The sequence below is a fragment of the Pongo abelii genome, chromosome 20, assembly GCF_028885655.2.
Source record: "Pongo abelii isolate AG06213 chromosome 20, NHGRI_mPonAbe1-v2.0_pri, whole genome shotgun sequence".
Lineage (NCBI taxonomy): Eukaryota > Metazoa > Chordata > Mammalia > Primates > Hominidae > Pongo > Pongo abelii.
This window is the reverse complement of record NC_072005.2, coordinates 62,357,486-62,501,664: the sequence shown is the minus strand read 5'-3', so window position 1 is coordinate 62,501,664 and position 144,179 is coordinate 62,357,486. Positions and strand designations below refer to the sequence as shown.

Sequence of the window (144,179 nt, the reverse complement as noted above, 5' to 3'; positions counted from 1 at the left end):
CTGACCTAACATTAAAGCTACTCCCTGGGTGCATGCCTGCCTTCTGAAACTCAGTGACTTCCTTATTTTTTTTTTCTGCCAGCTCAACCATGCATTTAAAAGCTCCTTTAGGGGAGGAGAGGGAAACAGGGAGTGACTGCTTACTAGCTACAGGCCCTCCTTTAGGGAAAATGAAAATGTTCTGGAAGAGGGTGTCATAGTTCTTACCTTGTTGGGCACTGGGGATTTGCATAACACTGCTGCAAAACTCAGGTATCATAGGCGCATGTGAGTATGCCCATTTTTTTACCCCTTTATTGGGGGATCATGAGTGTCTTTCCATGTACTTCATGGCCATGGTGGAGTCAGATCCAACCCAGTGGCTCTATCTTCTAACATAGTACCCGGTATGTGAGGTCTGCAAGCTTAGCGTGCCTACTTCTGCCCTTCAGGTAGGCATCACTGTTGAGTGTGTCTACAATACCAGTGACTCTGTCTTGTATTTGGTGCATCTTATCAGCTTCACCGGCGATTTCTTTACGCTCAACAACCTAGTTACGGTTGAGTATCTAGTTAGGTTTATTTCATGGTTGGAGATCGAGCAGTCTAGCCTCAAGCAGATACCTGCCATTCTCCAACATTCATTTACTCCCCCAAAGGGACTATTTATCCCTTGTTCTCTGTGTCAAAGCATTTGCCGTAAAACCATGGAGACGTTAGCCAATCCACATCCACTCGTATCTGATCAGATCTTCTTTCTCCACCTTTGTCATAAACTCTGAGTGCCTTGACTGTGTTGGGTCAAGGCTCTGCGGTGGATTCTTTAGTCACAACTCTGCAATCTCAACTTCTCATGACTGAGTGTAATGATACTAGGATTAGACTGACATTGAAACTTACGGGTGTAGGAGGCTCATGGGGTTTAGAAATTTGTCAAGGGAAAAGATAACCAAGGGGTGGCAGTTGCACACATGCTTTTTTGGGTGGCATTTTCACAGGTTTGTGTGTGGGGCATGTCTCTCACTGCAGGAGCCTGGCCAGGGGCTACAGTGTGTGGGTCCCTACTCAGGAGGAGAGGAAGATGGGGAACCCCTGCAGAGGTGGGGTAGGATTGGAGAGGCAACCTGCGTGTGCGTGTGCGTGTGTGTGTGTGTGTGTGTGTGTGTGTGGGCGATACCACTCAGTACAGTGGGGAGGAAGATCTCCTGAGTCTGAGAGCTCCAAAGGGCAGTAGCACCTTGCAGTCATCTTGACCCTGGGGACTTACCTATTGCTGGCAGATGTTGGGAGCAGCTCTGTGAGGTATGCAAAGCAGGCAGGCTCTACATGGCTAAACATCTGCTTATTTGGGCTGTGTTTAAAACAATTGGGTGTATAAAAACTTGAGTTTGAAGCCAGTGGGCTTTATGCGCTAACAGATTTCAGCCTAGAGTGAAAAAATAACCCAGGGGCTGTCTTTGGCTCATTTATATACTAACAAGACAGAACAGAGTACATCACAACTTAGATTTCTTTTCAGCAGCATACAAGACCACAAACAGCCTGTTTGCTTATTATAACAGTTGCCTCTTCATTAGGAGTCCTTATACATATCAATGACATACCTCCAAGGAGTATAGTCATTGTAAATACAGCCAATTGCTATACAGATTATTCCAGCATAGAGGAGTTTCATATACAACAGTATATCTTGTAAGAGACCATAAGTCTAGATTTCCAGTCTGCATAGGGGTGACAATTTCAAACGAAACACTTCCCCTCCAAAGTCTCTATATGATACTTTGGAGCATGTAGGTATCAATTCTCAACCTATATGCTATTTGCTAATCAGGGATAACATTTACCGTAAGAATGTTGCCTTTTAACACAACTGATGTTCCACCTTAACAGAACCTAGAAATTTGCCAAGATCAATCGACAAGACCATTGACCCAGACAGAAAGATTTCAGACTTACTGTTGATGGCCTATCAGAAAGGAGCTTCTATCACACCACAGGAATTGTCTAGGATGTTAGCTTTGGATGAATTGGCATTACTGTGTGGTTTGATTGTCTGATTCCACATCTATTTTTTAGATCTCATATTTCTTGTGCCTCAAAATCCCTTCTCTGAAGTCTGCCTTGCCTGGAGAAGCAAGATGGCAGAATCGGATTCTACTGACTTTGACCTGCTGTGGTATCTAGAGAATCTCAGTGACAAGGAATTTCAGAGTTTTAAGAAGTATCTGGCACGCAAGATTCTTGATTTCAAACTGCCACAGGTTCCACTGATACAGTTGACAAAAGAAGAACTGGCTAACGTGTTGCCCATCTCTTATGAGGGACAGTATATATGGAATATGCTCTTCAGCATATTTTTAATGATGCGTAAGGAAGATCTTTGTAGGAAGATCATTGGCAGACGAAACCGTGAGTGGGATCATGAGAAGGGTGGGCAGAAATCGGGGCACTTCACAGGAAGCTGGGTGTTGGGCCTTTTTTTTTTTTTAATAGGTTTCTGGGAAACAGGTAGTATTTGATTACATGAGTAAGTTCTTTAGTGGTGATTTCTGAAACTTTGGTACCCCCACCATCTGAGCAGTATACACTGTACCCAGTGTGTAGTCTTTTATCCCTCACCTCCCTCTCACACTTCCCGCCGAGTCCCTGTAGTCCAATGTATCATTCTTATGCCTTTGCATCCTCATAGCTTAGCTCCCACTTATGAGAACATACAATGTTTGGTTTTCCATGCCCAAGTTACTTCACTTAGAATAATGGTCTCCAATCCCATCCAGCTTGCTGCAAATGCTATTATTTTGCTTCTTTTTATGACTGAGTAGTATTCGCGTGTGTGTGTGTGTGTGTGTTCATAATTTCTTTATCTACTTGTTGATTGATGGGCATTTGGGCTGGTTCCATATTTTTGCAATTGCGAATTGTGCCACTATAAATGTGCATGTGTCTTTGTATAATGACTTCTTTTCCTCTGGGTAGATACACAGTAGTGGGATTGCTGGATCAAATGGTAGTTCTACTTTTAGTTCTTTAAGGAATATTCACACTGGTTTTCATAGTGGTTTACATTCCCACCAGCAGTGTAAAAGTGTTCCCTTTTTACCACATCCACACCAACATCTATCTTTTTAATTTTTTTTTTATCATGGCCATTCTTGCAGGAGTAAGGTGGGATTGCGTTGTGGTTTTGATTTGCATTTCCCTGATCATTAGCAATGTTGAGCATTTTCTTCATATTCATTTTTTCAAGGACTATCAGATATTGGCCATTTGTGTATCTTCTTTTGAGAAGCATCTATTTGTGTCCTTAGTCCACTTGTTGATGGAATTGTTTAGCTTGGTGGTTTTGATACATGACTTTTCCATCCCCAAAGAACCAGTCTTCAGACCTGGAAATCACATGAGGACCAGGGATAGATTGGATATGGGTCATGTTCTGTTTTGTGGCTTTCTGATCCTACCTTTATTTTCTGTTATTATGCTAACCAGCTTATATGAAAGTAGCCAGCCAAAGGATTAGACTCAAAGAAAGTACTTAAGCTAGAGCAGATTTCCCAGCATAGAGCTCTGTCCTAGAACCACAAGACCCAGCTACAGAAAAGTAGGGTGCTCTGTGTAAAGATCATGGAGGGTTAACACCCGGGTACACTCCTACCATAAGACCCAGCTACAGAAATGTAGGGGGCTCTGTGTAAACATCATGGAGGGTTAACACCCGGGTACACTCCTACCATAAGACCCAGCTACAGAAATGTAGGGGGCTCTGTGTAAATATCATGGAGGGTTAACACCTGGGTACACTCCTACCATAAGACCCAGCTACAGAAATGTAGGGGGCTCTGTGTAAAAATCATGGAGAGTTAACATTCTGGGTACACTCCTATGCAGGTCGTCATCATTGGCTCATTTAGTCCCTTCTGAACATCTCTAAAATAGATATAATCATGTATTCCAATTGAAAACCTGAATACCTGAGGGGTTAAGAGAACTTACCAAGATCATGAATACCACACTAAAATGGGATGTTGAAGTCTACAGCTATAATTGTATTAGAGTCTCTCTTACATAAAGCAATTATTAGAGCTAAACTGAGTACTCCAGTGTTGGGTGCATATATATTTACAATTGTTACATCCTCTTGCTAGATCAACCCTTTATCATTACATAATGACCTTCTTTGTCTCTTATTATAGTTTTTGTCATGGAATCTATTTTGTCTGTTACAAGCATAGCTACTCCTCTTTTTTGGCTTCCAATGGCATGGAATATCTCCCTCTTGTTTTCAGTCTATGTGTCTTATAGGTGAACAGTAGATCTTTAGAATGAAGAAGTAGTTTGGTCCTCAAATTCCTCTAATATTGAAGATAACTTCTATAAAATATTAACTTGGTTAAACTCATATCTTCCTAATTAAATAGTATAGCAAGTCTTCCACTCATCGTTGTGATTCACAGGCTTCTGGCCTTCCTTTGCTATTCTCCTCCTCCGACCCACGGCTTATATATACTTTATGGAGTCAAGGCTCATAACCTTGGCTTTTGATGGCAATCACAAGTATCTTTTTGTTGAGGCTTCTTTCTATATTTAAAGCTATACCTGGCTTATCGCATACCCCTGTCCCTGATGTGATGAATAATTCATTTCATTGCCTTAATTAACTGGACTTCATTGTTGCTTCCTCCATCTCTGCCTCCGAGAAGGATTCGTGAGTGAATTCCTTAGTGAATTCCTTAATTTTATGTCTAAAACTCTTTGCATGTCTTTATACACAAATGAGAACTTTACTGGATGTAATATTCTCCAGCTACTCCTTTTTAATATTGTATAAATTCCTTCTATGTCTTCTGGCACTGAATATGTTTGGAGAAATGTTAACCTGTTAAGATTTGTTTTCCTTTTTCGTGTTTATTTATTGCTAAATTCTTTTTTTTTTTTGAGATGGAGTCTTGTTCCATTGTCCAGGCTGGAATGCAGTGGAACAATCTCGGCTCACTGCAACCTCCACCTCCTAGGTTCGAGTGATTCTCGTGACTTAGCCTCCTGAGTAGCTGGGATTACGGGTGCCCACCACCACGCCCGGCTCATTTTTGTGTTTTTAGTAGAGATGGGGTTTCACTATGTTGGCCAGGCTGGTCTTGAACTCCTGACCTCAGGTGATCCACCTGCCTCGGCCTCCCAAAGTGCTGGGATTACAGGCATGAGCCACCGTGCCCAGCCTCTTGCTAAATTCTTGAATAATTTCTTTATCCTTAAAGTTCAAAAGCTTAATAGGGGTGCATATGAATGTTCTTTTTTTTCCTCTTTTAAAACATTTGTCACCCATATTTACATACTCCATAATTACAAGGATTTTTTTTCTGTAACCTGAATTTGATCTTTCTGTCTATATTCTCTATTTTGAGGCCATACATTTTTCTTAGACCTTTTCCTTCCATACCTACATGCTTCTGGCTTTATTGTGATGTAATTGACAAATAAAAATTATATATACTTAAGGTGTACAACTTGATGTTTTGATATACACTGTAAAATAACGATCCATGGGAACTCTTGCTCACTCACCATCTCCCTGTGGTCAGGAGCCTTCCTGGGCTGTGTGCCAGTCCTGGGCTGGTGGCTGTCCTGTCTCACTCTTCTGTTCTCCGTGGGTTGTGTGGCTTCCTTGACGAATCCCATGTGTCCTAGATAATCCAGTTGAAGAACTGGTGTTGCCACTCTGTTCTCTCTCCATGACAGCGGTGCACACTACCAGCTTCTGGTCTACCATCTTCTCTAACCATGCCTCACTTTATATTTTAGATATTTTAAAAATTACACTCTAAGTACCTCGACATGGTGGTAAACTTGTTTTCTTTCCTTGAGTGTTTTCTTCCAGAATTAGTAATTTTTTTTTTTTTTTAGTTGCATGGTTATCCTGTCATTCACTTCTTTTCTTATCTAGCTCAAGCTTATGGACAACTGTGTCCAAAATGTATAGCTTGTCCTGGTATAGTGTAAAGCAGTGGTCCCCCACATTTTTGGCACCAGTTTCACAGAAGACAATTTTTCCATGGACTAGAAGGGGGGTGGAGATGGATGGTTTGGGGATAATTCAAATGTATTACATTTATTGTGTACTTTATTTCTATTACATTGTAATATATAATGAAATAATTCTACAACTCACCATGATGTAGAATCACTGGGAGCCCTGAGCTCATTTTCCTGCAACTAGACAGTCCCATTTGGGGGTGATGGGAGGCAGTGACAGATCATCAGGCATTAGATTCTCATAAGGAGGGTACAACCTAGATCCCTCCTATGTGCAGTTCACCATAGGGTTCACGCTCCTGTGAGAATCCAGTGCTCCCACTGATCTGACAGGAGGTAGAGCCCAGGCGATAATGTGAGCGATGGAGAGCAGCTGTAAATAGAGGAGTGCTCAGTCACCCACCACTCACCGTCGGCTGTGGGGCCCAGTCCCTAACAGGCCACAGACTGATCAGTCTGGCGTAAAGTCTACTGAACATGCCTCCTAGGCCATGTTGTAATCTCTTATTACCCTTTACATTTTACCACTATCTACTGAGGGTGTCAATGAGGGGGAAGTGAACCCAAGTTTGAGAGAAGTCTTTCCTGGAGACCATGGCTGTGTCCTCCATGGTGACCCTTTAAATGTCGGTAGCAGGGCTGAGTCCACTCAGTGAGTTTCTCACTTCCATGGACATTGCAATGTCTTTCCCCTCCCTCTCTGCCCAGGGCCCTGAGAAAATAGAAATCCTTCCTGCTTCTCTTGATCATCTTATTCTGAAGACTGTTGTGCTGTCCCTTCCTCATGTGAGAGGTACATGCTCACCTGCTCTGTTTACTTCTCTCCAAATTGCAGATATTTAAGAGAATATCAGACATGGTTTCTTTTCTTCACTTTCTTCACCCAGTACCTCTTCTGGGATGGCTTGACATATCGCAGTAGTAATTGCAAAAGGTCTTAGTACTTACATAGACTGCTCCCAGTGGGAAAAAAAACTCAAATGGAGCTTTGGAATTTGGGACAGGAAATTGATAGATGCCTGATGGGCCTTGAAATTTTCAATGGGGAAAGAAACTACAAGTCAAGTAATTAAAGGGTAGAGGAAACTACAGGTCAAGAAACTACTTGACCTGTAGCTTTTCTCTGCTTTTTAAAATTTTTTCTCCCAGGCTGGAGTGCAGCGGTGCAATCTTGGCTCACTGCAACCTCTGCCTCCTGGGTTCAAGTGATTCTCCTGTCTCAGCCTCCCGAGTAGCTGGGATTACAGGCACACGCCACCACGCCGGGCTAATTTTTGTATTTTTAGTAGAGATGGGGTTTTTCCACGTTGGCCAGGCTGGTCTCAAACTCCTGACCTCAGGTGATCCGCCGGCCTTCGCCTCCCAAAGTGCTGGGATTACAGGTGTGAGCCACTGCGCCAGGCCATCCTCTACCATTTTAATAAGTTTTTGACATGCCTTTGACCTTCAGTGGACTTTATCAGGTGGGAACCTTAACTGGTGGAAAGTTTAGCAAGGTTGTTCCCTGAAATAACACTGGAAAGTTTAGTAAGGTTGTTCCCTGAAATAACAGTGGAAAGTTTAGCAAGGTTGTTGCCTGAAATAACAGTGGAAAATGCACATTATTAACTTGAAGATAAGGAGATTTAGGGGGACAATAAAGATGCAGCCTGGTGGTGGCGGTTTTGCTCATGATAAAAGGTGACAAGGGAGAAATGGACTGAAGAATAAACTTAAGGTTTTGAACTAAGTTTATAGAAAATAAAAAGGTCCTTGAAAGGCTTTTCTGACCACAAAGGATTCTCAAGAAAGAGATTCAGGGTCATAGGGTAGTTCTATTTTTCATTTTTTGAGGAACCTCCACATCATTTTTTGTAATGACTCCTCTAATTGACAGCCCCACACACCGTGCACAAGGCTTCCCTTTTCTCCACATCTTCACCCACACTTATCTTTTGTCTTCTTGATAATATCCATTCTAACAGGTGTGAAGGGAATATCTCATCGTGATTTTTATTTGCATTTCTGATTCGTGATGTTGAATACCTTTTCGTCCCGTCTCTTTTTGGGACTGTAATTACACGTATTTTATACTGGTCCTTTGATATTGTATCACAGTTCCCTGATGGTCTGATTGTTTTTCCTCTGTGCTTGTTAGGCCAGTTCTATTGATCTGTGCTGGTGCCCCCCGTCCTTTCTTCTGTGTGTGCCATCTGCCATTCAGCCATTCCAATGAATTCTTTGTTTTGCACAGTGTATATTTTAAGTTACAGAGCATCCACCTGATTCTTATACTCTATATACCTAATATATGGGGATATATACATAATATGAAACTTATTATAAAATCACCTCCTAATCCCAAAAGCTGGGTTATATGTACAAATGCTTCTATTCAGTTTTAATTTTACTTTTGACAAATAGTTATGCATACTTATATGGGACAATGTGATCTTTTGATATGCTTCCATTGTGGAATGTTGACATGAAGCTAACAAATCTATTGTCTCACGTACTTATTCACTTACGTGTGTGTGTGTGCATGTGTGTATGTGTGAAACTGGAAAGCTTCTGAATGGCAAAGGAAATGAGTGAAGAGACTCCTGGATTGGGAGAATATATTTATAAAATATGTATGATACGCAACTAATATCCAAAATATATAAGGAACTGCATAACAAAACAGATAACCCAATCAATAAATTGGCAAAAAGAAAAACACCTAAATAGACATCTTCCAAAGATTTTTTTTTTCTTGATTAGGAATCATGGTTTATAATCACGAACCATACTCATAATCATCATCATGGCTCTCTGCTTCTTTGAATCTCAATTTTTTTATTGTATGCTAAACATCATATATAAAAACAGTAAGGAGAAAGTCCTGTCTCTGCCAGGCTGTTGAGATGTGCTAAGTCGGAACGAGGCAGCCCTGGTAGTCTTGAGGGTGGGATCAGGCCCGTTTATCCATCAGGCTCATCTCCACTCGGGGGAGCCAGTGTGCCACATTCCTGTACATTCAAGTCCACCACACCAGCCCTGCTGCAGCTGTTAATCATTGGCTTTTATTTATCCCATCAAAGTTCTTCCATGCTGCCAGGCTCCCTGTTTTGCCTGCCCTTACCCAGGGATAAAAACATTTTCAAATATCTGCTCACTAAGGAAGGAGTCATCCCCCTCGAGGAATTCACTTATTTCGATCATTTCTGTATCATACCTCTATGACAGCTTTATACTTATGTCTTAACATTTTTGTTTTTTGCAGTGGAGTGCAATCTTGTGTATTCTCAAGAAATAAGACTCCCTTCACGATAAATTTTACCTTTATTCCATACAATTTCATTTATCTTAAGTAGTTCATTAAATGATCAGGATTTCAGTAATGATATTCATAAACAAAAAAACAGAAGGAAAGATGAACGTGTAACTCATGACTGATGGGCCAAGATGTAATAGATACTTTGAGCTGAATACATACCAGGAAACAGTCCCTGAACTCGAGTTATTGCCTCAAAGGAAAAACTGGGTGTGAAATGAAACATAATTGAAGGCTACCTAAAATGCTAAGGAACCCCAAAAATGAAAGAAATATGTTCTTGATGCCAAGATATGAGAGGGAAGCCCTTGAAGGATAAAGAACAAAGCTAAAACAGATCTGTCGACTCCATTGTATGAGTGAATAGGTTTTATTCAACCTTTTTCCTTTAAAGCAATATGGGCCAGGCGCAGTGGCTCACGCCTGTAATCCCAGCACATTGGGAAGCCAAGGCAGGTGGATCACCTGAGGCCAGGAGTTCGAAACCAGCCTGGCTAACATGGCGAAACCCTGTCTCTACTAAAAATACAAAAAATTAGCCAGGCGTGGTGGTGCACGCCTGTAATCCTAGCTACTTGGGAGGCTGAGGCAGGAGAATCACTTGAACCTGGGAGGTGGAGGCTGTAGTGAGCCCAGTTCGTGCCACTGCACTCCAGCCTGTGCAATAAGAGCAAAACTCCATCTCAAAAACAAAGCAACATGATGGTAAATATCTTTGTACCTATATCTTTGTGATAAGCAGTAGTAAGTAAAAATTTCTACTGTATTTTTACTGTAAACATAAAAAGAAGCTAAAACTGTTTTTACATCTTGAACTTTCATCTTTGTTCTGTATTTTCTGCCCTGTACTCACTGGATTAGGCAATCAGGAGGCATGCAAAGCTGTCTTGAGGAGAAAATTCATACTGCAATGGGAACGTCACACTTTTGGAAAATTTCATTATAAATTTTTTTGTGACATTACGTCAGATGTGTTCTACATACTTCAATTAGCCTATGATTCTACCAGCTGTTATTCAGCAAACGATCTCAATGTGTTCCTGATGGGAGATAGAGCATCTGGAAAAACTATGGTTGTAAATCTGGCTGTGTTGAGGTGGATCAATGGTGAGATATGGCAGAACATGATCTCGTACGTCGTTCACCTCACTTCTCAAGAAATAAACCAGATGACTGACAGCAGCTTGGCTGAGCTAATCGCCAAGGACTGGCCTGACCGCCAGGCTCCCATTGCAGACATCCTGTCTGATCCCAAGAAACTCCTTTTCATCCTCGAGGACTTGGACAACATAAGATTCGAGTTAAATGTCAATGACAGTGCTTTGTGTAGTAACAGCACCCAGAAAGTTCCCATTCCAATTCTCCTGGTCAGTTTGCTGAAGAGAAAAATGGCTCCAGGCTGCTGGTTCCTCATCTCCTCAAGGCCCACACGTGGGAATAATATAAAAATGTTCTTGAAAGAGGCAGATTGCTACACGACCTTGCAGCTGTCGAATGAGAAGAGGGAGATATATTTTAACTCTTTCTTTAAAGACCGCCAGAGAGCGTCGGCAGCCCTCAGGCATGTACATGAGGATGAAATACTCGTGGGTCTGTGCCGAGTCACCATCTTATGCTGGATCACGTGTACTGTCCTGAATCGGCAGATGGACAAGGGGCGTGACTTCCAACTCTGCTGCCAAACACCCACTGATCTACACGCCCACTTTCTTGCTGATGCATTGACATCAGAGGCTGGACTTACTGCCAATCAGTATCACCTAGGTCTCCTAAAACGTCTGTGTTTGCTGGCTGCAGGAGGACTGTTTCTGAGCACCCTGAATTTCAGTGGTGAAGACCTCAGATGTGTTGGGTTTACTGAGGCTGATGTCTCTGTGTTGCAGGCCGCGAATATTCTTTTGCCGAGCAGCACTCATAAAGACCGTTACAAGTTCATACACTTGAACGTCCAGGAGTTTTGTGCAGCCATTGCATTTCTGATGGCAGTACCCAACTGTCTGATCCCCTCAGGCAGCAGAGCGTATAAAGAGAAGAGAGAACAATACTCTGACTTTAATCAAGTGTTTACTTTCATTTTTGGTCTTCTAAATGCAAACAGGAGAAAGATTCTTGAGACATCCTTTGGCTGCCAGCTACCGATGGTAGACAGCTTCAAGTGGTACTCGGTGGGATACATGAAACTTTCGGGCCCAGACCGGGAAAAGTTGAGGCACCATATGCCTTTGTTTTACTGTCTCTATGAGAATCGGGAAGAAGAATTTGTGAAGAAGATTGTGGACGCTCTCGAGGAGGTTACAGTTTACCTTCAATCAGACAAGGATATGATGGTCTCATTATACTGTCTGGAGTACTGCTGTCACCTGAGGACACTTAAGTTGAGTGTTCAGCGCATCTTTCAAAACAAAGAGCCACTTGTAAGGCCAACTGCTAGGTGAGTCTTTAAAAAATAAATCCTCTTTCCTGTCTTCCTAAGACCTGCCCGTAATTCTAGAGCTTGTTGACCAGAACAAGACAAACTCGGGGCCATGAAGAACTTGACTTCCAATCTAGCTTCTTATTAGACCAGTGACTTAAAACTCTCTGCTTCTGTTTAAAATCAAAGTTTGAGTTAAACCTCAGCACTGTTGACATTGTGGGCCAGCTATTCTTTGTGGTGGGGGTCTATCTTGCACATTGTAAGAGGTTTAGCAGTATCTCTGGTCTCTCCTGTGGCCAGTAGGGTCCCGTTTTCCCTAGTTGTGACAGCAACAAAAATCTTATACATCACCAGATGTCTGCTTAGCGGCAGAATTGCCTCATTGCAAACCAATGGTTTAACCTAATTTCTTCAGATCTGTTGTATAGATTAAAAAGAAATAAACCTTGTATTGTTACATTATAGGAGTATTCATGATAGCACAAAACATGCAACACTGATTTTTAATATTGAAGTTTAAAAATATTTAATAATCTCACATTTAAAGGCCCTGCACTCAGATGTATCTTATCAGAATATGGAATCACCAGCTACTTTAGTGGATCAGAATGTTGTTCATTCATGCTTGACCCTACTTTATTTCTTGCTGCATGGTATTAAATCTGAGTCAGACAACAGGCACTTTCAAAACATACTTTAATTTACATGTTTTACAAATAGCTGGAGTTGAATCGATTCCATTGGAAAACTCAATTTTTCTTCTGTGTAGTCAAATGAAGAGCCTTGTCTACTGGAGAGAGATCTGCTCTCTTTTTTATACAATGGAGACCCTCCGGGAGCTGCATATCTTTGACAATGACCTTAATGATATTTCAGAAAGGATTCTGTCTAAAGCCCTGAAGCATTCTAGCTGTAAACTTCGCACACTCAAGTAAGTACTGTATCAACCTCTGCCTTTAGAGGTTCCCCTAGGAATAATGGTGATCTTTTTCTTTCTCTGGGAGAAGACAATATACAAAACATACTTTCAGGTCAGGCTTATCAGGGCCTAGGCTCCTTCTGTACTTCTCAACCATCTTTAGTGTGTCTATGATAAAGCTGACCTTAGGCCACAATGGCGTCTGAGGTCCTAGCCATCATGGCTGCCTTCAAGGCAGGAAGCAACAGAAGGGAGAAGGAAAGGTTTATCTAGAAGCTTCAGGAGCTTCCTTGATGGAGCCTTTTCAAAACTTTCTTGTATCACTTCTGCTTGCATCTCATTGGCCTGTTTACCTTGTCTTCATATGGCTTCATATAACTACAAAGGGGGACTGGGAAAGTAGTCTCTTGGAATCAGGAAGAAATAGTAACAAGTGGATTTATCCTGAGGAAGAAAGCAAAAATGGGTCAGGGTAGGAGTCTAACAGTTTCTTTCCTACGGGATGCGTTAGAATCAGGTGAAAAGCAGCTGTACTTGCCTAAATAGTCATTGGGAAAATTAGTATTTATCTGAGTTTATAATAGCTCTATAGGAAATGTCACTAAAATATTCAGTACACATCAACATATATGATCTTAGGATTCTGGAAGCCCAGGAGTTAGCTTTATTTTCATTCAAGAAGAATGCCTACTTTGTTTGAGGTGCTAGTCTAAGCACTAGGATATATCGATGGGGGAAAAAAGACAAATTTCCTTGCTTGCTATCTGATGAGACAGAATATAGGCAGACATAATAAGTACATGCATTTTAAAGTATTTTAGGATAATGGTGTTATGGGGGGAAAAGAATGGCAAGGTCAGGGTGCATAAGTGGGTATTTCGGGGTGTGGGAGGGTACAGGCTGTAGTAATAAGTTCCACAGAGAAAGTGAGATTTGAGCAAAGACTTGAATGAGGTGAAAGAATGAGCCAGATAAACTGTTGGTCATCCCTTGGGATGGGAGGGATACATGAAACAAAGGCTTTGTGTTCAGAGATCTACGTGGTTAGACCAGTATGAGGCAGGAAGGGTATTACGGAGATGGCTCACAAGTATGTATGGCATGATCATGGTGTTGTAAACCAGTCTCAGGACTGGGTTTTCTGGAGTGAGGTGAGGCGTTTTGAGGGGTTTTGAGCAGAGATGCTATAATTTAGTTTGCATTTTAAGAAGCTCATTCTGGATACCGCATTTAAAAATGGTCAGTCGGGGAGCGTAGGGCAGAATCTGAAAGCTCAGAGGAGGCTTTTTCTTGGTGTTTGCCAGGTGAGAATCAATGGTGCCTCTGAGGGTATGAATAGTAGAGGTTGGTGAGGTGCAAACTCCGGGGCATATGTTGACAAAGGATGATTCCTTGATTAAATCTAGACTAGGAGAGAGAATTGCCCCAAGATCTTTGTTTTGAAAACTGCCATGTGAGAGTTGCCACTGAGATGGGAAACGATGGCGAGAGCCAGAATTTGAGGAAGGTCAGTCTAAAGTTGTTTGAGCTAAAGTTGTAATGTCTATTAGGTGTCCAGAGAGCAGTGTGGAATGTTTCTGAACTGAAGGTAAAATGTGGGTGTCATTCGTATATACATATGTATAACACAAATGTATATTTAAAGCCAAGGACTGAGTTCACCAAGGATAGGAAAGTTGCTCAGGAAGCAAAACGATCCAAAGACTGATGCCCAGAGTTCTCCAACATAAAGTGGTTGGGGAGAAAAGCAGAAACTACCGAAGGCCTTTGAGGGAGTAGTCATTAGGCTAGAAGGTAAAGTAAAGGGTGTGGTATCCTCGGATCCCAGTGAGGCAAGTTTACCAACGAAGGAAAGGTCAACTGTGTCAGATGGCAGTCTTTATTCAAGGAGACTGAAGACTGAGAATTGGCCAATGATATTAGCAAGGTAGAAGTCATTGTTGGCCAAGAACAGTTCTGGAAGGGTAGTGAGAGCAGAAAAGCCTAATTGAAAATGATGAAAGGAAAACTGAAGACTTTTAGGGTGGGTGCAGTGGCTCATGCCTGTAATCCCAGCACTTTGAGAGGCTGAGGTGGGTGGATCACTTGAGGTTGGGAGTTCAAGACCAGCCTGGCTAACATGGTAAAACCCCATCTCTACTAAAAACACAAAAATTAGCCGGGTGTGGCGGCACGCAACTATAATCCCAGCTACTTGGGAGGCTGAGGCAGGAGAATCGCTTAAACCCGGAGGTGCAGGCTGCAGTGAGCTGAGTTATGCCACTGTACTCCAGCCTGGGTGACAGAGTGAGACTCCATTATGTGTATTTGAAGAAAAAGAAAAAAAAAAAAAACCTTAAACAGTTTTGTTGCAGCACGGGGCAAAGACATGGGAGAGAAGTTGTTTGTGTAAAATGGGGATCAGGAGAATCGCTAGGTAAAGGAGTCTGGAAATACAGCAACACGGAAAACATCCAGTCTCCCACCGAGTCACCACGTAGGCTGGGAAGTAAATTAAAAGGGCTTCCCGTGTGTTCTATGTCTGGATTTGCCATAGGATCCTCAATCCTCCAAGGGTTGGCCAGCTTCCACATTTCCCTTCCTGTCTCTTTCCTTTAATGTTGAGTTGGAGATTCCTAACTCTTCTCTAGGTGGCCCTTAGAGACAATGACCAAAGCTGTTGCCCCGATGTCCTGCTGCAACTCCAAGGGAGTAATGAGAAACGTTCTTCCAGGGTTGGGAGTGAGGGCCAGTGGTGGTGGTGGGATTCTAGGACAACTTTTCTTTCCTCAATGAAATTGTGAATTATTTGTTATTTTTTGAGTCAGAGTCTTGCTGTGTCACCCAGGCTAGAGTGCAGTGGCGTGATCTCGGCTCACTGCAACCTCCACCTGCTGGGTTCAAGCGATTCTTCTGTCTCAGCCTCCTGAGTAGCTGGGACTAGAGGTGCACGCTACCATGCCTGGCTAATTTTTGTATTTTTAATAGAAACAGGGTTTCACTAAGTTAGCCAGGATGGTCTCGATTTCTTGACCTCGTGATCCACCTGTTTCGGCCTCCCAAAGTGCTGAGATTACAGGGATGAGCCACTGCATCCAGCCGTGGATTGTTATTTTTTTAACTTCAGGTTCAGTGGTACATGTGCAAGTTTGTTTATGTAGGTAAACTTGTGTCACAGGTTTGACATACATATTTTGTATATGGACTATAAGACTGTATGCCCAGGTACTAAGCCTAGTACTCATTTATTTTTTCCTGATCCTCTCCCTCCTCCCCTCAAGTAGACCCCAGTGTCGGTTGTTCCCCTCTTCAGGTCCATGAGCTCATCATTTAGCTCCTTCTTACAAGTGAGAACATGCGGTATTTGGTTCTGTTCCTGTGATAGTTTGCTAAGGATAATGGCCTCCAACTCCATATTCCTGTGCACCCCCTCCCCCCCAAAAAAGATCTCTTTTTTATGGCTGCATAGTATTTCATGGTATATATGTATCACATTTATCCAATCTTGTTGATAGGCATTAGGTTGATTGCATGTCTTTGCTATTGTGAATAGTGCTGCATTGAACATTCGTGTGCATGTATCTTTTTGGTAGAATAACTTGTATTCCTTTGGGTATATACCCAGTAATGGGATTGCTGGGTCAAATGGTAGTTCTGCTTTTAGCTCTTTGAGGAATCACTACACTGCTTTCCACAATGGTTGAATTTACACTCCCACCAACAGTGGGAACGTCCTTGCCAGCATCTGTTTTATTTATACACACACACACACACACACACACTCTCACATATATATTTATATTTATATTTATATTTATATATTTATATATTTATATTTATATATATGTATTTATATATATTTATATTTATATATATGTATTTATATATATTTATATGTATTTATATATATATTTATATTTTTATATATATATACACACACACACACACACACACACACACACATACATAATTTGTTTTTTGAGGTGGAATCTTGCTCTGTCACCCAGGCTAGGGTGCCAGTGGCACGATCTCGGCTCACTGCAACCTCCACCTCCCAGGTTCAAGTGATTTTTCTGCCTCAGCCTCCTGAGTAGCTGGGATTACAGATGTGCACCACCGCGCTGGCTAATTTTTTGTATTTTTGATAGAGATGGGGTTTCACCATGTTGGCCAGGCTGGTTTCAAACTCCTGACCTCAAGTGATCTGCCCACCTTGGCCTCCCAAAGTGCTAGGATTACAGGCATGAGCCTCCACGCCCAGCCTGTTATTTTTTGATTCTTAAATAGTAGCCATTCTGACTGGTGTAAGATGGTATCTTGTGGTTTTGATTTGCTTTTCTCTAATGATCAGTGATACTGAGCTTTTTTTCATATGCCTGTTGTCTGCATGTATGTCACCTTCTGAAAACTGTTATACTCTTTGCCCACTTTTTAATGAGGTTATCTTTTTCTTGTAAATTTAAGTTCCTTATAGATGTGGGTATTAGACGTTTGTCAGATGCATTGTTTGCAAAGGTTTTCTCCCGTTCTGCAGGTTGACTGTTTACTCTGATAGTTTCTTTTGCTGTACAGAAGCACTTCTGTTTAATTACATCCCATTTGTCATTTTTTGCTTTTGTTGCAATTGTTCTTGGTATCTTCATGATGAAATCTTTGCCCATTCCTATGTCCGGAATGGTATTGCCTAGTTTTTGTTTTGTTTTGTTTGTTTTTGTTTTTATAATGGAATCTTGCTCTGTTCCCCAGTACAGTGGCATGATCTCGGCTCACTGCAACCTCCGCCTCCCAGGTTCAAGTGATTTTCCTGCCTCAGCCTCCCAAGTGGTTGGGACTACAGGCACCCACCACCACGCCCAGCTAATTTTTGTATTTTTAGTAGAGACAGGGTTTCACTATGTTGGCCAGGCTGGCCTTGAACTCCTGACCTTGTGATCTGCCCATCTGAGTCTCCCAAAGTGCTGAGATTACAAGCATGAGTCACCGTGCCTAGCGCCTCCAAGGTTTTAAGTTTTACATTTCATTTTGTCTGTAATCTGTCTTGAGTTGGTTTTTCTATGTGGTGTGAAGAAGGCATTCAGTTTCAGTCTTCTGCATATGACTAGCCAGTTATCCCAGCACCATTTATTGAAAAGGGAGTCTTTTCTCCATTGCTTGTCTTTGTCAGCTTTGTTGAAGATCAGACGGTTGTAGTTGTGTGGCCTCATTTCTGGGCTCTCTATTCTGTTCTGTTGGTCTATGTGTCTGTTTTTGTACCAGTACCACGCTGTTTTGGTTATCATAGCCCTATAGTATAGTTGGAAATCAGGTAGCATGATGCCTCCAGCTTTGTTCTTTTTGCTTAGAATTGATTGTCTTGGGTATTGGGGCTCTTTTTTTGTTCTATATGAACTTTAAATCTTCTAGTTTCTGTGAAGAATGCCATTGGTAATTTGATAGGAATAGCATTGAATCTGTAAATTGCTTTGGGCAGTATGGCCATTTTAACAATATTGATTCTTCTCTCCATGAGCATGGAATGTTTTTTCTGTTTGTCATCTGATCTCTTTGAGCAGTGTTTTGTAATTCTCCTTTTGATCTTTCACCTCTCTGGTTAGCTGTATTTCTAGGTATTCTTTGTGAGCAATTGTGGATAGAATTACATTTCCGATTTGGCTCTCAGCTTGGCTGTCATTGGTGTATAGGAATGCTAGTGATTTTTGTACATTGATTTTATTTTTCTCTTTTTGTATCCTGAAACTTTTGCAGTTTATCAGCTGAAGATTTGGGGCCAAGACTATGGGGTTTTCTGGATATTGAATCATGTCATCTGCAAACAGGGATAGTTTGACTTCTTCTCTTCCTATTTGGATGCCATTTATTTCTTCCTCTTGCCTGATTGCTCTGGCTAGGACTGCTGAAACGGAATAATTTACATGTGGTTGATCCTGTGGCTATTATCAGCCATCAGCATATTTTGTCTTTTGCTCTCAGTGTAGAAAAACATGGTTAAACTTGTGCATGTGGATGTATCTTAATATCTTTGTGCATGTAGATGTATTCTTAGTATCCCACTTGTGCGTCCCGCTTAAGAAAGGTCATGAGGTGAACACACCATAAAGACCCAAGGGATTACTTCAAAGTCAACAGGCTGACCTTGGAATTAGCAATAGTCTTCTGACCTGACTAGAAATTTAAGATTGAGAGCCATGTGTGAGGACATAATCCACTGAGAATCTTTGTTACAGGATGAAGTGAGGCAGGCAGGAGAAATTGTGGAGAAGATGTTCAGACCTTCACTAGCGCTTTCCTGCTACTATGTCTTCCACAGGTTGTCCTATGTCTCGACTGCTTCTGGTTTTGAAGACTTACTCAAGGCTTTGGCTCGTAACCGGAGCCTGACATACCTGAGTCTCAACTGTACGTCCATTTCCCTAAATATGTTTTCACTTCTGCATGACATCCTGGACGAGCCCACATGCCAAATAAGTCATCTGGGGTGAGTTGTTGCTCGGCTGAAAGCTCAGTGCATGTGAGGGGAATGCCTGGGTGTTGGTGGATAGAGGTGCCCCTTCAATAACACTACCTGCTCCTACCTTTTGATGTCACTCATTCCTTAATTTTTTTAGCATGTGGTTTCTCTTTCACCAACATTATTCCTGCCTTTTGATTTCAATTTCTACATTGATATTTCATATAACATGGCTTCTCCCTCCCTTGACTGATATTTCTCTAATGATCTAATTCCTCTGGTCATTCTGAAGTAGACTACTGGTCAAACCCTAAAACACTGTCCAATGGAAATTATTCAAGCCACAAACTGAAATTTTCCAGTAGCCACATTAAAAAGTAAAAGGAAGCTAGTGAAACTAATTTTTTTTTTTTTTTTTTTTTTGAGATGGAGTTTCACCCTTGTTGCCCAGGCTAGAGTGCAATGGCACGGTCTCAGCTCACTGCAACCTCTGACTTCCAGGTTCAAGTGATTCTTCTGCCTCAGCCTCCCAAGTAGCTGGGATTACAGGTATGTGCCACCATGCCCAGCTAATTTTGTATATTTAGTAGAGACAGGGTTTCTCCATGTTGGTCAGGCTGGTCTCAAACTTCCAACCTCAGGTGATCCACAGGCCTCAGCCTCCCAAAGTGCTGAGATTACAGGCGTGAGCCACCGTGCCCAGCCTTGAAACTAATTTTAACAGTATTTAACCCAGCATATCAAATTATATCCATATGTCATTAATGCAAAAAGCTATTGATGTGATTTTATATTCCCTTTTTTGTATAAAGGCTGCAGAACGCAGTATTTCACAGAGAACATCACCGCTCGGGCACATTTTCATCAGAAATGTTTGACCTGCATATTGATTTCATAAAATTTACAATTGAGAGAACTAATTCACATGCCCGTGTCCTAAACATACTTAAATCTTCCAATAATTTGGAATCAACCTTTAAATTTAAACTAGCCAAGCCTGGTAGCTCATGCCTGTAATCCCAGCACTTTGGGAGGCAGAGGATGTGGATCACTTGAGGTCAGGAATTCGAGAGTTCAAGACCAGCCTGGCCAACATAGTGAAACTCCACCTCTACTAAAAATACAAAAATTAGCCAGGCATGGTGGCAGGTGCCTGTAATCCCAGCTACGTGAGAGGGTGAGGCAAGAGAATCGCTTGAACCCAGGAGGCAGAGGTTGCAGTGAGCTGAGATGGCGCCACTGCATTCCAGCCTGGGCAACATAGAGCAAAACTCCATCTCAAATAAATAAATAAATAAATAAATAATTCCAATGTAAATGTAGTAAAACTAACAATCCATTGCCTCAGTCATGCTAGCCACGCTTTGAGTGGTCAGTAGCTCTATTTGCTAGTGACTCAATATTGGATAATGCCACTTGCTAGACTTCATCTCCAATAAGTGCATTTCGCTTGTACTCTCAATTTCAAGTACCTCACGCTCTAACAGCACCTCCTGTATTCTCAAGCTACTTTGTCTTGTAAGCAAATCTTCCTACCCGTTAATCCTACTGCGTCCTTCAGCCATTTGAGCAGCAGCTTCCCACCCTTTTACCCCCTTCATCCCTTTCTTTTTGTTTTTTGTTTTGTTTTGTTTTTGTTTTCATTTTTGTTTTGAGATAGAGTTTAACTCTTTTTGCCCTGGCTAGAGTGCAGTGGTGTGATCTCAGCTCACTGCAACCTCCGCCTCCCGGGTTTAAGAGATTCTCCTGCCTCAGCCGCCCGAGTAGCTGGCATTACAAGAGCTTGCCACCACATATGGCTAATTTTTGTGTTTTTAGTAGAGATGGGGTTTCACCATGTTGGCCAGGCTGGTCTCCCACCCACCTCAGCCTCCCAAAGTACTGGAAGCCACTGCACTCAGCCCCTCACTTTCTTTCTGACATAGTTCAAATTCCGTGGTTCTTGAGTCATTGCCTTCCACCTTACTCAGCTTCCTTTCTCCCTATCATTTTCTCCCAGCTAAATCCCAACTCTGTTGCCACTTTGTAGTTAGCCTCTCCCCTATGTCAATGCCGCCCCTCCCCAAACTCCTTTCATCTTGGAACACATTTTCCTCTTGGCCTTTGGTTTTTCCCAAACCTTGGTTGTTCCTCCTCAGTTGTCTTTACTTGTTTTTCATCTTCCTGGACTCTTATCTTTGGGATATTTCCAAGTGGTTCTAAATGTCTTCTCTATACCCCTTCTATGAGTTCTTATTCATGGCATTAAGTAGCCTCTATGTGATGAAGACTCTTAGGTACTTATTTATAAACATTTCTCCTGGTTTCAGACTCAGTGAAGTATTTGTAGAGATATCAACTTTGATATTTATTTATGAGACGAAGTCTTGCTGTCACCTAGGCTGGAGTGCAGTGGGGTGATCTTGGCTCACTTCAACCTCCGCCTCCCGGGTTGAAGCAATTTTCATGCCTCACCCTCCCAAGTAGCTGGGACCACAGGGGTGTACCACCACACCCAGCTAACTTTTATATTTTTGGTAGAGACAGGGTTTTGCCACATCAGCCAGGCTGGTCTCAAACTCCTGACCTCACGTGATCTGCCCACCTCAGCCTCTTACTTTGATATTTAAATAGGCATTTCACATACAGATTTTCTTGTGGCTTGGCTTAGACAAATTTTCTAGGTCTGTTGTTAGAGTGGATCCATCTGACTCCTTCCTGCCTCCTTGACTGCTAAGCATGATAGACCAACCCATCTCCCACCTATCTGCAGTACTTCAGCATCTTCCTACCTGTCCACACCTTTGCTTGCTACATGGGAAAGAGTGTAGAAGGGCAACTTTCATCTAGTTTGGATTGTTTTGTTTTCCGGGGTGTGTGTGTGTGTGTGTGAAGCAAAACATAGCTTTATTTTTTGATATATCAGTTTTACTACAAGGGTAGACTTAACTCTTTTTAGTTTATTTAACTTTTAGCTTCAGGGATACATGTTCAGGTTTGTTACATAGGTAAATTTGTGTCATGGGAGTTTGTGCAGATTATTTCATCACCCACATACTAAGCCTAGTACCTCATAGATATTTTTATTTTTTCTGATCCTCTCCTCTGAATCTCAGCCCTCAAGTCGGCCCCAGTGTGTATTGTTCCCCTCTATGTGTCCATGTGTTCTCATCATTTAGCTCCCATCTATAAGTGAGAACATGTGGTATCTGGTTTTCTGTCCTTATGTTAGTTTGCTAAGGATAATGGCAATCTAAGTCAGATCTTGTGACTCTGTCCTCTAATCTTCAGACCCTCAATGGCTTTCACTTTCATTCCAAATAGAATACACAGGCCAACGCGATGGCTTATGCCTGGACTCCCAACACTTTGGGAGGCCAAGGCGGGCAGATCACCTGAGGTCAGGAGTTCGAGACCAGCCTTACCAACATGGCGAAACCTCGTCTCTACTAAAAATGCAAAATTATCCAAGCATGGTGGTGCATGCCTATAATCCCAGCTACTTGGGAGGCTCAGGCAGGAGAATCACTTGAACCTGGGAGGTGGAGGTTGCCGTGAGCCGAGATCACACCATTGCACTCCAGCCTGGGAGACAAGGGCAAAACTCCATCTCAAAAAAAAAAAAAAATAATAATAATAATATAGTATACACCATTTCACGCTGAGTGGCCCTGGCGAACCCTCTCCCCATTTCCTGTTTATGTACTATGCCATGGCTGCACTGTTTGTTGTGGATGTTTAAAACACCAAACCTACTCCTGCTTCAGACTCTTTCCACTCATTTCCTCTGACAGAAATTCCCTTGTCCTAGAGATTCAGAGCTTGCCCTCTTCTCTCAAGTTTCTGCTAAAATTCTACCTTATTTAAGTCAGATCTTCTGACTCTTCTGTCCTCTAATCTTCAAACCCTCAAGGGCTTCCATTTCATTCAAAATAGAATACACAGGCCAAGTACGACGGCTCAGTGAGAGAGACTTCTCTCAGTGGCTGCCCCGTAAGGAAGTAGAATACATCCTTTTCTTTCTCTATGACCTACTCTGATTTACTTTCTGTAAAGAACTGATCATCTACTAGGCACATGATACATTCAGCCCTGTCTTTACAATGCTAGAATTCCATTGTATTTCTTCCAGTTCTCTGCTGTATCCCAGGAACTTCATACAATGCCTGAAAATAACAATATTTGTTAGTTGAAAGATGGTTAGCAAAATCCTCATTGAAGAAGAGAATATTGAGTGACAAGTTGAAGGGAGTGAGATAGCAAACCATGCAGCTATCTGGGGAAAGATCACTTATTTTTATTTTACTTATTATTATTTTTTTAGAGATGGGTTTTGCTCTGTTGTCCAGGCTGAAGTACATTGGTATGATCATAGCTTACTGCAGCCTCGAACTCCCAAGTTCAAGTGATCCTCCCACCTCAGTCTCCCAAGTAGCTGGGACTACAGTCATGCACCACCACTCCTGGATAATTTAAGGAAAAAAAAAATTTTTCTTTTTTTAAATAGGGTCCCACGGGGAAAATCACTAGGTAGAGATAAGGGTACTAGACACTAAAGCAAAAATGTGCTTGTGGACTTGAGGGAGAGTGAGGAGATCAGGGAGGATGGTACAGAATGAGTAATGAATAGAAAGTTAGACCAGACGCAATGGCTCACGCCTGTAATCGCAGCACTTTGGGAGGCCGAGGCGGGTGGATCCCCTGAGGCCGGGAGTTCAAGACCAGCCTGGCCAACATGGTGAAACCTGGTCTCTACTAAAAATACAAAAATTAGCCGGGCGTGGTAACACATGCCTGTAATCCTGGCTACTCAGGAGGCTGAGGCATGAGAATCACTTAAACCTGGGAGGCAGAGGTTGCAGTGTGCCAAGATCACGCCATTGCACTCCAGCCTGGGCGACAGAGCAAGATTCCATCTCAAAAAAAAAAGAGATAGTTGAGAGCCAGAGCATGTGGGGCACCCAAGGCTATGCAGAAAAAACAGCAGAAGTCCTTGTAAATGTGATGGTAAGTTGAGGGTCTTGATCAGATTTATAAATGTGATCGTACCCACATCCCGTGGTCAGGTGGGCTGCTTGATACCTGACTTACTGTTCTGAACCATCACCCTGGAAGCCACATGGAGATGAATGCAGAAGAGGAAGGAACTGCCTGCTCACAGTCCTTCTTGAATCTGTAACCTTGCCCAAATTTGAACTCTGAGAAGTGGCGTAGGGAGAGAAAGGTTAGAAGTAGAGGGATCTATTTTTCCAAGTAGATATCATCTCACTTGGTTGGGTCTGATTTTTTTTTTTTAATTTAAAAGAGGGGATAGCTTAAATGGGGGAGCCTCTTTTCATTTCTGAATTCCTCTTACAGCTTGATGAAATGTGATTTGCAAGCCAGCGAATGTGAAGAAATCGCCTCTCTCCTCATCAACGGTGGGAGTCTGAGAAAACTGACCTTATCCAACAATCCGCTGAGGAGCGACGGGGTGAACATACTGTGCGATGCCTTGCTTCATCCCAACTGCACTCTTATATCACTGGCGTAAGTTGGCTTAGACGAGCTCACCACGTAGAAGCTCAGACTGACTTGAATATCTAAGCACATGATCAAAGAGCAGTGGTGGGGAAAGGGACAGCAAAGCAAAGCAGCCAAAAGCAGTTTTTGGAGTTCAGTAGGTCTGGGTTAATACTCTGGGTTGATAGCTGATTTGCGAAACGTTGGCAAAAATGTTTCTGGATTTTTTTTCAACTTGTATTTCTCAATCTGGACAGTGGAGTCATAACATGACCAAACATACATCTTTGGAGATAAGAGTTAAAAATGGTGGTCACGGCCGGGTGCAGTGGCTCACGCCTGTAATTCCAGTACTTTGGGAGGCCGAGGCGGGCAAATCACAAGGTCAGGAGTTCAAGACCAGCCTGGCCAACACAGTGAAACCCCGTCTCTACTAAAAATACAAAAATTAGCCAGGCGTGGTGGCGGGTGCCTGTAGTCCCAGCTACTTGAGAGGCTGAGTCAAGAGACTTGCTTGAACCTGGGAGGTGGAGGTTGCAGTGAACCGAGATTGTGCCGCTGCACTCCAGCCTGGGTGACAGAGCGAGACTCTGTCTCCAAAAAAAAAAAAAAAAAAAAAAATGGTGGTCACAACATTCTAAACACAGCACCTAGGCCACAGCAACTGACTTTCTAAGAGCGGGGAACCTATATTGTTCTCACAGTGAACACGTGAACTGGGTGTCGTGTAGGATGAGATGTAACTGAGAACACCAAGATGAAAGCAAAGGAAAGGTTTGGTGCTAGATTGCCTTGAAATAGGATTTTTTCCCCTGAGTCTCCTTTCAAGAAGGTGGAAAATGGGCTCTCCCTGTATGTAACCTACTGTGGGTTACTCACAGGTAAGCTCTGTGTGCTCTGGGAAAGTGGCTAGAAAGGCAGACTTCCAGAAGGTTGGGGCGTGGCAAACACGATGAAAGACGACAAAAAAGTGGCAAAAGTGAGGCATAAAGGTACAAAAATGAAGGGCAGAGATCTATAAAACATGGTCAGAAAACAAAACAGTAAGTAGTTTGGTGTATTTAATGACACGATTCCCCGTTCACAATTCCAAATTCCAAAAAGACAAAAGAATGCCGTAGGTCATCTTGTTTTTTTGTTTCGCCCTTTTTTGGCCCCCCTTTTTTTGGCCCCTTTTAGCCCCTTTTACCCCCTTTTTAGGACTTGCTAGATTCCAAAACATAATACAAACTGATATTCTTTATATTCTTTATATTTTCTGTAAAAAATACTTGTTTGATTACAGGGTAATACCACAAACTCCTGTTCACATTATATAATATCGCATTATGTATGTTTTTATTTATTTATTTTTTTGAGACTGAGTCTCGCTCTGTCGCCCAGCCTGGAGTGCAGTGGCGTGGTCTCAGCTCACTGCAACCTCCACCTCCCGGGTTCACGCCATTCTCCTGCCTCAGCCTCCCAAGTAGCTGGGAACACAGGCACCCGCCACCACGCCTGGCTAATTTTTTGTATTTTTAGTAGAGACGGGGTTTCACCGCGTCAGCCAGGATGGTCTCGATCTCCTGACCTCATGATCCACCCGCTTCGGCCTCCCAAGGTGCTGGGATTACAGGCGTGAGCCACTGTGTCCAGCCATGTTTTTAAAATCTCAAATTGTTCTAGGATCTATCTGGCCCCAGATAAATCCAGTAAGTAATTGTCAATATGAGCTAATTTTGTTGTAAAAGAAGGTCTCATGAAAAAAGGGACAGACCATTGGCTCAATAATCAGACTCCAAATAGGTATTTTTTTCATCTCATACCTACAAGTTTTTTGTTTCCTGCTAGATTTTTGCTTTTCTTTTCCCCCACTGGTTCCAGGTATAACTTACATATCAGAAAATTCATCCACTTAAGGTGCACATTTGATGTTTTTTATGCATATTTAGAGTTGTACAACACTACAATATAATTTTAGAACATTTTTATCACCTTAGATTGTTGGCATAGTTTTTCATAGTTCATACCTATATTTAAAATAATCCAGATTTACTAAGCAAAAAATGTTTGTTTTGGTAACTTAAGTAGGCAAGGAATTTCTAAGCCTAAGAACATGAAAGAAATCACAGTAGTCTGAGGAAAACACCTGTAAAAGGCCAAATTTATGGTCGTGACCAAATCTGACAGCTGGAAAATAGTATGCAAATGAGTTGATAGTGCTGGTTTCTACGAGGACAACAGGGAACCTCTCTAGCTCATTCTTAGTCTTAACTTTTACTTGTACATATCATCTAAAATAAGCACGCATTAGTATACAAAGGAAAACATAGCCCATTTCACTTGTCAAACCCAAATTAAAATAACTACATATACGTTTTCTGATCATTTTAAAGCACAAAAACCATTCTAAGCTTGCAGCTGTGCAAAAGCAGGAAGGGGCCAGGTTTGGTCTGCTGCCAACCTCTGGTCTAGTCTACCCTTTTCCCATACCAGAGCCAAGATTCAGTATTTCCAACCAATAAATTGGTTATTTGCAACTTTTTTTTTCTTTTTGGAGACAGTCACCCAGGCTGGAGTGCAGTAGTGCAATCTCGGCTCACTTCAACCTCTGCCTCTCCAGTTCAGGCAGTTCTCCTGCCTCAGCCTCCCAAGTAGTTGGGACTACAGGTGCACGCCACCATGCTGGCTCACTTTTATATTTTTAGCAGAGACAGGGTTTCACCATGTTGACCAGGCTAGTCTCAAAGTCCTGAACTCAGGTGATCTCCCGTCTCCCCCTCCCAAGGTACCAGGATTACAGGCGTGAACCACCGTGCCCAGCCTATTTCCAACTTTTTAACCCATTCCCTGTTTAGGAAAAAAGTGCAGCTCACTGCCAGTGCAGTATTCTCAGGGAAAACAGAAAACGGGTTAAAAAAAAATAGGTTTGGCCGGATGTGGTGGCTCACGCCTATAATTCCAGCACTTTGGGAGGCCAAGGCAGGTGGATCACTTGAGCCCAGGAGTTCAAGACCAGCCTGGGCAACACAGTGAGACCCCCATCTGTATTTTAAAAATTATTTAAAAATAAATAATGGAAAAAAAATAGAGGCTGGAAATCCAGATTAGGAATGAGTAAACTTCCACATATTGGCAACGAGCTAAACCTGGACAGACAAAACGGGATACCACAAAATGGGCTGACAGGGCTTCTGGTGTGCCGTCTGTCTTCACTTTTTCCCAGTTTAAAAAATCTTCAACAGTTCCTATATTCACTTATAAATAACAAAGTAACTCTTTCAAAGTGAGTTTTTAAACTGAAAATCTTAGGATTCAATTTAGCCAAATATACTTTATCAAACGATGGGAGAAACCAAGTTCCAGAAGTAACGTCTATAAGATTATTCCGTTAGTGGAAGTTGGAGTTAGATTTTTCTCATGCTCTGTTCTGCATCATCCATTCTATATTTCACCCTCTGCACTACTTGGGGTACTTCTAATCTCCTTTTCCAAATAAGAAAGTTATTGGTAGAGATTTGGGGCAATAGCAGTAGAAGGCATCAAGGCGCCCGTGGGTGGTCTCAGGTGCTCCCCTCTCTGGTGCTCACACTGTTACTGACTCACTCTTCTCTGTGTGCAGGTTAGTCTTGTGCTGTCTCACTGAAAATTGCTGCAGCGCCCTTGGAAGAGTGCTTCTGTTCAGCCCAAATCTAAAACAACTAGACCTGTGTGTGAATCACTTAAAAAATTACGGAGTGTTGCATGTGACATTTCCCTTGATATTTCCAACCTGTCAGTTGGAGGAGCTGCAGTAAGTCTCCCACAGTTGTCCTGGATGACTGTGTTTCTACTGCATAAGGGCTCGGGTGGTGGGGTTGGTGGGAGGGATAAGATTCCAGTAATGGCATCATGGGTGATAGGGGTACGGGAGCATGGGCTCCCCAGAATAGGCGACATGAAAGCACGGTAAGATTTGTTGGCAAAACCTTTTAGCTCAGAAGGAGCAGAGTTCACAAAATCCCTCAGATCCTTATCACGTGGAGAAGGGTGCCTGGGCCGGACCCCTCCCCCTGCCCCCGGGTGGACATAGCATGGGAAAATGCCTCAGGAGAAGGAACCCAAAGATCCTGCCCTGGCCTAGCTTACAATTTCTGAGGCAGTGAATATCTTTTGGGGTTGGCGATCATAGGGGCATCTTTTTGTTGGGAAATAGCTTTATTGGAAAAAGGGATGCATTGGGGGAGGTGGCCATATCCAAGTCACTGGTACCGGCCAAAGACATCTAATTTAGGCATGATGCAATGGCCTCTGATTAAACTTCCAGGAAAAAATATGTAACAAGCCACTACAGCTTTCTGAGTGTGCCTCATCAATGATGCTAAATAATCAAACTTCTAGTATTTTCTCAGAAGTAATGAGTCTCCCACTTGCCTGAAAAAAAAATTGTTTAAAAAATTCCTTGGAGTTGTTTAATTTGAACTCTCTTGAAAATGTTCTATTTCAAATGCCTTTTTTTGGGATCAGAAATACGAGAAACTGATAACCTAAAAGTATCTCCTGTTGATAAAATAGCAACACTATGGCTTGTGAGCTCCTGAACTGAAGTGCTTACTAGACTGTATAAGAATATGCTCAGCAGTATGGTATCTTATCTTTATTTCTGTCTTGTAGTCATAAGTTAAATCCATGTTACCATTATAATTTGGTACAAATGGGCAGGTAAAATAGGAAATTGTAGGGAAATCTTTTCTTTCCAGAATCTTGCTTCCTTTGACAAGGCAGTTTAGGGAAAACTGCCTTGGGGAAAATAATATAACCCACCCTCCCTTTTTTTTCATGGCCCTTAGTTTGTACTTAGTAGGTTGAGACAAATTCACTCATACTGTAGAATAGGGGTTAGAAACCTTTTTCTATAACAGGCTAGACAGTAAATACTCTGGGCTTTGTGGGCCATAATGTCCCTGTCATAACTATTTTTAACTCTCCCATAGCTCAAGAGAAGACATGAAAAATGTCAAATGGGTGTGGCTATGTTCCATTAAAACTTTATAAATAAAAAACAAAGTTGTCTAGATTTGGCTCTCAGACCATAGTTTGAACCTTGCTGTAGACTCCAAACACATTCTTTTGTCATCCTTCAAGAATTGTCTTAAGTATAACTGTCCATTTTGTCTATCACCTACCCAAAGCTGGATAGGGACCTCCTCTATGAGCTCCCATAGGGCATGTGAAACCCCGCATTATTTATCACCCTTTATTTTCCTCTAAGTTTGAAAGCATGGATGTGGTTGGCACATTAATGCTCTATATATTTTACAGACAGGGTTTTGCTATATTGCCTAGGCCAGTCTCAGACTGCTGGGCTCAAGTGATCCTTCTGTCTCAGCCTCCTGAGTAGCTAGGACTACAGGCATGCACCACCTAGCTTTTATAACTACTAAATGAAAAATAGGATTTTCTGGAATCTGCTTTAATATCTGATTATTCAGTACTTAATATACATTCTATAACAAAGATAGAATATATGTTAAGTGTCAGGCACTCCTCTAGGTGGCTGGGATACATCAGTGAACAGAATAAATATCCATGTATTAATGGATCTTGTATTGGCACTGGGGGAGATAGGAAATAAAACATAAGAAACTTATGTATTGTTAGACCAGAGGTCAGCAAACTATATTACCCAGGGGCCAAATCTGGCCCTCTGCCTGTTTTTATAAAGATCTTACTGGAGCATAGCCATTCATCTACATGTGTTTCATGCATGCGTTTGTGCTGCAGTGGCAAAATCGAGTAGTTGTGACAGAGGCACCATGGCCGGGGAAGCCTAAATTATTGTCTGGCCCCTTATAGAAAAAGGCTGTCAACTCTTATATCAAGCAGTAAAAAGTGCTATGGAAACTTTTTTAATTCAATACTAAGGGCACGTAATCAGGAGTGCTGAGGGTAGGGTATGGCCATCTCTAAGCAAGGTCAATGTCACCTCATTGACAAGGGGACATTTGAGCAAAGACTTGGAGAAGGTTGTGGATGGAGTCATACAGATCACTAGAGTGGGGCTTGCAAGCAGAATGAATAGTCGGTGCAGAGCTGTTAACATAGAAACAGCCAACTATGCTCGAGAATCAGCATGAAGGCCAACGTGGTGAGGCAATGAAGTAGGATTGTAGGAGTAGATAATGGGGGAGACGTGAATGGAAAAACAAGATGGCAGGTCACATGGGAGAACATGGACAATCGTGAGTACTTTGCTTGCTTTGAGAAGGACTATTTGGTAAAACTTTCTTTATAGAAAGAATGTATTTAGCCCTTCTCAATGTTGGATTTTGACATGAGTACTGAAAGGCAGAAACGTGAATGTCAGAGGAGGTTGCCTAACATAATTCTTCAGAATCCAAGCTCAGTATTGCAACGGTGTAGGTTGAATGTATGTGGCTTCCTGGGACAAAAATGTTTAAAACATTCTGGCCTCAGTTTCCTTGTTTGTAAAACCAGGATAAGAGCCCTGTGATCATTGTGAGTTTAATGTGCATTAGGAGTTTTGAACAATGCCTGGTATGTTGTAAGTGACCTGTAGATGTTAACACTGCTCTTGTTTCTGTAACCAGTCCCTTATTCATGAATGTCACAAGACTGGTCCAAGAATGCTTAACACTGTGAAATAAACCTTTGGAGACAGGTGGTCATGACTCTAGCTCATGTTTCTGTTTTGCAGTCTGTCTGGCTGTTTCTTTAGCAGCGATATCTGTCAATATATTGCAATAGTTATTGCTACTAATGAAAAACTGAGGAGCCTGGAGATTGGGAGCAACAGCATAGAAGATGCAGGAATGCAGCTGCTATGTGGTGGTTTGAGACATCCCAACTGCATGTTGGTGAATATTGGGTAGGTGCCTGGTGGAGAAAGATCCCTGCCTTTAGCTAGCAACAGCTGAAGAAAAGCACAAGAGGAAGTGGATTGGGAAATACAATACCTCAGACATAATGCTCTAGTGTTTAAAATGGGGCTTTTATTGCACAGTTAGTTCTTTTGCCCAAAACTTGGAGGGATCTAGTAGATGTCCAGTTCTCACCCATCTCATCTGCCATTTTTCCTTAAGGATTTGGCCCCATCTTACCTGTGCATCTTCGTTGCAGGCTAGAAGAATGCAGGTTAACCAGTGCCTGCTGTCGATCTCTTGCCTCTGTTCTTACCACCAACAAAACACTAGAAAGACTCAACTTGCTTCAAAATCACTTGGGCAATGAAGGAGTTGCAAAACTTCTTGAGAGCTTGATCCGCCCAGATTGTGCACTTAAGGTAGTTGGGTAAGTTGCTTATTTTCCTTGGTGATGGGGAAAATTCCTTTTTTTTTTTTTTTTTTTTTTTTTTTTTTGAGAGACAGAGTCTCACTCTGTCGCCCAGGCTGGAGTGCAGTGGCGTGATCTTGGCTCACTGCAACATCCGCCTCCCAGCTTCAAGCGATTCTCCTGCCTCAGCCTCCTGAGTAGCTGGGACTACAGGTGTCTGCCACCACACCCGGCTAATTTTTTGTATTTTTAGTAGAGACGGGGTTTCACCATGTTGACCAGGATGGTCTCAATCTCCTGACCTCATGATCCATCCACCTTGGCCTCCCGAAGTGCTGGGATTACAGGCGTGAGCCACCACGCCTGGCTGTGATGGGGAAAATTCTGTGTTGAGATGGTCTAGGACCTAGGAGATGATGATGAGAAACCCTCTTGCCCGTTTCAAATACAAAAAAAAAAAAGTCTTTCCTCTTGGGAGATTGAAAATGTATGCCTAGTTCTTAAAGCAGAGGATGTACTCAATGGTGAGTAAAAGATGACAGTTGATATTATACTTGACATAGACCAAAAATGGTTCTATGAATACTTTCTATTTTGTTTCCTCCATTTGGATGTGCCCCTCATTACCAGAGAATAAAAATAGGCAATTCTCAGTCTATTTCATGTTTCCAAATCCATTAGATTCCTCTCATAAAGCAAAAGTTCTCTTCCTTTCTGTGTTAGCTAACTGTTGCCAAGTATGTTACCACCAACTTGGATTAAATGACACATTATTTCACAGTCTATGTGAGTGTCAGGACTCCAATCCCAGCTTAGTTGGTCGTCCTTGAGATCTCTCATGAGGCTGCAGCAAGATGTCATCCAAGGCTAGGGTCAAATCTGAAGGTATGTCTGGGAAAGGAAAAATCAGCCTGCTTCTAAGATCGTGTGGTGGTTGGCAGAATTCAGTTCCTGTAGTGCTGTTGGGCTAAGGGTCTTAGTACCTTGACAGCTGTTGGCTGGAAGAGGCCCTCAGTTATCGGTAAGAAACACTGAAAAGACTCGCTCTCCAACTCTCGAACAGCAACTCTTTGTCAGGTTTTTCAAGGCGGTAGAGTTTGTTAGCAAGGCAGAAGTAGCAATTCTATGTAGGCTCACCAAAAAAGTGATATCTCATCATATTTGCCTATTGGATAGAAGCAAATTTGGCCAGGTGCTGTGGTTCATGCCTGTAATTCCAGCACTTTGGAAGGCTAAGGCGGGTGGATCACTTGAGGTCGGAAGTTTGAGACCAGCCTGGCCGACAATGGTGAAAACCCATCTCTACTAAAAATACAAAAGTTAGCCCAGCGTGGTGGTGCATACCTGTAATCCCAGCTACTCGGGGGGCTGAGGCACGAGAATCACTTGAACCCGGGAAATGGAGTTTGCAGCGAGCCGAGATCACACTATTGCACTCCAGCCTGGGCGACAGAGCAAGACTCCGTCTCAAAGGAAGCAAATCACAGGCCTTGCCTACGCTAGAGGTGAAGATGATACAAGGGTGTGATTGATATAAGGTAAGGATTGTTAGAAGCCATTTAGAAGCTGCCTATCAGCTTCCATTCACACTGTCACGTATGTAGAAAGGTCTGGCAATATCTAGCATTCCGTTTCTACCTGCCTTATTTAAAGGAAAATCATATTCAGGTTACTGAGCATTCAATTTGAGACTAAGTATAAGCATCCCGATGACCCATTGATAAAATACAGGTGGGACAACTCATTTCCCACTCATGTCCAATTTTTCTCAAATGGAAAATGGGGATAATTATCTCAGAACTCTTAAAGATTAAATGAGATCACAGACTCAATATGCTGGAGACCCTACTATGAGTTATTTTCCCTTGTCATCTCTAAATGATAATTTTTTCATAAATATGGATATTGAGTCAAACTTTCAGATGCATAGAAAAACCCATAAACATTACAAATTTTCCAAATTACTTATTCTCTCTATTTTACCACCCTAGGGCTCTTCTCACCTTCAAATGTATAATGTATTTATTCTATTATCTAATTCCTTCCACTAGAACATGAGCTCCATGATGCCAGGGATATTTTTTCCTTCAGCATTATAGGTGCTCAAAAAAAAGTAAACTGCAGAAATGACCATATTTCAGGTTATAAAGGTATTTGTGCCTACATGCTAATTGGGACACTCACATGCAAAGAGGGCACAAAATAAGTGGCTGAATCCCCCTCTTTGATTTGGAGAAAGAAATGTGAGCATGGGCTGCGGAGTAAGTGTGCCTCTGTTCTCTAGCTATGTAAATTTTTTTTTTTTTTTTTTGAGTTAGGGTCTTGCTCTGTCACTCAGGCTGGAGAGCAGTAGTGTGATCATGGCTCACTGCAGCCTTGACCTCCCAGGTGCAAGTAATCCACCTCAGCCTCCCAAATAGCTGGGACCACAGGCACGCACCACCACATCTGGCTAAGTTTTTGTATCTTTGGTAGAGATGGGGTTTTGGCATGTTGCCCACACTGGCCTCAAACTCCTGAGCTCAAGTAATCTGCCTGCCTCAGCCTCCCAAAGTGCTGGGATTAGACGTGGGTCACTGCATCCAGCCTGTAAACATATTTTAGTTGGAAACTTTGACCCTCAGCATTGGAACCTATAAAGTCTTGAATGGCATTACCCATTGTGAGGATGTAATGTGAGATGCATGTAAAGCATTGAGCACATAGTGGTGTTGGTTACTACTAATATTACTTCAAACAGTACTCTCAGTGGAAATCTTGTCTTACATTCTAGTGCTTAATGGAGAAATCGCTATCTCAGGGTTTTCAGTCTGGAACAGATTTTTGTTTCCTCAGAGATGGCTTGAGATACTCCCAAGAATGCCCAAAGAATGCCATACGGGGAATTAGTCATTGATGCAACAAAGCTGAGACCTCACACGTAGCATTAACGGAGTTCTCTCTCTGTTTTCCTTCAGGCTTCCATTAACTGGCCTGAGCACAGAAACCCAGCGGTTGCTGATGACTGTAAAGGAAAGAAAACCCAGTTTGATCTTTCTGTCTGAAACTTGGTCTTTAAAGGAAGGCAGAGAAATTGGTGTGACACCTGCTTCTCAGCCAGGTTCAATAATACCTAATTCTAATTTGGATTACATGTTTTTCAAATTTCCCAGAATGTCTGCAGCCATGAGAACATCAAATACAGCATCTAGGCAACCCCTTTGATCATGTTCTACATAAACAGTATTTGTTATAAATTACTACTATGACTGGAATGCAAGAGAATTAGGACTATAATTTTCTTATTTGATATGTGTGTGTGTGTGTGTGTGTGCACGCGCGCGACCTTGATCCAGTCAACAACTTCTTAAAATTGCTATACTGTCTCAAGAGTATTAAAAGGATTATATGAAGTAATAAAGGATAAAATGCATTAGAAAAAGCTGTGAAGCATGATTCTTTCATCAGTGGGCATTGTGGAATAACATTAAAGAAACTATGATCCTTTCATGGTTTCTTGTTTTTGTTTCTCTGGGTTTTGTTTTTGTTTTTGTTTTGGTATAGGGAGAGTTGTCAGAAAGTATCCCTAGGAATCCTTTGAAATGAAATCCTCATCTCGCCTTCCCTCCTGACTTTGTATTCCTGCTGCACCATGTTCATCCCAGATCTACCTAACACCATAACTGGCATTCATTTCCGTATCTCCCCTGCTCTTAGCCAGCTCTGCTCACAAACTTGTGTGTGTTCCATGGGATGAAGGGTGACTTCTCTAAGCTGTGGAGAAATGTCAGATATGTGTGGCCTCAGAAAAAGCCTCTCCTTTTCAACTTCTTTCAGAAGAGGGAGTTGAACTGGGCATCCTCTGATAATGTTTCCAACCCTGACACTGTATTTACAATGCCCCATTGCTAAGCATCTGGTTGCTGTACCTAGTGGGCCTCCATAGGTGAGGGGATACCTACTCAAGTAGGGTATGTTTTAGGGTCTTTACCTGCTGAAAATTTTTTTTTCTTTAGAATTTTTCTATAGATTGGGATCTATAATATAATCTGCTACACGTATGTCCATGTATACACACATACCGTATCTACACATATGCATGCAGAGAGAAAATGCTTATCTCTTCTTGCATAATTCTAATTGGTTTATTTCCTTATATAAATCCTTTTAAAATAGACTCACATTTATGGGAGTAGTTATTCTCCAGCCTGTAATTTTATGGACCCATGTTCATGGGGCACTGATCCCTAACATCTTTTACATTTTATCTGCTTTGAGTAAATCCTGAACAAAATTTATGTTCTCTTTGGGAATACCAGGTGGCCTCAGTTGTGGAAACCACCAAGCCCAGTGGGTTGACTTGCCTCTGGAATATTCTCCCAAAATATCTTTCGGCCTGGAATTGCATTCATGCTCATGTCTTGGGAGAGTTCTTCCATTCAAAATTAGAGAAGAGCGTATTAGGATTGCCGGCACACTCATGCGGTTGGTTTGGGTGTTAGATACTTTCCACATCTTTTCCAATTGCATCTTTTCAGAGAAAGTAGCTCCGCTGGCTTCTATTAAGACAGTGGTACAGTTTTCCTTACCCGCTCTCATGTACAGTTTGGTACTTTAAGGGTCTTCTGTATTTGAATAAACCTGTCCTTCAACATCCCAGTCAGCGAGGGCTGTATTCTCCATGCCATGTCCCTGCAGGCGTGTCACAGAACCTGACGTAAATGGTTGGCATCGGCGGCTTGTGATCCCCAGGGCCTGTTCACGGTACAAGCAGACTTTATTTATTTATTTTTAATTATACTTTAAGTTCTGGGGTACATCTGCAGAACGTGCAGGTTTGTTACATAAGTATACATGTGCCATGTTGGCTTGCTGCACCCATCAACCCCTCACCTACATTAGGTATTTCTCCCTAATGCTATCCCTCCCTTAAACCCCCATCCCCCGACAGGTCCCAGTGTGTGATGTTCCTCTCCCTGTGCCCATGTGTTCTCATTGTTCAACTCCCACTTATGAGTGAGAACATGTGGTGTTTGGTTTTCCAATCTTGTGATAGTTTGCTGGGAATGATGGTTTCCAGCTTCATCCATGTTCCTGCAAAGGACATGAAGTCATCCTTTTTTATGGCTGCATAGTATTCCATGGTGTATATGTGCCACATTTTCTTCTTTAACAATGAAGAGAAGCTCAGAGTTTCTGACAACCCAGGGCTTGGCTCAGTTTCTAAAGGAAACTGTCCTCCTTTCTCTCATTGTCACTGTTGGTACGGCAAACGGATTTGAGGTGAACCCGGACATTGTGGTCTCACCCTGAGCCACTGCCCAGCATGCGGCCCCACTGTCAGTCCAGCCGGGGCATGGATGAGGTGGCTCAGAACCAGGCAGGACATGTTATTGCTCAACCGTGGCTCTGAATTCTTTTGTTCACGATTCCTTCGGTTCTGTGTTTTGCCCAGAAGATGAGGAAGCACTCCCGTGGGTCATCTAGTCACCAAGTTCTGTGAGGAGAAGTGTCAGTCAGGATGAGCCGAGACCACACAGGAGAAAAAACAGAATTTTTGCAAAATACTTTCATTAAGTCCAAACAAAACAAAACAAAAACAGAAAACTACAGCCCACAAGTATAACAAAAAAAAACCTGTGAAGTTTGAGAATCTGATCTGCGTCTGCCACATAAAACTTCCAATTTTCAACAAAAAAAATATGAGGCACACAGAGCAGAATGTCTACAAGTCACAAGATGAAAGAAATGTCTATGAGAACTCAAGACATTGGGCTTCCTCTCCACAGACTAAATTACTTCTCTAAGGAGGACCAAAAGAACTACAGGAAACAACAGGCAAAGAACTGAAGTCAATTAGAAGAATAACACCTCACAGAATAGAAAATATCAATAACCAAATAGAAATTTTAGAAATGAACTAATTAGAAGTTGAGGGGCATAAAGTAAAATAACTGAAATGAAAACTCACTACAGAGGTTCGACAGAAGTTTTTCCATTTTTGTTTTGTTTTTACAAATGTCATTAAAATCTAATTGAAGGCTAGGCATGGCGGGTCTTGCCTGTAATCCCAGCACTTTGGGGAGATGAGGCGGGTGAATCACTTGAGATCAGGAGTTCGCCACCAACCTGGCCAACATGGAGAAAGCTCGTCTCTACTAAACATACAAAAATTAGCCCGGCATGGTCGCACACACCTGTACTTCCAGCTACTTGGGAGTCTGAGGCAGGAGAATCATGTGAATCCAGGAAGCAGAGGTTGCGGTGAGCCGAGATTGTGCCACTGTACTCCAGCCTGGACGACAGAGTGAGTGAGTCTCCAACTTGAAAAAAAAAAAACTAATTAGAGTAAAACAATCTGCACCAATGTAATGTATAAGTTTTGATGATTGTTATTTTTCTATCATAAAGACACATGCATGTAAATCTTCGTCACAACACCATCCACACTAGCAAAGACATGGAATCAACCTGGATGGCCATGAGTGGTGGACTGGATAAAGGAAATGTGGCCCGTATACACCACGCAATACTACACAGTCAAAGAATGAAATCACGTCTTCTCCAGTAACATGGATCCAGGTGGAGGCCACTGTCCTAAGTGAAATGACACGGGAACAGGAAAGCAAATATCACGTGTTCTCGCTTAGAAGTGAGAGCTGAGCACTGAGGTCACATAGACATAAAGAAGAGAACAAGAGACACTGGGGGCAACTCGAGGGTAGAGGGTGGGAGGAGGGCGAGAATCAAAAAACTACCTCTCAGGTACTGTGCTCATTCCCTGGGTGATGAAACTTTCTGTACACGAAACCCCTGAGGCATGCAGTTTATCATGTCGCAAAAAGCTGCACATGTACCACCATGAACCTGAAATACAAGTTGGAAGGCAAAAAAAAAAAAAGAACTTAGTAAAGGAGGGAAAAAAATACCCAAAATGACATATGATTCAGGAACCAGCAGCATCAGCTGCTCTTGTCAGAAATTTCTGGGCTCTTGGCAGAAATCCTGTGTCTCAGGAGATCCCAGAGGTGTAGTACCAGAATGCATATTTTAATAAAATCCTCAGACAATTTAACAAATATTCAAGTTGTAGGCCAGTGCTGCCTGAAGAAATATAACATGACCCGCATGTCTCATTGTAAATGTACTAGTAGCTGCATTCAAAAACATATAAAAGACCTGGTGAGATTAACTTCAGTAATATATTTCATTGAACCCAATACGTACAGAATAGCATCATTTCCACTAGGTACCAGCTGCATTTCTCGCGGTCCAGAGCCACTAGTGCCTACCCTGTTGGACAGCACAGGGCCAGGGCATGATCTGAATATGACATTTTCTTAAAAATCTCCAGGTGGTTCTGTACTCAGAGGCAAGAACCACTGATGCTCAAAGGTGCATACAATGTTAGGAGCCAGAATCCTGCTAATGTTAAGTGAAGAGGCTTTTACCCAGTTGCTTTTCCCTAGGCCCTTTGTGGGGAGGGTCTAGGTGGGGCAGATACTTTACCTTGGAACTTCAGCATCCTTGGTTCAGCTGTAGAACAGATCTCAGGTGTGGCTCTAGTTCCTTGATCGTGGAAGTTGGCTTCCCTGGTTGATAATTGATCTTGATCTCATTCTCCGAGTGACCATGGTACAGAAAGGGCACCATACACCCTCCGCTTGGGGCTCCATCTTCAGTGAATTGACACAGCTGATGTATGTACATCTCAAGAATACAGGTTTCTCGAGACAGGCCAGGCAGTTAAGACATCTTTCTTCTCACGAATGTTCAGCCGTGGCTGCTGCCTGGGGGGAAAATGTGCCTCTTCGTGGAGATTCCACGAGACGAATGAACTGAGGTTCTTTAACTTTCGGGATTGTGTACCTACTATGTGATATCCCTTCTACCAGGCAATACGGGTACAGACATGAAGAGTCATGGCTGCTGACTTCTGAATTTCAAATGCTAGCTGGAATGAAGAATATCGTTCATTATTCCACATAGAGTTGAAGTGGTAAAAGGGTCTAGACCCGGGCTGTCCAATACGGTGGCCGCCAACAGCATGTGGCTAGCAACCCCCTCAAATGGAGTTTATCTGAATTGAGACATACCGTGACTATAAAATGCACACTAGATTGTCATGATGTTAGATGAAAAAAGTCGTCATTCATAGCTGTTTAATATTGGTTCCATGTTCAAATGACAAATCTTTTGGATATTAAAATTAATTGAACATATTTCTTTTCATTTTCTTTAGTGTATCTAGAAAATTTATCATGACATATACGGGTCACAGTATATTTCTTATGAACAGCGCTGGTGTAGACTCAAAGACCCTGCGACTCCCCCAGCTGGTCTCATATGGCTGTGGGCAAAACTAACGGGACCTCAGAAATTGAGTAAGTTAATGGCTAAAACTCAACTCACCAGCGTCCTGCAGAGTCTTTGAAGCTATGATTTGATTAAGGAAAATGAAGGCCCTTGTCAGTTCACCAGCCTGGGTTTTGAAATTGAAGTCCTGCCAATACCTGCCAGGGCAGCGGGCTCAGTGCACACACTGTACCTGGCATGGAGTCGGCTTCATGGCTTCACACAACACTTGCTGAATTAATAAATTACCCAATTCCCTGCATTTTGCTCTCTCTGCCCTTTGTAGAAATGTAAATTATATAGAATTGGATTTACCTTTCTTCTATTGTGGCTTTTTTTTTTTGGCTTCAAACCTTCTGAAATAATTTGGTTTTGGAGTGACATCCATGGGCAAGAGGCTTTTATTGAAGAGGGTACCTCTTCCCACCTTAATCACATCAGGCCACAACTTCTTCATCCAATCATATTTTAATTTAGGCAGAAATAAGAGTTTTACTAATGATATAGAGAGAGGTTACCACAAATGTTTTGGCTTAAAATGGAAACCCACGTTCATTATGAATTCCTTCCTTCCATCAATTTTTTTTTTTTTTGAGATAGGGTCTCACTCTGTTGCCCAGGCTGGAGTGCAGTGGTGCTATCTCAGCTTAATGCAACTTCCACCTCCCAGGTTTAAGGGATTCTCCTGCCTCAGCCTCTCGAGTAGCTGGGATTACAGGTGCCCACCACCACGTCTGGCTAATTTTTGTCTTTTTAGTAGAGAAGGGGTTTCACCATGTTGGCCAGGATGGTCTCGAACTCTTGACCTCAACTGATTAACTCACCTCTTCTTCTTTCCTTACTTCCTCCTACCTTCCTCAGCCTCTAATAACCACTGCTCTGCTCTCTGCTTGTGAGATCAAATTTCTTTTAGATTTCACATATAAGTGAGACCATGGGATATTTTGGCAGTGATGGTGGCAAAATAATATGGACATAATAAATACCATTGAATTTTACACTTAAAAATGGTGAAGATGGTAAATTATATATACTTTACCACCATTTGTTAAGAAATAAAAGACTGAATGAAAATTAATAGTATTCTGTGGGATCATATCAAGTGATACGGTTTGGCTCTGTGTCCCCAGCCAAATTTCACGTTGAATTGTAATCCTCAGTGTTGGGGGAGGGAGCAGGTGGTTGATGATTTGATCATGGGGACAGATTTCCTCCATGCTGTTCCCATGATGCTGAGTGAGTTCTCACAAGATCTGACGATTTAAAAGTGTATAGCACTTTCCTTTTTCTCTCTTTCCTATCACTATGTGAAAAAGCCACTTGCTTCCCCTTTGCCTTCCTCCATGATTGTTCAGTTTCCCGAGGCCACCCAGAGATATTCCCTGTGTGACTTGCAGAACCATAAATTAATGAAACCTCTTTTCTTCATCAATTACCCAGTATCAGGTAGTTCTTTATAGCAGTGTGAGAATGAACTAATACAGAATATTGATACCAGGAGTGGGGCACTGCTATTAAGATACCTGAAAATGTGGAAGCGGCTTTGGAACTGGGTAACAGGCAGAGGTTGCAACCGTTTGGAGGGCTCAGAAGAAGACAGGAAGATGTGAGAAAGTCTGGTACTTCCTAGATACTTGTTAGATGGTTTTGATCAAAATGCTGACAATTGAATTGCTCTTAGGGAAGTAACTTAAAGTAGAAATTAAGGTGACTGATTATGGTATTTTCTTCCTATTACGAGTTTCTCACCAAGCTTCAACTGCGTCTAGAAATTTTGTAAATGTGTGCTTTTCACTCAACTCAGTATAGCTGTGATTTCCATTGTAATTTCATATTTGATCATTTTATTTACAAGTGGTTATTTCATTTCCATGTATGTGGACAATTTATGAATGTCTTCCTGTGATTGATTTCTAATTTGACTCTGTTGCCAGCATAGAAGCGGTGTATAGTATTTCCATTTGAAAGCTAATGAGCTCTCTCTAAGACCACACATATTTGTGGCAAACACTCAGTGTTTACTTCAAATGAATGTCAGTGTTCAGTTGTTGGGTTAAACTGAATACATAAACATGTATAATTTTGCCGTATTCCTAGGTCCTTATCATTTGAAATTCACTTACTGTGTTGGGTCACATTCAAATTATTATTTAGTTCATAACTTCCATAACACATAGTATACAAATCTTGCAGAAAACAGAAAACATAGGCAAATGAATCTGAATTTTCAAAATATTTATTGAACAGAAATATAAACATAAACCCCAAAGAAAATAACTTGACAAACTTTAAGTACAATGTCATTTTCCCCTATTTAATATAATTGCTTTCTGTTCATCGTTTACAGAATGACGGCTCTTTCCCTTCTATCCCTTTGTAGCTATGTGTATCTAGCAGCAAAGTTCTTAGCTATGGCTATGGGTGCACAGAAACTTCCTAAAGATGTTTATGTTCAAATGTTGATTGACTTTCCCCAGAATAAACTGGGGCACTGGCACTGGCTTGATTGATCACAGAACAGATACTCAGGATGCTCTGATTATCTTGAGTTCCATATTTATGAGCAAAAAATGGACGCCATGGCTTGCAAACAGGAATTTTGCTGAATGTGTAGATATGGCACCCATCACTGACATTGTAAAAGGAAACGGACCTCATACCTACATCCAGGAAAATCCCCACTCTGTGCAACTGGGGACTCACCCAGAGAGGAGTCATAGGCATAGTGCTGGCAGCAAAGACCTTTCCTTTTCTTCAACCCACAGTCAAGAAGCCGTGTTCTGAAGAAAGCACAATCTTCCCCTGTCAGTTCACAGATTCCTTGCACACGCCCACATCCCATACTTGGCTGGTGCCCACGTCCACCTCCCAGTAATGGCGGCCGGAAGTGAAGCGAGGGGCGCCCAGGACGCACAGTACAGCGTCGAACCACTCAGCTTCCTCCTTCCTATTCTGGCTGACATCCCCACTTCGGAAACTCCTCAGGTCTTCAGAAATGATGAGATAGTTGCTGGCTGTGTCCACATCCAAGGTCATATCCACTGTGGAAATAAGAAGAAGTAGTTCAGCGAAGACACACACTACAGGCTACCTCTGCCCATTTACTGCAAACACTTAATTATGTTATTCACTTTTACTTTTATTCTCCTTTCTTTCCCAAATCAAAATTTCCTGGGGAAACTTGTTTGGCCACCTGATGAGGTTAAATTTTATCTATAGGTTGCATGAATACAATAATTTTAACAAGTCCACCTGATTCATATTAGAAATTCCTTTTGAAATAAGTTAGTGGATAATTGGATTAAAATTATTTTTCCATTTAGCACATATGATACATGAAAGAAGACAGGAGCTTCCTCTCCAAAATATTGTACAAACTTGCACAGATTCAATGAAAATCTATACGCAAAGGTGAGAACTGCTGTCAAGTGTGAAGCATGCAAGTTTTAGCTGCTAGATATCTGCTAATGCCTATATTTAATGAAGAAATGTTTGAAAGTCGTTTGCCCAGTGCCTTTTATGGGTTGTGGCAGGTCATGTAGATTCCTTACCTTGAAACTTCCTCATCCTTGGGTTCATTGTTAGACTAGATTTCAGCTTGGGCTCTAGTTCCTTGATGATGGGAACCAGCGCCCTCAGCTTGTAGTGGGGCTTGATGTCATCCTTCTGAGAGACCACAGAGCAGAAGCCGCACAGTAAACCTTCCCCATCGGGCTCCTTCTGGAGTGAACTGAGGCACTGGGGGCAGCAGACATATCCACATTTCAGTTGCACGGGTTCTTCAAGATCTTTTAGACAGACAGGACATCTAATGATTTGTTTGAAGTGTTCAGCCATGGCAAATGTCTATAGAAAAAAAAAGTGAACATGGTATTAGAATTTCTATGAGCTGAATGAACAGCTGATAGTGCTTGGGACTTTTATCTTTACAAGCGTAGAGCTATCATGGCACGATACTTAAAATCACTACTGCTAGTGATGAAGACACAACATGAATACAAATGTCAATGACTCAAGGCCCCGGACTTCTAATATCTGTAATACCTATTGGAATAAAGGGCATGATTCACCGAAAGACTTTGAGTTGCAATAGTAAAGGAGTCTACATCTGATCTGTTTGATATGGTAGCCACCAGTCACAAATGGCTATTGAGACCTGAAATGGGGCATATCTGAATGGAGATGTGCTGTGAGCCAAATACACTCTTATTTTGGAAGACATAATGGGGAAAAGAGAATGTAAACTATCTGCTTGAGAATGTTTGAAGTTGCTCACATGTTAAATGATTCTATTTTGAGTTAAAATTCATTAGGCTTGTTTTGTTATGTTTTATGTGACTACCAGAAAATAAATTTACAATTACATATATGGGTTATCTTATGTTTCCATTGGACAGTTCTGGAGTCCATTTGAAGACCTTCTACTTCCCCAACTGTGCAAACTGGATGTGGTGAAAAACCTGATAGCGCACCAAAAGGACAAGACACAAAATACAAATAAGTTGTACCAGGTAAAACTGAATCTTCTGCATAGCGGGGAAAAAAAACAAGCAAAAAACAGAACTAAAAAAAAAAAAAACAAACAAGCAGCCATATATATGACAATGGATTAAAATCCAAAATATATATGGAATATTTTCAAGGCAATAGCAAAATGAAATGAAGCCAAAATCATCCAATTTCCAATGGGCAGAAACCTCAGTAGACATTTCTCTGGAAAACACACACCAATGACCAGCAAGTGCTGAAGAACAAGCTCAACTTCACTCACCGTCAGAGAAATGCAATTTAAACTGAGACAGGAATCCTGTGTGTTCACAAGAGAATCGAGAACGTATCCAGTGACAATTTCACAAAAGACCAAAACAGTGTCTGTTAAAATTAGCCACTTGTCATTACAATTACAAGGACAAGGAGGACCCTGGGCTGATGAGGTGCTAAAAAAACAGGAGGGAGTTAAGCTGGTTGAAACCATTACCACGGTAATTACCATGGTCATTACCACACTGAATCACACACTCTGCAGTGTCAAGGCTGACCCCAGCATGCCCATATGTAGCATCAAAATTGGTGCCTCCCCAATTCTAAAAAATCTCTGCTTTTTTCCTAGAAAACCTAATGATTAGTTCACCTCTTAATTAGAAGGGCTAATAAAAATAGAAAACTTGAACTACTTTGCATGCCACCAGCTCTCAGAATCATGCCCACACTTCTCTCCTAACTGTGTACTTTTGCTTTGGAATAGAAGCTTCTTGCCTTTCACTTCATTCTGGCTGGCTCATCCCTGAATTCCTTCTCCTGACAGCATCAAGAACCTGGAAACTGGCTGGGACTGGGGTCTCTCTGGCATCCGGAGGGAGACCCTCCTGAGCCCTCCAGCAACAAAACCGCCTTGAGATATTATCCCCCCTCTCCTAGGATGGCTATGATCAAAAAGACAAAAGATAAGTGTTGGTAACGATGTGGAGAAAGGGGAACCCTTGTACACGGTTGGTGGGAAAGAAAATTGGTACAACCACTACAGAAAATACTAGGGAGGTTTCTGAAAACATGAAGAATAGAACTGCCTGTGTTCCAGCAACCCTACTTCTCCGTTTATACATGAAAGAAAGAGGTCAGCATGTTAAAGAGATATCTGCACTCTTAGGTTCTCTGCAGCGTTATGCACAATAGTCACGGTAACAACCCTGGAGTCTGTGGGAGAAAAATGGATGAGGAAATGGTGATATATACAATCGATTATTCTACCATAAAAAAGAAGGAAATCCTGGCATTTGCACCAATGTGGTTGAAGGCCGAGGGCGTTATGGGAAGTGAAATAAGTGAGACTGAGGGAAGTAAACACTGTGTGATCTCAGTTTGGTGGAATCTGAGTTGACTGATCTCATAGAATCAGAAAATAGCCACTGCACTCCAGCCTTGGCAACAGAGCGAGACCCTGTCTCAAAAAAATTAAATAAATAATGAATCCCCATCCTGGAAGAGGTAGGTCCCAGCATCCGGCCAGATCTTTTCTGCAATAGTAATTTAAACACACTTTGCTTTTATTTCCTTCCCTTTCTCTTTCTGAATTAAAAGGAACAAAAAACTGAAAAAATAAATTCAGAAAATAAGAGAAGAATGATGGTTGCCAGGAGTTGTGGGAAGGGGAGATTAGGAAAACAATACCAAACCCATAGGAAAACCTGACATTGAATAACACAGCCACTGAACCTCTGTCCATCATTTCAGAAAGTCTACCAAATTCTGATGAAATTCAAGCAAATGGAGATTGTCATTTCTCTAGTCTTGGTACTGAAAATCTAAGACTTACCTAAGCATTACCAGGGCAGAGGTCCCATTCTCTTCCAGAAATACAGTGTGTCTGTCATGGAGTTGGCCTCAGACAACACTTGTGGAATCAAGAAATTATTGCATTCCCCTAGACTCTCATACGCCTTTTGTAAAAATGAATTCCATAAGATTGAACTCACCTCTCCTTCTGGAGTTTCTCCCCTGGCCTCCAGCTGCTTCTGCGGACAGCTCAGATCTGGAGTGAGAGCTGGCTGCCAGGGGCTTTTATACGAGAGGGTCTCTCCACCCACCTTAGCCACACCCTTTCCCTTCCAATTTAATCCAATCAGATTCTGATTTAATTCTGCCATCATTGAGATTGTTACTATTGGACAGGTTTTTATCATAAAGGAAGACGATTGTGTTTTCCGTGTTCTTTTTTAATTAACAAGGACAAAATATTGCCATGTAATAATTTTTAGATAAGATCTTGAATATTATGCCTATTGATTAAAATTTGGAAATTAATTAAAATTAATTAAAATCGTAAAAATTGGGGTGACATTTAAAATTCCTCTAAAAGGAATGGTGCGACTTTCAAAGACTTTTTTATTATAAATGTAACACCTTTTCACATGTCAATAAAAGAGGTGAGTTCAACCTACTCAGAAGTTGTTACTAATAGGACACTCCACAGACCACACTCAACTCTGAAAAACATTTTCTCTATAATGTACAGATTCTAATTAAGAAGCTTAGAAAAGAAATCCCAAAACTGTTTCCAGACAATCAGTCAGCCAGTGAAAGTCCTGTTTTTCTTTTTAGTTATAGCATCTAAAATTAAAGGCAAAGGATATTGTTACAATCTTACTATTTCCCTTACATCACAACATAAATAAAATGAGATTAATTTCTTTTTTAAAAGTGTTCAAAAATGGGTTCCTCATGTATTAAATATATGATAGGTGATCAGAGTTCATGGATAAGAATGTAAAAGTGGGAGACTGGAGGTAGGGTGGAAAAGGACATAATCACATTAATGTGATGAAATTAATAGTCTTTAATTTAATCATCTCCATAGCAATCATTCTCTAGTGATGGCTGGATTCTCTTCTTTCATATTCAAAGCCAAGGCAGTTCTCAATTCCTTTTGTCTCATGAAGGCAAATTGAGAAACACAAAACTCTACGTTGTGATGCATATATTCTTTCAAATCCTTGCACATTGCATTTCTTCATTGATTGGGATCTATAATATAATCTGCCACACGTATGTCCATGTATACACACATACCGTATCTACACATATGCATGCAGAGAGAAAATGCTTATCTCTTCTTGCATAATTCTAATTGGTTTATTTTCTTATATAAATCCTTTTAAAATAGACTCACATTTATGGGAGTAGTTATTCTCCAGCTTGTAATTTTATGGACCCATGTTCATGGAGCACATTGATCCCTAACATCTTTTACATTTTATCTGCTTTGAGTAAATCATGAACAAAATTTATGTTCTCTTTCAGAATACCAGGTGGTTTCAGTTGTGGAAACCACCAAGCCCAGTGGATTGATTTGCCTCTGCAATATTCTCCCAAAATATCTTTCAGCCTGGAATTGCATTCATGCTCATGTCTTGGGAGAGGAGTTCTTCCATTCAGAATTAGAGAAGAGCGTATTAGGATTGCCAGCACACTCATGCGGTTGGTTTGGGTGTTAGATACTTTCCACATCTTTTCCAATTGCATCTTTTCAGAGAAAGTAGCTCCGCTGGCTTCTATTAAGACAGTGGTAAAGTTTTCCTTGCCCGCTCTCATGTACAGTTCGGTACTTTAAGGGTCTTCTGTGTTTGAATAAACCTGTCCTTCAACATCCCAGTCAGCGAGGGCTGTATTCTCCATGCCCTGTCCCTGCAGGTGTGTCACAGAACCTGACGTAAATGGTTGGCGTCGGCGGCTTCTGATCCCCAGGCCCTGTTCACTGTAGAGGCAGACTTTTCTTTTTTTTTTTTTTTTTAATTATATTTTAAGTTCTGGGGTACATGTGTAGAATGTGCAGGTTTGTTACATAAGTATACATGTGCTATGTTGGCTTGCTGCACCCATCAATAGACTTTGCTCTCTCTGCCCTTTTTTGAAATGTAAATTATATAAAATTGAATTTACTTTTCTTCCATTGTGGTTTTTTTTTTTGGCTTTTTTTTTTTTTTTTTTTTTTGGCTTCAAACCTTCTTAAATAATTTGGTTTTGGAGTGACGTCCATGGGCAAGAGGCTTTTATTGAAGAAGGTACCTCTTCCCACCTTAATCACATCAGGCCACACATTCTTAATCCAATCATATTTTAATTTAGGCAGAAATAAGTGTTTTACTAATGATATATAGACAGGTTACCACAAATGTTTTTGCTTAACATGGAAACCCACATTTATTATGAATTCCTTCCTTCCATCAATTTTTTTTTCTTTTTTGAGATAGGGTCTCACTCTGTTGCCCAGGCTGGAGTGCAGTGGTGCTATCTTGGCTCACTGCAACCTCCACCCCCCAGGTTTAAGTGATTCTCCTGCCTCAGCCTCCCGAGTTGCTGGGATTACAGGTGCCCACCACCACGTCTGGCTAATTTTTGTATTTTTAGTAGCGAAGGGGTTTCACAATGTTGGCCAGGATGGTCTCGAACTCTTGACCTCAACTGATTAACTCATCTCTTCTTATTTCCTTACTTCCACCTACCTTCCTCAGCCTCTAATAACCACTACTGTACTCTCTAATTCTGAGATCAAATTTCTTTTAGATTTCACATATAAGTGAGACCATGGGATATTTGCCTTTTCGTGCCTGACTTATTCCATCTAACATAATGTCCTCCAGTCGTTAAGCGAAATAAGCCTGGCACAGAAAGACAAACTTCCCACTTACTTGTGGGAGCTAAAAATTAAAGCAATTGAACTTATGGAGACAGAGTAGAAGGGTGATTACCAGAGGCTGGGAGGTGTAGTGGAGGGGTCTTGGGGCAAAAGTGGGGATGGTTAATTGGTATTAAAAAATAGAAAGAATAGGACTTAGGATTTGCTAGCACAACCTGTTGACTATAGTAAAAAATAATTTAACGTACATTTACAAAATAACTAAAAGAGGCTGGGCGCAGTGGCTCACACCTGCAATCCCAGCATTTTGGAAGGCTGAGGCAGGCGGATCTCCTGAGGTCAGGAGTTCAAGACCAGCCTGGCCAACATGGTGAAACCCCGTCTCTACTAAAAATACAAAAATTAGCCAGGCGCAGTGGTGTGCACCTGTAATCCCAGCTACTCAGGAGGCTGAGGCAGAAGAGTCACTTGAATTCAGGAGGCAGAGGTTGCGGTGAGCTGAGATGGTGCCACTGCACTCCAGCCTGGGCAACAGAGTGAGACTCTGTCTTAAAATACAAATAAAAATAAACTAAACGAGTATAATTGGATTGTTTGTAACACAAGGGATAAATCCTTGAGGTGATGGATACTCTATACATTTTGATGTGATTATTACACATGGCAAGCCTGAACCAAAATATCTCATGTACCCCATAAATATATACCCCTACTCTGTATCCACAAAAATAAAAAAAAATGGAAAGACTAGTGAAAAACCCCAGAATACCCTCCAGGTTCATCCGTGTTCTTACAAATAACAGGATTTCCTTCTTTTTAAATGCTGAATAGTATTTCATTGTGTATATGTGCCACATTTTCTTTATCCATTCATCCACAGTCACATTTGAATTTTATGTCTATCGTTCCAGTCCTTAACAAACACAGTATGTAGATTTCAGAATTTTGTAAAGTTAAAAATAGAACAAAATGGCACGTACAGTGTTAAGATCATAAGTGACAATGCATTTCTGTAATGTATTTCTTATTAACCTGCAGGAGAAATAGCTTTTAAAATAAACTGATGAATCACAGTTTTATGGACTATTAGTTTTAAGCTTTAGCACCAAACACGTTTCAATAGATTAGAAAGGGACATTGACTGTTGAAGAATGCACACTTTCTAGGAATGTGGACACATCCCATACCTTGACTGGGTTGGTAGTGTGTGGGCATATACATTTATCAAAAGTCAGTGAACTGGTACCTAGATCTTGAATTTTAAATATTATTCTACACTAAGAGGAATCAAGACCCCTTGAAGAAATAGCTAAATCAGGGCTGGGGCAAGGGAAATACTAGAGGAGCCTGGAGTATCTTGTAGTCCCAGAAAATAAGAAAAGGATCAGTGATGGCTCACGCCTGTAATCCCAGCACTTTGGTAGGCCGAGGCGGGCACATCACGAGGTCAGGAGATCGAGACCATCCTGGCTAACACGGTGAAACCCCGTCTCTACTAAAAATACAAAAAAAATTAGCGGGGCGTGGTGATGGGCGCCTGTAGTCCCAGCTACTTGGGAGGCTGAGGCAGAAGAATGGCGTGAACCCGGGGGGCGGAGCTTGCAGTGAGCCGAGATCGCGCCACCGCACTCCAGCCTGAGCGACAGAGCAAGATTCCGTCTCAAAAAAAAAAAAACCTAAAGTATAATAATAATAAAATAATAATAATAATAATAATAATAAAAGAAAAAAAGAAAAAAACACAACCTATGTGGTAGACTATTATTATCCATGCTTTTTAAATTGTGGTAAAATATACATCACATAAAATTTACCATTGTAACCATTTTTAGGTTTATTATTCAGTGGCATTAAACACATTCAGTGTTGTGTGACCATCAAAAAAAAAAAAAAGAAAGAAAAAAGAAAAGGATCATTGATGGGGACGTGTCACCAGATCTTGAAACGAAAATGAAATTGAAGTGGGTCCCACTTGCCGAATGTGGATCAATTTGAATACCAGACTAAATAATTACAATAACATAACCCTGAGAATGAAATGAGAATCAATGAATCAATACTGGCGAAATGAACAAGTGAAATATACCACAGTTTCTTCATCCACTCGTTGATTGCTGGGCATCTGGGTTGGTTCCACGATTTTGCAATGGCGAATGGTGCAGCTATAAACAGGCGTGTGCAAGTGTCTTTTTCATATAATGACTTCTTTTCCTCTGGGTAGATACCCAGGAGTGGGGTTGCTGGATCAAATGGTAGTTCTACTTTTATTTATATGGTGGAATACTACTCAGCCACAAAAAGGAATGAAGTAACAGCATTTGCAGCAACCTGGATGAGATTGGAGACTATTATTCTAAGTGAAGTAACTCAGGAATGGAAAACCAAACATTATATGTTCTCACTGATATGTGGGAGCTAAGCTGTGAGGATGCAAAGACATAAGAATGATACAATGGACTTTGGGGACTTGGGGGGAAGGGTGGGAGGGGGCGAGGGACAAAAGACTACAAATATGGTGCAGTGTACACTGCTCAGGTGTACACTGTACTCACAAATCACCACCAAAGAACTTACTCATGTAACCAAATACCACCTGTACCCCAATAACTTAAAGGAAAAATTTTAAAAATCAGACAGAAAAAAATAAACGAACAAGTGAATAAAATTCTTCTTCCCTCATTAAAATGTCAGCTAATAAATATAGAAGAAATGATGAAGTTATAAAACTGTCATTTGAATATTACTCAACCATAAGAAACAAGAAAATTCTGCTATTTGTGACAACATGGATGAGTCTGGAGGACGTGGTGCTCAGTGAAATAAGCCAGATACGAAAAGGCAGATACTGTATGATCTCACTTGTATATGGAATTTTTTTTTTAAAAAGCCAAACTCATAGAATCAGAGAGTAGAGATGTGGCTGCCTGGGGCTGGGAGAAGAGGAAATGAAAAGATGCTGGTCAATGCGTACAAACTCTTAATAATAAGATGAATAAATTCTGAAGCCCTGATGTACAATGAGATGACCATATTTAATATTACTGTACAGTTTACTTACAATTTGTGAAGAAAGTAGATTTTAAGTGTTCTTATCCCACGCAAGCACAAAAAGTTAAGTAATTGTGATGATGTGTTAATGTGGTTGTGGTAATCATTTCACAATGCTTATGTATAATCAAATTATCATTTCAAACACATTGAATATGTACAATTTTTACCTGTCAATTATATTTCAATAAAGCTAGGGGAAAATCTTTTAATAAAAAAGAAATTAAAATACCATTTATTTTGGTTACTATTTTTTGCTAATAAAATGTTCAGAAAGGTTCTTGTTTAGTTGACAAGTCATTTCAAGACAATTTCCAGTTTGTTTAAAAAACTTCTGAAAATAGGCCAGGTGGGGCGACTCACGCCTGTAATCCCAGCATTTTGGGAGGTCGAGATGGGCAGATCACGAGGTCAGGAGATCAAGACCATCCTGGCTGACACAGTGAAACCCCGTCTCTACTAAAATTACAAAAAATTAGCCAGGCATGGTGGCGGGCGCCTGTAGTCCCAGCTACTTGGGAGGCTGAGGCAGGAGAACGGTGTGAACCCGGGAGGCGGAGCTTGCAGTAAGCCGAGATCGCGCCACTGCGCTCCAGCCTGGGCGACAGAGCAAGACTCCGTTTAAACAAAAAAAAAGCCTTCTGAAAATAAATTCCTGCAATTAAAAAATATATCTGAAGAAACAATTTTATCTTCTGAGTAAGCTTTTAGGGAATACTTGTGAATAGGCTTTATCAAAAGGGTCTCTAACTACATATTTGTTACATGTGGATAAGATGCAACTTCTAACTTTTTGCCAACAGACTTTTTTTTTTTTTTTTAAGACAGAGTCTCACTCTGTCACCCAGGCTGGAGTGCAGTGGCACAATCTCGGCTCACTAGATCCTCCGCCTCCTGGGTTCAAGCAATTCTCGTGCCTCAGCTGGGATTACAGGCACCCACCAACACGCCCAGCTAATTTTTGTATTTTTAGTAGAGATAGGGTTTCACCATGCTGGTCAGGATGGTCTCGAACTCCTGATCTCAGGTGATCCACCTATCTCGGCCTCTCAAACTGCTGGGATTACAAGTGTGAGCCACGGTGCCTGGACACCAGTGGACTTCTTAATAGGCATGATCTAACTAATATAATATTCAGCCAGGATGGGAAATTCGGTTTCGGCCAGAATGAAATAAGGCATGATGCAATTCATTAAAGAACTAATATATATCCAAAAGAGAAAGAGATAACTGCCTGCAGAATTTCCTGAAATTAAAAGAAAAATTTCCCCATCATTATAATTGGCATAATTATGTCTAACACGATTAACTCTAATTTCATCAATATAATAATGAAAGGTGAACTTTCAACAAAACTAAAGAAATCTCCACGGCATGTATACGAAAGTGAAATGGAATTCTGAGTGTTCCCTCTCAAGTCCATGCTACTATGAGCTTTGGGCACAGTCGGAGGGTCAGAGTTAGAAATGAGTTGGATTCCTTTGAGGCCCAGAGACTCAACACTCAGGCAGGGACGGGTGTAAGCATTGACACTGGCGAAGTGAGATGCAGAAACTGAGCTCTTCACTCACAGGAGATTCTTGAGGTGCTGAAATTCTAGCGATTCAGCAACAGAATCCTTACCTCTATGCCAGGAGAGAAAGTAAGCCAATCACTTCCCCCAAAGGACAATTGTTTCTCAGCAATTTTAAAATATTAGGAATTGAAAGCCAAAGGCAGTCCCAGAAATTTCCTGAAAGGATAGTAAAACAAAAAATACGAAACCAACACACTAACCCTTGCACTTATCCGAGACAAGGGCTACTTGGATGAACCTACCGGAAGCAGAATTGAACACTTTTGGTTACCTTTTGCAAGTGAAGCCATATGGTCATACCAAAGTGAAAATGTTCCTTATTCATTGCTTCAAAATAACAAGACACACTTGGAAACAATTTCCCATGAGCAAGAATCAGTGACATAACGTGAGAATGTGTGTCCCGATACTCAACACTCTAAAAGGCACTGTGCAATAACTTTAATATTATTAAAATAGTATGCATGATAAAACTATAAAAATGCATATGGAAATATATTACTATAAACCCACGTAATACAGAAATATTCAATCTTTTTTTTGAGACAGAGTTTCGCTCTTGTTGCCCAGGCTGGAGTGCAATAGCGCGATCTCAGCTCACCACAACCTCCACCTCCCAGGTTCAAGGGATTCTCCCGCCTCAGCCTCCTGAGTAGCTGGGATTACAGGCATGTGCCACCACACCTGGCTAATTTTTGTATTTTTAGTAGAGACGGGGTATCTCCATGTTGGCCAGGCTCATCTCGAACTCCTGACCTCAAGTGATCTGCCCACCTCAGCCTACCAAAGTGCTGGTATTACAGGCAGGAGCTACTGCGCCCAGCCAATATTCAATATTTGTAAAGTGGTATGATATTGTAGCAGTAACAGGAAATCGACAAATAAAGTACAACAAAAGTTACAGAAAGAGACCAAGGCAACAGGTGGGTGTTTCACATCTGGTGGATGGTGCCAGAAAATTGGTATGGGAAGATAGGCTATGCAATATATGTGTTGAAGTAATTGGTATCAATAGATAAAACTGAACCACTACATCACGTTATGAAGATTTATTATGTATAAGCGAGTTGAAAATGTAAAAAGAGACATTAACGTGTGCAAGAAAATATAGGGAAATAGTTGGCTTTCAGGATAGGAAGTATTTATATCACCCACAAATGATAAGATTAATAAAAAGACATTAATACATTTTAAAACAACTCTACCCCTCAAATACCATAAACAATAAATAGAAAATCCCAAATTTTAGAAAGATTTATGATTTTGTATTAACTGGCAAATTGTATTTTGTATTAATATACACAAAAAAATACACAAAGTCAGGTAAATCTTTAAGGAAAAGAACAGGCAATTCACAAAAGAGAAACCAAGTGACAGCCCAGCCACCCTTTCTGCCCCCCATCATCACCATCATCTAATCTTCATCTTCACCATCACCGTCATCATCATCATCATCATCATCACCATCACCATTATCTTCATCTTCACCATCACCATCATCATAATCTTCATCTTCACCATCACCACCATCATCATCACCACCATCACCATCATCATCATCTTCATCTTCACCATCATCATCATCATCACTATCATCACCATCATCATCATCATAATCTTCATCTTCACCATCACCGTCATCATCATCACCATCACCATCATCACCATCATCATAATCTTCATCTTCACCATCACCGTCATCATCATCACCATCAAATCTTCATCTTCACCATCACCGTCATCATCATCATCATCATCATCATCATAATCTTCATCTTCACCATCACCGTCATCATCATCATCACCATCATCATCAATATCATCACGAACATCATCCTCTTCATTTCACAGAGGAGGAAAAAAAAGTGCAGTTAATAAATACTTGCCCATAGCCACACCAACAGTCTAGAATAGAGGTTGCTGTTCCAGCTCAAGTGCTTAACCACTTCTAACCTTCTATGCCAGATCCTGTGGCAGCTATCAGAAAAACTGAAGAAAGGGAGATCAAGACACAGCCCTCTAATGGATGCACCCCAGCCCAGCTAAGGATGGTTTAATCAGTCAGGGTAAAGAGGTCAGGTCAGAATTTTGATGGTGAGTAGCTGGTTAAAGAAAGGCCAAGATCCTGGAGAGGAAAGATTCTTTGAGTCTCTTAGCTCAGTCTCGTTAGTCAGAACCGAGCCACATCTTCCCATAGATCCAACACAGACCTTCCTAAGCCTCACTGGGATCAATGATGCCTGGGAGGCAGCACAATGCTGTGGTTAAAATTTTGCAAATCAAAACCACAATGAGATACCATCTCACACCAGTTAGAATGGCAATCATTAAAAAGTCAGGAAACAACAGGTGCTGGAGAGGATGTGGAGAAATAGGAACACTTTTACACTGTTGGTGGGACTGTAAACTAGTTCAACCCTTGTGGAAGTCAGTGTGGCGATTCCTCAGGGATCTAGAACTAGAAATTCCATTCGACCCAGCCATCCCATTACTGGGTATATACCCAAAGGACTATAAATCATGCTGCTATAAAGACACATGCACACGTATGTTTATTGCAGCATTATCCACAATAGCAAAGACTTGGAACCAACCCAAATGTCCAACAATGATAGACTGGATTAAGAAAATGTGGCACATATACACCATGGAATACTATGCAGCCATAAAAAATGATGAGTTCATGTCCTTTGTAGGGACATGGATGAAATTGGAAATCATCATTCTCAGTAAACTATCGCAAGAACAAAAAACCAAACACCGCATATTCTCACTCATAGGTGGGAATTGAACAATGAGAACACATGGACACAGGAAGGGGAACATCACACTTCGGGGACTGTTGTGGAGTTCGGGGATGGGGGAGGGATAGCATTGCGAGATATACCTAATGCTAGATGACGAGTTAGTGGGTGCAGCGCACCAGCATGGCACATGTATACATATGTAACTTACCTGCACATTGCGCACATGTACCATAAAACCTAAAGTATAATAATAATAATAATAATAATAAAGAAAAAAAAAAGTCAAAAAAAAAAAAAATTTGGGCGGACCAAGTAGGAATGTTCTCAACTCTAGCCTCCACCCTGATGGCCTCAAGTATCTTTGACAATGGGAATAATAATGCTATCTACTTCAGAGGGCTGTGAAGAGAAGGATCTTGCATAAAATGCACTTAGTGGTAGGGCTTTTACACCATTAGCATTCAATTAACGTTAAAGACGGTGGAGACAAGAATGGCAGCTGCGGGGGGATAATGGGGATGAGCGTGAAGAGGGGGCAGCATTTGCACAGGAGTCAATGATGAGGGTAACAGGGCGTTTGGAGACACCTGCAGATTCTGACTTCTGCTCTTTATATCCAAAGCCAGTTATTCAAGCATATTCACTGATTTCCTTATATACAAATGCTCCTTTTTAAGTGCTCAACTTTTAAAGCGGAAGTTGAGACACGCACAAAATAGGTTCCCGTAGGAAGTTCATAGGAGGAGTCAGATACTCAGATTATAAGCAGAGTGGTTCCCATTACTAGTCTGCCAAACCAGCTATTATTGGTCAGGAGAAGATAGTTCGCAGAAGCCCTGTGATCATATTATATTATGTAGGGAGATGATATTAACAGCAGCATGGAACTATCCAGCTGGGGGAAAAGCATTCACACCTGAGGAGTTAAAAAAGAACCTAAACAATTGCCCTCTGCATCTAGTCATCAATATCCATGACAGCCAATGAAAAGGAGAGATTCTGTGGCCAGTCACAGAGCAGCCAGGGCCTTTTATTCTAAGTTTCCACAGCTGTTCTTTGTTGAGTTCCAGCCAGGGGGACCAGGGGCTGGGTTGGGTAAGTCTTCCCCCGACCTTTCTTTCTTCTTCATTTCCCTAAAGTCTCAGTGTTTCCTGAAGGTCTGGAGGGCATAAGGAACAGGTAAGAGGGCACCAGAAATGATCAAGTCTTGACCTTTTGTTTTGGCAAGGATGCATTGTAGTGAAAACCATTTATTTATTTATTTATTTGTTTATTTATTTATTTATTGTTTTAAGATGGAGTTTTGCATTGTCACCCAGGCTGGAGTGCAATGGCGTGACCTCGGCTCACCACAATCTCTGCCTCCCGGGTTCAAGTGATTCTCCTGCCTCAGCCTCCCGAGTAGCTGGGACTCCAGGTGCACGCCACCTCTCCCAGCTAATTTTTGTATTTTTAGTAGAGACGGGGTTTTGCCATGTTGGCCAGGCTGGTCTCAAACTCCTGACCTCAAGTGATCCGCCCACCTCGACCTCCCAGTGTGCTGAGATTACAGGTGAGAGTCACTATTCCCGGCCTGTAATGAAAACCAGATAAATTTGCAGAGAGGTTGTGCAGCCGGCACTTTCACTTGTTAACTTTTGTGTTTCCCAACTCTAAATTGGGTGAGAGAACGGGACTCTTCCAGAAGGCATTGTCTCCTCATTTTTTTTTTTTTCTGAAATTGAATTAGAGATACAGAAAATTGGAGGTCTTGGAGAGCTGAGGAGAAATGAAGAAAATATAGAAAACTGAAGGTCCATTTTCCAGACTTGGTATGTTGGTTGTGATTGGGGAATTCATGTAACCTGGGGAGACAAATAATAAAACACCAAATCTCTGGCAGTGAGAAAGAGTGAAGTGGAGAGAAGGAAGTTTGAGACCTGTTGATCTGGTGACTTGGCTGGTTGGTTTTGAAGTAGTCTTTTATCAGCCAGTTCTAAAATGTCCTAATCTTATGCTAAATGACATATTCATCACGTTGTCAGTAATGTTTGCTTTGCATGCCCCAAGAATAGCGTGAGAGTAGGGGTGAGCCAGGGGGTAGAATCTGGGAGGAATGAGGAGATTGTGCTAGGGACCTTGGATGGCAACAACACAAAGTGGTAATGGGTGGTGGAGCCTAGTGTCGGCCTAAAGTCTGTGAAGTGTTAGGGAGCACCAGAGAGGGTATCCGTCCCTTATCTGGACTCTGCAGCACGAAGAATGGGGCTGATGAAACTGTCGGCATGGGAGAGCCGCGGGAGACTCAGTATCTGCAAGGGAAGGCTTCCCCTAGAGCAGGAAGGAGAAAGGAATGTTTGGAGAAGAGATTAAAGGGATGTGAGGGTTTTTAAAAAAAAAAAAAAACTTCGGTGAAATATACATAAAGCTTACCATCTTAACTATTTTTAAGAGTACAATTCAGTGGCATTAAGTGCATTTACATTGCTGTGCAATCATCACCACCATCCCTAGAACCTGTTCATACCAAACTGAAACTCTATGCAATGTCCATCAAACCACTCCCCATATCTTCTCCTCCAGCCCCTCTAGTCTCCCTCTGACTCCATATAATGGTCCAGTTGTACCATAATACCGTGCCATGACTTAACTGTTTTCTTACTTATGAATATTTAGGTTTTTGCTTTCAACAATTATTTAAAACCCTGCAGTGACCATTTGTGCACACAAAACTCTGGGCACATTTGAAAATGCTACTTTGGAATGGATACCAGCGAGTAAAATTGTGGGGTTGAAGAAAATCTTCATTTTCCATTTTAATACAGGTTGCCACATTTTCGTCCAAAATTACATGCGTTTATATTCCACCAGTGTTTAACATCCATTTCCCCATATATTATGATGAAAATTACATATATTATATTAAAATGTACACTTAAATGTTATATTAAAATGTACACTTAAAATTTAACAATGGAGGCTGGGCACGGTGGCTCATGCCTATAATCCCAGCACTTTGGGAGGCCAAGGCGGGTGGATCACAAGGTCAGGAGTTCGAGACCATCCTGGCCAAGATGGTGAAACCCCGTCTCTACCAAAAATACAAAAAAATTAGCCAGGCGTGGTGGTGGGCGCCTCTAATCCCAGCTAGTCAGGAGGCTGAGGCAAAGAATTGCTTGAACCTGGGAGGCGGAGGTTGCAGTGAACTGAGGTCGTGCCACTGCACTCCAGCCTGGGCAACAGAGCGAGACTCAGTCTCAAAAAAAAAAAAAAATTTAACAATGGATTTCCATGCTTTTGCCTTTATTTTCTAATTTTATTGTGATTGCTGAATGAGACCAGTGATCTCTGATTTAGAATACCTGTTTCTCTTGTAGCTTTTATTTATGCCCAAGATAAGGTCAAGTTTAGTAAATGTCCCATGTGTGTTTGAATGGAATGTACATATTTGATTTGGAATCAAAGCACTTCCCCTTTAAAAAATGTAGACATATATTTCACATATATATGCCACAAACTCTTTCTTGTGCATTACCTAAATGGTATATTATTAACTTTTTTTTTTGCTGGGTGTGGTAGCTCTTGCCTATAATCTCAGCACTTTGGAAGGCCGAGGTGGGAGGATTACTTGAGGCCAGGAGTTTGAGACCAGCCTGGGCAACATAGTGAGACATCATCTCTACAAAAATCTAAAAAAATTACCTGGGCCTGGTGGTGTGTGCCTGTAGTCCCAGCTACTTGGGAGGCGGAGGTGGGGAGGTTGAGGAGGTCCTTGAGCCCCAGTGGGTGTGGGTGGGAGGCCGGTAGAGGCTGCAGGGAGCTGTGATTGAGCCACTGCACTCAGCCTGGGCACAGAGCAAGACCTTGTCTCAAAAAATTTATTGTGGTAAAATATACATAATACCAAACTTACCATCTTAACCGTTTTAAGTGTATAGTTCAATGGTACTAAATACACTTATAATGTTGTACAAGCATCGTCACATCCATCTCCCTGTTTATCTTGTAAAACTGAAACTGTCCTGATTAAACAATAACTTCCCATTTTCTTCTTCAGCCCCTGGCAACCATAATTTCTACTTTGTCTCTATGATTCTGACCACTTTAAGTACCTCATATACGTTTAATTGAACAATTTTTGTCGTTTTGTGACTGGTTTCTATCACTTGGCATAATGTCCTCAAGGTTTATTCATGTCACAGCATATGTCAGAATCTCCTTCCTAGGCCGGGCGCGGTGGCTCATGCCTGTAATCCCAGCACTTTGGGAGGCTGAGACGGGCGGATCACAAGGTCAGGAGATGGAGACCATCCTGGCTAACACAGTGAAACCCCGTCTCTACTAAAAATACAAAAAATTAGTCGGGCCTGGTGGCGGGTGCCTGTAGTTCCAGCTACTCAGGAGGCTGAGGCAGGAGAATGGTGTGAACCCAGGAAGTGGAGCTTGCAGTGAGCTGAGATCGGTTTTTTTTTTTTAGACAGAGTCTTGCTCTGTCGCCCAGAGTGGAGTTCAGTGACGCAATGTCCACTCACTACAACCTCCGACTCCCAGGTTCAAGCAATTTACTTCCCTCAACCTCACTTATTTCACTTCCCATAATGCCCTCAGCCTTCCTTCACATTGGTGCAATGCCAAGATTTCCTTCTTTTTTATGGTAGAATAATTCATTGTATATACCACCATTAACTCATCCATTTTTCTCCCACAGACTCTGGGGTTGTTTCCATGGCTGTTGTGAATAACGCTGTAGAGAACCTAAGAGTGCAGATATCTCTTTGACATGCTGACCTCTTTTTTTCACATATAAACACAGAAGTAGGGTTGCTGGAACACAGGCAGTTCTATTCTTCATGTTTTCAGAAATCTCACTACTATTTTCTGTAGTGGTTGTACCAATTTTCTTTCCCACCAACCGTGTGCAAGGGTTCCCCTTTCTCCACATCCGTACCAACCCTTATCTTTTGTCTTTTTGATCACAGCCATCCTAGCAGAGGGGAGGTAATATCTCATGGTGGTTTTCTTGCTGGAGGGCTCAGGAGGGTCTCTGGATGCCAGAGAGACCCCAGTCCCAGCCAGTTTCCAGGTTCTTGATGCTGTCAGGAGAACAAATTCAGGAACTACTCAGGATGAAGTGAAAGGCAAGCAGCTTCTATTCCAGAGCAAAAGGACACAGTTAGGAGAGAAGTGTGGGAGGGCGTGCTCCTGAGAATGAGTCGAGCCCAACAGGGTTTGGGTTTTCTATTTTTATGAGGTCTTCTAATTAGGGGATGGAATAATCAGGAGATTTTCTGGGGAAAAGGCAGAGATTTCTCAGAATGGGGGTGCCACCCAATTTCGTACTAAATGAGGGCATGCTCAGATCTATCCTGGAGCTGCTGGGTGAGTGATTTAGTGTGGTAATGAGCAGATAATTAGGTCTGGGGTAGGGCTTGGGTCAAATCAAATACTATGTTGCACCCAGCCTGTCTCAGCCTGCTTAGCTCCATCCTGTTTGTTAAAGCTGAAGCTCCTCCTTGTCCTTATAGCTAATTTAACAGCTTACTGTGTTGGGTCCCATTCAAATTATTATGTAGTTCATCACTTCCATAACACATAGTACACAAATCTTGCAGAAAACAGAAAACATAGGCAAATGAATCTGAATTTTCACAAAATTTATTGAACAGAAATATAAACATAAGCCCCAAAGAAAATAACATGACAGACTTTAAGTACAATGTCATTTTCCCCTAATTCATATAATTGATTTCTGTTCATCGTTTACAGAATGATGGCTCTTTCCCTTCTATCCCTTTGTAGCTATGTGTATCTAGCAGAAAAGTTCTTAGCTATGGCTATGGGCACACAGAAACTTCCTAAAGACGATTCTGTTCCAATGTTGATTGACTTTCCCCAGAAGAAACTGGGGCACTGGCACTGGCTGGATTGATCACAGAACAGATACTCAGGATGCTCTGATCATCTTGAGTTCCACGTTTATGAGCAAAAAATGGACGCCATGGCTCGCAAACAGGAATTTTGCTGAATGTGTAGATATGGCACCCATCACTAACATTGTAAAAGGAAACGGACCTCATACCTACATCCAGGAAAATCCCCACTCTGTGCAACGGGGAACACACCAAGAGACGAGTCATAGGCATAGTGCTGGCAGCAAAGATCTTTCCTTTTCTGCAACCCACAGTCAAGAAGCCGTGTTCTGAAGAAAGCACAATCTTCCCCTGTCGGTTCACAGATTCCTTGCACACGCCCACATCCCATACTTGGCTGGTGCCCACGTCCACCTCCCAGTAATGGCGGCCGGAAGTGAAGCCAGGGGTACCCAGGACGCACAGTGCAGCATCGAATCTCTCAGCTTGCTCCTTCCTATTCTGGCTGATATCCCCACTTCGTAAACTCTTCAGGTCTTCAGAAATGATGAGATAGTTGCTGGCTGTGTCCACATCCAAGGTCATATCCACTGTGGAAATAAGAAGCAGTAGTTCAGCAAACACACACACTACAGAATCCCTCTGCCCTTTTACTGCAAACACTTAAGTACATTATTCATTTTTACTTTTATTCTCCTTTCTTTGCCAAATAAAAATTTCCTGGGGAAACTTGTTTGGCCACCTGATGAGGTTAAATTTTGTCTATAGATTGCATGAATACAATAATTGTAACAAGTCCACCTGATTCATATTAGAAATTCCTTTGGAAATCAGTTAGTGGATAATTGGATTAAAATTATTTTTCCATTTGGCACATATGATACATGAAAGAAGACAGGAGCTTGCTCTCCAAAGGATTGTACAAACTTGCACAGATTCCATGAAAATCTATATGCAAAGGTGAGAACTGCTGTTGAGTGTGAAGCATGCAAGTTTGACATGCTAGATATCTGCTACTGCCTATGTTTAATGAAGAAATGTTTGAAAGTCGTTTGCCCAGTGCCTTTTATGGGTTGTGGCAGGTCATGTAGATTCCTTACCTTGAAACTTCCTCATCCTTGGGTTCATTGTTAGACTAGATTTCAGCTTGGGCTCTAGTTCCTTGATGATGGGAACCAGCGCCCTCAGCTTGTAGTGGGGCTTGATGTCATCCTTCTGAGAGACCACAGAGCAGAAGTGGCACAGTAAACCTTCCCCATTGGGCTCCTTCTGGAGAGAATTGAGGCACTGGAGGCAGCAGACATACCCACATTTCAGTTGCACGGGTTCTGCAAGATCTTTTAGACAGACAGGACATCTAATGATTTGTTTGAAGTGTTCAGCCATGGCAAATGTCTATAGAAAAAAAAAGTGAACATGGTATTAGAATTTCCATGAGCTGAATGAACAGCTGATAGTGCTTCGGACTTTTATCTTTACAAGCATAGAGCTATCATGGCACGATACTTAAAATCACTACTGCTAGTGATGAAGACACAACATGAATACAAATGTCAATGACTCGAGGCCCTGAACTTCTAATATCTGTAACACCCATTGGAATAAACGGCATGATTCACCAAAAGACTTTGAGTTGGAATAGTAAAGGAGTCTACACCTGAGCTGTTTGATATGGTAGCCACCAGTCACAAATGGCTATTGAGACCTGAAATAGGGCGTATCTGAATGGAGATGTGCTGTGAGCCAAATACACTCTCAGTTTTGAAGACATAATGGGGAAAAGAGAATGTAAACTATCTGCTTGAGAACGTTTAAAGTTGCTCACATGTTAAATGATTCTATTTTGAGTTAAAATTCATCAGGCTTGTTTTGTTATGTTTTATGTGACTACCAGAAAACAAATTGACAATTACATATATGGGTTATCTTCTGTTTCTATTGGACAGTGCTGGAGTCCATTTGAAGACCTTCTACTTCCCCAACTGTGCAAACTGGATGTGGTGAAAAACCTGATAGCGCACCAAAAGGACAAGACACAAAATACAAATAAGTTGTACCAGGTAAAACTGAATCTTCTGCACAGCGGAAAAAAAAAGAAAAAAAGCAACAAACAGAACTGAAAAAAAAGTACAAACAAGCAGCCATATATATGACAATGGTTTAATATCCAAAATATATAAGGATTTTTTTCAAGGCAATAGCAAAAAGAAAAAAAAGCCAAAATAATCCAATTTCCAATGAACAAAAACCTGAGCAGACATTTCTCTGATAAACACACACCAATGACCAGCAAGTACTGAAGAACAAGCTCCACTTCACTCACCATCAGAGAAATGGAACTTACACTGAGGCAGGAATACTGTGTGTTCACAAGAGAATCGAGAACATATCCAGTGACAATTTCACATAAGACCAAAACGGTGCCTGTTAAAATTAGCCACTTCTCATTAAAATTACAAGGACAAGGAGGACCCTGGGCTGATGAGGTGCTACAAAAACAGGAGGGAGTTAACCTGGTTGAAACCATTACCACGGTAATTACCATGGTCATCACCACACTAAATCACACACTCTGCATTGTCACGGCTGACCCCAGCTTGCCCATATGTAGTATCAAAATGGGTACCACACCAATTCTAAAAACTCTGCTTTTTTCTTAGAAAACCTAATGATTAGTTCACCTCCTAATTTGAAGGGCTCATAAAAATAAAAAACCCGAACTCCTATGCACGCCACCAGCTCTCAGAATCACACCCACACTTCTCTCCTAAGTGTGTGCTTTTGCTCTGGAATAGAAACTTCTTGCCTTTCACTTCATTCTGGCTCATCCCTGAATTCGTTCTCCTGACAGCATCAAGAACCTGGAAACTGGCTGGGACTGGGGTGTCTCTGGCATCCGGAGACCCTCCTGAGCCCTCCAGCAACAAAACCGCCATAAGATATTACCCCACCACTACTAGGATAGCTATGATGAAAAAGACAAAAGATAAGTGTTGGTACGGATGTGGAGAAAGGGGAACCCTTGTACACGGTTGGTGGGAAAGAGAATTGGTACAACCACTACAGAAAATACTAGGGAGGTTTCTGAAAACATGAAGAATAGAACTGCCTGTGTTCCAGCAACCCTACTTCTGTGTTTATACATGAAAGAAAGAGGTCAGCATGTCAAAGAGATATCTAGACTCTCAGGTTCTCTGCAGCGTTATTCACAATAGCCATGGAAACAACCCCAGAGTCTGTGGGAGAAAAATGGATGAGGAAATGGTGATACATACAATGCATTATTGTACCATAAAAAAGAAGGAAATCCTGGCATTTGCACCAATGTGGATGAAGGCCGAGGGCGTTATGGGAAGTGGAATAAGTGAGACTGAGGGAAGTGTACAATGTATGATCTCATTTATGTGGAATCTGAGGTGACTGATCTCACAGAATCAGAAAATAGCCACTGCACTCCAGACTGCGTGACAGAGCGAGATCCTGTTTTCAAAAAATTAAATAAATAATGAATCCCCATCCTGGAAGAGGTAGGTCCCAGCATCCGGCCAGATCTTTTCTGCAATAGCAATTTAAACAAACTTTGCTTTTTATTTCCTTCCCTTTCTCTTTCTGAAATAAAAGGAACAAAAACCTGAAGAAAAAAAAAATCAGAAAACAAGAGAAGAATGATGGTTGCCAGGGGTTGTGGGAAGGGGAGAATAGGAAAACAATACCAAACCCGTAGGAAAACCTGATGTTGAATAACGCAGCCACCGAACCTCTCTCCATCATTTCAGAAAGTCTACCAAATTCTGATGAAATGCAAGCAAATGGAGATTGTCATTTCTCTAGTCTTGGTATAGAAAATCTAAGACTTACCTAACCGTCACCAGGGCAGAGGTCCCATTCTCCTCCAGAAATACAGTGTGTCTGTCATGGAGTTGGCCTCAGGCAACACCTGTGGAATCAAGAAATTATTGCATTCCCCTAGACTCTCATACGCCTTTTGTAAAAATGAATTCCATAAGATTGAACTCACCTCTCCTTCTGGAGTTTCTCCCCTGGCCTCCTGTTGCTTCTGCGGACAGCTCAGATCTGGAGTGAGAGCTGGCTCCCAGGGGCTTTTATACGAGAGGGTCTCTCCACCCACCTTAGACACACCCACCCCCTCCTTTTTAATCCAGTCAGATTCTGATTTAATTCTGGCATCATTGAGATTGTTACTTTTGGACAGGTTTTTACCATAAAGGAAGATGATTTTGTTTTCAGTGCCATTTTTTAATTAACAAGGACAAAATATTGCCATGTAATAATTTTTAGATAAGATCTTGAATATTATGCCTATTGATTAAAATTTGGAAATTAATTAAAATCATAAAAATTGGGGTGACATTTAAAATTCCTCTAAAATGAATGGTGTGACTTTCAAAGACTTTTTTATTATAAATGTAACACCTTTTCACATGTCAATAAAAGAAGTGAGTTCAACCTACTCAGAAGTTGTTACTAATAGGACACTCCACGGACCACACTCAACTCTGAAAAACATTTTCTCTATAATGTACAGATTCTAATTAAGAAGCTTAGAAAAGAAATCCCAAAACTGCTTCCAGACAATCAGTCAGCCAGTGAAAGTCCTGTTTTACTTTTTAGTTATAGCATCTAAAATTAAAGGTAAAAGCTATTGTTACAATCTTACTATTTCCCTTACATCACAACATAAATGAAATGAGATTAATTTCTTTTTGAAAAACGTTCAGAAATGGGTTCCTCATGTATTAAATATATTATAGGTGATCAGAGTTCATGGATAAGAATGTAAAAGTGGGAGACTGGAGGTAGGGTGGAAAAGGACATAATCACATTAATGTGATGAAATTAATAGTCTTTAATTTAATCATCTCCATAGTAATCGTTCTCTAGTGACGGCTGGATTCCCTTCTTTCATATTCAAAGCCAAGGCAGATCTCAATTCCTTTTGTCTCATGAAGGCAAATTGAGAAACACGAAACTCTACGTTGTGATGCGTATATTCTTTCAAATCCTTGCACATTGCATTTCTTCACTGATCGGGATCTATAATATAATCTGCCACACGTATGTCCATGTATACACACATACCGTATCTACACATATGCATGCAGAGATAAAATGCTTATCTCTTCTTGCATAATTCTAATTGGTTTATTTTCTTATATAAATCCTTTTAAAATAGACTCACATTTATGGGAGTAGTTATTCTCCAGCTTGTAATTTTATGGACCCATGTTCATGGAGCACTGATCCCTAATATCTTTTACATTTTATCTGCTTTCAGTAAATCATGAACAAAATTTATGTTCTCTTTCAAAATACCAGGTGGCCTCAGTTGTGAAAACCACCAAGCCCAGTGGGTTGACTTGCCTCTGGAATATTCTCCCAAAATACCTTTCAGCCTGGAATTGCATTCATGCTCACGTCTTCGGGGAGGTGTTCTTCCATTCAGAATTAGAGAAGAGCGTATTAGGATTGCCGGCACACACTTTCAACATCTTTTCCAATTGCATCTTTTCAGAGAAAGTAGCTCCGCTGGCTTCTATTAAGACAGTGGTAAAGATTTCCTTGCCTGCTCTCATGTACACTTCAGTACTTTAAGGGTCTTCTGTGTTTGAATAAACCTGTCCTTCAACATCCCAGTCAGCGAGGGCTGTATTCTCCATGCCCTGTCCCTGCAGGCGTGTCACAGAACCAGACATAAATGGTTGGCGCCGGTGGCTTCTGATCCCCGGGACCTGTTTACTGTACAAGCAGACTTTTCTTTTTTTTTTAATTATATTTTAAGTTCTGGGGTACATGTGCAGAACGTGCAGATTTGTTACATAAGTATTCGTGTGCCATGTTGGCTTGCTGCACCCGTCAACCCGCACCTACATCAGGTATTTCTCCCTAATGCTATCCCTCTCCTAACCCCCGCCCCCCGACAGGTCTCAGTGTGTGATGTTCCTCTCCCTGTGTCCATGTGTTCTCATTGTTCAACTCCCTCTTATGAGTGAGAACATGCGGTGTTTGGTTTTCCAATCTTGTGATAGTTTACTGAGAATGATGGTTTCCAGCTTCATCCATGTCCCTGCAAAGGACATGAAGTCATCCTCTTTTATGGATGCATAGTATTCCATGATGTTTATGTGCCACATTTTGTCTTTAACAATGAAGGGAAGCTCAGAGTTTCTGACAACCCAGGGCTTGGCTCAGTTTCTAAAGGAAACTGTCTTCCTTTCTCTCATTGTCAGTGTTGGTACGGCAAACGGATTTGAGGTGAACCCGGACATCGTGGTCTCACCCTGAGCCACTGCCCAGCACGCGGCCCCACTGTCAGTCCAGCCAGGGCATGGGTGAGGTGGCTCAGAACCAGGCAGGACATGTTATTGCTCAACCGTGGCTCTGAATTCTTTTGTTCACGATTCCTTCGGTTCTGTGTTTTGCCCAGAAGATGAGGAAGCACTCCCGTGGGTCGTCTAGTCACCAAGTTCTGTGAGGAGAAGTGTCAGTCAGGATGAGCTGACACCACACAGGAGAAAAAACAGAATTTTTGCAAAATAGTTTCATTAACTCCAAACAAAACAAAAACAGAAAACTACAGCCCACAAGTATAACAAAAAAAAAAAAAAAAAAAAAAAAACCTGTGAAGTTTGAGAATCTGATCTGCGTCTGCCACATAAAACTTCCAATTTTCAACAAAAAAAATAGGAGGCACACAAAGAGAACAGAATGTCTACAACTCACAAGATGAAAGAAATGTCTATGAGAACTCAAGACATTGGGCTTCCTCTCCACAGACTAAATTACTTCTCTAAGGAGGACCAAAAGAACTACAGGAAACAACAGGCAAAGAACTGAAGTCAATTAGAGGAATAACACCTCACAGAATAGAAAATATCAATAACCAAAGAGAAATTTTAGAAATGAACTAATTAGAAGTTGAAGGGCATAAAGTAAAATAACTGAAATGAAAACTCACTACAGAGGTTCCACAGAAGTTTTTCCATTTTTTTTTGTTTGTTTGTTTTTACAAATGTCATTAAAATCTAATTGAAGGCTAGGCACGGCGGGTCTTGCGTGTAATCCCAGCATTTTGGGGAGACGAGGCGGGTGAATCACTTGAGATCAGGAGTTCGCCACCAACCTGGCCAACATGGAGAAAGCTCGTCTCTACTAAACATACAAAAATTAGCCCAGCATGGTCGCACACACCTGTACTTCCAGCTACTTGGGAGTCTGAGGCAGGAGAATCACGTGAATCCAGGAAGCAGAGGTTGCGGTAAGCTGAGATTCTGCCACTGAACTCAGCCTGGACGACAGAGTGAGTGAGACTCCAACTTGAAAAAAAAAGACTAATTAGAGTAAAACAATCTGCACCAACGTAATGTATAAATTTTGATGATTGTTATTTTTCTATGATAAAGACACATGCACGTAAATCTTCGTCACAACACCATCCACACTAGCAAAGACATGGAATCAACCTGGATGGCCATGAGTGGTGGACTGGATAAAGACAATGTGGCCCGTATACACCATGCAATACTACACAGTCAAAAAATGAAATCATGTCTTCTCCAGTAACACGGATCCAGGTGGAGGCCACTGTCCTAAGTGAAATGACACGGGAACAAGAAAGCAAATATCACGTGTTCTCGCTTAGAAGTGAGAGCTAAGCATTGAGGTCACATGGACACAAAGAAGAGAACAAGAGACACTGGGGACAACTGGAGTGTAGAGGGTGGGAGGAGGGCGAGAATCAAAAAACTACCTCTCAGGTACTGTGCTCATTACCTGGGTGATGAAACTTTCTGTACATGAAACCCCTGAGGCATGCAGTTTATCATGTCACAAAAAGCTGCACATGTACCACCATGAACCTGAAATACAAGTTGGAAGGAAAAAAAACAAGAACTTAGTAAAGGAGGGAAAAAAATACCCAAAATGACATATGATTCAGGAACCAGCAGCATCAGCTGCTCTTGTCATAAATTTCTGGGCTCTTGTCAGAAATCCTGAGTCTCAGGAGATCCCAGAGGTGTAGTACCAGAATGCACATTTTAATAAAATCCTCAGACAATTTAACAAATATTCAAGTTGTAGGCCAGTGCTGCCTGAAGAAATATAACATGACCCGCATGTCTCATTGTAAATGTACTAGTAGCTGCATTCAAAAACATATAAAAGACCTGGTGAGATTAACTTCAGTAATATATTTCATTGAACCCGATACGTACAGAATAGCATCCTTTCCACTAGGTACCAGCTGCATTTCTCGTGGTCCAGAGCCACCAGTGACTACCCTGTTGGACAGCACAGGGCCAGGGCATTACCTGAATATTATATTTTATTAAAAATAACCCAAATGTCCAACAATGATAGACTGGATTAAGAAAATGTGGCACATATACACCATGGAATACTATGCAGCCATAAAAAATGATGAGTTCACGTCCTTTGTAGGGACATGGATGAAATTGGAAATCATCATTCTCAGTAAACTATCACAAGAACAAAAAACCAAACACCGCATATTCTCACTCATAGGTGGGAATTGAACAATGAGAACACATGGACACAGGAAGGGGAACATCACACTTCGGGGACTGTTGTTGGGTGGGGGTAGGGGGGAGGGATAGCATTGGGAGATATACCTAATGCTAGATGATGAGTTGGTGGGTGCAGCGCACCAGCATGGCACATGTACACATATAACTTACCTGCACGTTGCGCACATGTACCATAGAGCCTAAAGTATAATAATAATAATAATAATAATAATAAAAAGAAAAAAAAATCTCCAGGTGGTTCTGTACTCAGAGGCAAGAACCACTGATGCTCAAAGCTGCATACAATGTTAGGAGCCAGAATTCTGCTAATATTAAGTGAAGAGGCTTTTGCCCAGTTGCTTTTCCCTAGGCCCTTTGTGGGGAGGGTCTAGGTGGGGCAGATACTTTACCTTGGAACTTCAGCATCCTTGGTTCAGCTGTAGAACAGATCTCAGGTGTGGCTCTAGTTCCTTGATCATGGAAGTTGGCTTCCCCGGTTGATAATTGATCTTGATCTCATTCTTCTGAGTGAACATGGTACAGAAAGGGCACCATACACCCTCTGCTTGGGGCTCCATCTTCAGTGAATTGATGCAGCTGATGTATCAACATCTCAAGAATACAGGTTTCTCGAGACAGGCCAGGCAGTTAAGACATCTTTCTTCTCACGAATGTTCAGCCGTGGCTGCTGCCTGGGGGGAAAATATGACTCTTCGTGGAGATTCCACGAGACGAATGAACTGGGGTTCTTTAACTCTAGGGATTGTGTACCTACTATGTGATATCCCTTGTACCAGGCAATACGGGTACAGACATGAAGAGTCATGGCTGCTGACTCCTGAATTTCAAATGGTAGCTGGAATGAAGAATATCGTTCATTATTCCACATAGAGTTGAAGTGGTAAAAGGGTCTAGACCCGGGCTGTCCAATATTGTGGCCGCCAACAGCATGTGGCTAGCAACCCCTTGAAATGGAGTTTATCTGAATTGAGACATACCGTGACTATAAAATGCACACTAGATTGTCATGATGTTAGATGAAAAAAGTCATCATTCATAGCTGTTTAATATTGGTTCCATGTTAAAATGACAAATATTTTGGATATTAAAATTCATTCAACATGTTTCTTTCCAGTTCCTTTAGTGTATCTAGAAAATTCATCATTACATGTATGGGTCACAGTGTATTTCTTATGAACAGCGCTGGTGTAGACTCAAAGACCCTGCGACTCCCCCAGCTGGTCTCATATGACTGGGAAAAACTAACAGGACCTGAGAAATTGAGTAAGTTAATGGCTAAAACTCAACTCACCAGCGTCCTGCAGAGTCTTTGAAGCTATGATTTGATTAAGGAAAATGAAGGCCCTTGTCAGTTCACCAGCCTGGGTTTTGAAATTGAAGTCCTGCGAATACCTGCCAGGGCAGAGGGCTCAGTGCACACACTGTACCTGGCATGGAGTTGGCTCCACTGCTTCACACAGCACTTGCTGAATTAATAAATTACCCAATTTCCTGGACTTTGCTCTCTCTGCTCTTTGTAGAAATGTAAATTATATAGAATTGGATTTACCTTTCCTCCTTTGTGGCTTTTTTTTTTTTACGGAATCTTGCTCTGTCGCCAGGCCGGAGTGCAGTGGCACAATCTCGACTCACTGCAAGCTCCTCCTCCCGGGTTCAAGCTATTCTCCTACCTCAGCCTCCCGAGTAGCTGGGACTACAGGCACCCACCACCACGCCCAGCTAATTTTTGTATCTTTAGTGGAGATGGGGTTTCACCATGTTGGCCACGGTGGTCTGGATCTCCTGACCTCATGATCCGCCCGCCTCGGCCGCCTAAAGTGCTGGGATTACAGGCGTGAGCCACTGCGCCCAGCTGAGTGGTGGCATGTTAACTCACCCACCTACTCTTCCCCACTCTTCAGCTTGATGGCTGCTAAGAACATGGCGTCCATCATTCCCAGACGAGCACGCTGATGCCACAGGATGAAGAATCTTTGTTCTCAAAAAATTGTTGTGTGCCTCCATCTATCTTAGTGGTTCCTTGAAGGGTTGGCTCAAGGGCTTGCCTTTATTTCACCCTTTTTAGATCTACACAGACTAAAGCCGATTTCTTGGGGGTGCCAGTGTCATTAAAAGCCCTTAAAGACAAATACACTTGCTGAAGTTGCCTGGCTAAGGGATAACAGGGAAAACAGATGACAGAATGAAAACCTATTAAGGAAGAGTCTGAAGGAAGAATTACATGAGATAGTAAGGGCTTTGAATAGCACTGAGGTATACCAAGGATTGAGTTCAATCATACATGTCCATGCAAGATTATAAAAATCTGGGAAACCCTATGTTTTACCTCTGATGATCCCGAGGCTCCATGCAAGCAGGAAATGAAGGCTGAAATGAGACTTGTAAAAATCCTGCCTAGTGAACCTGGGAGGCGGAGGTTGCAGTGAGCCGAGATCGCGCCACTGCCCTCCAGCCTGGGCGACAGAGCTAGACTCCGTCTTAAAAAAACATAAAAAAAAATAAAATAATAAAAGTAATAAAAAAAATTCCTGGCTAGGCCCCTAGAGGGATCCCATGGCAAAGAGCTTCAGAGAATTTTGGGTTTGGGCTCAGGCATTTTTTTTAAATCTCCATCAAATTATTAGTAGACCAGAAGGCAGAGACTTCAGTGGCCATGCAGAAGAAAGAGTAAAACCTTTATGCACTAGTTTACAAAGGTTCAAACCAAACAAAAAATGAAAACAAAAACAGAAGACTCAAACTCACAACCAGCAGCAACAAAAAAGCCTGCTCACGGGTGAGAATCTGATGTCCAGGGTTTGCCACACAAAATGTCCACTTTTTCCCACAAAAAAATATGAGGCACGCACACAAGAAAGTATAATAGTCCTAAGAAAAAATAACACTATCAGCAAGCCAAGACATTGGGCTTCCTCTCCAAATACTAAATTAAATAGGCACAAACAACTCAAGAAAACCAAGGGCAGAAAAATGAAAATAAACCAGAGGAATATCTCCTCATCAAATAGAGAACATGAATAAAGAGAGAGTTGAAGAAGGAACCAGTAAGCAATTTAAGGGCATTAAAGTACAATAACTGAAAGGAAAATTCACGGGAGAGTTTCAACAGAACTATTTGTATTATTATTATTATTATACTTTAAGTTTTAGGGTACATGTGCACAATATGCAGGTTATTTACATATGTATACATGTGCCATGCTGGTGTGCTGCACCCATTAACTCGTCATTTAGCATTAAGTATATCTCCTAATGCTATCCCTCCCCCGTCTCCCCACCCCACAACAGTCCTCAGAGTGTGATGTTCCCCTTCCTGTGTCCATGTGTTCTCATGGTTCAATTCCCATCTATGAGTGAGAACATGCAGTGTTTGGTTTTTTCTCCTTGCGATAGTTTACTGAGAATGATGATTTCCAATTTCATCCATGTCCCTACAAAGGACATGAACTCATCATTTTTTATGGCTGCATAGTATTCCATGGTGTATATGTGCCACATTTTCTTAATCCAGTCTATCATTGTTGGACATTTGGGATGGTTCCAAGTCTTTGCTATTGTGAATAGTGCCGCAATAAACATACGTGTGCATGTGTCTTTATAGCAGCATGATTTATAGTCCTTTGGGTATATACCCAGTAATGGGATGGCTGGGTCAAATCGTATTTCTAGTTCTAGATTCCTGAGGAATCGCCACACTGACTTCCACAATGGTTGAACTAGTTTACAGTCCCACCAACAGTGTAAAAGTCTTCCTATTTCTCCACATCCTCTGCAGCACCTGTTGTTTCCTGACTTTTTAATGATCGCCATTCTAACTGGTGTGAGATGGTATCTCATTGTGCTTTTTAATTTGCATTTCTCTGATGGCCAGTGATGATGAGCAGTTTTTCATGTGTCTTTTGGCTGCATAAATGTCTTCTTTTGAGAAGTGTCTGTTCATATCCTTTGCCCACTTTTTGATGGGGTTGTTTGTTTTTTTCTTGTAAATTTGTTGGAGTTCATTGTAGATTCTGGTTATTAGCCCTTTGTCAGATAAGTAGGTTTCGAAAATTTTCTCCTATTTTGTAGGTTGCCTGTTCACGCTGATGGTAGTTTCTTTTGCTGTGCAGAAGCTCTTTAGTTTCATTAGATCCCATTTGTCAATTTTGGCTTTTGTTGCCATCGCTTTTGGTGTTTTAGACATGAAGTCCTTGCCCATGCCTATGCCCTGAGTGGTAATGCCTAGGTTTTCTTCTAGGGCTTTTATGGTTTTAGGTCTAACGTTTAAGTCTTTAATCCATCTTGAATTAATTTTTATATAAGGTGTAAGGAAGGGATCCAGTTTCAGCTTTCTACATATGGCTAGCCAGTTTTCCCAGCACCATTTATTAAATAGGGAATCCTTTCCCCATTGCTTGTTTTTGTCAGGTTTGCCAAAGATCAGATAGTTGTAGATATGCGGCGTTATTTCTGAGGGCTCTGTTCTGTTCCATTGATCTATATCTCTGTTTTGGGATGCAAGGCTGGTTCAATACATGCAAATCAATAAATGTAATCCAGCATATAAACAGAACCAAAGACAAAAACCATATGATTATCTCAATAGATGCACAAAAGGCCTTTGACAAAATTCAACAACCTTCATGCTAAAAACTCTCAATCAATTAGGTATTGATGGGATGTATCTCAAAATAATAAGAGCTATCTATGACAAGCCCACAGCCAATATCATACTGAATGGGCAAAAACTGGAAGCATTCCCTTTGAAAACCAGCACAAGACAGGGATGCCCTCTCTCACCACTCCTATTCAACATAGTGTTGGAAGTTCTGGCCAGGGCAATTAGGCAGGAGAAGGAAATAAAGGGTATGCAATTAGGAAAAGAGGAAGTCAGATTGTCCCTGTTTGCAGATGACATGATTGTATATCTAGAAAACCCCATTGTCTCAGCCCAAAATCTCCTTAAGCTGATAAGCAACTTCAGCAAAGTCACAGGATACAAAATCAATGTACAAAAATCATAAGCATTCTTATACACCAATAACAGACAAACAGAGAGCCAAATCATGAGTGAACTCCCATTCACAATTGCTTCAAAGAGAATAAAATACGTAGGAATCCAACTTACAAGGGACGTGAAGGACCTCTTCAAGGAGAACTACAAACCACTGCTCAATGAAATAAAAGAGGATACAAACAAATGGAAGAACATTCCATGCTCATGGGTAGGAAGAATCAATATCGTGAAAATGGCCATACTGCCCAAGGTAATTTATAGATTCAATGTCATCCCCATCAAGCTACCAATGACTTTCTTCACAGAATTGGAAAAAACAACTTTAAAGTTCATATGGAACAAAAAAGAGCCCGCATCACCAAGTCAATCCTAAGCCAAAAGAACAAAGCTGGAGGCATCACGCTACCTGACTTCAAACTATACTACAAGGCTGCAGTAACCAAAACAGCATGGTACTGGTACCAACAGAACTATTTATTATTTAAAAAATTTTTTGGGATCTCACTGAGGTAAAACGGAACATCTTGAACATGTAAAGTTTGATTCTTATTTAAATTGTCAGAATAGTTGTATGTAATGATTGTGTACATCATGGTGTTTTGCAATGTAGATGCATTGCCAAATGGGTAAATCTAGTTATGTAATATATGCATTTCCTCGAAAAGTTGTCATCTTTTTTATGAAAACACTGAAAATTGCCTCCCTTAGCGTTTTTTAAGAATATTATAATATGTTATTATGAACTATTGTTGCCATGTTGTATTTATTTCTCCTGTCTAGCTGAAATTGTATGTATCTTGGCCAACCATTCCCTAACCCTCCCTCCTCACTGCCCCAGCCCCAGCCCCGGCCCCGGCCCCTGCTAACCCCATTTTGCTCTCTAGTTCTTTTTTTTCCTTCTTTTTTTGAGACGGAATTGCATTCTGTCCGCCAGGCTGGAGTGCAATGGTGTAATCTCAGCTCACTGCAACCTCCACCTCCCCGGTTCAAGCAATTCTCTTGCCTCAGCCTCCCGAGTAGCTGGGATTACAGGTGTGCACCACCATGCCTGGCTAGTACTTGTATTTTTAGTAGAGATGGGGTTTCACCATGTTGGCCGGGCTGGTCTTGAACTCCTGACCTCAGGTGACCCGCCCGCCTCAGCCTCCCAAAGTGCTGGGATTACAGGCATCAGCCACTGTGCCCAGTCTTGCTCTCTAGTGCTGTGAGATCACTTTTTAAGATTTTCCATGTGAATGAGATCATGTGATAGCTCTCTTTCTGTGGCTGTATGTTTCACTAAGCATCGTGTATTCCACGTTCATTTCTGTAGATGCAAATGACAGAACTTTCTTCTTTTCTATGGATAATACTATTCCATTGTGTACATATGTCACATTTTCTTTTCTGTTTTGGAAGATAGGGTCTCACTCTGTAGCCCAGGCTGGAGTGCAGTGCCATGATCATGGCTCATGGCTCCCTGCAGCCTCAACTTCCTGGGGCTCAAGCAATCCTCCCACATCAGCCTCCTAAGTGGCTGAAACCACAGGTGCAAACCAACACACCAAGCTAATTTTTTTTTAAATTATTTTTATAGAGATGGGGTTTTGCTATGTTGCCTAGGCTGGCCTCAAACTCCTGAGTTCAAGCAATCCTCCCTTCTCGGCCTCCCGAAGTGCTGGGATTACAGGCTTGAGCCATCACAATGGGCTCTGTCTCTTCTTTCTCTAGCTCTCTTGATTTTGCCCTGTCCTCCTTTTCTCTTGCTTACTCATTGTTTTAATTCATCCCTTCCTCACTCCTTCACTCTAGCTGAAGATTTACTACTTTGATCCTGAAAAAATGTGTCTTGAATTTTTAAAATTTTATATAACATTTATCCATTTTCTATTTCATTGACTACTACTGTAGTCTTTGTTTTGTTTTGTTTTTTACCTAATTTGCCACTGCATTTGCTCACTTAAAAAGGGAAGCTAGATCGGCCGGGCACGGTGGCTCGCTCCTGTAATCCCAGCACTTTGGGAGGCTGAGGCGGGTGGATCACGAGGTCAGGAGATCGAGACCATCCTGGCTAACATGGTAAAACCCTGTCTCTACTAAAAAAAAAAATATGCAAAATTAGCCGGACGTAGTGGCGGGCGCCTGTGGTCCCAGCTACTCGAGAGGCTGAGGCAGGAGAATGGCGTGAACCCGGGAGGTGGAGCTTGCAGTGAGCAGAGATCAGGCCACTGCACTCCAACCTGAGCGACAGAGCGAGGCTCCACATCAAAAAAAAAGAAAAATGGAAGCTAGATCACGGATGAGGGTATTTTCCTTGATTCTATAAGTGTCTATTTCTATAAATTTCCCTCTAAGCCTCAACTACATCTACAAATGTTGTGATATTGTGCATTTACTTGCACTCAGCTTAAGGTATTTTATAATTTCCTTTGTAAGTTCGCCTTTGATATATATTTTATTTTGAAGTGGTTGTTTAATTTTCATGTATGTGGAGATTTTACAGATTTCTTCTTGTTACTGATTTATAATTTAATTCTGTTGGCATTTGAGAACAGCGTGTATATTATTTCAATTTTCATGTCAATGTGATTTGTCTTACGGCCACATCTGTCTATGCTAGCGAATGTTCAATGTATACTGGAGATGAATGTGTGTTTTCCAGTTGTTGGGTAAGACTGAACACATACAGGCACATACTTTTACCAGCTTAACAGGCAGTGTTTCCTTGTCATTTAGAAAGTGAATTAATTTTGGGGGTCACATTTATATTATTACAGTTTATAACCTCCATAAGACATTTACTTCATCTTACAGCAAAGCAAAAGAAAAACAGTTGCAAATGCATCTGAAAATGTTAAACGTTTATTTTAAAAGAAACATAAGCATGAGTTACAAAAAAAGACACTGCTTTATATTTCATATGCAATTTTTCATCAGCAATACAAGTAGAGCTCAGAATTCATTGAAAGACCCACATTTTTCTTCCATACCTTTGAACCATAAGTGGACCAAGCAGAGAAGTTCTCGCCTTTGGTCACGAGCACACAGCCACTTACTGTGGATGTTTTCTGTGTTCAAGTGTATAGTTGCCTTGCCCAAGATAAATTGGGGAACTGGCAATGCCATTATTAATTACACACACACACTCAAGTATCCGTGATCATCACGACTTGTATCTGCATGAGCAAAACATGGACGCAGTGGCTCGTTAGCAGAAATTTTCGTGAATGTGAAGATATGTGACCTATCACTGACATTATAGAAGGAAATGGCCCTCATTTTTACATCCAGGTAAATTCCCACTCGGTGTAGACCTGGGCTCACCCAGAGACCCGTCGAAGGCTTAGTGCTGGCAAAGTAGATCTGTCCTTCTCTCAAACCCACAGTCCAGAAGCCGAGTTCCGAAGAGAGTACAACGTTCCCCTGTCGGTTCACAGATTCCTTGCACACGCCCACATCCCACACTTTGCTGGTGCCCACGTCCACCTCCCAGTAATGGCGGCCGGAAGTGAAGCGAGGGGCGCCCAGGACGCACAGCGCAGTGTCGAACCTCTCGGCTTGCTCCTTCCTATTCTGTCTGAAATTCCCACATCGGACACGCCCCAGGTCTTCAGAAATGATGAGATAGTTGTTGGCTGTGTCCACATCCAAGGTCATATCCACTGTGCAAAGAAGAACCGGTAGTTCAGCAAAGACACACACTAAAGACTCCCTCTGCCTTTCTACTGCACAGACCCAAATATTTTATTCATTGTCTCTTCTTTTATTCCACGTTCATTCTCAGATCCGAACTTTCTTTAGGAATTTCCCTGGCCCCCGATTAAGTCAAATTTTATGTATAGAATGTACGAATATAATTGCAACAAGCCCACCTTTGTCATAGTAAGAATTCTTGTTTAAGTTATTCAATATTTTGATTAAAGGTTTTTCTCCCTCTTAGTACATAGGATGGATGAAGGAGGAGATGATAGTTCGCTCTCATAATTATAAATTGGTACAGATACTGTGAAAATCTATACTGCGCGCTGATAACAGCTGTTGTTTGGGATCACAAAACTTTTAGGTTGCAGACTTCAGCTAATGCCCGTATTGAACGGAAAGACATTGAAAAGCTGCTTTTTCCAAGGCCCTTTATGGGCTTGGAGCAGGTAGTACAGATTCCTTACCTTGGAACTTTCTCATCCTTGGATTCATCTGCAGAACAGCTCTCAGCTTGGGCTCTAGTTCCTTGATCTTGGACACCAGCGCCCCCAGCTGGGCAGCGGGCCTGATGTCATTTTTCTGAGAGACCACAGGGCAGAAAGGGCACAGCACCCACTTCCCATCGGGCCCCTTCCGCAGTGAGTTCATGCATCGGAGGCAACAGATGTATCCACATTTCAGGTGCATGGGGTTTTCAAGATAATCCAGGCAGATAGGACAACTGCTTGCTTGTTTGAAGTGTTCAGCCATGGCCACTGTTTGGGAATAAATAGGCATGGTATTAGCCTTTACGTGAGTGGAATGCCTGATAGTTCTTGGAACACTTTCATCTTTACCTGCATAAAGACATCATCGCCTACTCTTTGTAAAGAACTAGTACTAGGAAATGAAGATACAATATAAGTACAAATATAAATGATTGGGGCCCTGACCTCCCAATATTGGAAATACTCGCTAGAATGAAGGCCATGGCTTGGTATGAGGCTTCGAGTTGAGTGGCAAAATGGTCTACAGCTGAGTTATCCAATATAGTAGCCACCAGCCACATGTGGCTACTGAGCACCTGAAATGGGGCTTATCTGAATTGAGATATGTTGTGAGTATAAAATAGACACTAAATTTTGAGGACCTAAAGGAGACGTAAACTATCTGTTAGAGAATCTTAAAAATATATTACATGTGAAATGCTTATATTTTGTTAAACTTACTTAGGCTTATTTCATTTTGCTTCATTTATTTGGCTATTGGACCATAAATTTATCCTTACATATGTTGATCACATTATGTTTATATTGGACAGCACTGGAGACCCTCAACCTCCACAATAAGCCTGGCCAATTTTTGTGTTTTGGAGAGATGAGGTCTCTCTATATTGCCCAGGCTGATCTCCTACTACTGACCTCAAGTGATCCACCTGCCTCAGCCTCCCAAAGTGCTGGGATTTCAGGCAGGTGCCACCATGCCAGGTCCTCTGAACATTTTCTAATAAATGGTGATTTGAAGCCAGTATGAGACGACAGATTAGAGCTGGACTCTTGGCTCCCTGGGAGTTGAATTTCAACATAAAGCTTTTCTTTTCTCAAAAACTCCCATGGCATAGTATTTGTTCCACCTGGATGTGGCATGAAACTTACAGCATTATATTACACAAAAAGCAAAAATAAATAACTTGGACTATGTCAAACAAAAAACGTTCTGCATAGTGAAGGAAACAAGGGAGACGAAAAGAAAACCTACAGAATGGAAAAAAGTGTTTGCAAATTATATATCTGATATTAGGTTAATATCCAAAATATATAAAGAACTCATAACCCAATAGAAAAAAAAAAACCCTAAAACTAACATTCTGATTATGAAATGGGCAAAGGCGAGATCGTGCCACTGCACTCCAGCCTGGTGACAGAGCGAGACTTCGTCTAAAAAAATAAATAAATAAAAATAAAAGAGTTAAAGAAACCAGTAACTAACAAATTTTTGAGTGTACAGGATGGCAGATAAGAAGGGAAAAAACTTGGCTGGTCGCAGTGTCTCACACTTGTAAATTCCGGCACTTTCTGAGGCTGAGAAAGGAGGATTGTTTGGGCCCAGGAGTTCGAGACCAGCCAGCGCAACATCGTGAGAGCTGTCTCTACAAATAATTTTAAAAATTAGCCGGGTGTGGTGGCCCATACCTGTGGTCCCAGCTACTCGGGAGGCTGATAAGGGAGGATCACGTGAGCCCAGGAGACAGAGGCTGCAGTGAGCCAAGATGGCACCACTGCATCCAGCCCAGGCAACAGCAAGACCCTGTCTCACAAAGAAAAGAAAAAGAAAACAAAGAAAAGAAACAACTTTGCTGAAACACTGAAACTCCCTCTGTTCAGGAAACAAAAGAACTGGCTGAAATTGGCTAGAACCAATATGGCCAGCTGGAGTCTGTGCAGAACAAGCTTGCTGAGGTCACAGCCCGAATTTCCACTGCATGTTGTACATTAACACCCTTTGAATTTGCACAGTCGACCCGCGAGGAAGCACGAAAAGATAATTGCCCATGAACATGGACTTTCCAGACCTCCCTTTTCCTTCCATCAATTACTTACTGATCTCAGAATCCATCCCCTGAACCTTTTTTTTTTTTTAATCACCCAGGCTGGAGTGCAGTGGTTCTATCCCGGCTCACTGCAGCCTGAAACTCCTGGGCTCAGATGATCCTCCTGCCTCAGCCTCCCCGAGTAGCTGGAACTACAGGCCTGCACCACTATGCGCAGCTAATTTTTGTGGTTTTGGAGAGATGGGGTCTCACTACGTTGCCCAGGCTGGTCTCCTACTCCTGAGCTCAAACGATCCACCTGCCTCAGCCTCCCAAATTGCTGGGATTTTAGGCTTCAGCCACCATGCCAGGCCCTCTGAACCTTTTCTAATAAATGCTGACTTGAAGCCAGTATGACATGACAGATTAGAGCTGGACTCCTGTCTCCCTAGGGTTTGAATTTCAATGCAATGCTTTTCTTTTCTCAAACATCCCCATGTCATCCTTTTCACTCCTAGAGCATCGGGCAGCAAATTCCTTTTACTCGATAATGTTGGCAGAAGAATAAATCAAGAAATTGTGCTATATATACAATGAAATATTGTACACCCTAAAAAAATGGATGAAACTTGAGCACATTTTGCTAAGTGGAATAAGTCAGAAAGCGATAAATACTGAATGATCTAACTTACTAGGAACCTAAAAACCCTGAAGTCATAAAATTAGAGAGTGGAATTAAAATGGTGATTCCCAGGCACCAGAGGGAGGGGACGTTTGGAAAATAAAACAAAATCCATAGCAGAATGTGAGGGGTTCAATGATTCAGTGGCAGAAACTCCATGCACCATCTCATGAAGCCGGCCAAATTCTGATTATATTCAAGAAAGATTGTCATTTCTTTGAGCCCAGGTAGAGAAAATCCAAATCCTACCTACTGTGGTAGGAATAGAGGTCCCAGCGTCCTCAGGTTTATACAATGTTCATGGCATGCAGCTGGCCTCAGACAACACTTGCTTAATTAGGAAATTACTCCATTCCCAGACTACTCTCTTCTTTCTGCCCTTTGCAGAAATCTGAGTCATATAAATAAATTCCACAGGCTTGAACTCACCTCTTCCCCTATAGGGTCCTTTCTGGCTTCCAAATTCTTCCAGGTACAACTGAAATGTGGAGAGAGAACGCCCTACAGGGCGCTTTTACGGGAGAGGGTTTCTCCACCCACCTTCTTCCCACCTTGCCCCTCCTTTTTAATCCAATTAAATTTGATTTAATTCTGGCATAAGAGAACTTTTTATGCTGTTGGCATCAGATTTTCTCAACAGTGAAAGGAGATGATTGTATCTTGAGATTTTTTCCTAATTAATATAAACAAAATACTGCCATATGATCATTCTAGGTTAGATCTTGAATATTATGTCTGTTGGTGGTAAGAAGCAATTGGAATTTTTAACATTGGGCAACATTATTAATTCTTCTCAAATGTATGGGGCTAGTGTCAGTTTTTAATCATCAAGTAAAATCTCCTCACATTTCAATCAAGGAAGTCACTTAAACCTGTTTATAAGCCTTTATGAAAATTACACTTACTAGACCACACTCCTTCACAAAGCAATTTTCTCCATGGTGTGAAGATTCTCATTTAGAAATCTGATATGAAAACTCCAAAACTGTTGACTGGCCATCAGTCGGTGAATAAAACTCCTGTTCTTTTTTACTGATATTATCCAACATTAAAGATAAAAGATAGTGTTATAATCTTACTACTTTGCATACATCACCACATATATAAAATTGGATTCATTTCTCTTTTGAAAAATGTACAAAAATGTTCCTGATATTAGATGAGTCGCAGGAAATCAGGCTTTGACCAGTGAGAAGGCAAAATTAGCATATCGGGGGTAGTATGGAAGGGGACTTGGTTCCATTTAGGTGTTTCAATTAATTAGTCTTTCGTTTAATCATTTTTTCAGGAATTGTTTCCTGGTATTTGCTAGAAACTCTGATTTTAAATTCTAAGCCAAGGCACATTCCCAGCTCTCAATTCCTTTGGTCTCAGAGGGCAAATGTAAAAACACACAACTCTAAGTTGTGACTCATATTTTACTACAAATCCTTGCACACTGCATTTCCTTATTGATTGGGAGCTATAGTAATCTGCCATATGTTTGTGTACACACACACAACACATGCATATATGGGATATTTATTTCATATCTCCTTCTTTTAATAAGTTTAGTTTCTTTTTACAAATCCTTTTAAAATGTCCTCAGAGTTTTGGGAGTGGTTATTCTCCAATTTGTCATCTTTATGGACCCTTGTTCAAGGGACATTAATCCCTAACATTTCTTCCATGGACTTATTTTGAGCCAATCATGAGCAGGATTTATGTTCTCCTTGGGAACAGCAGGAACTTCAATTGTAGAAAACTCTAACCCAGTGAAATGATTTGCCTCTGTAACGGACTCCTAATTGCCACCACGTTCCCATGATCAGAGCGAGACCCGCTCTCTTATCTGCAAACTCTGTGTTCAAGGAGAAGACACTCCTTTGAAGCACGGGAATGCGGACAGACATGCAGGCTCCTAGTTAAGCCCACTCCCTCTAGCTACTCTCCGATAAGTTAAAGATATATTGTTTGAGCACAAAGGAGATTCATTTAAACCACTATTGCTATAGATTACACCTATGACACACTGCCTCCCTTTCACTGTTTTGCCCTGAACATCTGCTTCTTAAATCTAAGTGATCGTACTCAAATAGTGTAGAGACTAAAACTCTGGGCCTTTTGCAGCCTCCATTTTGCAACTGGCACCCTGGCTCCCACCTTTATGAACTCTTACCCAGTCTCTTCTCATTCCTTTGTCGCCACCAGACTTCAGATACCCTACCGGTGGTGTTGAAACTGGTCCCCAACAATGTGGGGTCTGTAAAGACTGAACACATGGAAATAGAGTAGAATTCAAATGGTGGTTGCCAATGGGGGAAAAAGGGGAAAATGGGAAAACAAAATCCACAGTATGGGTTGTGGGTATTTGCAAGGAATCTGTGAACCGACAGGGGAAGATTGTGCTTTCTTGAGAACTCGGCTTCTGGACTGTGGGTTGCAGAAAAGGAAAGGTCTTTGCTGCCAGCACTATGCCTATGACTCCTCTCTGGGTGAGTCCCCAGTTGCACAGAGTGGGGATTTTCCTGGATGTAGGTATGAGGTCCATTTCCCTTTGCAATGTCAGTGATGGGTGCCATATCTACACATTCAACAAAATTCCTGTTAGAGAGCCACTGCGTCCATTTTTTTCTCATAAACTTGAAACTCAAGATGATCAGAGCATCCTGAGTATCTGTCCTGTGATCAACCCAGACAGTGCCAATGCCTCAATTTATTCTGGGGAAAGTAAATAAAAATTTGAACATAATCATCTATAGGAAGTTTCTGTGCACCCATAGCCAGAACTAAGAACCTTTCTGCTAGATACACATAGATACAAAGGGATAGAAGGGAAAGAGCCATCATTCTGTAAACCACGAACAGAAAGCAGTTATATTAATTAGGAGAAAATTACATTTTACTTCAAGTTTGTCATGTTGTTTTCTTTGGGGCTTATGTTTATATTTCTGTTCAATAAATATTTTGAAATTTCAGATTCATTTGCCAATGTTCTCTGTTTTCTGCAAGATCAATGCACTATGTGTTATGGAAGTTATGAACTAAATAATAATTTGAATGTGAACCGACAGAGTAACTGATTTTCAAACGATAAGTCCTTATTTGACTACAGTAAAATTAACTATATGTCTATGTATTCAGTTTAACGCGACAACTGAATTTTCACATTCAAGTACACACAGAGTATTTGCCAGAGTTACATATGTGGGATCACAGACAAAGCTCATTAAGATTAAAATGGAAATAATATACACCCCCTTCTCTAATGGCAACAGAGTTAGTTAGAAATCAGTAATGGGAAGAAATCCATAAACCCTCCAAATCCATGGAAATTAACCGTTTTAAATAAAATTGTGATCAAATATTAACTTTCAATGGAAATTACAACTATCCTGAGCTGAATTAAAGTAAAATTCACAAAATTTGTAGATGCAGTGGAAGCTTAGTGAGAAACTTATACTAATAAAAACTTTAATCAAATAGAAAGAAAATACCATAATCAGTGATCTTAATTTCTACTAGGTTACTTAAGAGCAATTCAGCTGCAAAGCAGATGGAAAGAAACAATGAAGACTATAGTGGCAATTGATAAAATAGGAAATGCCTATATAGGATATGAAATCAAAGGTATACTTAAAAAGTTTAAATATAATTTAAAATTTATATGCCTGTGTATTCAGTTTAACCCAACAGCCAAACACACATGCAAACGCACATTGGGTATTTGTCAGAGTAGACGTATGTGGTCTTAGAGAAAACTCATTAATTTTAACATTGAAATAATATACATCCTGTTTCTAATGGCAGCAGAGTTAAATAAGAAATCAATAACAGGAAGAAATTCATAAATCCTCCACATCCATGAAAATTAACCACTTCTAAATAAAATCATGATCAAATATGAAATTAGGATGGAAATCACAACCATCCTGAGCTCAATGAAAAATAAATGCACAAAATTTGCAGATGCAGGGGAAGCTTAGTGAGAAACTTATACTGATAAAAACTCAAACAGGAAGAAAATACCATAATTAGTGATCTTAACTTCCACTTTAAGTTACTTAACTAAGAGCAATTCAACTGAAAAGTAAATGGAAAGAAACAATACAGACTGTAGTGGCAATCAATATAATAGAAAATGGCCGTATATTATATAAAATCAAAGGCATAAATATTTTTTTCTTTCAAATCTTTAGTTATACTGAAAGAGAGTGAGGCAAGGTTAAAGGAAAATGAAGAGGGAAGTAGAGAGGCAGCCAGGGAGAAAGCCAGAGAGGTAAACAGATAAAGAGAATGATGGACAGAGAGAAAAGAGGGAGAAAAAGAGAACGATGGACAGAGAGAAAAGAGGGAGAAAAGACACAATTACCTGAGGTATTACGAACGAAATAAGGACCATCACCTCAGAGTCTACGGATGTTAAAGGATGTTAACAGATGTTAAAGGGTTGTACAGGACAGTCCTCAACAACCATAACTTCCAACTCAAAAAGTCGGAAGAGCTAAGCTTGAGAAACCTTACCTGATGCATGATGTATAATTTTCTTTTGCTACTTTCAAGATTCTTTCTTTAATTTTGGCCTTTATTAGTTTAGCTGTGTAATGTCCACATATCACTTTCTTAGCATTTATTCTATTTAGCATTTTTTAGCTCTACAATCAGTAGGTTAATTTTTTTTTAATTGGGACATTTTCAGCCCTATTTCTTTAGTTACTTATTCTGTCCCTTTTTTTTCTCGATTCCTTCCTAGACTCCAATTACATGTAAGTTACTATATTTGATAATACCCACAGACTACTCTTAATTGCAGTCTTTGCAGTTATTTTTTAAAATTGTGGTAAAATACCTATAAGTGACCGTCTTAACAATTTTCAAGTACGCAATTCAATGGCATAAATTACATCCTCACTGCTTTGCAACCAGCACCACCATTCACCTCCAGAAACATTTTCACCTTGCAAAATGGAAATGTACACCCATTAAACAAAAACTCCCTATTTCCCAATTCACCCATCCTTACAACCACCATTCCACTTTCTATCTATGCATTTGACTCTCACAGACACCTCACATCAGTGAAATCAATAAAAAGTTTTTTTCAAGGAGAGCCCAGGAGTGGACAGCTTCACTACTGAATTCTACCAAATATTTTTAAAAGAACTAATACAAATTATTCTCAAACTCTTCCAAGAAATGCAAGTTGGTGAAATACTTCCAAACTCATTTTGCAAAAAAACAGCATTACCAGATACCACAGCCAAACAAAAACAGTACAAGGAATAAAAAAAGTATAATCCATAACCCCAATAATAATAGACGGAACAACCCTCAACAAAATATTAGCAAGCTGAATTTAAAATACAGTAAAAGAATCATTTTCCATGATCAAGTGGAATAAATCCTGGTATGCAAGGATCTTTCAAATAAGCAAATCAATAAATATGATGCATCACATTAACAAAAGGAAGGAGTAAAATCATAAGTTCATCTCAGTAGATTCAGAAAAAGCACTCAGCAAAATTCAAACCCTTTTCATTATAAAAACTCTCAACTGATTAGGTTGAGGGGAAATGTACCTCATAAAGTTCATATAGGACAAACCCTTACCTAACATCATATTCAATGGATTAAAGTTTAAAGCTTTTGCTCTGAGATCTGGGACAACACAAGGATGCCAAGTCTTACCACTTCTTCAGCACAGTACTGGGAGTCCAAGCCAGAGCAACTAGGCAAGAGAAAGAAATAAACGTCATTGTAATAGAAAAGGAAGACGTGAAATTATCACTGCCGATGACATGATCTTATATATAGAAAACCTTAAAAACTCCAACAAATTCTGTTAGGACTGATAAATGAATTCAGTGAAGGTGCAGGACACAAAATCAACAAACAAAAATTCTTAGCATTTTTATGAATTGTAAATAAACTATCTAAAAATGAAAATAAAAAATAATTCCGGGCCAGGTGAGGTGGCTCACACCTGTAATCCCAGCATATTGGGAGGCCAAAGTGGGCAGATCACTTGTGGTCAGGAATTCGAGACCAGCCTGGTCAAAATGGTGAAACTCTATCTCTACCAAAAATACACAAATTAGCTGGGCATGGTGACAGGTGCCTGTAATCTCAGCTACTTCGGGGGCTGAGGCAGGAGTCTGCAGTGAGCTGAGATCGTGCCACTGCACTCCAGCCAGGAAAACAGAGAGAGACTCTCTCTCAAAATATAATAATAATAATTCCAATTAAAATAACAATAAGAAAATAAAAGATAAGAGTACATTCAATAAAGAAGGAGAAAGACCTGTACAATAAAAACTATAAAATACCAATGAACAAAATTGACAAAAACACAAATAAAAAGATATCTCATGTTCATGGATTAGAATTAATATTGTTAAAATGTCTATACACTCAAAAGCACCCACAGATTCAATGCAATCCCAATCACAATTGTCATTTTTCACAGAAAAAGAGAAAAAAGCCCTAAAATTTCTGTGAAGCCGCAAAAGACCCCAAATAGCTAGAAGAATCATATGCAGAAAAATCTCACAGCTGTAGACATCGCACTACTTGATTTCAAAATATATTATAAAACTATTATAATCAAAACGACATGGTACTAGAATGAAAACAACCATGTCTACCAATGAAACAGGATAGAAAGCTCCCAAATAAACCCATGCATATGTGGCAAATTGATTTTTGACAAAGGATCCATAACACAAAATGGGGAAAGTACAGCCCCTTCAATAAATTGTATTTGAAGAACTCATCCACATATATAAGAATAAAATTGTATCTTTACATCAAACTGCATGCATGAATCAACTCAAAATGGAGTAAAGAGTTAAATGAAAGACCTGAAATGGTAAAACTATCAGATCAAAACACAGGGGGAAACATCTAAGAAACTTGTCTGGGCAAACGTTTTTGATATAAACCCTAAATCACAGGCAACAAAAGCAAACATAGACAAATGGGATTGCATGCATCACATTTAGAAGCTTCTGCACAACAAAGGAAACAAGAAAGTGAAGAGACAATCTACACAGTGGGAGAAAATATTTGCAAACCATACATCTGATAAGGGGTTAATATCCAGAATACATAAGGCACTCAAGCAAGAAAACAAATAGATGAATTGAAAAATGGGCTACGATGGGTATACAGTTTCCATTTTGTAAGATGAAAAGATTTCTGGAGATGAATGGCAGTGATGGTGGTAAGATGAAAAGATTTCTGGAGATGAATGGCAGTGATGGTGGCAAAATAAGATGGACATAATAAATACCATTGAATTTTACACTTAAAAATGGTGAAGATGGTAAATTACATATCCTTTACCACCATTTGTTACGAAATAAAAGACTGAATGAAAATTAATAGTATTCTGTGGGATCATATCAAGTGATACGGTTTGGCTCTGTGTCTCCAGCCAAATCTCATGTTGAATTGTAATCCTCAGCGTTGGGGAGGGACCAGGTGGGAGATGATTGGATCATGGGGACGGATTTCCTCGACGCCGTTCCCATGACTGTGAGTGATTTCTCACAAGATCTGACGATTTAAAAGTGTATGGCACTTTCCCTTTTCTCTCTTTCCTGTCACTATGTGAAAAAGCCACTTGCTTCCCCTTTGCCTTCCTCCATGATTGTTCAGTTTCCCGAGGCCAACCAGTGATGTTCCCTATGCGACCTGCAGAACCATAAATTAATGAAACCTCTTCTCTTCATCAATTACCCAGTCTCAGGTAGTTCTTTATAGCAGTGTGAGAATGAACTAATACAGAATATTGGTACCAGGAGTGGGGCACTGCTATTAAGATACCTGAAAATATGGAAGCGACTTTGGAACTGGGTAAAGGGCAGAGGTTGCAACCATTTGGAGGGCTCAGAAGAAGACGGGAAGATGTGAAAAAGTCTGGAACTTCCTAGATTCTCGTTTGATGGTTTTCATCAAAATGCTGACAATTGAATTGCTCTTAGGGAAGTAACTTAAAGTAGAAATTAAGGTGACCGATTATGGTATTTTCTTCCTATTATAAGTTTCCCACCAAGCTTCAACTGCGTCTAGAAATTTTGTAAATGTGTGCTTTTCATTCAACTCATGATAGCTGTAATTTCCATTGTAATTTCATATTTGATCATTTTATTTACAAGTGGTTATTTCATTTCCATGTAATGAAATGAAATTTATGGATTTCTTCCAGTTATTGACTTCTAATTTGACTCTGTGGCCATCATAGAAGAGGGTGTACAGTATTTCAATTTGAAAGGTAATGAGTTCTCTCTAAGACCACACATATTTGTGGCAAACACTCAGTGTGCACTTCAAATGAATGTCAGTGTTCAGTTGTTGCATTAAACTGAATACATAAACATGTATAATTTTGCTATATTCGTAGGTTCTTATCATTTGAAATTCAGTTACTGTGTTGGGTCCCATACAAATTATTATTAAGTTCATCACTTCCATAGCACATAGTACACTAATCTTGCAGAAAACAGAAAACATTGGCAAAGGAATCTGAATTTTCAAAATATTTATTGAACAGAAATATAAACAAAAGCCCCAAAGAATATAACGTGACAAACTTTAAGTACAATGTCATTTTCCCCTAATTCATATAATTGATTTCTGTTCATGGTTTACAGAATGATGGCTCTTTCCCTTCTATCGCTTTGTAGCTATGTATATCTAGCAGAAAAGTTCTTAGCTATGGTTATGGGCACACAGAAACTTCCTAAAGATGATTCTGTTGAAATGTTGATTGACTTTCCCCAAAAGAAACTGGGGCACTGCCACTGGCTGGATTGATCACAGAACAGATACTCAGGATGCTCTGATCATCTTGAGTTCCACGTTTATGAGCAAAAAATGGACGCCATGGCTCGCAAACAGGAATTTTGCTGAATGTGTAGATATGGCACCCATCACTAACATTGTAAAAGGAAACGGACCTCATACCTACATCCAGGAAAATCCCCACTCTGTGCAACGGGGAACACACCCAGAGACGAGTCATAGGCATAGTGCTGGCAGCAAAGATCTTTCCTTTTCTGCAACCCACAGTCAAGAAGCCGTGTTCTGAAGAAAGCACAATCTTCCCCTGTCGGTTCACAGATTCCTTGCACACGCGCACATCCCATACTTGACTGGTGCCCACGTCCACCTCCCAGTAATGGCGGCCGGAAGTGAAGCGAGGGGCGCCCAGGACGCACAGTGCAGCGTCGAATCTCTCAGCTTGCTCCTTCCTATTCTGGTTGACATCCCCGCTTCGTAAACTCCTCAGGTCTTCAGAAATGATGAGATAGTTGCTGGCTGTGTCCACATCCAAGGTCATATCCACTGTGGAAATAAGAAGCAGTAGTTCAGCAAACACACACACTACAAACTCCCTCTGCCCTTTTACTGCAAACACTTAGTTACGTTATTCACTTTCACTTTTATTCTCCTTTCTCTCCCAAATCAAAATTTCCTGGGGAAACCTGTTTGGCCACCTGATGAGGTTAAAGTTTATCTATAGATTGCATGAATACGATAACTGTAACAAGTCTACCTGATTCATATTAGAAATTCCTTTGGAAATCAGTTAGTGGATAACTGGATTAAAATTATTTTTCCATTTAGCACGTATGATACATGAAAGAAGACAGGAGCTTGCTCTCCAAAGGATTGTACAAACTTGCACAGATTCCATGAAAATCTATACACAAAGGTGAGAACTGTTGAGTGTGAAGCATGCAAGTTTGACATGCTAGATATCTGCTACTGCCTATGTTTAATGAAGAAATGTTTGAAAGTCGTTTGCCCAGTGCCTTTTATGGGTTGTGGCAGGTCATGTAGATTCCTTACCTTGAAATTTCCTCATCCTTGGGTTCATTGTTAGAATAGATTTCAGCTTGGGCTCTAGTTCCTTGATGATGGGAACCAGCGCCCTCAGCTTGTAGTGGGGCTTGATGTCATCCTTCTGAGAGACCACAGAGCAGAAGCCGCACAGTAAACCTTCCCCATCGGGCTCCTTCTGGAGTGAATTGAGGCACTGGAGGCAGCAGACACATCCACATTTCAGTTGCACGGGTTCTTCAAGGTCTTTTAGACAGACAGGACATCTAATGATTTGTTTGAAGTGTTTAGCCATGGCAAATGTCTATAGAAAACAAAAAGTGAACATAGTATTAGAATTTCCATGAGCTGAATGAACAGCTGATAGTGCTTGGGACTTTTATCTTCACAAGCGTAGAGCTATCATGGCACGATACTTAAAATCACTACTGCTAGTGATGAAGACACAACATGAATACAAATGTCAATGACTCGAGACCCTGAACTTCTAATATCTGTGATACCCAATGGAATAAACGGCATGATTCACCAAAAGACTTTGAGTTGGAATAGTAAAGGAGTCTACACCTGAGCTGTTTGATATGGTAGCCACCAGTCACAAATGGCTGTTGAGACCTGAAATGGGGCGTATCTGAATGGAGATGTGCTGTGAGCCAAATACACTTTCAGTTTTGAAGACATAATGGGGAAAAGAGAATGTAAACTATCTGCTTGAGAACGTTTAAAGTTGCTCACATGTTAAATGATTCTATTTTGAGTTAAAATTCATCAGGCTTGTTTTGTTATGTTTTATGTGACTACCAGAAAACAAATTGACAATTACATATATGGGTTATCTTCTGTTTCTATTGGACAGTGCTGGAGTCCATTTGAAGACCTTCTACTTCCCCAACTGTGCAAACTGGATGTGGTGAAAAACCTGGTAGCACACCAAAAGGACAAGACACAAAATACAAATAAGTTGTACCAGGTAAAACTGAATCTTCTGCACAGCAGAAAAAAAAAGAAAAAAAGCAAAAAACAGAACTGAAAAAAAAACAAACAAGCAGCCATATATATGACAATGGTTTAATATCCAAAATATATAAGGAATTTTTTCAAGGCAATAGCAAAAAGAAAAAAACAGCCAAAATAATCCAATTTCCAATGAACAAAAACCGAAGCAGACATTTCTCTGATAAACACACACCAATGACCAGCAAGTACTGAAGAACAAGCTCCACTTCACTCACCATCAGAGAAATGTAACTTAAACTGAGGCAGGAATACTGTGTGTTCACAAGAGAATCGAGAACATATCCAGTGACAATTTCACATAAGACCAAAACGGTGCCTGTTAAAATTAGCCACTTGTCATTAAAATTACAAGGACAAGGAGGACCCTGAGCTGATGAGGTGCTACAAAAACAGGAGGGAGTTAACCTGGTTGAAACCATTACCACGGTAATTACCATGGTCATCACCACACTAAATCACACACTCTGCATTGTCACGGCTGACCCCAGCTTGCCCATATGTAGTATCAAAATGGGTACCACACCAATTCCAAAAACTCTGCTTTTTTCTTAGAAAACCTAATGATTAGTTCACCTCCTAATTTGAAGGGCTCATAAAAATAAAAAAGCCGAACTCCTATGCACGCCACCAGCTCTCAGAATCACACCCACACTTCTCTCCTAAGTGTGTGCTTTTGCTCTGGAATAGAAACTTCTTGCCTTTCACTTCATTCTGGCTCATCCCTGAATTCGTTCTCCTGACAGCATCAAGAACATGGAAACTGGCTGGGACTGGGGTGTCTCTGGCATCCGGAGACCCTCCTGAGCCCTCCAGCAACAAAACCGCCATAAGATATTACCCCACCACTACTAGGATGGCTATGATGAAAAAGACAAAAGATAAGTGTTGGTAAGGATGTGGAGAAAGGGTAACCCTTGTACACGGTTGGTGGGAAAGAGAATTGGTACAACCACTAGAGAAAATACTAGGGAGGTTTCTGAAAACATGAAGAATAGAACTGCCTGTGTTCCAGCAACCCTACTTCTGTGTTTATACATGAAAGAAAGAGGTCAGCATGTCAAAGAGATATCTAGACTCTCAGGTTCTCTGCAGCGTTATTCACAATAGCCATGGAAACAACCCCAGAGTCTGTGGGAGAAAAATGGATGAGGAAATGGTGATACATACAATGCATTATTGTACCATAAAAAAGAAGGAAATCCTGGCATTTGCACCAATGTGGATGAAGGCCGAGGGCGTTATGGGAAGTGGAATAAGTGAGACTGAGGGAAGTGTACACTGTATGATCTCATTTATGTGGAATCTGAGGTGACTGATCTCACAGAATCAGAAAATAGCCACTGCACAACAGACTGCGCGACACAGCGAGACCCTGTCTCAAAAAAATTAAATAAATAATGAATCCCCATCCTGGAAGAGGTAGCTCCCAGCGTCCAGCCGGATCTTTTCTGCAATAGCAATTTAAACAAACTTTGCTTTTTATTTCTTTCCCTTTCTCTTTCTGAAATAAAAGGAACAAAAACCCGAAGGAAAAAAAATCAGAAAACAAGAGAAGAATGATGGTTGCCAGGGGTTGTGGGAAGGGGAGAATAGGAAAACAACGCCAAACCCGTAGGAAAACCTGATGTTGAATAACGCAGCCACCGAACCTCTCTCCATCATTTCAGAAAGTCAACCAAATTCTGATGAAATGCAAGCAAATGGAGATTGTCATTTCTCTAGTCTTGGTATGGAAAATCTAAGACTTACCTAACCGTCACCAGGGCAGAGGTCCCATTCTCTTCCAGAAATACAGTGTGTCTGTCATGGAGTTGGCCTCAGACAACACTTGTGGAATCAAGAAATTATTGCATTCCCCTAGACTCTCATACGCCTTTTGTAAAAATGAATTCCATAAGATTGAACTCACCTCTCCTTCTGCAGTTTCTCCCCTGGCCTCCTGTTGCTTCTGCGGACAGCTCAGATCTGGAGTGAGAGCTGGCTCCCAGGGGCTTTTATACGAGAGGGTCTCTCCACCCACCTTAGACACACCCACCGCCTCCTTTTTCATCCAATCAGATTCTGATTTAATTCTGGCATCATTGAGATTGTTACTTTTGGACAGCTTTTTATCATAAGGGAAGACGATTTTGTTTTCAGTGCCATTTTTTAATTAACAAGGACAAAATATTGCCATGTAATAATTTTTAGATAAGATCTTGAATATTATGCCTATTGATTAAAATTTGGAAATTAATTAAAATCTTAAAAATTGGGGTGACATTTAAAATTCCTCTAAAATGAATGGTGTCACTTTCAAAGACTTTTTGGTTATAAATGTAACACTTTTTCACATGTCAATAAAAGAGGTGAGTTCAACCTACTCAGAAGTTGTTACTAATAGGACACTCCACAGACCACACTCAACTCTCAAAAACATTTTCTCTATAATGTACAGATTCTAATTAAGAAGCTTAGAAAAGAAATCCCAAAAATGTTTCCAGACAATCAGTCAGCCAGTGAAAGTCCTGTTTTACTTTTTAGTTATAGCATCTAAAATTAAAGCTAAAAGCTATTGTTACAATCTTACTGTTTCCCTTACATCACAACATAAATGAAATGAAATTAATTTCTTTTTCAAAAATGTTCAAAAATGGGTTCCTCATGTATTAAATATATGATAGGTGATCAGAGTTCATGGATAAGAATGTAAAAGTGGGAGACTGGAGGTAGGGTGGAAAAGGACATAATCACATTAACGTGATGAAATTAATAGTCTTTAATTTAATCATCTCCATATTAATCGTTCTCTAGTGATGGCTGGATTCTCTTCTTTCATATTCAAAGCCAAGGCAGATCTCAATTCCTTTTGTCACATGAAGGCAAATTGAGAAACACGAAACTCAACGTTGTGATGCGTATATTCTCTCAAATCCTTGCACATTGCATTTCTTCACTGATCGGGATCTATAATATAATATGCCACACGTATGTCCATGTATACACACATACCGTATCTACACATATGCATGCAGAGAGAAAATGCTTATCTCTTCTTGCATAATTGTAATTAGTTTATTTTCCTATATAAATCCTTTTAAAATAGACTCACATTTATGGGAGTAGTTATTCTCCAGCTTGTAATTTTATGGACCCATGTTCATGGAGCACTGATCCCTAACATCTTTTACATTTTATCTGCTTTCAGTAAGTCCTGAACAAAATTTATGTTCTCTTTCAGAATACCAGGTGGCCTCTGTTGTTTAAACCACCAAGCCCAGTGGGTTGACTTGCCTCTGGAATATTCTCCCAAAATATCTTTCAGCCTGGAATTGCATTCATGCTCACGTCTTCGGGGAGGTGTTCTTCCATTCAGAATTACAGAATAGCGTATTAGGATTGCCGGCACACACTTTCAACATCTTTTCCAATTGCATCTTTTCACAGAAAGTAGCTCTGCTGGCTTCTATTAAGACACTGGTAAAGATTTCCTTGCCCGCTCTCATGTACACTTCAGTACTTTAAGGGTCTTCTGTGTTTGAATAAACCTGTCCTTCAACATCCCAGTCAGCGAGGGCTGTATTCTCCATGCCCTGTCCCTGCAGGCGTGTCACAGAACCAGACATAAATGGTTGGCATCGGTGGCTTCTGATCCCCAGGACCTGTTCACTGTACAAGCAGACTTTTCTTTTTCTTTTCTTTAATTATACTTTAAGTTCTGGAGTACACGTGCAGAACGTGCAGATTTGTTACATAAGTATTCGTGTGCCATGTTGGCTTGCTGCACCCGTCAACCCGTCACCTACATCAGGTATTTCTCCCTAATGCTATCCCTCTCCTAACCCCCACCCCCCGACAGGTCCCAGTGTGTGATGTTCCTCTCCCTGTGTCCATGTGTTCTCATTGTTCAACTCCCACTTATGAGTGAGAACATGCGGTGTTTGGTTTTCCAATCTTGTGATAGTTTACTGAGAATGATGGTTTCCAGCTTCATCCATGTCCCTGCAAAGGACATGAAGTCATCCTCTTTTATGGATGCATAGTATTCCATGATGTATATGTGCCACATTTTGTCTTTAACAATGAAGAGAAGCTCAGAGTTTCTGACAACCCAGGGCTTGGCTCAGTTTCTAAAGGAAACTGTGTTCCTTTCTCTCATTGTCAGTGTTGGCACGGTAAACGGCTTTGAGGTGAACCCGGAAATCCTGGTCTCACCCTGAGCCACTGCCCAGCACGCAGCCACACTGTCAGTCCAGCCGCGGCATGGATGAGGTGTCTCAGAACCAGGCAGGACATGTTATTGCTCAACCGTGGCTCTGAATTCTTTTGTTCACGATTCCTTCGGTTCTGTGTTTTGCCCAGAAGATGAGGAAGCACTCTCGTGGGTCGTCTAGTCACCAAGTTCTGTGAGGAGAAGTGTCAGTCAGGATGAGCTGAGACCACAAAGGAGAAAAAACAGAATTTTTGCAAAATAGTTTCCTTAAGTCCAAACAAAACAAAACAAAAACAGAAAACTACAGCCCACAAGTATAACACAAAAAAAAAAAACCTGTGACGTTTGAGAATCTGATCTGCGTCTGCCACATAAAACTTCCAATTTTCAACAAAAAAAATAGCAGGCACACAAAGAGAACAGAATATCTACAACTCACAAGATGAAAGAAATGTCTATGAGAACTCAAGACATTGGGCTTCCTCTCCACAGACTAAATTACTTGTCTAAGGAGGACCAAAAGAACTACAGGAAACAACACGCAAAGAACTGAAGTCAATTAGAAGAATAACACCTCACAGAATAGAAAATATCAATAACCAAAGAGAAATTTTAGAAATGAACTAATTAGAAGTTGAGGGGCATAAAGTAAAATAACTGAAATGAAATCTCACTACAGAGGTTCCACAGAAGTTTTTCCATTTCTTTTTTTGTTTTTACAAATGTCATTAAAATCTAATTGAAGGCTAGGCACGGCGGGTCTTGCGTGTAATCCCAGCATTTTGGGGAGACGAGGCGGGTGAATCACTTGAGACCAGGAGTTCCACACCAACCTGACCAACATGGAGAAAGCTCGTCTCTACTAAACATACAAATATTAGCCCACCATGGTCGCACACACCTGTACTTCCAGCTACTTGGGAGTCTGAGGCAGGAGAATCACGTGAATCCAGGAAGCAGAGGTTGCGGTCAGCCGAGATTGTGCCACTGTACTCCAGCCTGGACGACAGAGTGAGTGAGTCTCCAACTTGAAAAAAAAAAGACTAATTAGAGTAAAACAATCTTCACCAATGAAATGTATAAATTTTCATGATTCCTCTTTTTCTATCATAAAGACACATGCACGTAAATCTTCGTCACAACACCATCCACACTAGCAAAGACAAGGAATCAACCTGGATGGCCATGAGTGGTGGACTGGATAAAGACAATGTGGCCCGCATACACCATGCAATACTACACAGTCAAAGAATGAAACCATGTCTTCTCCAGTAACACGGATCCAGGTGGAGGCCACTGTCCTAAGTGAAATGACATGGGAACAAGAAAGCAAATATCACGTGTTCTCGCTTAGAAGTGAGAGCTGAGCACTGAGGTCACATGGACACAAAGAAGAGAACAAGAGACACTGGGGGCAACTCGAGGGTAGAGGGTAGGAGGAGGGCGAGAATCAAAAAACTACCTCTCAGGTACTGTGCTCATTCCCTGGGTGATGAAACTTTCTGTACACGAAACCCTTGAGGCGTGCAGATTATCATGTCGCAAAAAGCTGCACATGTACCATCATGAACCTGAAATACACATTGGAAGGAAAAAAAAAACAGAACTTAGTAAAGGAGGGAAAAAGATACAGAAAACGACATATGATTCAGGAACCAGCAGCATCAGCTGCTCTTGTCAGAAATTTCTGGGCTCTTCTCAGACATCCTGAGTCTCAGGAGATCCCAGAGGTGTAGTACCAGAATGCACATTTTAATAAAATCCTCAGATAATTTAACAAATATTCAAATTGTAGGCCAGTGCTGCCTGAAGAAATATAACATAACCCGCATGACTCCTTGTAAATGTACTAGTAGCTGCATTCAAAAACATATAAAAGACCTGGTGAGATTAACTTCAGTAATATATTTCATTGAACCCGATACATACAGAATAGCATCCTTTCCACTAGGTACCAGCTGCATTTCTCGTGCTCCAGAGCCACTAGTGCCTACCCTGTTGGACAGCACAGGGCCAGGGCATGACCTGAATATGACATTTTCTTAAAAATCTCCAGGTGGTTCTGTACTCAGAGGCAAGAACCACTGATGCTCAAAGGTGCGTACAATGTTAGGAGCCAGAATCCAGCTAATATCAAGTGAAGAGGCTTTTGCCCAGTTGCTGTTCCCTAGGCCCTTCGTGGGGAGGGTCTAGGTGGGGCAGACACTTTACCTTGGAACTTCCAGCATCCTTGGTTCAGCTGTAGAACAGATCTCAGGTGTGGCTCTAGTTCCTTGATCGTGGAAGTTGGCTTCCCTGGTTGATAATTGATCTTGATCTCATTCTCCGAGTGACCATGGTACAGAAAGGGCACGATACACCCTCCACGTGGGGCTCCATCTTCAGTGAATTGACGCAGCTGATGTATGTACATCTCAAGAATACAGGTTTCTCGAGACAGGCCAGGCAGTTCAGACATCATTCTTCTCACGAATGTTCAGCGGTGACTGCTGCCTGGGGGGAAAATGTGCCTCTTCGTGGAAATTCCACGAGACGAATGAACTGGGGTTCTTTAACTTTCGGGATTGTGTACCTACTATGTGATATCCCTTGTACCAGGCAGTACGGGTACAGACATGAAGAGTCATGGCTGCTGACTTCTGAATTTCAAATGCTAGCTGGAATGAAGAATATCATTCATTATTCCACATAGAGTTGAAGTGGTAAAAGGGTCTAGACCCGGGCTGTCCAATATGGTGGCCACCAACAGCATGTGGCTAGCAACTCCCTGAAATGGAGTTTATCTGAATTGAGACATACCATGACGATAAAATGCACACAAGATTGACATGATGTGAGATGAAAAAAGTCGTCATTCATAGCTGTTTAATATTGGTTCCATGTTAAAATGACAAATATTTTGGATATTAAAATTAATTCAACATATTTCTTTCCATTTTCTTTAGTGTATCTAGAAAACTTATCATGACATATATGGGTCACAGTCTATTTCTTATGAACAGCGCTGGTGTAGACTCAAAGACCCTGCGACTCCCCCTGCTGGTCTCATATGGCTGTGGGAAAAACTAACGGGACCTGAGAAATTGAGTAAGTTAATGGCTAAAACTCAACTCACCAGCGTCCTGAAGAGTCTTTGAAGCTATGATTTGATTAAGGAAAATGAAGGCCCTTGTCAGTTCACCAGCCTGGGTTTTGAAATTGAAGTCCTGCCAATAGCTGCCAGGGCAGAGGGCTCAGGGCACACACTGTACCTGGCATGGATTTCACTTCATGGCTTCACACAACACTTGCTGAATTAATAAATTACCCAATTCCCTGCACTTTGCTCTCTCTGCCCTTTGCAGAAATGTAAATTATATAGAATTGGATTTACCTTTCTTCTATTGTGGCTTTTTTTCTTTTTCGGCTTCAAACCTTCTGAAATAATTTGGTTTTGGAGTGACATCCACGGGCAAGAGGCTTTTCTTGAAGAGGGTACCTCTTCCCACCTTAATCACATCAGGCCACACCTTCTTCATCAAATCATATTTTAATTTAGGCAGAAATAAGTGTTTTACTAATGATATAGAGAGAGGTTACCACAAATGTTTTGGCTTAAAATGGAAACCCACGTTTATTATGAATTCCTTCCTTCCGTCAATTTTTTTTTTTTTTTTGAGATAGGGTCTCACTCTGTTGCCCAGGCTGGAGTGCAGTGGTGCTATCTCGGCTTCACGCAACCTCCACCTCCCAGGTTTAAGGGATTCTCCTGCCTCAGCCTCCCAAGTAGCTGGGATTACAGGTGCCCAGCACCACGTCTGGCTAATTTTTGTCTTTTTAGTAGAGAAGGGGTTTCGCCATGTTGGCCAGGATGGTCTCGAACTCTTGACCTCAACTGATTAACTCACCTCTTCTTATTTCCTTACTTCCTCCTACCTTCCTCAGCCTCTAATAACCACTGCTCTACTCTCTATTTCTGAGATCAAATTTCTTTTAGATTTCACATATAAGTGAGACCATGGGATATTTTGGCAGTGATGTTGGCAAAATAATATGGACCTAATAAATACCATTGAATTTTACACTTAAAAACGATGAAGATGGTAAATTATATATACTTTACCACCATTTGTTAAGAAATAAAAGACTGAATGAAAATTAATAGTATTCTGTGGGATCATATCAAGTGATACGGTTTGGCTCTGTGTCCCCAGCCAAATCTCATCTTGAATTGTAATCCTCAGTGTTGAGGGAGTTACCTGGTGGGAGATGATTGGATCATGGGGACGGATTTCCTCCACGCCGTTCCCAGGATGGTGAGTGAGTTCTCACAAGATCTGACGATTTAAAAGTGTATGGCACTTTCTCTTTTCTCTCTTTCCTGTCACTATGTGAAAAAGCCACTTGCTTCCCCTTTGCCTTCCTCCATGATTGTTCAGTTTCCCGAGGCCACCCAGTGATGTTCCCTGTGTGACCTGCAGAACTATAAATTAATGAAACCTCTTTTCTTCATCAATTACCCAGTCTCAGGTAGTTCTTTATAGCAGTGTGAGAATGAACTAATACAGAATGTTGGTACCAGTTGCGGGGCACTGCTATTAAGATACCTGAAAATGTGGAAGCGACTTTGGAACTGGGTAACGGACAGAGTTTGCAACCATTTGGAGGGCTCAGAAGAAGTCGGGAAGATGTGAGAAAGTCTAGAACTTCCTACATACTTGTTAGGTGGTTTTCATCAAAATGCTGACAATTGAATTGCTCTTAGTGAAGTAACTTAAAGTAGAAATTAAGGTGGCTGATTATGGTATTTTCTTCCTATTACGAGTTTCTCACTAAGCTTCAACAGCATGTAGAAATTTTGTAAATGTGTGCTTTTCATTCAACTCAGGATAGCTGTAATTTCCATTGTAATTTCATCTTTGATGATTTTATTTACAAGTGGTTATTTCATTTCCATGTATGTGAAGAATTTATCGATTTCTTCCTGTTATTGATTTCTAATTTGACTCTGTGGCCATCATAGAAGACGGTGTATAGTATTTCCATTTGAAAGCTAATGAGTTCTCTCTAAGACCACACATAGTTGTGGCAAACACTCAGTGTGCACTTCAAATGAATGTCAGTGTTCAGTTGTTGGGTTCAACTGAATACATAATCATGTATAATTTTGCCGTATTCCTAGGTCCTTATCATTTGAAATTCACTTACTGTGTTTGGTCCCATTCAAATTTTTATTTAGTTCATCACTTCCATAACACATAGTACACTAATCTTGCAGAAAACAGAAAACATTGGCAATTGAATCTGAATTTTCAAAATATTTATTGAACAGAAATATAAACATAAGCCCCAAAGAAAATAACATGACAAACTTTAAGTACAATGTCATTTTCCCCTAATTCATATAACTGCTTTCTGTTCATGGTTTACAGTATGATGGCTCTTTCCCTTCTATCCCTTTGTAGCTATGTGTATCTAGCAGAAAAGTTCTTAGCTATGGCTATGGGCGCACAGAAACTTCCTAAAGATGATTCTGTTCAAATGTTGATTGCCTTTCCCCAGAAGAAACTGGGACACTGGCACTGGCTGGATTGATCACAGAACAGATACTCAGGATGCTCTGATCATCTTGAGTTCCACGTTGATGAGCAAAAAATGGACGCCATGGCTCGCAAACAGGAATTTTGCGGAATGTGTACATATGGCACCCATCACTAACATTGTAAAAGGAAACGGACCTCATACCTACATCCAGGAAAATCCCCACTCTGTGCAACTGGGGACTCACCCAGAGAGGAGTCATAGGCATAGTGCTGGCAGCAAAGACCTTTCCTTCTCTGCAACCCACAGTCAAGAAGCCGTGTTCTGAAGAAAGCACAATCTTCCCCTGTCGGCTCACAGATTCCTTGCACACGCCCACATCCCATATTTGGCTGGTGCCCACGTCCACCTCCCAGTAATGGCGGCCGGAAGTGAAGCGAGGGGCGCCCAGGACGCACAGTACAGCGTCGAACCTCTCAGCTTGCTCCTTCCTATTCTGGTTGACATCCCCACTTCGGAAACTCCTCAGGTCTTCAGAAATGATGAGATAGTTGTTGGCTGTGTCCACATCCAAGGTCATATCCACTGTGGAAATAAGAAGCAGCAGTTCAGCAAACACACACACTACAGACTCCCTCTGCCTTTTTACTGCAAACACTTAAGTACGTTATTCACTTTCACTTTTATTCTCCTTTCTCTCCCAAATCAAAATTTCCTGGGGAAACTTGTTTGGCCACCTGATGAGGTTAAATTTTATCTATACATTGCATGAATACGATAATTGTAATAAGTCCACCTGATTCATATTAGAAATTCCTTTCAAAATCAGTTAGTGGATAATTGGATTAAAATTATTTTTCCATTTAGCACATATGATACATGAAAGAAGACAGTAGCTTGCTCTCCAAAGGATTGTACAAACTTGCACAGATTTCATGATAATCTATATGCAAAGGTAAGAACTGCAGTTGAGTGTGAAGCATGCACGTTTGAGATGCTAGATATCAGCTACTGCCTGTGTTTAATGAAGAAATGTTTGAAAGTCGTTTGCCCAGTGCCTTTTATGAGTTTTGGCAGGTCATGTAGATTCCTTACCTTGAAACTTCCTCATCCTTGGGTTCATTGTTAGACTAGATTTCAGCTTGGGCTCTAGTTCCTTGATGATGGGAACCAGCGCCCTCAGCTTGTAGTGGGGCTTGATGTCATCCTTCTGAGAGACCACAGAGCAGAAGCCGCACAGTAAACCTTCCCCATCGGGCTCCTTGTGGAGTGAATTGAGGCACTGGAGGCAGCAGACATACCCACATTTCAGTTGCACGGGTTCTTCAAGATCTTTTAGACAGACAGGACATCTAATGATTTGTTTGAAGTGTTCAGCCATGGCAAATGTCTATAGGAAAAAAAAGTGAACATGGTATTAGAATTTCCATGAGCTGAATGAACAGCTGATAGTGCTTGGGACTTTTATCTTTACAAGCATAGAGCTATCATGACACGATACTTAAAAGCACTACTGCTCGTGATGAGGACAGAACATGAATCCAAATGTCAATGACTCAAGGCCCTGAACTTCTAATATCTGTAACACCCATTGGAATAAAGGGCATGATTCACCAAAAGACTGAGTTGAAATAGTAAAGGAGTCTACACTTAGCTCTTTGATATGGTAGCCACCAGTCACAAATGGCTACTGAGACCTGAAATGGAGAGTATCTGAATGGAGATGTGCTGTGAGCCAAATACACTCTTATTTTGGAAGACATAATGGGGAAAAGAGAATGTAAACTATCTGCTTGAGAACGTTTAAAGTTGCTCACATGTTAAATGATTCTATTTTGAGTTAAAATTCATTAGGCTTGTTTTCTTATGTTTTATGTGACTACCAGAAAATAAATTTACAATTACATATATGGGTTATCTTATGTTTCTGTTGGACAGTGCTGGAGTCCATTTGAAGTCCTTCTACTTCCCCAACTGTGCAAACTGGATGTGTTGAAAAACCTGAGAGCACACCAAAAGGACAAGACACAAAATACAAATAAGTTGTACCAGGTAAAACTGAATCTTCTGCATAGCGGAAAAAAAAGCAAAAAACAGAACTGAAAAAAAAAAACAAACAAACAGCCATATATATGACAATGGATTAATATCCAAAATATATAAGGAATTTTTTCAAGGCCATAACAAAAAGATAAAAAAGCCAAAATAATCCAATTTCCAATGGGCAAAAACCAAAGTAGACATTTCTCTCAAAAACACACACCAATGACCAGCAAGTACTGAAGAACAAGCTCAACTTCACTCACCATCAGAGAAATGCAATTTAAACTGTGACAGGAATCCTGTGTGTTCACAAGAGAATCAAGAACGTCTCCAGTGACAATTTCACATGAGACCAAAACGGTGGCTGTTAAAATTAGCCACTTGTCATTAAAATTACAAGGACAAGGATGACCCTGGGCTGATGAGGTGCTACAAAAACAGGAGGGAGTTAAGCAGGTTGAAACCATTACCACGGTAATTACCATGGTCATCACCACACTAAATCACACACTCTGCAGTGTCACGTCTGACCCCAGCTTGCCCATATGTAGTATCAAAATGGGTACCTCACCAATTCTAAAAAATCTCTGCTTTTTTCCTAGAAAACCTAATGATTAGTTCACATCCTAATTAGAAGGGCTCATAAAAATAGAAAACCCGAACTCCTTTGCACGCCACCAGCTCTCAGAATCATGCCCACACTTCTCTCCTAACTGTCTACTTTTGCTCTGGAATGGAAGCTTCTTGCCTTTCACTTCATTCTGGCTCATCCCTGAATTCATTCTCCTGACAGCATCAAGAACCTGGAAATTGGCTGGGACTGGGGTCTCTCTGGCATCCAGATAACATCCTGAGCCCTCCAGCAACAAAACCACCATGAGATATTACCCCCCTCTGCTAGGATGGCTATGATCAAAAAGACAAAAGATAAGTGTTGGTACGGATGTGGAGAAAGGGGAACCCTTGCACACGGCTGGTGGGAAAGAAAATTGGTACAACCACTACAGAAAATAGTAGGGAGGTTTCTGAAAACATGAAGAATAGAACTGCCTGTGTTCCAGCAACCCTACTTCTCCGATTATACATGAAAGAAAGAGGTCAGCATGTCAAAGAGATATCTGCACTCTTAGGTTCTCTGCAGCGTTATTCACAATAGCCATGGAAACAACCTCAGAGTCTGTGGGAGAAAAATGGATGAGGAAATGGTGATATATACAATGGATTATTCTACCATAAAAAAGAAGGAAATCCTGGCATTTGCACCAATGTGGATGAAGGCCGAGGGTGTTATGGGAAGTGAAATAAGTGAGTCGGAGGGAAGTAAACACTGTATTATCTCAGTTATGTGGAATCTGAGTTGACTGATCTCATAGAATCATAAAATAGCCAGTGCACTCCAGCCTCGGCGACAGAGCGAGTCCCTGTCTCAAAAAAATTAAATAAATAATGAATCCCCATCCTGGAAGAAGTAGGTCCCAGCATCCTTCCAGATCTTTTCTGCAATAGTAATTTAAACAAATTTTGCTTTTTATTTCCTTCCCTTTCTCTTTCTGTATTAAAAGGAACAAATACTGAAAAAAAAAATCAGAAAATAAGAGAAGAATGATGGTTGCCAGGGGTTGTGGGAAGGGGAGAATAGGAAAACAATACCAAACCCATAGGAGAACCTTACGTTGAATAATGCAGCCACCAAACCTCTGTCCATCATTTCAGAAAGTCTACCAGATTCTGATGAAATGCAAGCAAATGGAGATTGTCATTTCTCTAGTCTTGGTATGGAAAATCTAAGACTTACCTAACTGTTACCAGGGCAGAGGTCCCATTCTCCAGAAATACAGTGTGTCTGTCATGGAGTTGGCCTCAGACAACACTTGTGGAATCAAGAAATTATTGCATTCCCCTAGACTCTCATACGCCTTTTGTAAAAATGAATTCCATAAGATTGAACTCACCTCTCCTTCTGGAGTTTCTCCCGAGGCCTCCAGTTGCGTCTGCGGACAGCTCAGATCTGGAGTGAGAGCTGGCTGCCAGGGGCTTTTATAGGAGAGGGTCTCTCCACCCACCTTAGCCACACCCCCCCCCTCCTTTCTAATCCGATCAGATTCTGATTTAATTCTGCCATCATTGAGATTGTTATTATTGGATAAGTTTTTACCATGAAGGAAGACGATTGTGTTTTCAGTGTTATTTTTTAATTAACAAGGACAAAATATTGCCATGTAATAATTTTTAGATAAGATCTTGAATATTATGCCTATTGATTAAAATTTGAAAATTAATTAAAATCTCAAAAATTGGGGTGACATTTAAAATTCCTCTAAAATGAATGGTGCGACTTTCAAATAGTTTTTTAATATAAATTTAACACCTTTTCACACTTCAGTAAAAGATGTGAGTTAAACCTACTCAGAAGTTGGTACTAATAGGACACTCCACAGACCACACTCAACTCTCAAAAACATTTTCTCCATAATGTAAAGATTCTAATTAAGAAGCTTAGAAAAGAAACCCCAAAACTGTTTCCAGACAATCAGTCAGCCAGTGAAAGTCCTGCTTTCATTTTAGGTATAGCATCTAAAATTAAAGGTAAAAGCTATTGTTACAATCTTACTATTTCCCTTACATCACAACATAAATGAAATGACATTCATTTCTTTTTGAAAAATGTTCAAAAATGGATTCCTCTTGTATTAAATATATGATAGGTGATCAGAGTTCATGGATAAGAATGTAAAAGTGGGAGACTGGAGGTAGGGGGGAAAAGGATTTGATTACATTAATGTGATGAAATTACTCGTCTTTAATTTAATCATCTCCATAGTAATCATTCTCTAGTGATGGCTGGATTCTCTTCTTTCATATTCAAAGCTAAGGCAGTTCTCAATTCCTTTTGTCTCATGAAGGCAAATTGAGAAACACAGAACTCTATGTTGTGATGCATATATTAATTCAAATCCTTGCACATTGCATTTCTTCATTGATCGGGATCTATAATATAATCTGCCACACGTATGTGCATGTATACACACATACCGTATCTACACATATGCATGCAGAGAGAAAATGCTTATCTCTTCTTGCATAATTCTAATTGGTTTATTTTCTTATATAATTCCTTTTAAAATAGACTCACATTTATGGGAGTAGTTAGTCTCCAGCTTGTAATTTTATGGACCCATGTTCATGGAGCACTGATCCCTAACATCTTTTGCATTTTATCTGCTTTGAGTAAATCCTGAACAAAATTTATGTTCTCTTTGGGAATACCAGGTGGCCTCAGTCGTGGAAACCACCAAGCCCAGTGGGTTGATTTGCCTCTGCAATATTCTCCCAAAATATCTTTCAGCCTGGAATTGCATTCATGCTCATGTCTTGGGAGAGGAGTTCTTCCATTCAGAATTAGAGAAGAGCGTATGAGGATTGCCGGCACACTGGTGGGGTTGGTTTGGGTGTTAGATACTTTCCACATCTTTCCCAATTGCATCTTTTCACAGAAAGTAGCTCCGCTGGCTTCTATTAAGACAGTGGTAAAGATTTCCTTGCCCGCTCTCATGTACAGTTCAGTACTTTAAGGATCTTCTGTGTTTAAATAAACCTGTCGTTCAACATCCCAGTCAGCGAGGGCTGTATTCTCCATGCCCTGTCCCTGTAGGCGTGTCACAGAACCTGACCTAAATGGTTGGCGTCGGTGGCTTCTGATCCCCAGGCCCTGTTCACTGTAAAAGCAGTCTTTTCTTTTTTTTTTTTTAATTATACTTTAAGTTCTGAGGTACATGTGCAGAACATGCAGGTTTGTTACATAAGTATACATGTGCCATGTTGGCTTGCTGCACCCATCAATAGACTTTGCTCTCTCTGCCCTTTTTAGAAATGTAAATTACATAAAATTGAATTTACCTTTATCCATTGTGGCTTTTTTTTTTCGGCTTTTTTTTTTTTGGCTTCAAACCTTTTGAAATAATTTGGTTTTGGAGTGACATCCATGGGCAAGAGGCTTTTATTGAAGAGGGTAACTCTTCCCACCTTAATCACATCAGGCCACACATTCTTTTTTTTTTTTTTTTTTTTTTTTTTTTTTTTTTTTTTAAATTTATGAAGTATTTATTGATGATTCTTGGGTGTTTCTCGGAGAGGGGGATATGGGAGGGTCATAGGATAATAGTGGAGAGAAGGTCAGGAGATAAACACATGAACAAAGGTCTCTGGTTTTCCTAGGCAGAGGACCCTGCGGCCTTCTGCAGTGTTTGTGCCCCTGGGTACTGGAGATTAGGGAGTGGTGATGACTTTTAAAGAGCATGCTGCCTTCAAGCATCTGTTTAACAAAGTACATCTTGCACCGCCCTTAATCCATTTAACCCTGAGTTGACACAGCATATGTTTCAGAGAGCATGGGGCTGGGGGAAAGGCCATAGATCAACAGCATCCCAAGGCAGAAGAATTTCTCCTAGTCAGAACAAAATGGAGTCTCCTATGCCCACCCCTTTCTACACAGACACAGCAACAATCTGATCTCTCCTTCCTTTCCCCATTTCCATATGGGAAGTGAGGAGCGCCTCTGCCCAGCCGCCCCTTCTGGGAGGTGAGGAGCGCCTCTGCCCAGCCGCCCCGTCTGGGAGGTGAGGAGTGCCTCTGTCCGGCCGCCCTGTCTGGGAGGTGAGGAGTGCCTCTGCCTGGCCGCCACCCGGTCTGGGAGGAAGTGAGGAGCACCTCTGCCCAGCTGCCCCATCTGGGAAGTGAGGAGCGCCTCTGCCTGGCTGCCACCCCCTATGGGAAATGAGGAGCGCCTCTGCCCGGCCGCCCACTCTGGGAAGTGAGGAGCGCCTCTGCCTGGCCGCCCACTCTGGGAGGTGAGGAGCGCCTCTGCCTGGCCACTCCGTCTGGGAAGGGAGGAGCGCCTCTGCCCGGCCACCCCGTCTGGGAGGTGAGGAGCGCCTCTGCCCGGCCGCCACCCCGTCTGGGAGGAAGTGAGGAGCACCTCTGCCCGGCCGCCCCGTCTGGGAAGTGAGGAGCGCCTCTGCCCGGCCGCCACCCCGTCTGGGAGGAAGTGAGGAGCACCTCTGCCCGGCCGCCCCGTCTGGGAAGTGAGGAGCGCCTCTGCCCGGCCGCCACCCCGTCTGGGAGGAAGTGAGGAGCACCTCTGCCCGGCCGCCCCGTCTGGGAGATGAGGAGCACCTCTGCCCGGCTGCCCCATCTGGGAAGTGAGGAGCGCCTCTGCCCGGCTGCCACCCCGTATGGGAAGTGAGGAGCGCCTCTGTCCGGCCGCCCCGTCTGGGAGGTGAGGAGTGCCTCTGCCCAGCCGCCACCCCGTCTGGGAGGAAGTGAGGAGCACCTCTGCCCGGCCGCCCCCTCTGGGAAGTGAGGAGCGCCTCTGCCTGGCCGCCACCCCGTCTGGGAGGAAGTGAGGAGCGCCTCTGCCTGGCTGCCCCATCTGGGAAGGGAGGAGCGCCTCTGCCCAGCCGCCACACCGTCTGGGAAGTGAGGAGCGCCTCTGCCTGGCCACCCCGTCTAGGAGGTGAGGAGCGCCTCTGCCCGGCCGCCCAGTCTGGGAAGTGAGGAGCGCCTCTGCCCGGCCGCCCAGTCTGGGAAGTGAGGAGCGCCTCTGCCCGGCCGCCCTGTCTGGGAGGTGAGGAGCGCCTCTGCCTGGCCGCCACCCCGTCTGGGAGGAAGTGAGGAGCGTCTCTGCGCGGCCGCCCCGTCTGGGAAGTGAGGAGCGCCTCTGCCCGGCCGCCCCGTCTGGGAAGTGAGGAGCGCCTCTGCCCGGCCACCCCCTCTGGGAAGTGAGGTGCGCCTCTGCCCGGGCGGCCCCGTCTGGGAAGCGAGGAGCGCCTCTGCCCGGGCGGCCCCGTCTGGGAAGCGAGGAGCGCCTCTGCCCGGCCGCCCCGTCTGGGAGGAGAGGAGCGCCTCTGCCTGGGCGGCCCCGTCTGGGAAGCGAGGAGCGCCTCTGCCCGGCCGCCCTGTCTGGGAGGTGTACCCAACAGCTCCGAAGAGACAGCGACCATCGGGAGCGGGCCATGAGGAAGGGGGGGGAAGTGTGGGGAAAGGCCACACATTCTTAATCCAATCATATTATATTTTAGGCAGAAATAAGAGTTTTACTAATGATATAGAGAGAGGTTACCACAAATGTTTTTGCTTAACATGGAAACCCACATTTATTATGAATTCCTTCCTTCTGTCAATTTTTTTTTTTTTTTTGAGATAGGGTCTCACTCTGTTGCCCAGGCTGGAGTGCAGTGGTGCTATCTTGGCTCACTACAACCTCCACCCCCCAGATTTAAGTGATTCTCCTGCCTCAGCCTCCCGAGTAGCTGGGATTACAGGCGCCCACCACCACGTCTGGCTAATTTTTGTATTTTTAGTAGCGAAGGGGTTTCACAATGTTGGCCAGGATGGTCTCGAACTCTTGACTTCAACTGATTAACTCACCTCTTCTTATTTCCTTACTTCCTCCTACCTTCCTCAGCCTCTAATAACCACTACTCTATTCTCTAATTCTGAGATCAAATTTCTTTTAGATTTCACATATAAGTGAGACCATGGGATATTTGTCTTTTCGTGCCTGACTTATTCCATCTAACATAATGTCCTCCAGTCGTTAAGTGAAATAAGCCTGGCACAGAAAGACAAACTTCCCACTTACTTGTGGGAGCTAAAAATTAAAGCAATTGAACTTATGGAGACAGAGTAGAAGAGTGATTACCAGAGGCTGGGAAGTGTAGTGGAGGGGTCTTGGGGCGAAAGTGGGGATGGTTAATTGGTATTAAAAAATAGAAACAATAGGACTTAGGATTTGCTAGCACAACCTGTTGACTATAGTAAAAAATAATTTAACGTACATTTACAAAATAACTAAAAGAGGCTGGGCGCAGTGGCTCACACCTGTAATCCCAGCATTTTGGAAGGCTGAGGCAGGCGGATCGCCTGAGGTCAGGAGTTCAAGACCAGCCTGGCCAACATGGTGAAACCCCGTCTCTACTAAAAATACAAAAATTAGCCAGGCGCAGTGGTGTGCACCTGTAATCCCAGCTACTCAGGAGGCTGAGGCAGAAGAGTCGCTTGAATTCAGGAGGCAGAGGTTGCGGTGAGCTGAGATGGTGCCACTGCACTCCAGCCTGGGCAACAGAGTGAGACTCTGTCTTAAAATACAAAGAAAAATAAACTAAACGAGTATAATTGGATTGTTTATAACACAAGGGATAAATCCTTGAGGTGATGGATACTCTATACATTTTGATGTGATTATTACACATGGCAAGCCTGAACCAAAATATCTCATGTACCCCATAAATATATACCCCTACTCTGTATCCACAAAAATAAAAAAAAAAATGGAAAGACTAGTGAAAAAACCCAGAATACCCTCCAGGTTCATCTGTGTTCTTACAAGTAACAGGATTTCCTTCTTTTTAAAGGCTGAATAGTATTTTATTGTGTATATGTGCCGTATTTTCTTTATCCATTCATCCACAGTCACATTTGAATTTTATGTCTATCGTTCCAGTCCTTAACAAACACAATATGTAGATTTCAGAATTTTGTAAAGTTAAAGTTAAAAATAGAACAAAATGGCACCTACAGTGTTAGGATCATAAGCAACAATGCATTTCTGTAATGTATTTCTTATTAACCTGCAGGAGAAATAGCTTTTAAAATAAATTGATGAATCGCAGTTTTATGGACTATTAGTTTTAAGCTTTAACACCAAACACGTTTTCATAGATTAGAAAGGGACATTGACTGTTGAAGAATGCACACTTTCTAGGAATGTGGACACATCCCATACCTTGACTGGGTTGGTAGTATGTGGGCATATACATTTATCAAAAGTCAGTGAACTGGTACCTAGATCTTGAATTTTAAATATTATTCTACACTAAGAGGAATCAAGACCCCTTGAAGAAATAGCTAAATCAGGGCTGGGGCAAGGGAAATACTAGAGGAGCCTGGAGTATCTTGTAGTCCCAGAAAATAAGAAAAGGATCAGTGATGGCTCAAGCCCTTAATCCCAGCACTTTGGGAGGCCGAGAAGGGCGGATCACGGGGTCAAGAGATCGAGACCATCCTGGCCAACATGGTGAAACCCCGTCTCTACTAAAAATACAAAAAAATCAGCCGGGCGTGGTGGTGGGCGCCTGTAGTCCCAGCTACTCGGGAGGCTGAGGCAGGAGAATGGCGGGAACCCGGGAGGCGGAGCTTGCAGTGAGCCGAGATCGCGCCACCGCACTCCAGCCTGGGCGACAGAGCGAGACTCCGTCTCAAACAAAAAAAAAAAGAAAGAAAAAAGAAAAGGATCAGTGATGGGGACGTGTCACCGGATCTTGAAATGAAAATGAAATTGAAGTGGGTCCCACTTGCCGAATGTGGACCAATTTGAATACCAGACTAAATAATTACAATAACATAACCCTGAGAATGAAATGAGAATCAATGAATCAATACTGGTGAAATGAACAAGTGAAATATACCACAGTTTCTTCATCCACTCGTTGATTGCTGGGCATCTGGGTTGGTTCCACGATTTTGCAATGGCGAATGGTGCAGCTATAAACAGGCGTGTGCAAGTGTCTTTTTCATATAATGACTTCTTTTCCTCTGGGTAGATACCCAGGAGTGGGGTTGCTGGATCAAATGGTAGTTCTACTTTTATTTATATGGTGGAATACTACTCAGCCACAAAAAGGAATGAAGTAACAGCATTTGCAGCAACCTGGATGAGATTGGAGACTATTATTCTAAGTGAAGTAACTCAGGAATGGAAAACCAAACATTATATGTTCTCACTGATATGTGGGAGCTAAGCTGTGAGGATGCAAAGGCATAAGAATGATACAAGGGACTTTGGGGACTTGGGGGGAAGGGTGGGAGGGGGCGAGGGACAAAAGACTACAAATATGGTGCAGTGTACACTGCTCAGGTGTACACTGTACTCACAAATCACCACCAAAGAACTTACTCATGTAACCAAATACCACCTGTACCCCAATAACTTAAAGGAAAAATTTTAAAAATCAGACAGAAAAAAATAAACGAACAAGTGAATAAAATTCTTCTTCCCTCATTAAAATGTCAGCTAATAAATATAGAAGAAATGATGAAGTTATAAAACTGTCATTTGAATATTACTCAACCATAAGAAACAAGAAAATTCTGCTATTTGTGACAACATGGATGAGTCTGGAGGACGTGGTGCTCAGTGAAATAAGCCAGATACGAAAAGGCAGGTACTATATGATCTCAGTTGTATATGGAATTTTTTTTAAAAAAGCCAAACTCATAGAATTAGAGAGTAGAGATGTGGCTGCCTGGGGCTGGGAGAAGAGGAAATGAAAAGATGCTGGTCAATGGGTACAAACTCTTAATAATAAGATGAATAAATTCTGAAGCCCTGATGTACAATGAGATGACCATATTTAATATTACTGTACAGTTTACTTACAATTTGTGAAGAAAGTAGATTTTAAGTGTTCTTATCCCACGCAAGCACAAAAAGTTAAGTAATTGTGATGATGTGTTAATGTGGTTGTGGTAATCATTTCACAATGCTTATGTATAATCAAATTATCATTTCAAACACATTGAATATGTACAATTTTTACCTGTCAATTATATTTCAATAAAGCTAGGGGAAAATCTTTTAATAAAAAAGAAATTAAAATACCATTTATTTTGGTTACTATTTTTTGCTAATAAAATGTTCAGAAAGGTTCTTGTTTAGTTGACAAGTCATTTCAAGACAATTTCCAGTTTGTTTAAAAAACTTCTGAAAATAGGCCAGGTGGGGCGACTCACGCCTGTAATCCCAGCATTTTGGGAGGTCGAGATGGGCAGATCACGAGGTCAGGAGATCAAGACCATCCTGGCTGACACAGTGAAACCCCGTCTCTACTAAAAATACAAAAAATTAGCCAGGCATGGTGGCGGGCGCCTGTAGTCCCAGCTACTTGGGAGGCTGAGGCAGGAGAACGGTGTGAACCCGGGAGGCGGAACTTGCAGTAAGCCGAGATCGCGCCACTGCGCTCCAGCCTGGGCGACAGAGCAAGACTCCGTTTAAACAAAAAAAAAGCCTTCTGAAAATAAATTCCTGCAATTAAAAAATATATCTGAAGAAACAATTTTATCTTCTGAGTAAGCTTTTAGGGAATACTTGTGAATAGGCTTTATCAAAAGGGTCTCTAACTACATATTTGTTACATGTGGATAAGATGCAACTTCTAACTTTTTGCCAACAGACTTTTTTTTTTTTTTTTAAGACAGAGTCTCACTCTGTCACCCAGGCTGGAGTGCAGTGGCACAATCTCGGCTCACTAGAACCTTCGCCTCCTGGTTTCAAGCAATTCTCGTGCCTCAGCTGGGATTACGGGCACCCACCAACACGCCCAGCTAATTTTTGTATTTTTGGTAGAGATAGGGTTTCACCATGCTGGTCAGGATGGTCTCGAACTCCTGATCTCAGGTGATCCACCTATCTCGGCCTCTCAAACTGCTGGGATTACAAGTGTGAGCCACGGTTCCTGGACACCAGTGGACTTTTTAATAGGCATGATCTAACTGATATAATATTCAGCCAGGATGGGAAATTCAGTTTCAGCCAGAATGAAATAAGGCATGATGCAATTCATTAAAGAACTAATATATATCCAAAAGAGAAAGAGATAACTGCCTGCAGAATTTCCTGAAATTAAAAGAAAAATTTCACCATCATTATAATTGGCATAATTATGTCTAACACGATTAACTCTAATTTCATCAATATAATAATGAAAGGTGAACTTTCAACAAAACTAAAGAAATCTCCAGGGCATGTATACGAAAGTGAAATGGAATTCTGAGTGTTCCCTCTCAAGTCCATGCTATTATGAGCTTTGGGCACGGTCGGAGGGTCAGAGTTAGAAATGAGTTGGATTCCTTTGAGGCCCAGAGACTCAACACTCAGGCAGGGACGGGTGTAAGCATTGACACTGGCGAAGTGAGATGCAGAAACTGAGCTCTTCACCCACAGGAGATTCCTGAGGTGCTGAAATTCTAGCGATTCAGCAACAGAATCCTTACCTCTATGCCAGGAGAGAAAGTAAGCCAATCACTTCCCCCAAAGGACAATTGTTTCTCAGCAATTTTAAAATATTAGGAATTGAAAGCCAAAGGCAGTCCCAGAAATTTCCTGAAAGGATAGTAAAACAAAAAATACGAAACCAACACACTAACCCTCGCACTTATCCGAGACAAGGGCTACTTGGATGAACCTACTGGAAGCAGAATTGAACACTTTTGGTTACCTTTTGCAAGTGAAGCCATATGGTCATACCAAAGTGAAAATGTTCCTTATTCATTGCTTCAAAATAACTACAAGACACACTTGGAAACAATTTCCCATGAGCAAGAATCAGTGACACAACGTGAGAATGTGTGTCCTGATACTCAACACTCTAAAAGGCACTGTGCAATAACTTTAATATTATTAAAATAGTATGCATGATAAAACTATAAAAATGCATATGGAAATATATTACTATAAACCCACGTAATACAGAAATATTCAATCTTTTTTTTGAGACAGAGTTTCGCTCTTGTTGCCCAGGCTGGAGTGCAATAGCGCGATCTCAGCTCACCACAACCTCCACCTCCCAGGTTCAAGGGATTCTCCCGCCTCAGCCTCCTGAGTAGCTGGGATTACAGGCATGTGCCACCACACCTGGCTAATTTTTGTATTTTTAGTAGAGACGGGGTATCTCCATGTTGGCCAGGCTCATCTCGAACTCCTGACCTCAAGTGATCTGCCCACCTCAGCCTACCAAAGTGCTGGTATTACAGGCAGGAGCTACTGCGCCCAGCCAATATTCAATATTTGTAAAGTGGTATGATATTGTAGCAGTAACAGGAAATCGACAAATAAAGTACAACAAAAGTTACAGAAAGAGACCAAGGCAACAGGTGGGTGTTTCACATCCAGTGGATGGTGCCAGAAAATTGGTATGGGAAGATAGGCTATGCAATATATGTGTTGAAGTAATTGGTATCAATAGATAAAACTGAACCACTACATCACGTTATGAAGATTTATTATGTATAAGCGAGTTGAAAATGTAAAAAGAGACATTAATGTGTGAAAGAAAATATAGGGAAATAGTTGGCTTTCAGGATAGGAAGTATTTATATCACCCACAAATGATAAGATTAATAAAAAGACATTAATACATTTTAAAACAACTCTACCCCTCAAATACCATAAACAATAAATAGAAAATCCCAAATTTTAGAAAGATTTATGATTTTGTATTAACTGGCAAATTGTATTTTGTATTAATATACACAAAAAAATACATAAAGTCAGGTAAATCTTTAAGGAAAAGAACAGGCAATTCACAAAAGAGAAACCAAGTGACAGCCCAGCCACCCTTTCTGCCCCCCATCATCACCATCATCTAATCTTCATCTTCACCATCACCGTCATCATCATCATCATCATCATCACCATCATCATTATCTTCATCTTCACCATCACCATCATCATCATCTTCATCTTCACCATCATCATCACTATCATCACCATCATCATCATCATCATAATCTTCATCTTCACCATCACCGTCATCATCATCATCATCACCATCAAATCTTCATCTTCACCATCACCGTCATCATCATCATCATCACCATCATCATCAATATCATCACGATCATCATCCTTTTCATTTCACAGAGGAGGAAAAAAAAGTGCAGTTAGTAAATACTTGCCCATAGCCACACCAACAGTCTAGAATAGAGGTTGCTGTTCCAGCTCAAGTGCTTAACCACTTCTAACCTTCTATGCCAGATCCTGTGGCGGCTATCAGAAAAACTGAAGAAAGGGAGATCAAGACAAAGCCCTCTAATGGATGCACCCCGGCCCAGCTAAGGATGGTTTAATCAGTCAGGGTAAAGAGGTCAGGTCAGAATTTTGATGGTGAGTAGCTGGTTAAAGAAAGGCCAAGATCCTGGAGAGGAAAGATTCTTTGAGTCTCTTAGCTCAGTCTCGTTAGACAGAACCGAGCCACATCTTCCCATAGATCCAACACAGACCTTCCTAAGCCTCACTGGGATCAATGATGCCTGGGAGGCAGCACAATGCTGTGGTTAAAATTTTGCAAATCAAAACCACAATGAGATACCATCTCACACCAGTTAGAATGGCAATCATTAAAAAGTCAGGAAACAACAGGTGCTGGACAGGATGTGGAGAAATAGGAACACTTTTACACTGTTGGTGGGACTGTAAACTAGTTCAACCCTTGTGGAAGTCAGTGTGGCGATTCCTCAGGGATCTAGAACTAGAAATTCCATTCAACCCAGCCATCCCATTACTGGGTATATACCCAAAGGACTATAAATCATGCTGCTATAAAGACACATGCACACGTATGTTTATTGCAGCATTATCCACAACAGCAAAGACTTGGAACCAACCCAAATGTCCAACAATGATAGACTGGATTAAGAAAATGTGGCACATATACACCATGGAATACTATGCAGCCATAAAAAATGATGAGTTCATGTCCTTTGTAGGGACATGGATGAAATTGGAAATCATCATTCTCTGTAAACTATCGCAAGAACAAAAAACCAAACACCGCATATTCTCACTCATAGGTGGGAATTGAACAATGAGAACACATGGACACAGGAAGGGGAACATCACACTTCGGGGACTGTTGTGGAGTCGGGGGATGGGGGAGGGGTAGCATTGGGAGATATACCTAATGCTAGATGACGAGTTAGTGGGTGCAGCACACCAGCATGGCACATGTATACATATGTAACTTACCTGCACATTGCACACATGTACCATAAAACCTAAAGTATAATAATAATAATAATAATAATAAAGAAAAAAAAAAGTCAAAAAAAAAAAAATTTGGGCTGACCAAGTAGGAATGTTCTCAACTCTAGCCTCCACCCTGATGGCCTCAAGTATCTTTGACAATGGGAATAATAATGCTATCTACTTCAGAGGGCTGTGAAGAGAAGGATCTTGCATAAAATGCACTTAGTGGTAGGGCTTTTACACCATTAGCGTTCAATTAACGTTAAAGAGGGTGGAGACAAGAATGGCAGCTGTGGGGGGATAATGGGGATGAGCGTGAAGAGGGGGCAGCATTTGCACAGGAGTCAATGATGAGGGTAACAGGGCGTTTGGAGACACCTGCAGATTCTGACTTCTGCTCTTTATATCCAAAGCCAGTTATTCAAGCATATTCACTGATTTCCTTATATACAAATGCTCCTTTTTAAGTGCTCAACTTTTAAAGCGGAAGTTGAGACATGCACAAAATAGGTTCCCGTAGGAAGTTCATAGGAGGAGTCAGATACTCAGATTATAAGCAGAGTGGTTCCCATTACTAGTCTGCCAAACCAGCTATTATTGGTCAGGAGAAGATAGTTCGCAGAAGCCCTGTGATCATATTATATTATGTAGGGAGATGATATTAACAGCAGCATGGAACTATCCAGCTGGGGGAAAAGCATTCACACCTGAGGAGTTAAAAAAGAACCTAAACAATTGCCCTCTGCATCTAGTCATCAATATCCATGACAGCCAATGAAAAGGAGAGATTCTGTGGCCAGTCACAGAGCAGCCAGGGCCTTTTATTCTAAGTTTCCACAGCTGTTCTTTGTTGAGTTCCAGCCAGGGGGACCAGGGGCTGGGTTGGGTAAGTCTTCCCCCGACCTTTCTTTCTTCTTCATTTCCCTAAAGTCTCAGTGTTTCCTGAAGGTCTGGAGGGCATAAGGAACAGGTAAGAGGGCACCAGAAATGATCAAGTCTTGACCTTTTGTTTTGGCAAGGATGCATTGTAGTGAAAACCATTTATTTATTTATTCATTTATTTATTTATTTATTTATTTATTGTTTTAAGATGGAGTTTTGCATTGTCACCCAGGCTGGAGTGCAATGGCGTGACCTCGGCTCACCACAATCTCTGCCTCCCGGGTTCAAGTGATTCTCCTGCCTCAGCCTCCCGAGTAGCTGGGACTCCAGGCGCACGCCACCACTCCCAGCTAATTTTTGTATTTTTAGTAGAGACGGGGTTTTGCCATGTTGGCCAGGCTGGTCTCAAACTCCTGACCTCAAGTGATCCGCCCACCTCGACCTCCCAGTGTGCTGAGATTACACGTGAGAGTCACTATTCCCGGCCTGTAATGAAAACCAGATAAATTTGCAGAGAGGTTGTGCAGCCGGCACTTTCACTTGTTAACTTTTGTGTTTCCCAACTCTAAATTGGGTGAGAGAACGGGACTCTTCCAGAAGGCACTGTCTCCTCATTTTTTTTTTTTTTCTGAAATTGAATTAGAGATACAGAAAATTGGAGGTCTTGGAGAGCTGAGGAGAAATGAAGAAAATATAGAAAACTGAAGGTCCATTTTCCAGACTTGGTATGTTGGTTGTGATTGGGGAATTCATGTAACCTGGGGAGACAAATAATAAAACACCAAATCTCTGGCAGTGAGAAAGAGTGAAGTGGAGAGAAGGAAATTTGAGACCTGTTGATCTGGTGACTTGGCTGGTTGGTTTTGAAGTAATCTTTTATCAGCCAGTTCTAAAATGTCCTAATCTTATGCTAAATGACATGTTCATCACGTTGTCAGTAATGTTTGCTTTGCATGCCACAAGAATAGCGTGAGAGTAGGGGTGAGCCAGGGGGTAGAATCTGGGAGGAATGAGGAGATTGTGCTAGGGACCTTGGATGGCAACAACACAAAGTGGTAATGGGTGGTGGAGCCTAGTGTCGGCCTAAAGTCTGTGAAGTGTTAGGGAGCACCAGAGAGGGTATCCGTCCCTTATCTGGACTCTGCAGCACGAAGAATGGGGCTGATGAAACTGTCGGCATGGGAGAGCCGCGGGAGACTCAGTATCTGCAAGGGAAGGCTTCCCCTAGAGCAGGAAGGAGAAAGGAATGTTTGGAGAAGAGATTAAAGGGATGTGAGGGTTTTTAAAAAAAAAAAAAACTTCGGTGAAATATACATAAAGCTTACCATCTTAACTATTTTTAAGAGTACAATTCAGTGGCATTAAGTGCATTTACATTGCTGTGCAATCATCACCACCATCCCTAGAACCTGTTCATACCAAACTGAAACTCTATGCAATGTCCATCAAACCACTCCCCATATCTTCTCCTCCAGCCCCTCTAGTCTCCCTCTGACTCCATATAATGGTCCAGTTGTACCATAATACCGTGCCATGACTTAACTGTTTTCTTACTTATGAATATTTAGGTTTTTGCTTTCAACAATTATTTAAAACCCTGCAGTGACCATTTGTGCACACAAAACTCTGGGCACATTTGAAAATGCTACTTTGGAATGGATACCAGCGAGTAAAATTGTGGGGTTGAAGAAAATCTTCATTTTCCATTTTAATACAGGTTGCCACATTTTCGTCCAAAATTACATGCATTTATATTCCACCAGTGTTTAACATCCATTTCCCCATATATTATGATGAAAATTACATATATTATTTATTTTTTTTTGAAACTGAGTTTTGCTCTTGTCTCCCAGGCTGAAGTGCAACGGTGTGACCTCGGCTCACTACAACCTCTGCCTCCCGGGTTCAAGCGATTCTCCTGCCTCAGCCTCCCAAGTAGCTGGGATTACAGGTGCCTGCCACCATGCCCCGCTAATTTTTTGTATTTTTAGTAGAGTTGGACTTTCACCACATTGGGCAGGCTGGTCTCGAACTCCCGACCTCAGGTGATCCACCCACCTCAGCCTCCCAAAGTGCTTGGGATTACAGGCATGAGCCACTCTACCCAGCCTATATATTTCAAATCTGGATGGAAAATGAGCTTCTAGAAAACTTTTCCTATTTTTAACAGCCATTGAAGTTTATTTCATGAAGTTTGTCCATTCCTTTCTCAATAAGTTAAATTAGCTTCTTACTTGCCTGTTATATTAAAATGTACACTTAAAATTTAACAATGGAGGCCGGGCACGGTGGCTCATGCCTATAATCCCAGCACTTTGGGAGGCCAAGGCGGGTGGATCACAAGGTCAGGAGTTCGAGACCATGCTGGCCAAGATGGTGAAACCCCGTCTCTACCAAAAATACAAAAAAATTAGCCAGGCGTGGTGGTGGGCACCTCTAATCCCAGCTAGTCAGGAGGCTGAGGCAAAGAATTGCTTGAATCTGGGAGGCGGAGGTTGCAGTGAACTGAGGTGGTGCCACTGCACTCCAGCCTGGGCAACAGAGCGAGACTCAGTCTCAAAAAAAAAAAAAAAAAATTTAACAATGGATTTCCATGCTTTTGCCTTTATTTTCTAATTTTATTGTGATTGTTGAATGAGACCAGTGATCTCTGATTTAGAATACCTGTTTCTCTTTTAGCTTTTATTTATGCCCAAGATAAGGTCAAGTTTAGTAAATGTCTCATGTGTGTTTGAATGGAATGTACATATTTGATTTGGAATCAAAGCACTTCCCCTTTAAAAAATGTAGACATATATTTCACATATATATGCCACAAACTCTTTCTTGTGCATTACCTAAATGGTATATTATTAACTTTTTTTTTTGCTGGGTGTGGTAGCTCTTGCCTATAATCTCAGCACTTTGGAAGGCCGAGGTGGGAGGATTACTTGAGGCCAGGAGTTTGAGACCAGCCTGGGCAACATAGTGAGACATCATCTCTACAAAAATCTAAAAAAATTACCTGGGCCTGGTGGTGTGTGCCTGTAGTCCCAGCTACTTGGGAGGCGGAGGTGGGGAGGTTGAGGAGGTCCTTGAGCCCCAGTGGGTGTGGGTGGGAGGCCGGTTGAGGCTGCAGGGAGCTGTGATTGAGCCACTGCACTCAGCCTGGGCACAGAGCAAGACCTTGTCTCAAAAAATTTATTGTGGTAAAATATACATAATACCAAACTTACCATCTTAACCGTTTTAAGTGTATAGTTCAATGGTACTAAATACACTTATAATGTTGTACAAGCATCGTCACATCCATCTCCCTGTTTATCTTGTAAAACTGAAACTGTCCTGATTAAACAATAACTTCCCATTTTCTTCTTCAGCCCCTGGCAACCATAATTTCTACTTTGTCTCTATGATTCTGACCACTTTAAGTACCTCATATACGTTTAATTGAACAATTTTTGTCGTTTTGTGACTGGTTTCTATCACTTGGCATAATGTCCTCAAGGTTTATTCATGTCACAGCATATGTCAGAATCTCCTTCCTAGGCCGGGCGCGGTGGCTCACGCCTGTAATCCCAGCACTTTGGGAGGCTGAGACGGGCGGATCACAAGGTCAGGAGATGGAGACCATCCTGGCTAACACAGTGAAACCCCATCTCTACTAAAAATACAAAAAATTAGTCAGGCCTGGTGGCGGGTGCCTGTAGTTCCAGCTACTCAGGAGGCTGAGGCAGGAGAATGGTGTGAACCCAGGAAGTGGAGCTTGCAGTGAGCTGAGATCGGTTTTTTTTTTTAGATAGAGTCTTGCTCTGTCTCCCAGAGTGGAGTTCAGTGACGCAATGTCCACTCACTACGACCTCCAACTCCCAGGTTCAAGCGATTTACTTCCCTCAACCTCACTTATTTCACTTCCCATAATGCCCTCAGCCTTCCTTCACATTGGTGCAATGCCAGGATTTCCTTCTTTTTTATGGTAGAATAATTCATTGTATATACCACCATTAACTCATCCATTTTTCTCCCACAGACTCTGGGGTTGTTTCCATGGCTGTTGTGAATAACGCTGTAGAGAACCTAAGAGTGCAGATATCTCTTTGACATGCTGACCTCTTTTTTTCACATATAAACACAGAAGTAGGGTTGCTGGAACACAGGCAGTTCTATTCTTCATGTTTTCAGAAATCTCACTACTATTTTCTGTAGTGGTTGTACCAATTTTCTTTCCCACCAACCGTGTACAAGGGTTCCCCTTTCTCCACATCCGTACCACACTTATCTTTTGTCTTTTTGATCACAGCCATCCTAGCAGAGGGGGGTAATATCTCATGGTGGTTTTCTTGCTGGAGGGCTCAGGAGGGTCTCTGGATGCCAGAAAGACCCCAGTCCCAGCCAGTTTCCAGGTTCCTGATGCTGTCAGGAGAACAAATTCAGGAACTACTCAGGATGAAGTGAAAGGCAAGCAGCTTCTATTCCAGAGCAAAAGGACACAGTTAGGAGAGAAGTGTGGGAGGGCGTGCTCCTGAGAATGAGTCGAGCCCAACAGGGTTTGGGTTTTCTATTTTTTTGAGGTCTTCTAATTAGGGGATGGAATAATCAGGAGATTTTCTGGGGAAAAGGCAGAGATTTCTCAGAATGGGGGTGCCACCCAATTTCGTACTAAATGAGGGCATGCTCAGATCTATCCTGGAGCTGCTGGGTGAGTGATCTAGTGTGGTAATGAGCAGATAATTAGGTCTGGGGTAGGGCTTGGGTCAAATCAAATACTATGTTGCACCCAGCCTGTCTCAGCCTGCTTAGCTCCATCCTGTTTGTTAAAGCTGAAGCTCCTCCTTGTCCTTATAGCTAATTTAACAGCTCCTTTCTTGCTGTTATGTGAATGATAGACTGGATTAAGAAAATGTGGCACATATACACCATGGAATACTATGCAGCCATAAAAAATGATGAGTTCATGTCGTTTGTAGGGACATGGATGAAGCTGGAAACTATCATTCTCAGCAAACTATTGCAAGGACAAAAAACCAAACACCGCATGTTCTCACTCATGTGTGGGAATTAAACAAAGAGAACACTTGGACACGGAGGAGGGGAACATCACACACCGGGCGAGGACTGTTGTGGGAGGGGGGAGGGATAGCATTAGGAGATATACCTAATGCTAAATGAGGAGTTAATGGGTGTAGCACACCAACATGGCACATGTATACATATGTAACCTGCACGTTGTACAAATGTACCCTAAAACTTAAAGTATAATAATAATAAAATAAAAATAAAAATAAAAAAAGAAATTAGTAATTGATACCTTTTTCTACTGTGACTACCCAGAATTCCTGTCTCAGTTTTAGTTTTCATGTAGCTGATGATTACTGAAGTTGAGCATGCTTTAAGGACCTGTTAGCAATCTGTACCTGTTCTTCAGAGAAATGTCAATTCAGGTCTTTGGCCCATTTAAATATTGGAATTTTTTGGCTATTACCTTAAATAAGTTCCTTATGTATTTTGAATATTAATTTATTTTTATCCATATGGTAGTAGATAATTTCTCCCATTCTGCAGCTGGTCTTCACATTTTGCTGCTTTCTTTGTTTTGTGCTATGCAGAATATTTTCACTCTTACCTAGTAAAACTTATTTATTAATGTTTCTGTCTTGTGCTTTGGATGTGATATTATGCTATAGAGTTTTTTTAAAGTACATCCAGGTTGGACAGCTGGGGAGGTAGAGAATTTTCAAATGTAGTCCAGAACTGTCCAACAGAAAGATAACCCACATAGGTAATTATAAGTTTATTTTCAAGTAGTCAAATAAAGCATAATGAAACAAGCCTAACAAATTTTAACTCATAAATATAATCCTTTCAACATGTAATCAATTTTCAATGTTCTCAGGGAGATAGTTAACATTTTCTTTTTTTGGGGACGGAGTCTCGCTCTGTCGCCCAGGCTGGAGTGCAGTGGTGCGATCTCAGTTCACTGCAAGCTCCGCCTCCCAGGTTCGCGCCACTCTCCCGCCTCAGCCTCCCGAGTAGCTGGGACTACAGGCGCCCGCCACTGCACCGGGATAATTTTTTGTATTTTTAGTAGAGACGGGGTTTCACCGTGTTAGCCACGATTGTCTCGATCTCCTGACCTCGTGATCCGCCTGCCTCAGCCTCCCAAGGTGCTGGGATTACAGGCGTGAGCCACCGTGCCCAGCCTTCACTACATCGACTCAAAGTCTTTTGGTGAATCATGCCCTTTATTCCAATGAGTATTACAAATATTAGAAGTTCAGCACCCGGAGTCAATTATATTTGTATCTATGTTGTCTCTTCCTCACTAGTAGTAGTGGTTGTAAATATCATGCAAAGATATCTCTATGCATGTAAAGATAAAAGGTCCCAAGCACTATTGGCTATTCACTATTGGCTCACAGAAATTCTAATACCATGCTCATTTTTTTCCTACAGACATTTGTCATGGCTGAACACTTCAAACAAGCCATTAGATGTCCTGTCTGTCTAAAAGATCTTGAAGAACCCGTGCAACTGCAATGTGGATGTGTCTACTGCCTCCCATGCCTCGATTCACTCCAGAAGGAGCCCGATGGGGAAGGTTTACTGTGCGGCTTCTGCTCTGTGGTCTCTCAGAAGGATGACATCAAGCCCCACTACAAGCTGAGGGCTCTGGTTCCCATCATCAAGGAACTAGAGCCCAAGCTGAAATCTATTCTAACAATGAACCCAAGGATGAGGAAGTTTCAAGGTAAGGAATCTATACGACCTGCTACAACCCTTAAAAGGAACCGAAAAAACAGCTTTCAAACATTTTTTAAAATATGGGCATTATCAGAAGGCTGGCATCTAAAACTTCTATGCTGCACAAACAGCAGTTCTCACGTTTGCGTATAGGTATTCGTGGAATCTGTGCAAATTTGTACAATCCTTTGGAGAGCAAGCTACTGTCTGCCTTCATGTATCCTATGTGCTAAATGGAAAAAATACTTATCAAATTATCCAATGACGTAATTCAAAAGGAATTTCTACTATGAATCAGGTGGACTTGTTACAATTATTATATTCAAACATTCTGTACATAAAATTTGACCCCATCAGGTGGCTAAACAGGAAAATTTTGATTTGGGAAAGTAGAATAAAAGAAGTAAAAGTTAATAATATATTTAGGTGTTTGCAGCAAAGGGATGGAGGGAGTCTTTAGTGCTTGTCTTTGCTGAACTACTGATTCTTCTTTGTACAGTGGATATGACCTTGGATGTGGACACAGCCAACAACTATCTCATCATTTCTGAAGACCTGAGGAGTGTCCGATGTGGGGATTTCAGCCAGACTAGGAAGGAGCAAGCTGAGAGGTTCGACTCCTCACGGTGCGTCCTGGGCGCCCCTCGCTTCAATTCCGGCCGCCATAACTGGGAGGTGGACGTGGGCACCAGCAAAGTATGGGATGTGGGCATTTGTAAGGAATCTGTGAACCGACAGGGGAAGATCGCACTTTCTTCAGAAGATGGCTTCTTGACTGTGGGTTGCAGAAAAGGAACGGTCTTTGCTGCCAGCACTATGCCTATAACTGCTCTCCTGGTGAGTCCCCAGTTTCACAGAGTGGGGATTTTCCTGGATATAGGTATGAGGTCCATTTCCTTTTACAATGTTAGTGATGGGTGCCATATCTACACATTCAGCAAAATTCCTGTTTGCGAGCCATGGCGTCCATTTTTTTCTCTTCAACGTGGAACTCAAGATGATGAGAGCTTCCTGAGTATCTGTGCTGTGATAAATCCAGCCAGTGCCAGTGCCCCAATTTATTCTGGGGAAAGTAAATAAACATTTGAACATAATCATCTTTAGGAAGTTCCTGTGCGCCCATAGCCAGAACTAAGAACCTTTCTGCCAGATACACATAGCTACAAATGGATAGAAGGGAAAGAGCCATCATTCTGTAAACCTTGAAGAGAAAGCAGTTATATTAATTAGGGGAAAATTACATTTTACTTAAAGTTTGTCATGTTGTTTTCTTTGGGGCTTATGTTTATATTTCTGTACAATAAATATTTTGAAATTTCAGATTCACTTGCCAATGTTCTCTATTTTCTGCAAGATCAATGCACTATGTGTCATGGAAGTTATGAACTAAATAATAATTTGAATGTGAAACAACAGAGTAACTGATTTTCAAAATATAAGGCCTTATTTGACTACAGTAAAATTATCTACATGTCTATGTATTCAGTTTAACGCGACAACTGAATATTCACATTCAAGTGTACACAGTATTTGCCAGAGTTAGATATGTGGGATCACAGACAAAACTCATTAAGATTAAAATTGAAATAATATATACTCCCTTCTCTAATGGCAACAGAGTTAAGTTAGAAATCAGTAATGGGAAGAAATCCATAAATCCTCCAAATCCATGGAATTTAACCCTTTTAAATGAAATTGTGATCAAATATTAAATTTCAATGGAAATCAAAACTATCCTGACCTGACAAAAACACAAATAAAAAGATATCTCATGTTCATGGATTAGAATTAATATTGTTAAAATGTCTATACACTCAAAAGGATCCACAGATTCAATGCAATCCAAATCACAATTGTCATTTTTCACAGAAAAAGAGAAAAAAGTCCTAAAATTTGTGTGAAGCCACAAAAGACCCCAAATAGCTACAACAATCATATGCAAAAAAAACTCACAGCTGTAGACATCCCACTACTTGATTTCAAAATATAAAACTATTATAATCAAAACGACATGGTACTAGAATGAAAACAGCCATGTCTACCAATGAAACAGGATAGAAACCTCCCATATAAACCCATGCACATGTGGTAAAATTGATTTTTGACAAAGGATCCATAACACAAAATGGGGAAAGTACAGCCCCTTCAATAAATTGCACTCGAAGAACTCATCCACATATAGAAGAATAAAATTGTATCTTTACATCAAACTGCATGCATGAATCAACTCAAAATGGAGTAAAGAGTTAAATGAAAGACCTGAAATGGTAAAACTATCAGATCAAAACACAGGGGGAAACATCTAAGAAACTTTTTTTGATATAACCCCTAAATCACAGGCAACAAAAGCAAACATAGACAAATGGGATTGCATCACATTTAAAAGCTTCTGCACAACAAAGGAAACAAGAAAGTGAAGAGACAATCTACACAGCGGGAGAAAATATTTGCAAACCATACATCTGATAAGGGGTTAATATCCAGAATACATAAGGCACTCAAGCAAGAAAACAAATAGATGAATTGAAAAATGGGCTAGGATGGGTATACAGTTTCCATTTTGTAAGATGAAAAGATTTCTGGAGATGAATGGCAGTGATGGTGGCAAAATAAGACGGACATAAAAAATACCATTGAATTTTACACTTAAAAATGGCAAAGATGGTAAATTATGTATACTTTACCACCATTTGTTAAGAAATAAAAGACTGAATGAAAATTAATAGTATTCTGTGGGATCATATCAAGTGATACGGTTTGGCTCTGTGTCCCCAGCCAAATCTCATGTTGAATTGTAATCCTCAGTGTTGGGGAGGGACCAGGTGGGAGATGATTGGATCATAGGGACGGATTTCCTCCACACCGTTCCCATGACTGTGAGTGATTTCTCACAAGATCTGACGATTTAAAAGTGTATGGCACTTTCCCTTTTCTCTCTTTCCTGTCACTATGTGAAAAAGCCACTTGCTTCCCCTTTGCCTTCCTCCATGATTGTTCAGTTTCCCGAGGCCAACCAGTGATGTTCCCTATGCGACCCGCAGAACCATAAATTGATGAAACCTCTTTTCTTCATCAATTACCCAGTCTCAGGTAGTTCTTTATAGCAGTGTGAGAACGAACTAGTACAAAATATTGGTACCAGGAGTGGGGCACTGCTATTAAGATACCTGAAAATATGGAATCGACTTTGGAACTGGGTAACGGGCAGAGGTTGCAACCATTTGGAGGGCTCAGAAGAAGACAGGAAGATGTGAAAAAGTCTGGAACTTCCTAGATACTTGTTAGATGGTTTTCATCAAAATGCTGACAATTGAATTGCTCTTAGTGAAGTAACTTAAAGTAGAAATTAAGGTGACTGATTATGGTATTTTCTTCCTATTATGAGTTTCCCACCAAGCTTCAACTGCGTCTAGAAATTTTGTAAAGGTGTGCTTTTCATTCAACTCAGGATAGCTGTAATTTCCATTGTAATTTCATATTTGATCATTTTATTTACAAGTGGCTATTTCATTTCCATGTAATGAAATGAAATTTATGGATTTCTTCCAGTTATTGACTTCTAATTTGACTCTGTGGCCATCATAGAAGAGGGTGTATAGTATTTCAATTTCAAAGCTAATGAGTTCTCTCTAAGACCACACATATTTGTGGAAAACACTCAGTGTGCACTTCAAATGAATGTCAGTGTTCAGTTGTTGCGTTACACTGAATACATAAACATGTATAATTTTGCTATATTCGTAGGTTCTTATCATTTGAAATTCAGTTACTGTGTTGGGTCCCATTCAAATTATTATTAAGTTCATCACTTCCATAGCACACAGTACACTAATCTTGCAGAAAACAGAAAACATTGGCAAAGGAATCTGAATTTTCAAAATATTTATTGAACAGAAATATAAACAAAAGCCCCAAAGAATATAACATGACAAACTTTAAGTACAATGTCATTTTCCCCTAATTCATATAATTGATTTCTGTTCATGGTTTACAGAATGATGGCTCTTTCCCTTCTATCGCTTTGTAGCTATGTATATCTAGGAGAAAAGTTCTTAGCTATGGCTATGGGCACACAGAAACTTCCTAAAGATGATTCTGTTGAAATGTTGATTGACTTTCCCCAAAAGAAACTGGGGCACTGGCACTGGCTGGATTGATCACAGAACAGATACTCAGGATGCTCTGATCATCTTCAGTTCCACGTTTATGAGCAAAAAATGGACGCCATGGCTCGCAAACAGGAATTTTGCTGAATGTGTAGATATGGCACCCATCACTAACATTGTAAAAGGAAACGGACCTCATACCTACATCCAGGAAAATCCCCACTCTGTGCAACGGGGAACACACCCAGAGACGAGTCATAGGCATAGTGCTGGCAGCAAAGATCTTTCCTTTTCTGCAACCCACAGTCAAGAAGCCGTGTTCTGAAGAAAGCACAATCTTCCCCTGTCGGTTCACAGATTCCTTGCACACGCCCACATCCCATACTTGGCTGGTGCCCACGTCCACCTCCCAGTAATGGCGGCCGGAAGTGAAGCGAGAGGCGCCCAGGACGCACAGTGCAGCGTCGAATCTCTCAGCTTGCTCCTTCCTATTCTGGTTGACATCCCCACTTCGTAAACTCCTCAGGTCTTCAGAAATGATGAGATAGTTGCTGGCTGTGTCCACATCCAAGGTCATATCCACTGTGGAAATAAGAAGCAGTAGTTCAGCAAACACACACACTACAAACTCCCTCTGCCCTTTTACTGCAAACACTTAGTTACGTTATTCACTTTCACTTTTATTCTCCTTTCTCTCCCAAATCAAAATTTCCTGGGGAAACCTGTTTGGCCACCTGATGAGGTTAAAGTTTATCTATAGATTGCATGAATACGATAATTGTAACAAGTCCACCTGATTCATATTAGAAATTCCTTTGGAAATCAGTTAGTGGATAACTGGATTAAAATTATTTTTCCATTTAGCACGTATGATACATGAAAGAAGACAGGAGCTTGCTCTCCAAAGTATTGTACAAACTTGCACAGATTCCATGAAAATCTATACACAAAGGTGAGAACTGCTGTTGAGTGTGAAGCATGCAAGTTTGACATGCTAGATATCTGCTACCGCCTATGTTTAATGAAGAAATGTTTGAAAGTCGTTTGCCCAGTGCCTTTTATGGGTTGTGGCAGGTCATGTAGATTCCTTACCTTGAAATTTCCTCATCCTTGGGTTCATTGTTAGAATAGATTTCAGCTTGGGCTCTAGTTCCTTGATGATGGGAACCAGCGCCCTCAGCTTGTAGTGGGGCTTGATGTCATCCTTCTGAGAGACCACAGAGCAGAAGCCGCACAGTAAACCTTCCCCATCGGGCTCCTTCTGGAGTGAATTGAGGCACTGGAGGCAGCAGACATATCCACATTTCAGTTGCACGGGTTCTTCAAGGTCTTTTAGACAGACAGGACATCTAATGATTTGTTTGAAGTGTTTAGCCATGGCAAATGTCTATAGAAAACAAAAAGTGAACATAGTATTAGAATTTCCATGAGCTGAATGAACAGCTGATAGTGCTTGGGACTTTTATCTTCACAAGCGTAGAGCTATCATGGCACGATACTTAAAATCACTACTGCTAGTGATGAAGACACAACATGAATACAAATGTCAATGACTCGAGACCCTGAACTTCTAATATCTGTGATACCCAATGGAATAAACGGCATGATTCACCAAAAGACTTTGAGTTGGAATAGTAAAGGAGTCTACACCTGAGCTGTTTGATATGGTAGCCACCAGTCACAAATGGCTGTTGAGACCTGAAATGGGGCGTATCTGAATGGAGATGTGCTGTGAGCCAAATACACTTTCAGTTTTGAAGACATAATGGGGAAAAGAGAATGTAAACTATCTGCTTGAGAACGTTTAAAGTTGCTCACATGTTAAATGATTCTATTTTGAGTTAAAATTCATCAGGCTTGTTTTGTTATGTTTTATGTGACTACCAGAAAACAAATTGACAATTACATATATGGGTTATCTTCTGTTTCTATTGGACAGTGCTGGAGTCCATTTGAAGACCTTCTACTTCCCCAACTGTGCAAACTGGATGTGGTGAAAAACCTGATAGCACACCAAAAGGACAAGACACAAAATACAAATAAGTTGTACCAGGTAAAACTGAATCTTCTGCACAGCAGAAAAAAAGCAAAAAACAGAAATGAAAAAAAAACAAACAAGCAGCCATATATATGACAATGGTTTAATATCCAAAATATATAAGGAATTTTTTCAAGGCAATAGCAAAAAGAAAAAAACAGCCAAAATAATCCAATTTCCAATGAACAAAAACCGAAGCAGACATTTCTCTGATAAACACACACCAATGACCAGCAAGTACTGAAGAACAAGCTCCACTTCACTCACCATCAGAGAAATGTAACTTAAACTGAGGCAGGAATACTGTGTGTTCACAAGAGAATCGAGAACATATCCAGTGACAATTTCACATAAGACCAAAATGGTGCCTGTTAAAATTAGCCACTTGTCATTAAAATTACAAGGACAAGGAGGACCCTGAGCTGATGAGGTGCTACAAAAACAGGAGGGAGTTAACCTGGTTGAAACCATTACCATGGTAATTACCATGGTCATCACCACACTAAATCACACACTCTGCATTGTCACGGCTGACCCCAGCTTGCCCATATGTAGTATCAAAATGGGTACCACACCAATTCCAAAAACTCTGCTTTTTTCTTAGAAAACCTAATGATTAGTTCACCTCCTAATTTGAAGGGCTCATAAAAATAAAAAACCCGAACTCCTATGCACGCCACCAGCTCTCAGAATCACACCCACACTTCTCTCCTAAGTGTGTGCTTTTGCTCTGGAATAGAAACTTCTTGCCTTTCACTTCATTCTGGCTCATCCCTGAGTTCATTCTCCTGACAGCATCAAGAACCTGGAAACTGGCTGGGACTGGGGTGTCTCTGGCATCCGGAGACCCTCCTGAGCCCTCCAGCAACAAAACCGCCATAAGATATTACCCCACCACTACTAGGATGGCTATGATGAAAAAGACAAAAGATAAGTGTTGGTAAGGATGTGGAGAAAGGGTAACCCTTGTACACGGTTGGTGGGAAAGAGAATTGGTACAACCACTAGAGAAAATACTAGGGAGGTTTCTGAAAACATGAAGAGTAGAACTGCCTGTGTTCCAGCAACCCTACTTCTGTGTTTATACATGAAAGAAAGAGGTCAGCATGTCAAAGAGATATCTAGACTCTCAGGTTCTCTGCAGCGTTATTCACAATAGCCATGGAAACAACCCCAGAGTCTGTGGGAGAAAAATGGATGAGGAAATGGTGATACATACAATGCATTATTGTACCATAAAAAAGAAGGAAATCCTGGCATTTGCACCAATGTGGATGAAGGCCGAGGGCGTTATGGGAAGTGGAATAAGTGAGACTGAGGGAAGTGTACACTGTATGATCTCATTTATGTGGAATCTGAGGTGACTGATCTCACAGAATCAGAAAATAGCCACTGCACACCGGACTGCGCGACAGAGCGAGACCCTGTCTCAAAAAAGTTAAATAAATAATGAATCCCCATCCTGGAAGAGGTAGGTCCCAGCATCCAGCCGGATCTTCGCTGCAATAGCAATTTAAACAAACTTTGCTTTTTATTTCTTTCCCTTTCTCTTTCTGAAATAAAAGGAACAAAAACCCGAAGGAAAAAAAATCAGAAAACAAGAGAAGAATGATGGTTGCCAGGGGTTGTGGGAAGGGGAGAATAGGAAAACAATGCCAAACCCGTAGGAAAACCTGATGTTGAATAACACAGCCACCAAACTTCTCTCCATCATTTCAGAAAGTCTACCAAATTCTGATGAAATGCAAGCAAATGGAGATTGTCATTTCTCTAGTCTTGGTATGGAAAATCTAAGACTTACCTAACCGTCACCAGGGCAGAGGTCCCATTCTCCTCCAGAAATACAGTGTGTCTGTCATGGAGTTGGCCTCAGACAACACTTGTGGAATCAAGAAATTATTGCATTCCCCTAGACTCTCATACGCCTTTTGTAAAAATGAATTCCATAAGATTGAACTCACCTCTCCTTCTGGAGTTTCTCCCCTGGCCTCCTGTTGCTTCTGCGGACAGCTCAGATCTGGAGTGAGAGCTGGCTCCCAGGGGCTTTTATACGAGAGGGTCTCTCCACCCACCTTAGACACACCCACCGCCTCCTTTTTAATCCAGTCAGATTCTGATTTAATTCTGGCATCATTGAGATTGTTACTTTTGGACAGCTTTTTATCATAAGGGAAGACGATTTTGTTTTCAGTGCCATTTTTTAATTAACAAGGACAAAATATTGCCATGTAATAATTTTCAGATAAAATCTTGAATATTATGCCTATTGATTAAAATTTGGAAACTAATTAAAATCTTAAAAATTGGGGTGACATTTAAAATTCCTCTAAAATGAATGGTGTGACTTTCAAAGACTTTTTGATTATAAATGTAACACTTTTTCACAAGTCAATAAAAGAGGTGAGTTCAACCTACTCAGAAGTTGTTACTAATAGGACACTCCACAGACCACACTCAACTCTGAAAAACATTTTCTCTATAATGTACAGATTCTAATTAAGAAGCTTAGAAAAGAAATCCCAAAAATGTTTCCAGACAATCAGTCAGCCAGTGAAAGTCCTGTTTTTCTTTTTAGTTATAGCATCTAAAATTAAAGCTAAAAGCTGTTGTTACAATCTTACTGTTTCCCTTACATCACAACATAAATGAAATGAAATTAATTTCTTTTTCAAAAATGTTCAAAAATGGGTTCCTCATGTATTAAATATATGATAGGTGATCAGAGTTCATGGATAAGAATGTAAAACAGGGAGACTGGAGGTAGGGTGGAAAAGGACATAATCACATTAACGTGATGAAATTAATAGTCTTTAATTTAATCGTGTCCATAGTAATCGTTCTCTAGTGATGGCTGGATTCTCTTCTTTCATATTCAAAGCCAAGGCAGATCTCAATGCCTTTTGTCACATGAAGGCAAATTGAGAAACACGAAATTCAACGTTGTGATGCGTATATTCTCTCAAATCCTTGCACATTGCATTTCTTCACTGATCGGGATCTATAATATAATCTGCCACACGTATGTCCATGTATACACACATACCGTATCTACACATATGCATGCAGAGAGAAAATGCTTATCTCTTCTTGCATAATTCTAATTAGTTTATTTTCCTATATAAATCCTTTTAAAATAGACTCACATTTATGGGAGTAGTTATTCTCCAGCTTGTAATTTTATGGACCCATGTTCATGGAGCACTGATCCCTAACATCTTTTACATTTTATCTGCTTTCAGTAAGTCCTGAACAAAATTTATGTTCTCTTTCAGAATACCAGGTGGCCTCTGTTGTTTAAACCACCAAGCCCAGTGGGTTGACTTGCCTCTGGAATATTCTCCCAAAATATCTTTCAGCCTGGAATTGCATTCATGCTCACGTCTTCGGGGAGGTGTTCTTCCATTCAGAATTAGAGAAGAGCGTATTAGGATTACCGGCACACACTTTCAACATCTTTTCCAATTGCATCTTTTCACAGAAAGTAGCTCTGCTGGCTTCTATTAAGACACTGGTAAAGATTTCCTTGCCCGCTCTCATGTACACTTCAGTACTTTAAGGGTCTTCTGTGTTTGAATAAACCTGTCCTTCAACATCCCAGTCAGCGAGGGCTGTATTCTCCATGCCCTGTCCCTGCAGGCGTGTCACAGAACCAGACATAAATGGTTGGCATCGGTGGCTTCTGATCCCCAGGACCTGTTCACTATACAAGGAGACTTTTCTTTTTCTTTTCTTTAATTATACTTTAAGTTCTGGAGTACACGTGCAGAACGTGCAGATTTGTTACATAAGTATTCGTGTGCCATGTTGGCTTGCTGCACCCGTCAACCCGTCACCTACATCAGGTATTTCTCCCTAATGCTATCCCTCTCCTAACCCCCGCCCCCCGACAGGTCCCAGTGTGTGATGTTCCTCTCCCTGTGTCCATGTGTTCTCATTGTTCAACTCCCACTTATGAGTGAGAACATGCGGTGTTTGGTTTTCCAATCTTGTGATAGTTTACTGAGAATGATGGTTTCCAGCTTCATCCATGTCCCTGCAAATGACATGAAGTCATCCTCTTTTATGGATGCATAGTATTCCATGATGCATATGTGCCACATTTTGTCTTTAACAATGAAGAGAAGCTCAGAGTTTCTGACAACCCAGGGCTTGGCTCAGTTTCTAAAGGAAACTGTGTTCCTTTCTCTCATTGTCAGTGTTGGCACGGTAAACGGCTTTGAGGTGAACCCGGAAATCCTGGTCTGACCCTCAGCCACTGCCCAGCACGCAGCCACACTGTCAGTCCAGCCGCGGCGTGGATGAGGTGGCTCAGAACCAGGCAGGACATGTTATTGCTCAACCGTGGCTCTGAATTCTTTTGTTCACGATTCCTTCGGTTCTGTGTTTTGCCCAGAAGATGAGGAAGCACTCCCGTGGGTCTTCTAGTCACCAAGTTCTGTGAGGAGAAGTGTCAGTCAGGATGAGCTGAGACCACAAAGGAGAAAAAACAGAATTTTTGCAAAATAGTTTCCTTAAGTCCAAACAAAACAAAACAAAAACAGAAAACTACAGCCCACAAGTATAACACAAAAAAAAAAAAAACCTGTGACGTTTGAGAATCTGATCTCCGTCTGCCACATAAAACTTCCAATTTTCAACCAAAAAAATAGGAGGCACACAAAGAGAACAGAATGTCTACAACTCACAAGATGAAAGAAATGTCTATGAGAACTCAAGACATTGGGCTTCCTCTCCACAGACTAAATTACTTCTCTAAGGAGGACCAAAAGAACTACAGGAAACAACACGCAAAGAACTGAAGTCAATTAGAAGAATAACACCTCACAGAATAGAAAATATCAATAACCAAAGAGAAATTTTAGAAATGAACTAATTAGAAGTTGAGGGGCATAAAGTAAAATAACTGAAATGAAATCTCACTACAGAGGTTCCACAGAAGTTTTCCATTTCTTTTTTTGTTTTTACAAATGTCATTAAAATCTAATTGAAGGCTAGGCACGGCGGGTCTTGCGTGTAATCCCAGCATTTTGGGGAGACGAGGCGGGTGAATCACTTGAGACCAGGAGTTCCACACCAACCTGACCAACATGGAGAAAGCTCGTCTCTACTAAACACACAAATATTAGCCCAGCATGGTCGCACACACCTGTACTTCCAGCTACTTGGGAGTCTGAGGCAGGAGAATCACGTGAATCCAGGAAGCAGAGGTTGCGGTCAGCCGAGATTGTGCCACTGTACTCCAGCCTGGACGACAGAGTGAGTGAGTCTCCAACTTGAAAAAAAAAGACTAATTAGAGTAAAACAATCTGCACCAATGAAATGTATAAATTTTCACGATTCCTATTTTTCTATCATAAAGACACATGCACGTAAATCTTCATCACAATACCATCCACACTAGCAAAGACAAGGAATCAACCTGGATGGCCATGAGTGGCGGACTGGATAAAGACAATGTGGCCCGTATACACCATGCAATACTACACAGTCAAAGAATGAAATCATGTCTTCTCCAGTAACACGGATCCAGGTGGAGGCCACTGTCCTAAGAGAAATGACACGGGAACAAGAAAGCAAATATCACGTGTTCTCACTTAGAAGTGAGAGCTGAGCACTGAGGTCACATGGACACAAAGAAGAGAACAAGAGACACTGGGGGCAACTCGAGGGTAGACGGTGGGAGGAGGGCGAGAATCAAAAAACTACCTCTCAGGTACTGTGCTCATTCCCTGGGTGATGAAACTTTCTGTACACGAAACCCCTGAGGCATGCAGATTATCATGTCACAAAAAGCTGCACATGTACCATCATGAACCTGAAATACAAGTTGGAAGGAAAAAAAAAAAAGAACTTAGTAAAGGAGGGAAAACAATACCCAAAACGACACATGATTCAGGAACCAGCAGCATCAGCTGCTCTTGTCAGAAATTTCTGGGCTCTTGTCAGAAATCCTGAGTCTCAGGAGATCCCAGAGGTGTAGTACCAGAATGCACATTTTAATAAAATCCTCAGACAATTTAACAAATATTCAAGTTGTAGGCCATTGCTGCCTGAAGAAATATAACATAACCCGCATGTGTCGTTGTAAATGTACTAGTAGCTGCGTTCAAAAACATATAAAAGACCTTGTGAGATTAACTTCAGTAATATATTTCATTGAACCTGATACTCACAGAATAGCATCGTTTCCACCAGGTACCAGCAGCATTTCTCATGATCCAGAGCCACTAGTGCCTACCCTGTTGAACAGCACAGGGCCAGGGCATGACCTGAATATTATATTTTCTTAAAAATCTCCAGGTGGTTCTGTACTCAGAGGCAAGAACCACTGTTGCTCAAAGGTGCATACAATGTTAGGAGCCAGAATCCAGCTAATATCAAGTGAAGAGGCATTTGCCCAGTTGCTTTTCCCTATGCCCTTTGTGGGGAGGGTCTAGATGGAGCAGATAGTTTACCTTGGAACTTCAGCATCCTTGGTTCCGCTATAGAACAGATCTCAGATGTGGCTCTAGTTCCTTGATTGTGGAAGTTGGCTTCCCTGGTTGATAATTGATCTTGATCTCATTCTCCGAGTGACCATGGTACAGAAAGGGCACCATACACCCTCCGCTTGGGGCTCCATCTTCAGTGAATTGACGCAGCTGATGTATGTACATCTCAAGAATACAGGTTTCTTGAGACAGGCCAGGCAGTTAAGACAACTTTCTTCTCACGAATGTTCAGCCGTGGCTGCTGCCTGGGGGGAAAATGTGCCTCTTCGTGGACATTTCACGAGACGAATGAACTGGGGTTCTTTAACTTTCGGGATTGTGTACCTACTATGTGATATCCCTTGTACCAGGCAGTACGGGTACAGACATGAAGAGTCATGGCTGCTGACTTCTGAATTTCAAATGCTAGCTGGAATGAAGAATATCGTTCATTATTCCACATAGAGTTGAAGTGGTGAAAGGGTCTAGATCCGGGCTGTCCAATATGGGGGCCACCAACAGCATGTGGCTAGCAAGCCCCTGAAATGGAGTTTATCTCAATTGAGACATACCGTGACTATAAAGTACACACTAGACTGTCACGATGTTAGATGAAAAAAGTCGTCATTCATAGCTGTTTAATATTGGTTCCATGTTAAAATGACAAATCTTTTGGATATTAAAATTAATTCAACATATTTCTTTCCATTTTCTTTAGTGTATCTAGAAAACTTATCATGACATATATGGGTCACGGTCTATTTCTTATGAACAGCGCTGCTGTAGACTCAAAGACCCTGCGACTCCCCCAGCTGGTCTCATATGGCTGTGGGAAAAACTAACGGGACCTGAGAAATTCAGTAAGTTAATGGCTAAAACTCAACTCACCAGCGTCCTGCAGAGTCTTTGAAGCTATGATTTGATTAAGGAAAATGAAGGCCCTTGTCACTTCACCAGCCTGGGTTTTGAAATTGAAGTCCTGCCAATAGCTGCCAGGGCAGAGGGCTCAGTGCACACACTGTACGTGGCATGGAGTTGGCTTCATGGCTTCACACAACACTTGCTGAATTAATAAATTACCCAATTCCCTGCACTTTGCTCTCTCTGCCCTTTGTAGAAATGTAAATTATATAGAATTGGATTTACCTTTCTTCTACTGTGGCTTTTTTTTTTTTTTTTTTTTGCCTTCAAACCTTCTGAAATAATTTGGTTTTGGAGTGACATCCATGGGCAAGAGGCTTTTATTGAAGAGGGTACCTCTTCCCACCTTAATCACATCAGGCCACACCTTCTTCATCAAATCATATTTTAATTTAGGCAGAAATAAGAGTTTTACTAATGATATAGAGAGAGGTTACCACAAATGTTTTGGCTTTAAATGGAAACCCACGTTTATTATGAATTCCTTCCTTCCGTCAATTTTTTTTTTTTTTTTGAGATAGGGTCTCACTCTGTTGCCCAGGCTGGAGTGCAGTGGTGTTATCTCGGCTTCACGCAACTTCCACCTCCCAGGTTTAAGCGATTCTCCAGCCTCAGCCTCCCGAGTAGCTGGGATTACAGGTGCCCAGCACCACGTCTGGTTATTTTTGTCTTTTTAGTAGAGAAGGGGTTTCGCCATGTTGGCCAGGATGGTCTCAAACTCTTGACCTCAACTGATTAACTCACCTCTTCTTATTTCCTTACTTCCTCCTACCTTCCTCAGCCTCTAATAACCACTGCTCTACTCTCTACTTCTGAGACCAAATTTCTTTTAGATTTCACATATAAGTGAGACCATGGGATATTTTGGCAGTGATGGTGGCAAAATAATATGGACATAATAAATACCATTGAATTTTACACTTAAAAACGGTGAAGATGGTAAATTATATATACTTTACCACCATTTGTTAAGAAATAAAACACTGAATGAAAATTAATAGTATTCTGTGGGATCATATCAAGTGATACGGTTTGGCTCTGTGTCCGCAGCCAAATCTCGTGCTGAATTGTAATCCTCAGTGTTGGGGGAGGGACCAGGTGGGAGATGATTGGATCATGGGGACAGATTTCCTCCACGATGTTCCCATGATGGTGAGTGAGTTCTCACAACATCTGACGATTTAAAAGTGTATAGCACTTTCCTTTTTCTCTCTTTCCTATCACTATGTGAAAAAGCCACTTGCTTCCCCTTTGCCTTCCTCCATGATTGTTCAGTTTCCCGAGGCCAACCAGAGATGTTCCTTGTGTGACCTGCAGAACTATAAATTAATGAAACCTCTTTTCTTCATCAATTACCCAGTCTCAGGTAGTTCTTTATAGCAGTGTGAGAATGAACTAATACAGAATGTTGGTACCAGGAGCGGGGCACTGCTATTAAGATACCTGAAAATGTGGAAGCGACTTTGGAACTGGCTAACGGGCAGAGGTTGCAACCATTTGGAGGGCTCAGAAGAACACGGGAAGATGTGAGAAAGTCTGGAACTTCCTAGATACTTGTTAGATGGTTTTCATCAAAATGCTGACAATTGAATTGCTCTTAGCAAAGTACCTTAAAGTAGAAATTAAGGTGGCTGATTATGGTATCTTCTTCCTATTATGAGTTTCTCACCAAGCTTCAACTGCATCTAGAAATTTTGTAAATGTGTGCTTTTCATTCAACTCAGAATAGTTGAAATTTCCATTGTAATTTCATCTTTGATCATTTTATTTACAAGTGGTTATTTCATTTCCATGTATGTGGACAATCTATGAATTTTTTCCTGTTATTGATTTCTAATTTGACTCTGTTGCCAGCATAGAAGAGGGTGTATAATATTTCCATTTGAAAGCTAATGAGTTCTCTCTCAGATCACACACATTTGTGGCAAACACTCAGTGTGCACTTCAAATGAATGTCAGTGTTCAGTTGTTGGGTTAAACTAAACACATAAACATGTATAATTTTGCCGTATTCCTAGGTCCTTATCATTTGAAATTCACTTACTGTGTTGGGTCCCATTCAAATTATTCTTAAGTTCATCACTTCCATAACACATAGTACACTAATCTTGCAGAAAACAGAAAACATTGGCAAATGAATCTGAATTTTCAAAATATTTATTGAACAGAAATATAAACATAAGCCTCAAAGAAAATAACATGACAAACTTTAAGTACAATGTCATTTTCCCCTAATTCATGTAACTGCTTTCTGTTCATGGTTTACAGTATGATGGCTCTTTCCCTTCTATCCCTTTGTAGCTATGTGTATCTAGCAGAAAAGTTCTTAGCTATGGCTATGGGCGCACAGAAACTTCCTAAAGATGATTCTGTTCAAATGTTGATTGACTTTCCCCAGAAGAAACTGGGGCACTGGCACTGGCTGGATTGATCACAGAACAGATACTCAGGATGCTCTGATCATCTTCAGTTCCACTTTTATGAGCAAAAAATGGACGCCATGGCTCGCAAACAGGGATTTTGCTGAATGTGTAGATATGGCACCCATCACTAACATTGTAAAAGGAAACGGACCTCATACCTACATCCAGGAAAATCCCCACTCTGTGCAACTGGGGACTCACCCAGAGAGGAGTCATAGGCATAGTGCTGGCAGCAAAGACCTTTCCTTCTCTGCAACCCACAGTCAAGAAGCCGTGTTCTGAAGAAAGCACAATCTTCCCCTGTCGGCTCACAGATTCCTTGCACACGCCCACATCCCATACTTGGCTGGTGCCCACATCCACCTCCCAGTAATGGCGGCCGGAAGTGAAGCGAGGGGCGCCCAGGACGCACAGTACAGCGTCGAACCTCTCAGCTTGCTCCTTCCTATTCTGGCTGACATCCCCACTTCGGAAACTCCTCAGGTCTTCAGAAATGATGAGATAGTTGTTGGCTGTGTCCACATCCAAGGTCATATCCACTGTGGAAATAAGAAGCAGCAGTTCAGCAAACACACACACTACAGACTCCCTCTGCCTTTTTACTGCAAACACTTAAGTACGTTATTCACTTTCACTTTTATTCTCCTTTCTCTCCCAAATCAAAATTTCCTGGGGAAACTTGTTTGGCCACCTGATGAGGTTAAATTTTATCTATACATTGCATGAATACGATAATTGTAACAAGTCCACCTGATTCATATTAGAAATTCCTTTGGAAATCAGTTAGTGGATAATTGGATTAAAATTATTTTTCCGTTTAGCACATATGATACATGAAAGAAGACAGGAGCTTGCTCTCCAAAGGACTGTACAAACTTGCACAGATTCCAGGAAAATCTATACGCAAAGGTGAGAACTGCTGTTGAGTGTGAAGCACGCAAGTTTGAGATGCTAGATATCTGCTACTGCCTATGTTTAATGAAGAAACGTTTGAAAGTCGTTTTCCCAGTGCCTTTTATGGGTAGTCGCAGGTCATGTAGATCCTTACCTTGAAACTTCCTCATCCTTGGGTTCATTGTTAGACTAGATTTCAGCTTGGGCTCTAGTTCCTTAATGATGGGAACCAGCGCCCTCAGCTTGTAGTGGGGCTTGATGTCATCCTTCTGAGAGACCACAGAGCAGAAGCCGCACAGTAAACCTTCCCCATCGGGCTCCTTCTGGAGTGAATTGAGGCACTGGAGGCAGCAGACATACCCACATTTCAGTTGCACGGGTTCTTCAAGATCTTTTAGACAGACAGGACA

At 41.3% G+C, this 144,179-nt stretch overlaps 8 protein-coding genes and 1 pseudogene across 8 annotated transcripts in view; 2 read left to right on the top strand and 7 right to left on the bottom strand.

Moving 5' to 3' along the window:
• Nucleotides 1-2,117: 2,117 nt before the first annotated feature.
• On the top strand, nucleotides 2,118-35,211 carry NLRP11 (NLR family pyrin domain containing 11). Its single transcript, XM_002829808.4, has 9 exons — nucleotides 2,118-2,388; nucleotides 10,163-11,732; nucleotides 12,487-12,648; nucleotides 18,923-19,090; nucleotides 24,401-24,571; nucleotides 28,146-28,316; nucleotides 31,221-31,391; nucleotides 31,643-31,813; nucleotides 34,753-35,211. The coding sequence occupies exons 1-9, from the start codon at nucleotides 2,118-2,120 to the stop codon at nucleotides 34,997-34,999; spliced, it is 3,102 nt and encodes a 1,033-aa protein (XP_002829854.4). The 3' UTR covers nucleotides 35,000-35,211.
• A 7,354-nt stretch (nucleotides 35,212-42,565) lies between these two features.
• LOC100433992 (ret finger protein-like 4A) lies at nucleotides 42,566-43,966 on the bottom strand (annotated as a pseudogene).
• Nucleotides 43,967-62,467: 18,501 nt separating this feature from the next.
• LOC134760674 (ret finger protein-like 4A) lies at nucleotides 62,468-63,868 on the bottom strand. Its single transcript, XM_063719805.1, has 2 exons — nucleotides 63,583-63,868; nucleotides 62,468-63,072 (listed from the first exon to the last, which is right to left on the bottom strand). Exons 1-2 carry the CDS (start codon nucleotides 63,866-63,868, stop codon nucleotides 62,468-62,470), a joined length of 891 nt encoding a protein of 296 aa, XP_063575875.1.
• Nucleotides 63,869-79,156: 15,288 nt separating this feature from the next.
• LOC134760673 (ret finger protein-like 4A) lies at nucleotides 79,157-80,476 on the bottom strand. Its single transcript, XM_063719804.1, has 2 exons — nucleotides 80,191-80,476; nucleotides 79,157-79,686 (listed from the first exon to the last, which is right to left on the bottom strand). The coding sequence occupies exons 1-2, from the start codon at nucleotides 80,474-80,476 to the stop codon at nucleotides 79,157-79,159; spliced, it is 816 nt and encodes a 271-aa protein (XP_063575874.1).
• An 11,163-nt stretch (nucleotides 80,477-91,639) lies between these two features.
• Nucleotides 91,640-93,037, bottom strand: LOC100433247 (ret finger protein-like 4A). The gene is made up of 2 exons (XM_002829815.4): nucleotides 92,752-93,037; nucleotides 91,640-92,244 (listed from the first exon to the last, which is right to left on the bottom strand). The coding sequence occupies exons 1-2, from the start codon at nucleotides 93,035-93,037 to the stop codon at nucleotides 91,640-91,642; spliced, it is 891 nt and encodes a 296-aa protein (XP_002829861.4).
• A 10,414-nt stretch (nucleotides 93,038-103,451) lies between these two features.
• LOC112131615 (ret finger protein-like 4A) lies at nucleotides 103,452-104,852 on the bottom strand. The gene is made up of 2 exons (XM_024241670.2): nucleotides 104,567-104,852; nucleotides 103,452-104,056 (listed from the first exon to the last, which is right to left on the bottom strand). The coding sequence occupies exons 1-2, from the start codon at nucleotides 104,850-104,852 to the stop codon at nucleotides 103,452-103,454; spliced, it is 891 nt and encodes a 296-aa protein (XP_024097438.2).
• A 21,786-nt stretch (nucleotides 104,853-126,638) lies between these two features.
• Nucleotides 126,639-127,997, top strand: LOC112130061 (ret finger protein-like 4A). Its single transcript, XM_054539111.2, has 2 exons — nucleotides 126,639-126,924; nucleotides 127,417-127,997. The coding sequence occupies exons 1-2, from the start codon at nucleotides 126,639-126,641 to the stop codon at nucleotides 127,995-127,997; spliced, it is 867 nt and encodes a 288-aa protein (XP_054395086.2).
• Nucleotides 127,998-131,000: 3,003 nt separating this feature from the next.
• On the bottom strand, nucleotides 131,001-132,401 carry LOC112130215 (ret finger protein-like 4A). Its single transcript, XM_054539267.1, has 2 exons — nucleotides 132,116-132,401; nucleotides 131,001-131,605 (listed from the first exon to the last, which is right to left on the bottom strand). The coding sequence occupies exons 1-2, from the start codon at nucleotides 132,399-132,401 to the stop codon at nucleotides 131,001-131,003; spliced, it is 891 nt and encodes a 296-aa protein (XP_054395242.1).
• A 10,190-nt stretch (nucleotides 132,402-142,591) lies between these two features.
• The window catches only part of LOC112131778 (ret finger protein-like 4A), a 4,328-nt gene continuing 2,740 nt past the window's right edge, over nucleotides 142,592-144,179 (bottom strand). The window contains exons 2-3 of the mRNA XM_024241759.2: nucleotides 143,924-144,179; nucleotides 142,592-143,414 (exon numbers count right to left, since the gene is read on the bottom strand). The exon at nucleotides 143,924-144,179 is cut by the window's right edge and continues 39 nt beyond it. Coding sequence (XP_024097527.2) covers nucleotides 142,810-143,414; nucleotides 143,924-144,179 — 861 coding nt within the window. The 3' untranslated portion in view covers nucleotides 142,592-142,809. The remainder of the gene's footprint in view (nucleotides 143,415-143,923) is intronic.

What these genes read in the sequence shown, in the direction of transcription:
- NLRP11 (XM_002829808.4), top strand. Translation starts at nt 2,118, where the DNA reads ATGGCAGAATCGGATTCTACTGACTTTGACCTGCTGTGGTATCTAGAG. An exon ending in TGTCAGTTGGAGGAGCTGCA is followed by an intron (nt 28,317 to 31,220) that starts GTAAGTCTCCCA and finishes TCTGTTTTGCAG; the next exon opens with TCTGTCTGGCTGTTTCTTTA. An exon ending in TGTGCACTTAAGGTAGTTGG is followed by an intron (nt 31,814 to 34,752) that starts GTAAGTTGCTTA and finishes GTTTTCCTTCAG; the next exon opens with GCTTCCATTAACTGGCCTGA.
- LOC134760674 (XM_063719805.1), bottom strand. Translation starts at nt 63,868, where the DNA reads ATGGCTGAACACTTCAAACAAATCATTAGATGTCCTGTCTGTCTAAAA. An exon ending in AAGGATGAGGAAGTTTCAAG is followed by an intron (nt 63,073 to 63,582) that starts GTAAGGAATCTA and finishes TTATTTCCACAG; the next exon opens with TGGATATGACCTTGGATGTG.
- LOC134760673 (XM_063719804.1), bottom strand. Translation starts at nt 80,476, where the DNA reads ATGGCTGAACACTTCAAACAAGCAAGCAGTTGTCCTATCTGCCTGGAT. An exon ending in AAGGATGAGAAAGTTCCAAG is followed by an intron (nt 79,687 to 80,190) that starts GTAAGGAATCTG and finishes TTCTTTGCACAG; the next exon opens with TGGATATGACCTTGGATGTG.
- LOC100433247 (XM_002829815.4), bottom strand. Translation starts at nt 93,037, where the DNA reads ATGGCTAAACACTTCAAACAAATCATTAGATGTCCTGTCTGTCTAAAA. An exon ending in AAGGATGAGGAAATTTCAAG is followed by an intron (nt 92,245 to 92,751) that starts GTAAGGAATCTA and finishes TTATTTCCACAG; the next exon opens with TGGATATGACCTTGGATGTG.
- LOC112131615 (XM_024241670.2), bottom strand. Translation starts at nt 104,852, where the DNA reads ATGGCTGAACACTTCAAACAAATCATTAGATGTCCTGTCTGTCTAAAA. An exon ending in AAGGATGAGGAAGTTTCAAG is followed by an intron (nt 104,057 to 104,566) that starts GTAAGGAATCTA and finishes TTATTTCCACAG; the next exon opens with TGGATATGACCTTGGATGTG.
- LOC112130061 (XM_054539111.2), top strand. Translation starts at nt 126,639, where the DNA reads ATGGCTGAACACTTCAAACAAGCCATTAGATGTCCTGTCTGTCTAAAA. An exon ending in AAGGATGAGGAAGTTTCAAG is followed by an intron (nt 126,925 to 127,416) that starts GTAAGGAATCTA and finishes TTCTTTGTACAG; the next exon opens with TGGATATGACCTTGGATGTG.
- LOC112130215 (XM_054539267.1), bottom strand. Translation starts at nt 132,401, where the DNA reads ATGGCTAAACACTTCAAACAAATCATTAGATGTCCTGTCTGTCTAAAA. An exon ending in AAGGATGAGGAAATTTCAAG is followed by an intron (nt 131,606 to 132,115) that starts GTAAGGAATCTA and finishes TTATTTCCACAG; the next exon opens with TGGATATGACCTTGGATGTG.